The 143,880-nt window shown below is 39.9% G+C and overlaps 11 protein-coding genes across 12 annotated transcripts in view; 5 read left to right on the top strand and 6 right to left on the bottom strand.

The window, feature by feature from the left end:
• Window positions 1-4,590, top strand: part of timm50 (translocase of inner mitochondrial membrane 50 homolog (S. cerevisiae)) — a 26,187-nt gene extending 21,597 nt beyond the window's left edge. The window contains exons 9-11 of the mRNA XM_057350889.1: window positions 3,169-3,325; window positions 3,442-3,548; window positions 3,689-4,590. Of these exons, the coding sequence (XP_057206872.1) occupies window positions 3,169-3,325; window positions 3,442-3,548; window positions 3,689-3,787 (363 nt within the window). The 3' untranslated portion in view covers window positions 3,788-4,590. The remainder of the gene's footprint in view (window positions 1-3,168; window positions 3,326-3,441; window positions 3,549-3,688) is intronic.
• Window positions 4,591-8,253: 3,663 nt separating this feature from the next.
• Window positions 8,254-13,092, top strand: dlc (deltaC). The gene is made up of 9 exons (XM_057350958.1): window positions 8,254-8,518; window positions 8,628-8,870; window positions 8,974-9,031; window positions 9,138-9,395; window positions 9,783-10,144; window positions 10,240-10,456; window positions 10,822-11,512; window positions 11,622-11,736; window positions 11,852-13,092. Exons 1-9 carry the CDS (start codon window positions 8,465-8,467, stop codon window positions 11,855-11,857), a joined length of 2,004 nt encoding a protein of 667 aa, XP_057206941.1. The 5' UTR covers window positions 8,254-8,464; the 3' UTR covers window positions 11,858-13,092.
• A 29,721-nt stretch (window positions 13,093-42,813) lies between these two features.
• chp2 (calcineurin-like EF-hand protein 2) lies at window positions 42,814-45,815 on the top strand. The gene is made up of 7 exons (XM_057350938.1): window positions 42,814-43,062; window positions 43,780-43,852; window positions 43,955-44,035; window positions 44,197-44,321; window positions 44,673-44,734; window positions 44,834-44,956; window positions 45,092-45,815. Exons 1-7 carry the CDS (start codon window positions 42,996-42,998, stop codon window positions 45,143-45,145), a joined length of 585 nt encoding a protein of 194 aa, XP_057206921.1. The 5' UTR covers window positions 42,814-42,995; the 3' UTR covers window positions 45,146-45,815.
• Window positions 45,816-45,920: 105 nt separating this feature from the next.
• On the bottom strand, window positions 45,921-48,571 carry LOC130564651 (cytochrome c oxidase subunit 7A2, mitochondrial). Its single transcript, XM_057350939.1, has 4 exons — window positions 48,456-48,571; window positions 47,027-47,113; window positions 46,208-46,292; window positions 45,921-46,086 (listed from the first exon to the last, which is right to left on the bottom strand). Exons 1-4 carry the CDS (start codon window positions 48,468-48,470, stop codon window positions 46,025-46,027), a joined length of 249 nt encoding a protein of 82 aa, XP_057206922.1. The 5' UTR covers window positions 48,471-48,571; the 3' UTR covers window positions 45,921-46,024.
• On the top strand, window positions 48,222-52,272 carry rnaset2l (ribonuclease T2, like). The gene is made up of 11 exons (XM_057350935.1): window positions 48,222-48,321; window positions 49,172-49,229; window positions 49,391-49,484; window positions 49,744-49,801; window positions 50,009-50,076; window positions 50,354-50,411; window positions 50,495-50,562; window positions 51,494-51,607; window positions 51,690-51,738; window positions 51,832-51,906; window positions 51,983-52,272. The coding sequence occupies exons 2-11, from the start codon at window positions 49,223-49,225 to the stop codon at window positions 52,193-52,195; spliced, it is 804 nt and encodes a 267-aa protein (XP_057206918.1). The 5' UTR covers window positions 48,222-48,321; window positions 49,172-49,222; the 3' UTR covers window positions 52,196-52,272.
• Window positions 52,273-52,557: 285 nt separating this feature from the next.
• supt5h (SPT5 homolog, DSIF elongation factor subunit) lies at window positions 52,558-63,729 on the bottom strand. Of its 2 annotated transcripts, none has more exons than XM_057350933.1 (30): window positions 63,613-63,729; window positions 62,935-63,057; window positions 61,924-62,077; window positions 61,758-61,823; window positions 60,790-60,804; window positions 60,282-60,351; window positions 60,109-60,177; window positions 59,877-59,942; window positions 59,750-59,780; window positions 59,594-59,662; window positions 59,229-59,480; window positions 59,037-59,126; window positions 58,865-58,935; window positions 58,674-58,779; window positions 58,495-58,588; window positions 58,283-58,419; window positions 58,057-58,212; window positions 57,826-57,972; window positions 57,589-57,735; window positions 56,933-57,058; window positions 56,765-56,849; window positions 56,507-56,614; window positions 56,288-56,390; window positions 55,224-55,351; window positions 54,608-54,713; window positions 54,364-54,522; window positions 54,126-54,294; window positions 53,673-53,876; window positions 53,247-53,342; window positions 52,558-52,944 (listed from the first exon to the last, which is right to left on the bottom strand). In XM_057350933.1, the coding sequence occupies exons 2-30, from the start codon at window positions 63,013-63,015 to the stop codon at window positions 52,804-52,806; spliced, it is 3,246 nt and encodes a 1,081-aa protein (XP_057206916.1). In that variant the 5' UTR covers window positions 63,016-63,057; window positions 63,613-63,729; the 3' UTR covers window positions 52,558-52,803. The 2 variants fall into 2 exon arrangements, with proteins under 2 accessions (XP_057206916.1, XP_057206917.1); XM_057350934.1 differs by having other exon boundaries at window positions 60,790-60,801.
• A 140-nt stretch (window positions 63,730-63,869) lies between these two features.
• Window positions 63,870-66,940, bottom strand: il15l (interleukin 15, like). The gene is given in 5 exon segments (XM_057350936.1): window positions 63,870-64,526; window positions 64,638-64,760; window positions 65,363-65,410; window positions 65,550-65,867; window positions 66,825-66,940. Coding segments are annotated over 4 exon segments (591 nt in total). The 5' UTR covers window positions 65,811-65,867; window positions 66,825-66,940; the 3' UTR covers window positions 63,870-64,367.
• Window positions 66,941-69,249: 2,309 nt separating this feature from the next.
• LOC130564737 (uncharacterized) lies at window positions 69,250-74,967 on the bottom strand. Its single transcript, XM_057351089.1, has 5 exons — window positions 74,835-74,967; window positions 74,436-74,678; window positions 72,797-74,312; window positions 71,632-72,709; window positions 69,250-71,526 (listed from the first exon to the last, which is right to left on the bottom strand). Exons 1-5 carry the CDS (start codon window positions 74,838-74,840, stop codon window positions 69,639-69,641), a joined length of 4,731 nt encoding a protein of 1,576 aa, XP_057207072.1. The 5' UTR covers window positions 74,841-74,967; the 3' UTR covers window positions 69,250-69,638.
• LOC130564738 (pleckstrin homology domain-containing family G member 2-like) lies at window positions 74,841-112,955 on the bottom strand (the record flags this gene model as incomplete). Its single annotated transcript, XM_057351091.1, has 16 exons — window positions 112,524-112,955; window positions 104,668-104,745; window positions 99,049-99,455; window positions 93,606-93,706; window positions 88,596-88,662; window positions 86,447-86,493; window positions 80,775-80,925; window positions 80,502-80,633; window positions 80,189-80,371; window positions 77,664-77,756; window positions 77,477-77,563; window positions 77,177-77,210; window positions 76,997-77,089; window positions 76,786-76,884; window positions 75,334-75,372; window positions 74,841-74,845 (listed from the first exon to the last, which is right to left on the bottom strand). Coding segments are annotated over exons 2-16 (1,587 nt in total), but the record flags the coding sequence as incomplete, so codon positions are not given.
• Window positions 112,956-126,058: 13,103 nt separating this feature from the next.
• On the bottom strand, window positions 126,059-132,288 carry spint2 (serine peptidase inhibitor, Kunitz type, 2). The gene is made up of 9 exons (XM_057351811.1): window positions 131,704-132,288; window positions 130,758-130,928; window positions 128,759-128,818; window positions 128,131-128,178; window positions 127,848-128,003; window positions 127,579-127,644; window positions 127,244-127,414; window positions 127,117-127,152; window positions 126,059-126,925 (listed from the first exon to the last, which is right to left on the bottom strand). Exons 1-9 carry the CDS (start codon window positions 132,095-132,097, stop codon window positions 126,753-126,755), a joined length of 1,275 nt encoding a protein of 424 aa, XP_057207794.1. The 5' UTR covers window positions 132,098-132,288; the 3' UTR covers window positions 126,059-126,752.
• A 2,150-nt stretch (window positions 132,289-134,438) lies between these two features.
• ppp1r14ab (protein phosphatase 1, regulatory (inhibitor) subunit 14Ab) lies at window positions 134,439-143,110 on the top strand. Its single transcript, XM_057352009.1, has 4 exons — window positions 134,439-134,717; window positions 140,056-140,136; window positions 140,229-140,261; window positions 140,824-143,110. Exons 1-4 carry the CDS (start codon window positions 134,520-134,522, stop codon window positions 140,956-140,958), a joined length of 447 nt encoding a protein of 148 aa, XP_057207992.1. The 5' UTR covers window positions 134,439-134,519; the 3' UTR covers window positions 140,959-143,110.
• Window positions 143,111-143,880: the final 770 nt, after the last annotated feature.

Genomic DNA, 143,880 nt, shown 5'->3' with positions numbered 1-143,880 from the left:
TTCTGTTCGCCCATTGATTTTCCCCACTGCTATGTCCTTATTCTTTTTTCTTCTCTCAACTGCCCAAGACAATAGCAGTTTCTCCACCTCCTCCTGTCACTCTTCATGGGCCTCATTAACCTTCTGCCTCCTCCTTTTCCTTCATTAGGTCCTGCATCGTTATCTAAGCTTTTTCCTCATTATGCTTGTGAATGGGGCCGAATCGAACTTTAAAGCCAAATGCAGTGTACGGAATTGACTAAATTAGTCGTTGATGTTAGTTCAATATGACACTTTGCATTAAAAGTTGCATAAAATGCCTTAATTTTTGCTTGCTGTTAATTGCGTCTTATTCTAACAACTAACAATTTCTACATATTATGCTATAAGGCTCAGACCTGCTACCTTGTTGAACATTTGCTTGTGGAATAGTACAGTAGTGGCCAAAAGTGGACAATTGACATATTAGCTGTTTATTTAAATGTTTTATTAATGATGCATTAAAATATTGTACGCGTTGTGCATTGGTGTGTTTGGAATATAAGCTGAAGCACTCATCTTTGAGAAGAATGTAAGGAGGCTTTGCAAAGCATCTGTCTTGTGCTCATACACCTGAATTGCAGTCTTCCTGGTTTACCAGCAGGTTACGTCATGTGATAAATAAAAATTCTGTCCTCTTGTCATTTCAAACCTGTATGACAAAAGAAGATATTTTGAAGAATGTTGTTAACAGCCCCCATTCACTTGCATTGGTTTTGTGTCCGTACAAAGTGAATGGGGGCCAGTGCTGTTCGATTACCAACTTTCTTCAAAATAACTTCTTTTGTGTTCTGCGGAAGAAAAAGTCAAAAAGGTTTGAAATGACGAGAGTAAACGATGACAGAATTTTCATTTTTGGGTGAACTATCACTTTCATGTGCACAACACATTTTAGAGAGGAAATCGGGTTTAAAACACGTACCAAATGTTTAGTCATTTTCTTTGAAGCAGATCCATAGCAACACATCTTTTAGTAATAGGAAGTCTTTCACTGTATTCATTTGCAAATTACAATATAAATATTGTCATTTACGATATAGCCTCAAGAGTAGTTTAAATTGCAATCCGATTATGGTATCACCATATATTCGATCATGGTTGTATATTTCAAAATGTTACAGCACTTAACGAAACCTTTTTCTAATCTTAGTATCATCTCGACACAATGTTAAGGTCGCGCTACCCAAATGTGGCTTAGTGATCATACAGAAACAGACGTGTGCGTATCTACACGTATTTATTCACTCCGGTCACATTTCACCACAGCCTGTTCGGCTTCATCCCCCAGACCCCATCATCACTCTCTCTCCGTCCACCTTCTGTCAACCCTCGTCGGCCCCCCTTTACCCTCCCCTTCTCCTCTCACTCACCCCACACCCCCATCTGGCCCTCTGAAGGGGCGCGTGTGTGAGGTGGAGGGGAGCAAAGGCGATTGGATGAAAGCGGGAAGAGCATTCTTACAAAGAACTTCATTTAATAAACAGGCAAACTTTAGATGTAAACCATGTGTCCACATACGAAACAAGAATCAATGACTAATAATACCGTTGAATAAAAAAAAGTGGAATACTGAGATGCGGGCAGTGTGACTTAATACATCGTGATTCACTTCCGGCCAGCTAGAATTTGTGAATAAGAAAACTGTCTCGGTATTATTTCGGTAATACTCATGCATGGCTCAGGCTGGCCTTCCTGTGAGCTGTTTGATATAGATATGACACCAGTAGATGCTGCTTCCCTCCCCCAGCTGAGGTACCGAGCACTGATAGGGGGGTGGGCTGGCCTTTGATTGGCAGGTGCGTGGCGTGGCACGTGCGTATAGCGAGAGGCGGCACGCTTTCTCTGGCTCGTGCTTCAATGTTTTACCTGGGGAATTGGAGCGACTGTTTGACTCGGCAACATGACACTCTCGCAGCTGCGTTACGTGGCTCCATTCGCACACACTTTGAAGATCAAGCACACAGAAGCTCCTAAGAAGTCAGAATAATCAGCGAACATTAGGTTTCATGTGTTACCGAACATCATTTGGATACCATTCATGCAGCGTTTCACTATAATCCTCAAGACCCCGTTATTTATCCACACACGCTTCTAGACTCCACAACAAATACAGTGCGAAGCACACGCTCGGGCTCCCAGTGGGGTCAGGGCGTGTCCCGTAGGGAAGGCAGATGCCGGTAATTTATTGTAAATGCTACGGAGTGTGCCACCATGCAAAGGGGTTTTCTTTCAAGGCCCCTCCATCTCTCTCTCTTTCGTTCGCCACGCGCAATTTTTCCAGCCCCTCAGGGGGATGCTGATGACCTCAGTGATAGGGAGAGTGCAGCGTCCCTGTCCATCTGCTATGCAGGACCACCACTGAGACATCTGGCCCAGAGAGAGTGTGTGTTTGTGTGTCAGAGTGCACTGGGGCTAATGGGCTGGTGTTAAGTCTTTGCACCCCTCCACAAATGCATAGGTGTAAATATGGTTCGCATCAGTGTTACGCGACATGGATGTTTGGGGGTGGTGCGAGAGGTGACATTTAACCTCAATTTGTATGTATAGCCACTGTGATAAGTGGACTGGGCCTAAATGTCAGGCCTTTATTAAGCAAAAAGTCATGAGAGGCAGTGCACTACGGTGAGTTTATCTTATAAGGTGGAACAAGTGTTTAGTAAAGATAGCTTTGGCAATAATCATCTTTGGAATTAATAATTCAAGTGATGAAATCTATTTTATAATATGTTTACAAAACTCGAGATACAAGGTAAACAATTTGAAAAAGTTTCTGTTTATTGAAATGAAATAAAATATTTGGCCTGAAACTTATTGGGAAAATAACACTAAAATGATAAACAAACAAAAATAAAAATTATAGAGCAACATGAACAATATACCAATAAATAATAAAATGACAAAAGCATTTTTGCTAAGAATTTAATAATAAAAGGTAATTAAAAAATATTAATAAAACCAAAAACAACGCTATAGTAATGAAAGACATCTTTTCTCATAAAGATTTTGCAAAGGTTAAAAGGTAAATTTTTGCTTTTTTGTTTTAAGTTTTATATTTTCAAATTCTTTTTTAAAGCAACTTCTGTAGGAACAATACTAATAGAAAAATGGTGCACGCATTATTCACTAATGTGGCTATTTTTTGTCCTCCAGGAAGTGTCTTGTTTGAACAGAGACACCTCCAAAGTCATTTTAGTGGACTGCAAGCGTGAAGCGTTCAACCTTCAGCCGTTCAATGGCTTGGCCCTGCGCAAGTGGGATGGAAACTCGGAGGACCGCACACTCTATGACTTGGCTGCCTTCTTAAAAAGTGAGTGAATAATATACAGTATGTCTGTGGTGAAATGTTTTGAGCACATGGGTGTTGTTGGACTATATCATGATGCAAATCATTTGTCACTGTTAAACCTCTTGTATGGTGTGTAGCTATTGCCATCAGTGGAGTGGATGACATACGTACGGTGTTGGAGAACTACGCCCACGAGGAGGACCCTATTGAAGCCTTCAAAAGACGGCAAGCGCAGCTCGCACAGGTCAGGTTTTAAACTTTTTTTTATTTTTAAACGCTTCTGCCATGTGACAATAAATGAAACTTGAATAGCAACTTGAAATGAATTGCAACTTTTCGAATGTTTTTTTTTTTTCTATATGCTGGTTGGTTTGCGTTACACAGGAAGAGGAGCAGAGGCTTTCTGAACGTACTCAACAGAAGAATCAGGGATTTTCATTGGGGTCCATAGCAGGCCGTTTCTGGTCTCGGAAACAACAGTGAGGACTCTTCGTAGTCACACCCACCAGAAACGGTCCAACCTGGACTGTGACCCACCATTGAGATGAGGGTCGTAGTCAAAAGGGTGGACGGCGTATGTGGACGTGTGAGAGGGAGGGGAGAACAGCTTCAGTCGGGCAGAAACATCCAAACATCTACACTGAATGGTTGCTACTTTGTTAAAGGGGTTGGGATAAGAAGGGCCCAGCTCCAAAAGACGATCTGTTCTTGTGTAGGAGATGGCACTTGGACAGCAGACACACAGATGTGGTGCCCTAATGTATGACCTCACTTATGATTACAAACTGTTTCAAGGGGTTTCGCATTCTCGTGCTGGTTGGGCCGATTCCTGTCATCTCCCGTATTAGCTCTGCAAGAGCAAAGAACTACATACAACCACATGAACTGATGAAATGATACTAATACATTTCCATCACATACAGTAGGTCCTATTTTATAACCTAACCTAACTGACTTGCAACGGTCTGATGTTAGACTTCAATAATGTCTGTTGAGGGCATGGTCTGCATAAGTGGTCACCAAATTAAGGATGACCCTTCTGTGTCCTCATGCTGCCAGTGAGACTGTGTTTTTCATGGTGATGCTGTTGAGCTGCTTCGAGCAGAACCTCGTCATGTGAAGTCAAATAAAGAGAGCTGAATCTGGTGCTGTTTCTCTCCGTGTCAGAAATGGCCCCTTATGTCTGAAGATGCACTTGAGTAATGTTCTTTGTATTGCTATTGATGTGAACAGTGACCCACTTAGAATATGTCCAATAAACCATAATATTAGACATTTTGTTTCATGTCGTGTGTATTGCCTTGTCCAGAGCAGATGTCTTGTGTATCCATCTACATTGTGTGAGAAGTGTCTTTTTTTAGGAAATTTAAACTATTTCTGGAAATTAAGTGCAACACTTCAGGATTGTATTAGGTTTGCCTAAATCTGAGTTAAGCTCTAACGGAAACTATGTGCTTTTTACAGTACACAACACAGACACTCACCACGGCTAAATACATTTGACCCCACATCATTTTTTACATGTTCGAAAGAAAGGGGATACAAAAAGCAGCTGTTGGTTTTGGATCCACTCAGCTTTTATACAGTATGATGACTAAATGATTATGGATGCAATATTTTATCAATGTATTTCAAAATGGGGTCAGTCATATTGTAAAACTGTGGCTTTACATCAGTGCAAGACCACATATGCAAATAAATCATTAAACTAAAAAAGTTATTTCACATCTATGGCTATGGTTAAAAATGAGAATATTTTAGATGTAGAGCTTTCTAATTAATAATAAACATGATCTCAGTCACTATTTAATAGTATTTATTTTAATTGTTTCACTTGCTGATTTTCACAAAAATTTAAATTAAAGATTTAAGTAGGCTACAGCCAATGCCTGCTTTTAACAATTGCCAGGACCATTTACTCCATTGTTTCTCACTATTGTTTGAAGAGTTTATTTGCAAATACAGATGACTCGGTTTTTTATTGTTCAAAATCAAAACAAGTTTTCTTTGGAACGTTCTTGCTGAAGGGGCCGGTTCCCATCTGCACCAGGCCTTTAAATCCAATAAATGAAAATGTTTGCATTTTATTGATTCGAATTATAAAACAGCTAATTAGAATCAATTTTCTGTATTGTTACGTCAACACTCCAACCCGTTCAACACGCACCCACAGAATGTCGATAACCTTTTTGACCGATCACCGACCTGCGTTGCAGCAGGACGCTTCAGAGGCAATTCAGACCCAAATTGCGAGGTGTTAATATTTAGTTATTTCCACACCTTCGCGTTTGACAGACGGACACGTGCCATAATGTCCTCGTGCTAACCTCTGAGTAGGATGAAATGTGCCTGCCTTTAAGAAAGTTAAGCGTGGTTTTAATATAGTAAAAGTGTAGTTCACTTTTTGGCATATGGATTTCCATTCCTATTACCATTTTGACCACAAATAAAACTATTCTTAAATTTCGCAAGGGTGTGCAAATTCACGCCACGTTAGAGCGTGATACAAAATGCTTTCAAAGTGCATAACCTAAAAACTGAAATAGATTCCATTATTTGAACACAGCTACAATGAATTCGCATATTCCAGGGCTGACCCCAACCACAGCCTGTTTCCCAAAGGTGTGAACAAATGACATACGAATAAAGTGACACCTAGGAACATCATGCACGTGCTGGGAGCATGGGAACCAGTCTGCGCCAGGCACCGGGCGTCTACCTTCACACCTTGACAGAGGGCATGCGCTGCGCCTTCTGCCATTGACTAACACCTCTCCAAAACTTTCGCCATGTGTCATTAAGCCAATCCTCCCCCCAGAATTAACTAACACTCAGACGCGCTTTATCCCAACAAACGCGATGGCTCTTACACCTTTTGGAAGTCAGACACGTGGATGAGAAAGTGTTAAGTACTGGCGCGCAAAACCAGTGACCATTGAAACCAGTAACATAAATTGCCTTTCTTCGTATCCCTGGAAAAAACAGGAACCATTACAGTGGTGACTTTATTACACTTGTCTCCGGGTGGGGAGAAGGCCTTCATGTAAGTTTGATCGATCATTAACCTGTATCGGGAAACATCATAGATGCGCCATGCGCGTCTTCGATTGTGCCAGATGGCTATTGATTTTGTGACTTTTCTTCGCTTTCCCCTCATCACTCTCTTTATGGAATGAACATAATGGGCACACAACAACTATTTTGCTGAACATGTACCCCATAGAGAACATCAATCGGAGCACACGGCCAGCCGGCCAGGTCAAAAAAGGGAAAAGTTTGTGACATTTTGGCCATGCGTTATGTGAATTTATCAACTATATTTGGGTTAACAGACTTGATAAATATACGAACACTGATTGTGAAGAGCCAACAAAAGTTTACAAAGCAAATGACTAATTCCGCATACCTAGATAGTTTACAAAGATAACTCCTGTTTACGTATTCGTCATTCTGATGATCAGAAGCCAAGAAACCAGACTGCCCTGGTAATTATCCGACAGTAAATTAACAATAGCTATTCTTCTTAACCCCCCTAACACGGTGACGGCCATTGGGCAAAGCGTGCCTGGGGTAAAGATGGGGCCAGCGGAGGCACGCGCTGCTCTCATTAGAATCACAATAGAAAACCACTGAAGTACGAGCAACAGTTTGGAGCGTTGCGCATTGTTCGCGCGTGTCTCTGTTTACCACTGTGATGTCATAAACAATGTATGGCCAAAGAACCTTCGGTTCAGCTAATAAAATTAGAATGTTGGACGATTCATTCCCTTTTTGCCCTCAAAGCATTACAATTCTTTACCAAGGTGTATTGTGGTGCACTCTATAAATGAACTGCATAAAAGCCCACGCGTATCGTAAGGATTTTATCTAGTGGAATACAGTATAAAAGTAGTGGAAATACAGCATTAAAAAGCTTTTCCCAAACATTAAACAAACATAACGAGAGTAGTTTAAATAAACAGTGATTAAAACAAAGAACTCCATTAAACATCATTTGGATATGCTTTAATGATACAGAGGTGGCGTGTGTTAAAAGGAGGAGAATGCGCGCAGTTTCCGAGATTATCATACAGCTGTAGCGGAGACCCCCCCCAACTCCCAGCACACGTACACACTCTTACTCCAGAAAGCAATTATCTGCAATCTTAAATGCTCTTCTGTGAAACCCCCACCATTTCACCCTCTTTACCAAAGACCCACAATCCAAACCCAAGATAACAAAAGATCCCTCCGGATCTTTCCAGGGCACAATAAAGTACCCCTCCGACGCTTGCCGGTTTAACGACTCACACGCGTCAGAACAATTGCAGATTTTAGGGCTGAATTAAAGGGGGTGTGCGAATCCCTCACCCACCCCCTCTTATCAGCGATCGGTGACGAACAAGAAAACAAAGTTCGAGACACGCGACAGCCAAGAAAACACACAAAAACTATTTTGTTGTGAGAGTAAATGTGCAGTACATTTACCACTAATACATTTACTATTTACTAAATACGAATACTTTTGATCATCCTCAGATATACAGCTAAAAACGACATGCTTGATAGTTGCTCAATTATTTCTTCATTTATTTATACTGTGGTGGTCATCACATAGTATAGGGACAGACTGTAAAGAAAGGTCATTATTATTGCGATGTTGCTTGGATCATTTAGAAAGGATGCAATAAAATTGTTAATATTTAACAAATGGCTTGAACTGTTGACTAAAATGATATTCAACATCCCCACTTGTTTATATGTTAACCATAGCCTGTTTATGTTGTTTGTGTTATTATGTAATACCTCTTTTACTGTACATCAAGCTAAAGATCAAGACATTTGGGGGAACATCAATAGAATCCCCAAGGCACGTTTATGACCGTAATTTGCATACTAAACCACGCCCCAATGGCTGTCCTTTATAAAGTCTCTGCGCTTTACACACTCCACGAAACTTAAGTGACGGGTCCAAAAGTCCTTATACCCTGGAGCTGGAAATCTCTTTCTCTTTGCTTTTCAGGTTCCAGTACAAACGAATCTACGATTTTTTTTATTAAGTGGATTTCGCAGCTGATATATTCGACTTTTTTTCGTAAATTGCGGACACCACTACACACATTCAAATCGGATATTTTTTGGCAGTCTGCTATAGTACAATAGCAGACAAGAAGATACAAAATGGCAAATTTGTTTTTATCGACGTGTTTTTTATTTTTAATATCAATGCATCTGGTTAGTATTTCGCGTGTGCATTTGCGTGTAGCCTGCTTCTTTTGTGTCATATTCGTGTTGTACTGAACGTACAGTGTGCTGATAGCACATTATGTTTTTATTCCCATAGGCGGAATCATCTGGTGGTGTGTTTGAGTTGAAAGTGCACTCTTTCACAACCACAAGCGGTGTATGTAAACCCTCTACAGACTGCCAGATCTTTTTCCGTGTTTGCCTCAAGCACTCGCAAGACAACATATCACCGGAGCCGCCGTGCACTTACGGCACTGGACTGACGGACATATTCAGCGCGGACCAGAACTCCATTTCCAACAGTGCGCCTATTAGAGTTCCTTTTAATTTCAAGTGGCCGGTAAGTATCCCCTACGTGAAACTTTTACTATTTATTCTAGTTTGTTTTTTATTTGCAGATATATTTTTGTTTGCGGAGTTTCAATCAACAACTGTTATTACAGGGAACTGTGTCGTTGATCATAGAAGCGTGGAACGCAGAGTCCTCTGAACAGTCAACAGGTATGTCTCGTATTGGTTTCCCACCTGTGTTGTTTAGTAGATAAAACGCGTCTACTTCTTAACTATAAAGCAGCGTTTTAAAAACATTTGATTTAATTCATTTCAGACAATCTGAACAACATGATCAGCCGTCTGGCCACCAAAAGAAGACTCGCTATTGGGGACGACTGGTCCCAGGACGTGCACATTGGAGAGCAAAGCCAAATGCGCTTCTCTTACCGCGTAGTGTGCGATGAATTCTACCACGGCGAGGACTGCTCGGATTTCTGCCGTCCACGGGACGATCCGTTCGGCCACTTCAACTGCGATGCCGCCGGCAAAAGAATTTGCCTGCTTGGGTGGAAAGGCGAATATTGCGCAGAACGTAAGTGTTGTTTTTTTCATATGGTGTACATTCATGTTTATACGTTTGAACTTAATTTACTAAAAGAATTAAAGAACTATATTTACGCAAGCTGTAAACTCAAGTTTACGTTATTAACTTGAATCTCAGTTTGCATAGCCTGCTTTTGTTCGCCGGGACAATAGAAGCAAGAGGCATGGTTTAACAAGGGCACGCGTTGATACCTAATATGCTCTGCCTTCCGTGAAAAAAAGACGGCATGTGTTTCTTTTGTGCGCGTCCCAGCTGCTTAGTTTAGTACTTAACAAATACTTGATGTGCCCGAGCCTCCAAAAGAGGGGGGGGGTTCTGGTTTTATGATGCACAGTCATTCTAATTTACCCTTTCTCTCCCTCTCCTTTTAACAAGCCATCTGCTCGCCTGGCTGCAGTGAGGAGCACGGTTATTGTGATGCCCCCGGTGAGTGCAAGTGCCGTCTCGGGTGGCAAGGGCCCCTCTGCGACGAGTGCCAAAGATACCCGGGGTGCTTACACGGCACCTGTAGCCAGCCCTGGCAGTGCACTTGCAAGGAGGGATGGGGTGGCCTGTTCTGCAATCAGGACCTGAATTTCTGCACCAATCACAAGCCCTGCAGGAATGACGCTACCTGTACCAACACTGGCCAGGGCAGTTACACCTGTACCTGCAAGCCCGGTTTCAGCGGAACAAACTGTGAGATCGAGACCAACGAATGTGACAGCAACCCATGCAAGAACGGAGGCAGTTGTAATGTAAGCAACAATCAAATGTTCTCATCTGTAATGTGATGATGATCGCTGTTGTCTCTGGAGTGTGCAAACAAATTTTTTGGGATTCTTCCTCTTAGGATCTGGTAAATGATTATTCCTGCACGTGCCCTCAAGGATTCTATGGGAAGAACTGTGAGATCAGTGCGATGACCTGTTCTGATAAACCCTGCTTCAACGGAGGAACCTGCCTGGAGAAGGAAACCGGCGGCTACTCCTGTCTCTGCCCTCCCAGTTACATGGGCTCCAACTGTGAGAAGAAGATTGACCGATGCAGCAGTGACCCCTGTGCTAATGGTAAGCATATTTCTACTCCTAAACCCTTATCTGTGTAGTGTAGTCCGTGTAGGGCTCAGGCATTCCTCGCTGTCACCATCTTCTGCCTAAGGCGACGTGCCGATATCTTTTCTAGAAGTTGCTGGGTCCTGTTGCTTCACATTTTTTGTTTTGATATGCATCCACCGCGCGTGACTTTATCTTTCGTGAAAGCCGTACTACTCAAGCATGCTAGAAGAGACGCCAGTGTGGCTCCCAGACTGATATGAAAGGCAAGATAGAGCTGTCATGTACCAAAATCTGTCACAAATCTAAAGAAAACTGTACTTTTTACACGATTTGTAACTGCGTGTTGGATTTTAATCCCTTTTCTTTTCCTTTTGAAGGTGGCCATTGTCTCGATTTGGGTCACACCCTGATATGCCGATGCCGCCCAGGCTTCAAAGGCCCTCGTTGCGAAATAAACATAGATGACTGTGCCCGCAACCCCTGCCAGAACGCCGGCACCTGCGTGGATGGCATCAACGACTACACCTGCACGTGCACGCTCGGCTTCAAAGGCAAAAACTGCAACGTCCGCGCCGACGCCTGCAGCATCATGCCCTGCGAGAACGGAGGGACCTGCTACACCCACTTCTCCGGGCCGGTCTGCCAGTGTCCTCCAGGGTTCATGGGTACCCGGTGCGAGTATAAAGAGAAGCCCACAACTGTGGCCATCTCACCTTTCCCTGCTGCCCTGGCTGTTTCATCCACTCTGGGTCTCATCACGCTCACCCTGGTGATCTGTGCTGCCATCGTGGTCCTGAGGCAGATGCGGCAGGGTCAGAAAGCCGCCTCAACCACCGTGCGCAACGACTTGGAGACGGTCAACAACCGTGCTTCTTTAACACCTTTAGGCCTTAAAGAGAAAGAGGCTTTATTCATTCCTGGTGGTCCCTATAAGGTGTCCAACAAGGATGTGGCTCTCAGCTCGACCATCGTGGACACTCACGCAAGTGACAAATCAAATTACAAACAGAAGATGATGGACTACAATTTGACCATCGACGAGAAACACACAAACAACAAGCTGGACCTGTAAGTTCTTCTTTTCATTATTAGTCTTCTTTGCTTCGCTCTGTTGTGTTTTTTAGACTGATGATATTGAATATGGAAAACTCATGTTTATGTATTTCCTCTGTTACAGGAAAAATTCTGAATCAACATTATTGGTTCCACCTTTGAACTATTCAAAAGAGGGATTGTATCATCCTGTCTACATCATTCCTGAACACATAGAGCAATGTGTCTTTGCAACTGAGGTAAGCATCTTCTCACATCTATCCTTTTTTTAAAGCCTATCCATTGTTAGCATGCTCCAAATGTGTTGGTTTCGAAGAATATAACTTAACAGTTTTCCTCTCTTGCTGTCCACAGGTCTAACAGTATTCTTCATCTGGAGCACCTCAACCGCAGATGGACCTGACCCGAAAATGTTTACAATCTTAAAGGACACTAGGAAGAAGTGAAGAGAGTATATAATATATCTACGTTTATTATTTATTTATTCATGCTGCTCTACACAGAGGACTACTTCCTGTGACGTGGACAATGATTTTGCAAAGACAAAGCAATAGACTTGAAGACTTGAGGAATAACTTGCATAATTTGCACTATTTTATTTAGTCTTTTATATATATATATATATATAAATATATATATTTCAAATGTACATAATGAATGAGAACTCTCTAGAAGAACTAAGAGAATTGAGGATTCGCCTCGATTATTTCTCGAGACCTTGAAAAGGAAGAAAACAGGCATCCAGACGTTCATCTTTATTCATATCACAAGAGGCCTTGCTAACACAATCAAGAAGGTGCAACTGAAGGATCTGAAACTCTTGACCGTGGAGTATTTTTTTCAAAATGATATTTATGAACAATTGGATCAGTGATGAAAGGCAATCAAAGTTATCGAAACAAGCCGTTTCGACTGTGAATAATGTGAACAACGGAACCTGCTGATGGCTGCGTTTATTTGGTTTTTTTTACAGTTTTAGTGCCTACATTGGATTTGACTATCACTGATGCACACTGTAACCAAACCTAATTTTTATTAAGTGCCTCACCTTTAGCTCAATGAAAAAGGTACACTACAAAACTGCATATGTGAAATATTTGATATGCCTTTTTCAAATCTTAATAGGAGTATGTTTTTCATGGGAACAAATTGTTTAAACAGCAGTACATGATGGATGCTGTTGTGTACAACTTTCATCCTGTCAACACTCTTGCTAAGTTATTTCCGACATTCCCAAGGCTTGAAAAAGGGCCAGTTGGTTCAAACTGAAGCCTCATCATTGTCAAAACTTCCTGGTTTTGTGAACCTCTGCACTGAGGTCCTTTCAAAAAAAGGTTCTGCTTTTGTTCGTGGCATTCCTTTCTCAACTATTATTCATTTTTTCAACCATTTAAACCAAAATAGAGGATACTTTTATATTTTATACCGCCATTCTTAATTTAACAATGCAATATTGTACAAAACCATGAGATATTCCTACTATTTAATTTGATTGTAAATAATTTGTATTTATGAAAGAGAAATGTATATATGTTTATGTATGTTCCTATTTTCACAAAGTCAAAAATATATTTTTTTCTTAAAATAAATCCTGAAATAATTGATTCTGTCTCATCTTGTTACTTTTCTATTTAACTGTCGATGTTCTACATTTGTGTGAAGATGCTTCAATGTAGACTAAAGCCGTATTAGAGCCATTAGAAATGCAAATCCATTGGAGGATCTTTTTAAAAGATGTATTATGTGGCTATGAAGACCATTTGTTTTCATTTATCCATCTCAACGACACCCCACCCCCTTATGGACCTATGTGTAAAATATATCAAAAAGCTATTAAATATGCTCCTGGCTAATGTATATAAAGTAATTATTTCATAAATCCTCAGAACAGTATAGATGAGTACAGAGAAAACTGTGGAGAGTTATTATTGGCCCTCAGACAGGAATCACCTGCCATTCACCCCCCACACTCTTCCTCCTCTATTCAAAGTGAGAAGCTTATGCTCGAAAAAGGGGGAGGGAGGCTTCTGTCATGCTCTCTCTCTCTCTTCCCTGGGGAGCGTTGACATGTGGGCTGTGCGTGGTCTGACACCTGTCCCCAGCTCACTCTTACCATGTATTTATTACCTAGACCTTTCAACAGTTCTCTACACACGCTAATAAAACCATCCTGAGGTTACAGTGAATGAAGTATCATGTGTTTCTAGAACAGGAGTCTAGCTTGTGAACATTTAAATTTACAAGCTAAGGTAGTAAATATGATCACTTTCCTGTATTTCAGCGTATTCTTTAGCCAAAAAAAACTACAGTCAGAGGTGGGCAGTAGTGAAGTATTTTTACTCAAGTACATTTTTCAAGTATCTGTACTTCATCAGAGTATTTGAACTTTGGAGACATTTTACTTCTCTACATAATACTAAAGTATAACATCGTCGCTGTCCTTTTGAAACCTTGTATCGCCATATTTTTTTATTTTGATTTTTGCCATAAATCATTATTAGTCACCCTTTATGTTTGTCACTGGGTTCTGCAAATATCCAACCAATAAAAAGTATAAAAATGCTTGTCAACTTTGACAACACTGTATTTAATCATTTAAAAAGTAGTGTTTTTTGTTATTTCCTGAATTTGGATATACACGTTTTCGGAAGGACAGTGATGACATCATACTTTTCACCCCACTACATTCATAAACACGTTTTTTTATTTTTAACACTGAAGTACATTAAAAATCTATGTTCTTACACTAAGTATGTTTACTCAGAAATTTTACTTGAATAAAATAGTAAATACTACATCTTTAAAGAAGTAGTTGATTTTTCAATGTACTTAAGTATTAAAGGGAAAAAAGAAATGTAGTGGAGTAAAATGTGATATTATGCTTAGGAATGTATTGAAGTAAAATATTTGATATAAGTAGACAAGCATACTTAAGTAGAGTAAAATACTTCAGTGCTGATTTCCACATTTTTTATGAATGTGGAAATCAATAATCTTAGCATTGCTAGTTTCAAGCTAGCATAGATTTAGCCTATTCCTGTGAATTTGCTTACATAAATGTTAAGCCTGGTCGTTTTCAAATCAGAGAATGGAGAAGTCTTTATCTGAAAGTTGACACTGCTTCCATACTCTTCATTCTCTCTGTCATTCTTTCTGTATCGCTTTCTATTTGCATTGGTCTTAAAATCTGAACCCTGTGTAGCTCAGATAGGCAAACACCTGCTGCTAAGCTAATAGGTCACAGTGATGCTAGCTGCAGGATATGATCAAGATATGTTCAGGATATTTCAATTGTTTGTGTTAGAAGAATGACACTGATTTCCCCCAACATCTGACATCAAACCGAAAGAGAAAGAAAGGGAAAGCCAAATTGATTTCATATAAAGATAGGTCGTATAAAGGTCCCATTCACGTCATTGTTAATGTTTGACTTTGTTACTAATTGGTTTTGCTTTCTCTTTCATGTTTGTATGGTCCGGTTGTCTATCAACATGTGAACGCACACCATGCTATTTATATTTGTGATGCTGATAAGTAAACATGTTAAATAACTTGCAGCATTCTTGCAGTATAAGAACTTAGAAGGAATGTTTGTTTTTCAGATGCGGCACTGAGCATGTGCTCAGTTTCCAACTGCCATGTGCTTGGTCAGTCTGGCTATAGTGCTTGTTGATTTCCAAGAAAGCCAACTTCACACAAGCTAGCACAAATAAACTAAAAGTACAATGGAAATTGTAATCTAGTCTTATCATCAGGAGTGAAGTGATATGTTCTTACAGATTTGTGTAACCCTATTGACTTTGGTGTAAAGGTTTGAACCAACAGATTTGAACTGGCTACAGTGGCAAACAGGATGCATTTGTATACACAGAGCTGGGAGGGGCCAAGAGACATGGCTGGTATTCGTGATAACCTATGTAACACAAAGGAGATGCTACGGCCAAACAGGGCTTGTTCTGTAAAAAGAGGTTCTTTGGCTTCTTTTGGTTTATTTCTGTCTGCTATCCCTGGTACTGTTGACTTGTGATATTAAATGATAAGATAGAACCAATATATGTTGTATGTTTATACATTACCAGTCAAAATTTGGAAACGCTTGACCAAAATGTTTAATGATCTTAAAAATCGTTTCATCTTAAGGTGTATGCTTAAATGTGTAAAATTACATTTGTAGACAAAAATACACAGCCCGTCCAAAAAACGTCACACACTCTACTATTTCGTTGGACCGTGTTGTATAATTGTGCCAACATGTTCATTTCTTTCATTAGAAAACAAAAAAATATTTGTTCAATATTTTTGTCGACCAAATAATGAAGAAAAACAACCAACAAAGAGAGCGATTTTGCAAATTCTGGTCAAAGGTTCGCAACTTTGAAGACGCTAAAAGATCATAGTTTTGATTTATTTTAGATACTTTTAGTTACATAATTCACACAGTTACAACTGAAAAGTTTATTTGCAAAAACAGAATTTAATTTTTTTTCAAAAATCATGTTTTAATTATATTCTCATGTTTTGACTGTGTTTTATTGTGTTAGTTAGCTGTATTTTTTTTAGCTTTTATTACTTAATCAAAACAACCCAGCTGCAGTTCGATTGATATTAATTGGAATGCACAATAAAAAATATGTTTAAAACGTTTTCTACAGATGAACTCTTTAATTGTCCTATATAGTTTTGATGAGTTTACTATTATTCTAATTGGTGGAAAACTCTAAATAAAGAATGAGTAAGTGCTTCCAAGCTTTTGAATAGTACTGTATATGTACAGTATTCATGTAATAGGGTTATCAAAAGAAAAAATATGCATTGAATTTGTCCCTATAAATGTATTCAAGATACAGTTTCATGTCGATTAAGAAATATTTCTAGCCAGAAGTAAACATTACTATAATTACTTATTACACTTCTTAGAAAACTAAGCTGTGGTTGATCAACAATGGGATTTTCATGCTTCTTCCTCTTTCTAGTTTCCTTAACTGTATCATGAAGAAAAGTGAGGGTTCTCTCTGTTATCTGAGCGAGATTCAGTAAACAATTGCTAGAATGTGGGTTCAACACCTGTAACATTAATCTGATATGTCGGGTATGTTCCACAGTTGTTATCTCTTTAAAGTAAACACCTACATATCTATACCTTCACTTGCTCATACCCTGAGGTTTGCAGTTCTAAAGGAATCAGTTACTGTTAAAGCTCATTAACATGTACAGTGTATACCAATGTATTCATGGTATCATTCCTGTCACATCCTTCATTCACAAGTGAACAGAATTGTCTTCTGTAATTACTGGAAGGCGCGGAGAAGGAAGAAGCGGAAGATAAAAATGATGACGGAAGAATGAAAGGAAAGAGCAGTAAAAAGGAGAAGCCCATAGATTAAAGGGACACCTGTCAACTCCACATCACCGCTGATTTCAGCCCTCTTCCTCCTGTCTGAGAGACCCCGTCTGATGTCTGTCCTGTAACAGAAAGAGGAAACAGATACAAATCCCTAATAAACTCATGTGCTCTTTCACTTTAGATAGACAGTAACACATCTGGTGCGTATAATGACGAATCCATATAGTTATACTTAAACAGATTGGCTTTTGTGTTTGAACGTTAGAAAATATATGGCAGATCAGATATGCATGGCTGAGAACGTCAAAAAAGGTCTGACCGGTTTACGTGATTCTAGACGTGTATGTATATTATATACGTGTGTATTCGTGGAGTAAGAGGTCAGGGTTTTGAAAGGAAATGTAGAGGGGGTTTGTCTATCTATGATTAAAGTTTGCCCACAATTCCTTCCCTGTTGGCTTCCTGTTTTTGGAGTATTTATAGGTCTTGACATGGGAAGGGAAGTGGACCTTATTCTGGCACTCTCATTACTGCGGTTCTCCTATTCTTTCCTTTAGTGTGAGGAGGAAACAGTGCATCTTCCTGACCACACAACCTGGACACACACATACTCGTACTATACACAAACACCCAAAGCATTTCACAATTCCCGAGGTCTATCTTTCACGCTATCATATCAGAAAAAACATTTTCTAAACTCTGTGCTGGTTCACCAACAAACCAACATAAACAAACTCAGACCGGCATCAAAATCTAAGATGATCTTCTTTGGTCTCTAACATTGCATGCATGTTATTCATGGCAAAGTAGCTCTTAGGAATAATGACGCAGTGTTTACACCAGGGGTCAAGATCTGACACCACCCTCCACAGCTCAGCTGCCACTGGCCCTGCAGGTCAAAGGTCAGAACAAATAGGAAGTGCCCAACACAAATATAGGTCCTACTGACGGAGTGGATTCTTCGGATGGGACGCAGAGGGAGGAAAGGGAATGTGGTGGGGTGGGGGATTTGACAGTGGGCAAAAACGAAACAGAGAAAACAAAACATGCCAGAGCAAGAGTCAACAAACCTAATTTCAAAAGAAAACAAGACAGCCTTCCTTCTCACCGTAATTAGTCCCACAATCTCTACACGCAGTCAGCTAGCGTAACAAGTGTCTCGCACCAAACTCATGGAAAAAAAACTGTGTGCTCAGTGGATTTCCTGCTATTGTCTCAAAGGGAAACTTAGGGAGGCTTGTCTAAGGTGGTAATCGATCACATTTACATAAGAAAGTGCATTTATTCACCCTCATGTTGCTCGACATGTAGGCTGTATAACTCTGATGAAAATATGATGGCAGTGTGGTGGAAATGTTTCAGCAGTTTTGTGTCTGCACAACTGAAGTGGTTTGGTTACCAACATTTCTCAAAATATCTTCTTTTGTGTTCTGCAGAACACAAAGCCATGTAGGTTTGGAATAACATGAGGGTGAATAAATGATGAAAGAATTTCCATTTTGTGTGAACTATCACCAATATTTAACAAAAAATTGACAACATTATTATATATTGCTTAAAAATAAAAGTCTTCAAAGGACATTAACGTGATGAAACACACCTGCGGATTTTCTGCAAGGGCGTCTGCGTGACCTTCATACATTCACTAAAAATAAATTTCAGACATTGTCTGGAATGACACTTTTTGTTTTCAGATGACACATATTTCATTGGCATTCATTCAAGGCAGGGGTGCCAGGAACAAACCGTAAAATAACTGTTTTCCCAGTTATTTAAATTTGCTGTCTTTTTCTGTAATTTTACGGTTTTGATCGTATTTTAGAAATTACATGAAAAATCTGTAAAAAACAACAACATTACATAAAATTACAGTTTTTTGACATTATGGCCCGGTTTCACAGACAAGGATTAAGGCTAGTCCCAGACTAAAATGAATGTGTGACCTGTCTTAACTGAATATAATGTCTTAAAATATATCAGTGCCATTGTTTTGTCTCGAGATGCACACCAGTAATATATTCTTCCACTGTATTTTTATAAAAGCGACATAACTATCTTAATTCAACTAGGGCATAGTCCTGGCTTAAGCTAAGCAGTGTCTGTGAAACCGGGCCTATATGTGGAAAATCTGTAAAAAAAATACATGAAAAATCTGTAAAAAACAACAACAACATTACATAAAATTACAGTTTTTTACAGTATACAGCTCTCTCTCTTTACCGAGAAACACAGAAGCGACAGCTTGAGAACAGTCAGCGGCAGCATGAACTCCCACACATCAGTATAAACAAGAACAGTGGGATACGTACCGAGAACATCATCCCCCATGGCACCTCCTCTCCAGACCTGATCTCCAGAGAGGAGCTTTAGCAGGGGATGGAGAGGTTTATAAATCAGTGCATGTCATTGTTGAGATTGAAGCCTTACTTATATGTTTTGTGTGTGTGAATTATGAGCAAGTTTGTGTATATATATTACTGTATATATAATGCATGCAAATATTTTTAGGTGTTGTTGAGATTTTGAAATACAGATTGAATTTCCCATTATATGCAATTAATAAAAACATAATTGACCATGAGAAGTATCGCTCTGACACTATCTCTAGATCTATGTCTATATATGTCTAAAGGCTCTGGTATTTCCAACCACGATTTGCTAAGAGGTCAATGACCGATATTCTTCAATGACTCATGTGCTCGAAATAAACATTTGCAATGGTTTTGGCTGGAGACTTTTTCGGTTTTAGGGGTGATCTGAAGAGTCGCTGTTTAATGAAAGGAGTCTTGGGGGAAGCTTGCATCCGGCAGGCTGCTCCCCTCTGACCCCGGGCAGCGTGGGAAAGGGAGTACAGGGAACTGGCGTGACCAGGGACATTAACACAGATGACTCTAACAGACCTGGCTGAACACCTGTCCCCCTCCTCTCTGTATCAGACAGTGGAGCTTGAGCAATGAGACCCGTTTAGCCCAGAGCGGGGTGTGGGGAAGTTTCGAACGGAGAGGTTAAAGGAGCCATGCATACTCGAGACTCGAGGACCTCCTGTCTTCAACCCATCTCCTCTACAAGCAGTGGGGTCCAAAAGTCTGGGACCACACTGTAAACCAGTGATTTCCTGGAGATACAAAAATGAATGCATATGGGATGGATCTGCACTACAATGTATGCTGTCAGTAAAGCAAATGGAGAATTGTCAAAAACTGGAAATTCAACTTTGCATGGTGGTTATTTAATTTATGATGAAAAACTGCAATTACAAAACGGAAGGTTTTTTCACTTTTAGACTTTACTGTAAGTCACAAGTTGCAACCAAGTTTGAACGGATAAAAATGAATCAAGCATTCTTAGTATCTTTCCATGTATGATTTTGAAGAATCTGAGCCAAGCAAGAATCACAATGATCACCGAACACCACAAAAAGAAGACTGAAGTCATCATGTTGCATCTTGCTGATTTTCTTACACAGAACATTAACATCGCCAGCATCTTGTACTGTACTGTTCAGGAGAAATGCTGATCGAGCTGTATTCTGTGACGAAGAGGAACTGATCCGCCATGATTGTTCAAGTATAAGTTCTTACAGCTCAGACCCATCCATCAACTGCACAATGGAGTCCAGTGTGGGAAAGGAGCTAGAGGAAGGAAGCAGGTTTCATTCTCACTCAGAGAGAGAGAGAAAGAGAGAGACTTGATAAGCATCTTCTGAGTGGAGCTTTTCTGAGGGGGAAACACGCTGAAGGACAGCTTGGGCTGACCCCTAAAACTAGCCATTCCAGCATGACCAAACATCTGAACAATGATAAATGAACTTTCAAATATCATTTTGAAAGGAGCATGCTCATCTAACCTGTCAATCAAACATACGTGTACAACCAACTGTTTACCGTTTCACACTGTGGTGCTTGCATCACGTTGGCAGAGGCTTACATTTTTCTAGAATAAAAAACGGATATTGGCTGGTTATCATTTGAGGCTACACTTCCTTCAAGCAGAAGTTCAAGTCACTTCTTGTTTCTGGACAAATTCCAAGAGGAATCATGAGCCACATTTTAAGTGCCAGCGGTTCAGTTTGTCGCATGACAAAGCAAACCAGTTGTACGGTTCCTAAAGATAAGAAAGCTGCTCTTAGCTTCGCTTTTTGCTCTCAACAACACACAGGTTAGAGGTCACTTCCATTGGAAAGGTTACAGAAAGTCATATTATAACAACAAACAATATCCCCATAAAACAACATCTTGTTTTGATAGATTTGGTTATCACATTCAGCTCTGAATCTTTATGGGATGCAGACACACATCCGTTGGAAATGTAAGAACATACATTAAACTAGTGTTTTCATTCTGAATGCTGAATGAATCGACATCGAAATTCTCATATCATTTAAACTGATGTTGTCAGGCATGGGGGGGTTGGTAAAGGTCTCGTCTTTGCTATATTTGGGTGAGAGGGCAACTAACCTTCACAGACAGATTGTCTGTACAGCAAAGGCCGTTCCCATGAACATGAAAGCCAGAAGTGAGTGTGAATTAGGGGGGCCTGAGGGTCTTAGTCATTTCCCATGGTGGTGGTTCTCTCTTACCTCTTTCGAATCACACCTCAGGAGAGGTGTAAGGCAAGTGTGCCGTCCCGAATCCCCAGACATCAAAGGGTCTGTCCCAGCATCTGGGTCTGAAGCACCCCTGTACTTTTGTCTTGGGATATTTCCCAGCACTGTGCAAAAGTGTGCCAGTATTCCCGGGAGAAGGAAGTTTAGTTACCAGGCCCTGATGTTCCTGATAAATCTGGGTTAGTTTACAGATCTGTGCGTTTTTAACTTTCAGGGACGCATGTGTATTTCATTCCCAGGAATCGATTTCCTGATTACAATCTCACCGTGAATCACTGTTGAGTTTTATGGAGCTCAGTAGCTGCAGTATTTCCCCTCTAAACATTGCACATGCACTGCTCACAAATTTGACATAAAATACACTGCTTATATGACGCATTAGGTAGGGACTGACCCTTTTCATCCTCAAAATACATTCAGCCTATAACCCAGCCAGGCATGTGCTGTAAATGAGCAAATAAACTATTTCTATGTGATACTGAGAAACATGGATAAAGTCCTTGCTTACAAAATGAAGACAGCTATGGGCTGAAATTAAATTTGAATATTGAAACAGAAATCTCACAATAAAAGACAAAAATACATTTGAAGAGAAGAATGCGGGGAAGTCTGTTCTCTGAACATATGAATGTAAGCAGTAGGCCTACAGTGTCTCCATTTAAAGCAATGGGAGGGATGGGGGGGTCTTAGAAAGGTGAGGAAGAGGGGAGTGGATTATTCACCGGAAAGTTTCCCAGGCCAACACATTGCATTTATAAAGGTAAAAGTTGTTCACATGTATAATGGATGAAGATTTGCTTTATTACTTAAGAACAGAATAAAATAGGTTATTGTTATTGTACAGCTATACAACCAAAGTGTTAACACATTTAAGTGCTACTGTATTAGTTTATTCAAGTCTTTATATGCTTTCAATGAATTAAAGTTGAAAGTGTACAGTAAAAGCAACTAAAAATATATTTTTTAGACAGTATGTGTGTGTGTGTGGGATACCTGGATTAAACCTTTGATGTTTGTTTGGCCTGCAACACCAATAAAAGAAGAACAACAAAAACATATGCTTCAGGACAATCCTGTGATCATATTCAGTTTGGATGTATCCTGAAAATACATTATTCAGATGTAATAAAACAATGGCGAAAATACACTGTTGTACAAAAATACAATGAAATGAAAATGATTTAATTTGCTAGTTTGAGTTATAGTAAAACAGACATTAAGCAGTAGTGCCTACACACAAACAACAGTGCATTGGTCCAATCAGGTAAAAGTGCAGCGACTGACACAACAGGAAAGGCTTGTATTTTCAGCCAGGAGAGAAAAGCAGTGATACGACACAGACTCCATATGATCATTATAATACATAAACAAAAATGCACTAATATGCACTCATTACGTGCCCAGTCGTGACCTAATTTATTAGAAGGATACAAAAGCAAAAAAGCAAAAATGATGTGTCACAATCACTGCCAGAACTTTTTTTATACTTTTGGACCAATGTGATTTCACTGTAGACAAATGTTTTGTAGTTACGGCTGGTTAGGATACAGTGTTTTCATTTTGTCAAGTTGGCACGGTGTATAAATAATCCACACTCTCAAAGTGTGGATTATATCAACACTGTGAGTGTTAATTTGACCATTTTTAACACTCGCTATTTTGCTGTGTACAAAGTGCCTTTGGTGTCCTCTTCGGAATCACCGAGCCATCATGAACAAAATGCAGAATAATGACATTTTGAGGTTTTATTGTAAATGGCCAAATATTCACATGTACAACTGCAATAAGAAGAATCTTGAAATGTTTTTTTCTCATTTTATACCATCTTTTTTTATTCAATGTATCCCTATGTGATTTTGGTATGTCTCACACACTGCTTAGCTAACTTCATTGAGTGCAATAAGTGAATAAATTACATAAAATTAAAATAATTTTTGAATATTCTAATTGTCCTCATCAAGTTATTTGAAAAAAAAAGTATATTCTATTTTCATGATAACATTAAGCATTTTGCATTTGTCCCTGAAAATGTTGTCCACCCTGTCATTATGGGGTGAATGCCCCTTTAAGAAACCAACTAAGTGACATCCCTTCCCCCATTTTGCCTTTCCTCAGTGGAGGATAAAACATCTGCTTTACACACAGTAAATATCTACACTTATTTTTCCCAATTTCCATCATATTGTGTTTGTAGTTGGATGATGTCAACCTTAACATGTCCACCCTGTCATAGTGATATTATAGTGAATATTACTTGATATAAAAACTTTTCAGAAATTCAAAATATATATTTTAAACACAGTGAGCAACATATATTTTAAACATATATATTTTGCACAGTCAGCTTCAATTGGGAATCACTTTGCTAACTGCAGGTACATCATGTGTTCATCAAATGCTAATTTTAGCCTAAAAAAAGGCCACCCTGTCATTGTCTGCCTGGTCACCAACAAATATCAATAATATTAAATATCATATTATACAACAGTTATAACACATAATATAACTGTAGATGCTATACATGAGAGGATGATATAAACTTTTTTGGCAATATTGGTATCAGCAGGTGTTTTGATGATGATATGTTGATAGATTTGACTTTGAATTTGTCCATGACAGGGTGGACATCTTTCGTGGTTTGCGCGTACAGTGTCTGCTTGCAGTTAAATAATAAAAATGTGGGAGCTTGACCAACATATATTTCTAACAGCCTAAGGTCTCCTTAATACAACAAATATGAAGTTAAATGGAAAATCTTTTTATTTTGGAAATTTTTGAAGTCTCAAAGGCACTTATAGTGATATTGACCCAACACATAAATGTGCATGCATAGACTGATGGCAGAAATAAGTCAAAATCCTCCCTGCTGGTGGCCTGATCCAGTGTAGGTCTTTCATGATTCAAGTTCATCCTTTCTCACCCAGAACAACCTCCTGGACAGCAACCAGTCTGGGTTCAAGAGCGGTCATTCCACTGAGACTGCGCTGCTCTCAGTCATTGAAGCCCTGAGACTGGCAAGAGCCGCCTCTAATTCATTTGTACTTATCCTACTGGATCTGTCTGCTGCCTTTGACACTGTTAACCACCACATACTCCTGTCGACTCTCAAGGCTATGTGTGTCTCTGGAGTGGTGATACAATGGTTCAGATCTTACCTCACAGGTAGGACATTTAGAGTATCCTGGAGAGGAGAGGTCTCTGAGTCCCAACATCTCGACACAGGGGTGCCTCAGGGCTCAGCTTAACTTCACTGATCATGTTGCCAGCACCACCCGGTCCTGTAGATTCATCCTCTACAATATTAGGAAAATTAGACCTTTCCTATCAGAGCATGCTACGCAAGTCCTAGTCCAGGCTCTTGTTCTGTCCAGACTGGACTATTGCAATGCGCAACTGGCTGGACTTCCGGCTTGCACAACCAAACCTCTACAGATGATCCAGAATGCGGCGGCAAGAGTGGTCTTCAATGAACCGAAGAGAGCGCACATCACTCCTCTTTTCACTAAGTTACATTGGCTCCCTATAGTCGCTCGAATCAAATTCAAGACTCTGCTCCTGTCCTACAAGACCACCACTGATTTGGCACCCCCTTACCTTCACTCGCTAATGCAGACTTATATACCCGCCAGATCCCTGCGCTCTGCAAACGAACGACGTCTTGTGGTGCCATCCCAAAAAGGTAAAAAATCTCTCTCACGTACCTTCTCGGGATCGGTTCCACATTTATGGAATGATCTGCCCGCTGCTACAAGATCAGTTGATTCTGTAGCCATCTTTAAGAACCGTCTGAAAACACATCTCTTCCGTCAACACCTGACTGATCAGTTCTGACTTCTGTCACTTTTCTACTCTTTCAAAAAAAAGAATTACCTTAGATCTGTATACTGTGATAGGCTATATGAGACCAATTTTCTTTTTTTGCACTTATGCTTTTTGTTGTCCTTATGTTGTTCCAATTGCTTCCATTGTTTCCCTCATCTGTAAGTCGCTTTGGATAAAAGCGTCTGCTAAATGACTAAATGTAAATGTAAGTTGGTCCCTTGCAATCCTACAACATTCTCTAGAAAGCAGGACAGCTGCTAAACTCAGATTTGTTCTCTGATTTGTTAGACCAGGAGCTGACTGGGAGCTCTGAGACCTTTAACCTCTTGCTGGGGCGCTAAGCTGCCAACTGTCATCAGCAGTCAGAGAAAACGATTTATCCTTCGGGGTTAAAGACCTTGCGAATGCAGCAGAGGAGGGTGAGAGAAACGAAACTAGAAAATATTATGTAAAAAAGGACACTGGTTTAATTCAAGAGGCAGAAAAATTTGTCATGAGCAAGCAAGATCCTAGAAGCTATAAACAGGAAGAAGATTCTATGATATATGCTGAGGTTTGTGTGGTGGTGCCCCATAAAGCCATAATACACTTCCTTTACAGTGGCATGTGGTAACAAACAAAATCTTTTTAATGAGTCATCCTTGACCTTTGGGGTATGTAAAGGAACTGTAAAATACTGGTTTTCATATGCAATTAAGTATAATGAGAATTTCCAAACAAAATGTACACACTTCCTGGCTGTGATTGTTGGGGAATTTTAACTGTTAAAGATCCCATAAAAACAGGTTTCTGTCTCTGTATTTCCTACTGAAACCAGAAGCTTGGGGTAAGAAATGTCAAAGACCCTTTTTACAAAGCCAACGGGCTTTCGTTACACCACAGCCATAAACCTGCCAATCTGTCATGGGGAGGGATGTTCTCATTAAACGGCATTTGATTGGACAAAAATCTGTGTAGTGCATGATGAGTCAGACATATTGTTGGTCGGTTTTACCAAGAGACGCACTGTGTAGATCAATAAAAGTTTTCCACATTGTTTTTACTGAAAGAGTTTTAAGAAATGCAATTTTTGCCATGTTTGGATGACAGTTCAAATGATAAGTAAATCTGTAGTCCATAGTGATGTTTTATTTTTCTATTTTATTTTGATCTTATACTTTTATGATGTACAGTATGTGGTTATCCAGTCTTTTAAACTTTTTGTCCTGTCTATTATCAGCATTCTAACACAATCTGATAATTACTCCAAATTACCGTCTCCTGGACATTGTTCTTCAGCCTCCCCCTTTTTTTGTACAAATAATGGGAAGAATTTAGGGAATGTGCTTTCTGAGAAAAAGTCAAGGCGTATGTTGCTGATGGGTTGGCATTGTGCCACCTCAAAGTGCAAGCGAGGCCTGTGGTCTGACATACCCCCCTCCCATTCAAACTAAGTGGAGCAGTAAGACAGAATCTACCAGCTTCCTGCACACTGTTTAGCTTGTACACGCAGGGAAAACAGGATGCATTCTAGAAAACACCAGCAGGCAGCAGATAAAGACACAGAGGATTAGGATGTGTTAATGATGAGGATGTTTTGGAATGTGTCCTGTGATCATATTTGATGCCTGTAGATCCTTTGAAGGATGTTGCAGTAAATCATCATTGTTTCGGATACGACCAGTCTAAACTTTAAATGTGTTGTTTGTAAAAGATATGGGCTGGCAAATTGCAGATGTGTATCACCGCTTTGCTAATATATATTAAAAAAATCATTCAAATAAAATGTAGGACAAAGCAGAAATAACAATTAACAGGTGCACCCTGCATTCTGTATTTAGATGGAAAAATGATTGGAACATGTATTCTGCTAGAAAAGTTAAAGGTATAGTTCTTCTGTCATCCTTTACTCAACCCTCAAGTTCTTCCAAACCTGTATAAATTTCTTTGTTCTGATCAAAAATAAAGGAAGATATTTCTTCAACTATTTACTGCCATAGTAGGGAAAATAAATACGATGGTAGTCAATGGGGGATGAGATCCGCTGGTTACTGATATTCTTCCAAATATCTTCCTTTGTGTTTAGTAGAACAGAGAAATTCATACAGGTTTGGAACAACTTGAGAGTGTGTAAATGATGACAGAATCCTCATTTTTGGGTGAACTATCCCTTTAAATCTTGTGAAATGCAGCAGACAAATGTGCTCTGTGCTATTTGTAAGGAATTCCAAAAAAGGTCATTTTAATATTTATCCGATAAGTAATTTTACAAGATTTAGCTAATTATTTGGTTTTTTTAGCTACATACAGGGCACACAGCTGGCAGTATATGCACACTTTAGGCCATCTGCAAAACTTCCTAAAAAAAAAACTAATCCCGTATATGGTTGATATCTAAAGCACATTCAAATAAACTCTAAATATGCAGGCCAGAGATTTCTGTTTAGACATGTTTGTTTAATTTCAAGTTAAAGCTCTCAACTCAACCAACCAACCAAACAGCACAAATCTGTAGATTTGTACTGTAGATCTGTTGCAATCATTAGCGCAAATAGAAACAGGAAAAACTGCTGAACCGTGATGCACACATGCATCAGTAGAAGTGAAATCAAAATAATGTTTAGTTTACCCTCTAGTGATGTTTTGTTTATGGCAGTACTTTGATCGTCTTGAATAAGCTTTCTTTAGGAAACATGCGAACAAAATGATGCTGTGCAAATGAAGTAATTATTCATTTTTCTCTTTGAATGAACAGCCAAACATGTGAGTACAGAAATAGAAAAAAATGTTGTCAAGCATTTTCATTCATTCTCTGATTTTATAAAAAGTTGAAAATCTGAGGCTTAAAATGAAAATTTGCACATTTAAAAATAACATTTGTAACTGAGACTCATAATTCAACTTTCATTTCTAAAGTTCAGTCATTGTTTTGAAAAATCAGACAATAGATTTGAATCTCTTAAATATACGCTGCAGGTAAATAAGTCAATGCAACGCACTCAATGAGGTGAGTCTTTCAAAAGGGTTTTGCTTTCTCACAAAGGCTGTATATTCTCGTAAATGTCTGGCTAATTATTCTCGGCGGAAGAGACACCTCCTAGATTTGCTCTGCTGATATTGTGTCTCAACAAACAATACCTGATCTATAGTTCTGTTCTGAAAATGCCGTGCAGCAATGAAACTGAAAATACAAAAGTATTGACACACTGACACAATCATGACTCACAAACCCAGCAGATGCAATGAATAATAACCACCTGTCATCAGTGTTTACTGCTTAATTGCTTGGCTCATTGAATTCAATGAAATTGAGTACCTGTATACACAGAAACAAATGAAAGGTTTCAGTACACTGTATATTGCGTCTGATATCTACAGTACAATGACCTACACTTTGACTCAATCAAATCAATGCTATGTAAAGCAATTATACCGCTATTCATTTTAAATACTGATCACTGAAATGATGCTGAAACAATAATTGTGTTCCTGTTTTTCTTTATTCTGCTGGCTGAGCAGTGATGCAAAATACCGTCTGTCTTCAGATCTGTTTGATTCATTTTGACCGAGAAACATGTCAGGAAAAAGCAATACACACCTACACAGATTAAAAAAACATAATTAGATTCAGATGTGTAGCAATTCTGCAAACAAAACAAGTGATTCCTTGCATATAAACAAACAGATAACAATAATCAAATCCATTATAAAAAAATATGAAATGGATGTTTAATAAAATCGTAATTGTGGTGTACAAAGACTATTAATAATTCTCTGGTTGTCCAGGGGAGTTTGATATTATCAGTCGATCAAAAATGTGTTGCAGCTCTGTGACTAACAATCTCATTAAAAGTTGTTTAGTCTAAAACCAACAATCACAGGTGTTGTGTAGTCTTAAAACAGCCTGTGTCATAGCATTGAAGTTTCCTAATCCATGTTTTTGTATTTTGCAACAGCTATCACATGGCAAGGTGACACATGGGAAATCCTTTCAAATGCACATCATCAGATGCCGTGTGCGTGTGGCCATGTACACAACACACATCGGAAATGACCATGTCAATCAGAGATGATGTACTGATATTAGAAGCGGCGTATTTGTTAATTTAAATGTAGGAGAGTCTGTCATTTTGGGAATTCACAGTTTCTTTGGAAATGTGCTTGCAATCTCTTTCAGGTAAATGTTTATTTTTGTGTGGTAGATTAGTTGTTTAGTCAGATCATTGAGGTCAGACAAGAATGCCACAGCTGTGACACCTGAGAGAGATATCAAAGAGATGTGACTTTACAGCGAAGTTACCTGAATCCACGCCAATGGGATTAAACAAAACCAAATCCTTCCTGATGGAACACGTTTAGATATAAACAAAAATGCAATGATGTTTATTACATGAATGTACGTTGAAAGCAAAACTACATGAATTGGTGTACTCTTCCTACCAAGCTACAGGAAATGGGGTTGAATATTCCAGTAAACCCAATGATCAGTTAATTTGAAGTGAATAACGGCTAAAAATATCTGGTTACTGACTATTGCTAAATTTTTAAACAAAGCAATAGGTGTCGGTCGATCAAAAGTTCTTGTCTGCCCAGAAAACCTTGTACAGTGCAAGCAGTTATGAGTAAATTATTTTGTATTCAAATTGTAAGAAAAGCCCAGAGAATCCCCCTCAATTTCTTTACCTATGTGTAATGCTTATGTCTTAACATCTAAGAGCTTAAATGGATAACATTTCCTCCAGAATGTAAACAGGAAGTTTGTCATTTTGAAGCTGGCAGCTTGATCTGAAAAAAATGCATTTGGCTAATTACTCAAACCTTTTACCACTGAATGCACAGAAATGATAGAAACTAGTTTAAAGTGAGTGGAAATTCCCCTCCAAATCTACAGTGGATTTTTAAATAGCTAACTTTTTAACTATTTTCAGACATTTCGGTATTTCACCCAGTTACCTCTAAACAGAACTAAGTAAACGTCTATTTTTGAATACCATTAGAAGGATTTACAAAAATGTTTATAAAACAAATCAAACAGTGTAATAATCTAAACTAATCTAAATCATTTTACACAAACTATTATCAAGGTGCATGTCTATTTCAGGGCTGCTGTTTTATTGTTTTTCACAATATTACCCAGATAAGAAATGTTTTTGTGGCTGGATGTTCATGTTTTGATGCCTCTTAAATGTTTCTAGAACAATGAAGATCTAAAGTTGTCATGGCAATAACACAGAACGACCCAAGTGCGGTGAAATCCGAAGGTATTTATTAGAATAAACAGGCAACAGTCAATAGGAAATAACCCAACCACGAACGTGCTGTCCGTGGTGGTGAGAACAAGAGTCCCCAGAAGGGTTGCACACGGCGACTCGGGCAGAGGATAGGTCTCCGACAATAAGCCTTGGAAAGAAGTGCCTGGGGACCTCACTCGACCCGGGACCCGTGCTGAGGATCTGGAGGACGGCCACGACGAGGAATGAATTCCGGACTCCGCCTGTGGGTAGCTGCCTGCGCTCGAATGCGGTAGAGGTGAACGCAAACGAGAGCTGCCGGGAAAACAGGAAGACGGATGGAGTAATAGGAGAGAGAAACTTCACTTGACCAGACAAGGCGATATCCAAAACTATGACACGACTAAGAAACTCAACTTCTACAGACGAGCCGCTGCTACGTCTGGGGCAGTCTGAAACAGGCTAAAACAAGCAACGATCAGACAACAGACAAGAGACACTGAGGGAATATAAGGGGAAACATAATGAGATGGAAAAGGTTGGCAGGTGTGGGGTAATTACGGGAACGAGTGCTTAATGAGTAACGTGTCAGCAGGCATGTAGGTGTGGAGTGGAAAATCACCAGTGCGGGAAAGCCTAAGGAGACACGAGGGCGGGGTGAAATACGCAGACACCGAGCACACGGTCAGCCGGCGGCTTTCCACGTGCTCGACAACAACAACACAACCCACGTGCAGATGATACCCCGACCAGACCAAGGCCGTGACAGTACCCCCCCCACCAGCACCCCTAGGCGCTTTAGGGAGGGGGCTCACCTCGTCTCCGGTGGAAGTCCATGATCAATGACTGGTCCAACACATCCCGCGAGGGAATCCACGACCTCTCATCAGTGCCATAACCCTCCCAGTCCACTAGGTATTGAAAGCCCCTGCCTCGACAACGGACATCCAGCAACTTCCTGACGGTATATGCCGGAATACCGTCCACCAATCGAGGGGGAGGGGGGGTGGGCCGAGAACTGGCTGGGTTGAGATGGGAGGTGACTACGGGTTTAACCCTGGAAACATGGAATACAGGGTGAACTCGACCAAGAGACAGAGGAAGCTTGAGCCGCACGGCCACCGGATTAACCACCTTGGCGATCCGGAATGGCCCAATGAACCTGGGTGCCAGCTTACAGGAAGGTGCCCTGAGAGGTAGGTCCTTGGTGGAGAGCCATACCCGTTGACCGCACACATAGGCGGGAGGAGAGACCCGGTGGCGATCGGCCGCTGTCTTGGTCCTCAGGGAGGTCTGGGCCAAAACCTCTCTGGCCCTCGTCCAGGTCCGGTGGCACCGCCGGACGAACGCCAGAGCTGAGGGACCCGCAGCATCGAGTTCCTGGGGGGGAAACAGAGGTGGTAGATAACCCAGAGAGCACTCAAATGGGGACATACCTGTGGCTGAGGCGGGTAGGGAGTTGTGAGCATATTCCACCCACGAGAGCTGTTGGCTCCAGGAACTGGGATTGTTGGATGTCAGACAGCGGAGTCTCCGTCCGAGTTCCTGGTTGGCTCTCTCACATTGCCCATTGGTCTGAGGGTGGAAACCTGACAACAGACTCGCTGAGGCCCCGATCTGTCGACAGAACTCTTTCCAAAACCGAGAGGTGAACTGAGGACCCCTATCGGACACGACGTCGACCGGAAGGCCATGAAGGCGGAAGACGTGGTCCACCATCAGTTGAGCCATCTCCCGGGAGGACGGGAGCTTGGGGAGATGGATGAAATGGGCCGCCTTGGAAAATCGGTCCACCACCGTAAGGATTACAGTGTGCCCTCTAGACAGGGGAAGGCCAGTAACAAAATCCAGGGCCATGTGTGACCACGGCCGGGAGGGAATGGGGAGGGGACGTAGCAGACCTGGGGGAGGGCGGCGGGTAGTCTTGCTTTGCGCACAGACCAGGCAAGCCAGCACAAACTGTCTGACATCGATGGTGACCGACGGCCACCAAAACCGCTGGCGCACAGACGCCAGGGTCCCCTTGATTCCTGGATGGCCAACCAGCCTAGAGGAATGACACCACTGGAGGACCTCAGGACGCAGTGGAACGGGAACGAACAGCCGACCCGCCGGGCACTTCCCAGGCACTTGCACCCCGCGACCAGCCTCCTCCACCCGCCGCTCAACTTCCCAGACAAGAGCCCCGACGACCCTCTCCCGGGGGAGGATGGAGTCGACGGGTCTCTCTCTGCCTGGTCCCTCGAACAGGTGGGAGAGAGCGTCCGGCTTGACGTTCTTGGAGCCGGGCCGGTACGACAGGGTGAAGTTAAATCTGCCAAAGAACAGCGCCCAGCGGGCCTGATGAGAGTTCAGTCTCTTGGCTGAACGGACATACTCCAGATTCTTATGGTCCGTCCAGACCAAGAATGGCTGCGTCGCTCCCTCCAACCAGTGGCGCCACTCTCCCAAGGCTAGCCGAACCGCCAGCAGCTCTCTGTTGCCGATATCATAATTCCGTTCCGCGGGGCTGAGGCGGTGAGAGAAGAAAGCGCAGGGGTGCACTTTCTCATCATGATTGGCGCGCTGGGACAAGACTGCGCCTACTCCGACATCGGAGGCGTCGACCTCGACAATAAACTGGCGATCAGGATCTGGAAAACAGAGCACAGGAGCAGAGATAAATCGGGACTTAAGTTTATCAAAGGCTACCTGCGCGAGGGAGTTCCAGGCGAATGAGATCTTGGTGGAGGTCAATGCCGTGAGCGGTGCGGCCACTTGGCCGAAACCCCAGATGAAACGCCTGTAAAAATTGGCAAATCCCAGAAACCGCTGCAGAGCCTTACGAGAGTCGGGAACTGGCCATGTGGCGACAGCCTTGATCTTAGCATCGTCCGGTCCAATGCCTCGAGGTAAGATCACATGGCCGAGGAACGAAACAGTATCGGAGTGGAATTCGCACTTCTCCACTTTGACAAATAATTGGTTCTCGAGAAGACGCCGGAGAACCTCTCTGATGTGTTGGGTGTGTTCCTGGGGAGAAGGGGAGAAAATCAGAATGTCATCCAGGTACACGAAGACAAAGCGGTTAATCATGTCGCCCAGCACGTCATTAATGAGGCTCTGGAAAACGGCCGGAGCATTAGTCAGTCCAAATGGAAGAACCAAATACTCATAGTGTCCCGAAGGTGTGTTAAAGGCCGTCTTCCACTCGTCCCCCTCGCGGATGCGAACCACGTGGTAGGCGTTGCGGAGGTCCAGCTTAGTAAAGTGGTCCACCTTAGTAAAGTGAGGAACCCAAACTCCAGCATTGGAGTTTGGGTTCCTCGCCACAGCAGAGCAGTGCAGTGTTGGCTTGCTCACCGGGAGACTGCATTTATTTATTTATTTATTCATTTATTTATTAGATATTATTTATTATAATGATCTTGCTTGGTCTATAAACACCATGCACTGTGCTGTGTTTTACCTTTCTGTGTTTTTCTTATTTGCTCCTGTAAAGCTGCTTTGGAACAATGCACATTGTGAAAAGCGCTATATAAATAAAATTGAATTGAATTGAATTAAAGACCCGAGCTCCCTGTAGAAGTTCGAAGGCAGATGACATTAAAGGTAAGGGGTATTTATTCTTTACCGCAATCTCGTTCAAACCTCGATAATCGATGCAAGGGCGTAAGGAGCCGTCCTTCTTCTGCACGAAGAAGAACCCTGCACCGGCTGGCGAGGAGGAGGGGCGGATGAGTCCGGCATTCAACGAACTGCGAATATATTTCTCCATGGCCTCTCTTTCCGGAGCCGAAAGGGAAAATAATCGACCCTTGGGCGGAGAAGTGCCTGGGAGTAAGTCAATGGCACAGTCGTAAGGTCGGTGGGGAGGGAGGGATGTGGCACGGGACTTGTAGAACACGGTACACAGATCATGGTATTCCTCCGGAACCCCGGTCTTGTCAGCAACATCCACTTGCAACATAGGAGACACAGAGACAGGAGAGGGAGCAGGACCAAGACAAGACACATGACAAGCAGGGCTCCACGCTAAAATAGAAGTGTTAACCCAATCAATGTGAGGATTATGCTGTGACAACCACGGATGCCCTAATACCAGTGGGGTTGTGGGGGAATCGACGATGTACAACTTAATCATCTCACAATGATTACCTGACAGAAAAAGGCTTACGTGAGGGGTGGTGTGGGTGACGGTGAAAAGTGGCAGTCCCGCCAGCGTCACGGCTGAGATGGGTGGATGTAGGGGAACAGAGGGAATTCCCCATGCTCGGGCCGTGGCAGCATCCAAAAAGTTCCCTTCGGCCCCAGAGTCAATTAAGGCCTTTCCTGTGTGAGTAGTTAGGCCGAAGGTGAGGCGGAACGGCAGCATGGTGCGAGGGAATGGAGAGGTTTCTGTGATGGCGCCCACCCGGACTCTCCGCTTTAAGAGTGGTTGTTGGCTTTTGCCGGGCAATGTGTGATGATGTGCCCCGCCTTCCCGCAGTAGAAGCAGAGGCCGTCCGTGAGTCGTTGTTGCTTCTGGGCCGGCGTGAGGTGTAAACGCCCGATCTGCATGGGTTCGGAATCCGGTGGTGGATGGTGTGTGGTGCTGGCATCCCGGCTGGTGTTGGCTGGTGTCGACGGCGGCGAGCATTTATCCGGCTCTCGATCCTCAAACAGAGATTGATCAAATCCTCCAGGTCTCGGGGTGGATCGAGCGCGGCGATTTCGTCAGAAATGGTTGTGTTGAGGCCGTCAAGGAACCGCGCGCGCAACGCCCCGGCGTTTCACTCACATGCAGCCGCTAGGGTCTTGAAGCGGATCGCGTAGTCCGTGATGGTAGCTCTCCCCTGAGTGACACGGGAGAGTTGGGCGGCCGCTTCATCACCACAGGCCGACCTGTCGAACAAGCTGGTCATCTCTGCGTGGAACTCCCGGAACGAACGACAACATGGGTCCTGGGCCTCCCAGACTGCGACTCCCCACTGACGAGCTCGCCCAGTCAGCAAGGTTAGAACAAAGGCGATCCGGGTTTCCTCCGTAGCATACCGGCGAGGTTGAAGCGCGAACACCAGGGAGCATTGAGAGAGAAACGCCCGACAGGAGTTTGGGTCTCCGTCGTAGATGGGAGGGCTGTTAGCATGCGGTTCCGGATCGCTCGAGACTCCGTGCGGAGGGGGGTGTTGAACTCCTCCAGCATGGGCGGCACCTCGCGGGAACTCGGAAACCTGGTGTTGCAATGCCGTCACCTGTCCCTGTAGCGCGTCAACCTCCTGGGCTGCAGCAGTCAGACGAGATGCCTGTTGTCCCAGCAGAATTCCCTGCTGTTCCAGCGCTGCTCGCAGCGGATCCTGTCCCGCTGGGTCGTGCAGATGGTCTGATCGTTCTGTCATGGCAATAACACAGAACGACCCAAGTGCGGTGAAATCCGAAGGTATTTATTAGAATAAACAGGCAACAGTCAATAGGAAATAACCCAACCACGAACGTGCTGTCCGTGGTGGTGAGAACAAGAGTCCCCAGAAGGGTTGGGGACCCTTCTGGGGACTCGGCGACTCGGGCAGAGGATAGGTCTCCGACAATAAGCCTTGGAAAGAAGTGCCTGGGGACCTCACTCGACCCGGGACCCGTGCTGAGGATCTGGAGGACGGCCACGACGAGGAATGAATTCCGGACTCCGCCTGTGGGTAGCTGCCTGCGCTCGAATGCGGTAGAGGTGAACGCAAACGAGAGCTGCCGGGAAAACAGGAAGACGGATGGAGTAATAGGAGAGAGAAACTTCACTTGACCAGACAAGGCGATATCCAAAACTATGACACGACTAAGAAACTCAACTTCTACAGACCAGCAGCTACGTCTGGGGCAGTCTGAAACAGGCTAAAACAAGCAACGATCAGACAACAGACAAGAGACACTGAGGGAATATAAGGGGAAACATAATGAGATGGAAAAGGTTGGCAGGTGTGGGGTAATTACGGGAACGAGTGCTTAATGAGTAACGTGTCAGCAGGCGTGTAGGTGCGGAGTGGCAAATCACCAGTGTGGGAAAGCCTAAGGAGACACGAGGGCGGGGTGAAATACGCAGACACAGAGCACGCGGTCAGCCGGCGGCTTTCCACGTGCTCGACAACAACAACACAACCCACGTGCAGATGATACCCCGACCAGACCAAGGCCGTGACAGTACCCCCCCCCCACCAGCGCCTAGGGAGGGGGCTCACCTCGTCTCCGGTGGAAGTCCATGATCAATGACCGGTCCAACACATCCTGCGAGGGAATCCACAACCTCTCATCAGTGCCATAACCCTCCCAGTCCACTAGGTATTGAAAGCCCCTGCCTCGACAACGGACATCCAGCAACTTCCTGACGGTATATGCCGGAATACCGTCCACCAATCGAGGGGGAGGGGGGGTGGGCCGAGAACTGGCTGGGTTGAGATGGGAGGTGACTACGGGTTTAACCCTGGAAACATGGAATACAGGGTGAACTCGACCAAGAGACAGAGGAAGCTTGAGCCGCACGGCCACCGGATTAACCACCTTGGCGATCCGGAATGGCCCAATGAACCTGGGTGCCAGCTTACAGGAAGGTGCCCTGAGAGGTAGGTCCTTGGTGGAGAGCCATACCCGTTGACCGCACACATAGGCGGGAGGAGAGACCCGGTGGCGATCGGCCGATGTCTTGGACACTGAGGGAATATAAGGGGAAACATAATGAGATGGAAAAGGTTGGCAGGTGTGGGGTAATTACGGGAACGAGTGCTTAATGAGTAACGTGTCAGCAGGCGTGTAGGTGCGGAATGGAAAATCACCAGTGCGGGAAAACCTAAGGAGACACGAGGGCGGGGTGAAATACGCAGACACCGAGCACGCGGTCAGCCGGCGGCTTTCCACGTGCTCGACAACAACAACACAACCCACGTGCAGATGATACCCCGACCAGACCAAGGCTGTGACAAAAGTAGGGTGGAATAAGTGCATAATGTAGTTTAGTAATTAAGTTCATAATTTAACATATACTTTGACTCACACTATGAACATCATAAAAAAGAATAAAATAGGAAGGGAAATCTGATAAGCAATTTTTGATCAATGGAAAAAATGTTGTTCTCCGTTTTCGTTTCTCACAATGATTTTTGCGTCAGAAGAAAAGGGCTTTGCACGCTAACTTATGCCCAACACCACCTTCATCAACTAGTACACTCTTAAAAATAAAGGTGCTTAAAAGGTTCTTCAGAGCGATGCCATAGAAGAGCCATTTTGGGTTCCACAAAGAACCATGCAGTCAAAGAACCATTTCTTTGTGGAACCATTTATTTCTTACCTTTTTATACTCTGAAGAACCTTTATTGACACAAAGAACCTTTTGTGAAACAGAAAGCTTCTTCGGATGTTAAAGGTTCTTTATATGGAACCATTTAGACAAAAAAGGTTCTTCTATGGCATCGCGAAGCACCTTTATTTTTAAGAGTGTAAAGTTGAAACATTATTGAAAAACAAAAATAATTGTGTTCATGTATGATGGTAAATGATAACATTTTCTGAGTTCTGTGACATTTTCAGATTTCCAAAAGTTGTACGTTTATGAATGATTCTGAAACTCATAACTGGTGTTGAACACATTTTCTAAAACATGGTTAAGATTTTAAACCTAAAACTATGTTTTTCTCCACGGTGAGAATTTGTTCATATACACCTGATTGCAAAGTCTACAGATTTTGAGTCACCTGTCTGACAACATTTTCTAAACCATGTAGAAAGCTTATTCCACTCTAGAATTAAATTTGACAATGTCATTGTCCGACCGTTGCATTGTCTTTTTTCGTATATGAATGGAAACAAAAATACAATACAAACAATGAAAGTAATGCTGTACTATATCTTTAAAAGGTTATCTACTATCATAAGTCAACACATTTTAGTTCCTTACACTTGCTGGTTAGTCACAATCGAGCGTTGGGTCAAAAAGGGACGAACCCAACCATTGGGTTGTAAATGAACCCATGCTGGGTTGTTTCAACCCGATCTCTGGGTTAATTTAACCCAACGGGTTACCTTTTTGAGTGTATACACTGGCCACAGACAGCCGAACCAACAGAGCACCACAGGATCACATGAACAGAGAGGCAGGAGGCAGTGAACACAAGACAATTCTTCAGTAATTTCACCAATTAGAGATGATGGAGAGTGCTGTTAGCTGGCAGCTCAGGAGAGTCCTGTCGACCTGTTCAGCACTAATGAGATGTTTGTCCTCTTTAAAGGCATGCGGTTATTAAAAGCTGGTCATGTTCCAGTGTTTCGAGGCTCCAGACATTTGACCTTTTCAAGTTTAATAGCTTTCATCTAAATTGATGGTTTAACATCAGAGATGGGTTATTTACTTTCAGTTTTGCGCTTGTTTGCACTAGCTTGTCTTTTGTACTTTCTTGACACCTGTTTGGGTTTAAAAAGATCATTAGGTGAGTGTATTATTTGTTTTTGGGGAAGAGTCCTGTGCAAAAGCTTTAATGTCTTTTCTGCTTCTGTTCTATTTCTAGTCTTGCTGCCACCAGCCACAATTTGCTCTGCCAATATTACCTCATGTCACAATCACAGCGCTTTATCCTCCCGCTGCGTGCATCACTCCCTCTCTTTACAGAATTAAAGCGTCTACAAAATAAAGATTGAGATAAATAACTAGATCGAGATGAATAAATCAACACAATTTGAAATCCCTAACAGCATTGCAAATGCCGTTTGTCTCAGCAATACTTTTCAGTACTACGTTTCGAGATTGAGAGGGCCATTGAATGTCAGGACAAAATACCCAGAAGGTATTTGTCATCACCGTGATACAGCAGGTTAACACTGTGCACCACAAATTCCCCTTTAGGAGTGGTCGCCATTGAATTAGAACAATTGATAAAAGTACCAACATATTCAGAGGTTTTGACATTGTTCTCTTGTTTTGCTTGCACTTGGAAGATCCCAAGAAAACTAAACATCGGCAGAGACCTTTGAACATAATTTCTGCATTCCGGCACACCGAGGACCATGCACTCTTTTTTACAGCATAAAAATCAGAGCAACAACGTCAGGGTCGAAAACACAGGAAATGTGTCCTTTCCCTTCTGGCCAGCTAGGTGCCCACACTTACATGCTTTCACTTTCGACATTTTAACTACTTCACAAGTGCACTTTGTGATACTTTATGAAAACAGGAAGAATGGGATGTAGGAGTTTAATGAGCAACAGTTGTTTTCATCATTACCGTTTCTGTGTTGGCATAATGCATCATGTTACAGTAATGACCTTTGTGGTATGAACACAAGACGTCACGTTTAAAGTCTGTCAATCAAACTAACTGCTTTCATTTCGATTTCAGCTATGTAGTGGTGAAAACAGTAAGAGGTGTGTATTACAGGAATTAAACCCTATGGAAAGAACTGAAGGAGTTTTCAGCAGGTAAACGGTGGCATGCTTTCCGTTAATAACACAGGTTCATTCTTTGTGAGATAAGGATTAGGTTTCATTTCATCACGGTTTCACAGCATCCATAATAGCAGATCAAAGGTCAGCAAATTTGCTATAATAGTCTAATGGCTTAAATGTAAGGACTGATCTGCTTTCTATGAACAAATCTTTGAAGTTTGTTTACTATTCAATTCTTACTATAATGTAAATAACATATGGCAGTGTGAGGAAGTGAGACTTGAGGGATGCTGTGGAAAAGTCTTTGTTTGCCTTTCAGTATTGGGCATGCACAGTGCGGTGAGTATTTTTTTATTAATTTACTAAGAACTCCATTCACTAACAACACATTAGATAAACTTCTCAGGAATTTGTGGTTCTCTGTCAGCTCACCTATTTCTTCTGGTACACTTGGCAAATAAATGGTAATCCTGGCCCTGTGACATTCCTTATGTGAGCATAATGACTTACTGTCCTGTGATAAGAAAGAAAAACAAATGTTACACAATTTTTCAAAAAGTCGTTGAAACAATGTATAATACAGACCCTAATTTATGCTTGACTCATGTAGCTGAAGCGATACGGCCCCCAGAACATCAAGACTAAAGTAAACAACAGATGGGATTTTCACAACACACAACCCTTTTAGATAAATATCTGAAGTAAACTGCTGCTCAGCAATGCAGACCTTCCACAACAATTGTACGGGTGTTGCCAAGTTGACAGAGGAGGGCTCCTCTAAAACTGAACGTTGCATTTTTAACCTGATCTATAATGACGTGTACAGTACTAATGTAATGAACTTACTAAATATGTTACACTAGCCAAGCCATTCAAATTATTATTGGTGTAAATATAGTGTCATGCACGTGTGTGTGTGTTTGAACACCTAATGTTTTTAAACATACAGTTTCATTTTATCACAGGTAACATTTACAAACTAACCTTAACAAGAGACAATTATCAGTAGGCCCCTTGTTGTATCTCTAGGGGTCCCTGTTGAAGACCCTTGGTTTATGAACATAAATATTTAGCCTAGATTTGGAATGCCTGAAAATGTACCATTTGCTATGAGGACTGCTTAAAGGTATTTTCAGAAACAAAACAGGTGTTTGGACTATACTGTTTGAAGGCAGACTTTCCTCCGCAGCACACACAAGAAGATATTTTGAAGAAAGTTGGTAACCGAACAGCACTGGCCCCCATTCACTTCTATTGTACGGACACAAAACCAATTGAATTGCAAGTGAATGGGGGCCAGTTAACAACATTCTTCAAAATATCTTATTTTGTCAAGAAAGTCATACAGGTTTGAAATGACAAGAGGGTGTGTAAATGGTGACAGAATTTTTATTTTTGGGTGAACTATCACTATCATTAATTTGGTGGGAGTAACTGTGACTGATACTTTGGTAGGGGGAGGGTAAACCCCACTGCATAATCCTGTTGAACCCAAAGTGCTTTACACCCTAAAAAGCAGTCAGCAGATACCATTCAGTGTATTTACACTACCTATGGATTTCCCCACAGCTATTTATGTCAGGAATGCCGCAACCTATTATAATAATTTCTTATATTATTTATTGAGTCTATGACTCAGACAAATAAATGAACCTAAATTGCACTATTAAATGATGATCAACTGTTTCGGTTAATTTGTTATTACATTTTGGATACTTGCCAGTAAAACACAAGGTGTTGTAAATATGACATCATACAAGCGTCCCCATACAACCCAATTTACAAACACTCTACTTGGCAATTAACCAACCTTTCTGTACAACACAAAGTGTTCAGTAAATAATCAACCCTTAACCCAAGGTTCTTTTGCATTTGTACTGTTTTTAATACGATGCACAAAGGCTTGCATCTTTCTAATGCATATTTGTCCATTACATGAAAGTATGCAAAACAAGACAAGAAAGTCCCCACATCTCCATGTATTGTCACATTCCAAGCACAGACTGGTCAGTTGACATACTAACTCTCCCCAACACGTGAACGTGCCCTGATGTAGTAACATAGGATTCCCCTGTTAAGTAGTTTTAACTTGTTCTCATCTCAAATGCAACGGGAATGCAAAATGAATAAGAATTGCTTAGTGTATGAAACAGTTCACAAATTCCACATCAGAAAATTCCAGGAACACAAACACAAGGAAATGAAAAATGAGAGCTCTGATTGCATAAAAATATCAAAGAGTTGGTGTACACATGCCATCTCTCGAGTATATGTTTGTATGTGGATGTATACGCTTTTAGAAACAGTACAATGTGAAGTTAAATAGCTAGTTTTATTATATTTCTGAGGAGAATTCTAGTTTACATAACTTGGTTGTCTCCAACAACGGACAAGCAATGGACTTTCTTCTGTCATGTGAAAGAGTATGGCGCTATCTAGTGTACAAAAGCACACGAACATTACCACGTAGATTAAATTGTCATAAAGTCGCTTGTTCGTTTACTTTTATTGAATGTTTTACATCGTAAACAATGCTGAGATTTTTTTCATGTGTCATTATGCTACTTAGAAATTACAGTATTTCTAAAATTAGGCATGTTATCGCATTTCCTAGCTATGCAACATACTGTAAACAAACAAGCAAACGATGCTTTAATTTATATATAATAAAATGTCACATTAATTACAATGTCCAAACAAGCAAATGCTAACACTGACAAGTATGCAACATGCAAAGAAAAATATACATACCGAACAAACCCCCACAAGCATGCAGTGGAAGTTTTAACATCAAGCATTCGACTTCATCCATGATGACATGCGGCACTACGCAGACTGATCAGCATTTGACGTCAGAGTATCGCGAGAGCGCATCGAAAGCCCGCGATTCGAATCGCTCTTGCAGTGCTTTGATGTCACATGCCGATCAGTCTTCGCAGCGCTCATGAAGTTGTACAAAATCTGTTATTCTGAACAGGCAGATTCACCAGCCGCCCATGCTGGTCGAGCACAAACACACCCATCCCGTTAACATTCTGCAACTTTTTACAAGTACGTCTTAATGATTTGGTTTTTATGCACTTTTGGACATGGGCTAAATATTTAATGGTGTCGAGATCGGGATAAAGGAAACTATATAACATGGGTTCGACGAACTCCACCCTGATAAAAATCCCAAACGTCGAGGAGTTGATGCAAGAAACTGGCTGTAAGTAACAACAACAACAGTTGTTTTGCTACATTATGTTCATCGTTCATTTGTTTAGTTGTTGTTATTATTGTCCTTGCGTGTTTGTCATTTTATAAGTACGGTTGTATCTTTAGTTTTAGTTATACTGTATATTTAGATTGATTTTTATTTGTATTCAGGTCACGTCAGTTTTATACCAACGTTAGATTGACAGTGGCAGGTGCTGTTTAGCTTTTTAGACTTTAGTGTCCAGCTGCAATCTAGTCATACTGTTTACATACAATTTATCTATACAGTAGATATATAATCAAATTTCATGTCTGAAATATCGCAAATAATAAAATGCAATAAATGGATTTACTTGCCTGGTTTACAAAGCAATTTAAATGTCAGTTAGATTAATATGAAGAGTTTGGTTCCAAAATGAGATAAAATTAAAAAATCATTTTTTTATTGTGCATTCCAATTAATATCAATCAAACCGCAGTTGGTTTGTTTTGTGTTAAGCCATAATAACTAAAAAAAATACAGTTAACGAGCACAATAAAACACTGTAAAACATGATAACATAATAAAAAACATGATTTTAGAAAATGTTTAAAAACGGAGTTATCTCATTTTGGAATCAAACTCTTCATATATTGGTCCATTGCATACTGATGAAGTCATTTCCTGTATGTTGAGTTCTACTGCCTGTAATGCACCTTTATATGATGATGTACATCTTTCTTTCAGTCTCAACTGCACACATCATACGTTTGCATGACCGCTTCAAAGAGCTAGATAAAGAAAGAAGAGGTTACCTCTGGTAAGATGTTTTTTCCATCACTTTGGCTCACGTCCTATAAAATGTCAATTGCAGTTCTAGATGCCACATTTTTTGTTTGTTGTTTTGTCCTGTTTTACACAGTCCTCGGGATTTTGAAGCAATAAAAGGACTGGCAATAAACCCCATAGGAGACAGAATAATAGGTGCTTTCTTTTCCCCTGGGTGAGTGAATCTGGACACAAATCTGGGCATTTTGTAACCTGTTTTTACACAGTGCACAGTACATTTCTGCATCATAATGTAGTTTCTCAGTTCAGTAACTAAAACCACATGTATGTTGTATATTGTATAGCTGTATGGTTAAGTAATGATGTCTCCCTCAGGAGGGAAACAGTGGACTTCTACACTTTTGTGAGAATCCTGGCTCATTTCCGACCTGCTGACAACAGCCGACCCAAAGAATCCAGTTCTCCTGAACCCATCAATAGCAGGACCAACAAACTCAAATGTATGTTAGTAGAATTTGTAGTTGCATTAGTAGGGGGATATACCAGCATCCTCTTAATTACGGAACGTATGTTCTTGATACAAGTGCCATTAGTTGGTCATTGTCTTCGACCCTAATGCACACAAAGAGATTCGTATCACCCTAAATGGGTTTATTTTGCAATAATGACCAACTGACCGAACATTTTTCTGCTTATTACATAACCATGTGCCTAATAAATAAATCAATGGTTATTAAATATTGAATTTAATTTATTTTGAGAACAATACAATCACTTTACCATAATACCAGGAGAGGACCTTTAGGAAGCATCGGAGTAATTTCTTTAATCTCTCAACTTCATTCTTACAGTTGTTTTTCAGTTGTATGACCTGGATAAGGATGGCAAGATATCCAGAATTGACCTTTTAAAGGTCAGTGGTCTCCAGAATCATCATTATAACTAGTTTGGTCCATTTGCTCCCAAACTTCTCACCAACTGAATATGACTGACAGCTGAGTCTGTGTGACAGGTTCTCCGGGGCATGCTGGAGATGCAGGTGACAGAAGAGCAACTGGACAGCATAGTAGACCGCACTATACAGGAAGCAGATCTAGACGGAGATGATGCCATATCGTTTGAGGAGTTTCGCAAGGTATCAGTTTTCAATGTCTGCAGAGTTTGATAACGCCACAGCACTTTATATACGCCTGTTTTATTATCAATGTAGGATTACAGCCAGTTATTATGTTTAAACGTGCTTTCATTTTTTTAAATCAATTTGTTTCAGTCCTTGGAGAAGGTCAACATTGACCACAAGATGAGCATTCGCTTCTTGCGTTAAAGCATTACGGGAAGGTTACTATGCCGACCTCACATACGTCACAAAAATCTGTTTCATCTCCTAATCTGAAGAAATGCAGGGAAGATCCTCACAAGACAATGTGACGGATACAGCGATTGTTTCATATTTGAATGCACTGCTAATCTCTACATGGCACAGTATTTGCAACTACATTCTGACAAATGTATAAAATGTTTTATTCTGCATCTAAACAGTGTTTATATAACATAAATTGGACTGATATATTTATTTAGCGTCTACATATATTTTAATTCTAACAGTTTGTTGCTGCAGGGAAAAGAAAGAGTGATGTTAAGTGAAATGTGTTCATAATGGCCAGCACTGGTATTGTATGTATAGGTAATCTTATCATAAGGTAAGATTTCATGCTTGATTTTGATGTTTTGAAGGTTTTTCAATGCTGGCATGGTTTATTTAATTTGGACTATAAGCTTCATATGAAAGGCTACCACACAGTACTACACCTGTGTCTTCTCTAAAAACAGCCTTTAAAGACTGCTCAAAGACTTTTTGTATTAAAGTCTGACTGACTTTCAAAAATGAAATGTGACATGATTCATAATTGTTTTGCATTGTTTTGTATACATAACTCTTTCCCAAACTCAGTCTGATAAGCATTGATTGTTTTTATAACTGAATTTACTATTTACATTTGATACGTTTGTTCACAGGACAGTGACGCAACATTTCGCTTTGACCGATAGGTGGCGCCACTCATGCTTAAACACCAAATGGTTTTAATGCGAAAGCTTTACTGAAAGAAATCCAGGAAATTATTTATTGTATTCGTTTTATTTATTAAGGTATTTTTAATAGATTTGTACAGTATAACACATCACTTAAGTTATTCATCAATCCTCATTGGGCTTTACTCTTGGGCATACAGGCCAACAGCAGCCAGTACAAGGAAAAGCCAGTGCCTAAACAGAACCCCAAAAACAGAGACTTGACACTTCTACATATGTACTGGTATATTATTTGTAAACCTAAATTACCATTTAGGCATTAACATTATTTAATAACCTGAGGTTTTTATAGTACCTGCAACTGTGATGGTCATGGTTAAACGATAGAGAAGGACATCTGTAGTGCCTCCTTTAATGTGGATAGGCAGACCATTATCCTCCTGTATAAAAGTACAGACATTGCATAAGGAATAAATGGCAACGTAAAGACTTTTAAGTCAGAAGATAACACTGAGTCACCCATGACTCCAGATCAAATAACTCTTATTTGTAAGTATTCTATGTCCAATAACAAGCATAAAATATGTGATCCGAACTAAACAATAATTATCTTTTCAGGTCTGAGGTTTGTTTGTTTTGGATAATGTACCTGCATTATTACCTGCGGGCCTTCAAATATAGGGTTTGTTTAAGAATAATGACATGTCTATACAAGATGAACAGGCTGTTGAAACTGAATGAAGATCTACAAGCAAGTTTGCAGTTCAAATAATAACAGCAATAAATTCTGATTTCAGATCTTTAAAGAATATTTTTATGTGTTTTCCTTTATTACAGCTTAAACCTGTAAATGTATAAAGTAAAGAGCAGCCAAACTTAAAGAATACTGTTTGTTTCTATTGTTGATTAACTTAAACTGTGTGTATGGGTAGTTGAAAAAATAACTACATGTTAATATACTATTTTATATGATTAATATTTATAATATAAAATAGCATACGACTGATTTATCTTTACTGTTAGGTTTTTTTTCAGAATTTTTGCTGTCACACCAACATGTCACACATCATGGTTTATTACCCGTATACATGTCAGTTATTGGACTCTTCATCTAAATTGATTAATATTTTATATACAAGTATATTTATTGACATTAGTATGAAATTCATCTTACCAGGAAAACCTTCTGTCTTTCTGGCACCTTATTTTTCAATTGTCTCGCAGTTGTGCAGAAGGCCCGTGAGGCCAGCCGAGGAAGAGACTGTCAGAGTATAAAAAGAGATGTTTTTACATTTTATTTCAAGTTCACAAATTCATGAAGCTGAAATAAATGTGTCTTGTGGAAAACAATAAAAACAAAGAGATGAATATTTGCCCAGTTAATATAGAGTAGTACAAAAAAATCCTTGAAAGCTTTCAAGACATTAGTGATTCATTACTTAATGTCTTAAAGGAACAGTTCATCCAAAAATGAAAATTCTGCCACCATTTACTCACCCTCAAGTTGTTCCAAATCTGTATCAAATCAGTAGGAAAAACTACTTCATACATTTATTTGTTCTGTTGAAAACAAAAGAAGATATTTTGAAGAGCAAACAGTTCTGGGGCGCTTTTGACATTGTCATTTTTCCTACTATAGTAGCCAATGGTGGCCAAGAACCGAACATTCTTCCAAATATCTTTCTCTGTGTTCATCAGAACAAAGAAATTTATACAGATTTGGAAATCGAGGGTGAGTAAATAAAGACAGAATTGTATTTTTGGGTGAACTTTCCCTTTAAAAAATATTTGCGTTACTTGCTAAACAATATTATAATTTATGAAAGCTACATACAGATTTCTGTTTCCCTTTGCAAAAACTGCTTGACCTGAAGTGACAAACGTCAACAATGTTTTATGGTTCCCAAGGTCAACTGCATGTGGCTTATCTGATGATTTAGCCACGTGCTATTTACAAGCACCTGGAACAAACCAATCAGAGCACAAAACGTAGTGGTGGGTTGGGCCCAACAAGATCCCGCCCCTTCAGTACTGCAGTGTGTCCACCAGTGTGCTGTGCGTGTTTATGTCTGCATGTAGGCATGATAAATGCGTGACTGTGACATGATCTCTTGACTCTTTAGATTTAAAAAAACAGTTCGTCTGTTTTATACAAGTTTGATTAAAGAAAAAACAGGCAATAAGTTTACACACAAAACGGATCCCAAGCTTATAGAAATTATATAAATGATTCAGTTTTGAAAACAGATTTGTTTAATCTGCATATATAATCTTGTAATAAAGAGACAAACACACTGATTTTTTCCCTGATTAAACAAGAGCCACGATATCAGATGACCACTGAATGACTGAGTCTTTTCTCTTTAGAGGTCATTTGATGCTACCAGCCATTTAACAAAAACTGCTGTTTCCAACTCAACACATCCGAATCTGTGCCGATCAAAACCAAGACTACCATCTCATGACCAGGTTTGTTAAGCAAGGCATGCATAGCAATGGTCAGACTATCGTTCTGTAAAATAGTTCCCGTTTCACAAGTATTTTGGAAGCTCGACACCTGTTGCTGACAATGGTAGAATACAGAAGAACAGTAGTATATTTACCAGTAAATGCCTCATGTTCGACGCTGCTGTCTGTGAAGCCTGTTGATACTTGTCTAGTCAGGGCCCTTACAAGGACACACGCTCATTGCCGAGTTTTTGAACTGGAGCCAAGTAGTCAGGAGGGCAAAGGCAACCCTGCAGCGACAGGCTGATTCAATACTTAAAGCTTTTAACAATTTATGAATCAGTGCATGAAGTAACATTTTACCCAAATCGGATATTATGACGAATTTGCGCATTAAATTTGTATTTTACGTTTTCTTTAACTGTTTCCCCGTGGATGACGAGTTATGTCTTCAATTTACAGAATTCGCGTTGCTGTCAAAAACGAGATTTTATGGCAACCCGTGTTTCCGCTATTATGCAGTAGGTGGCGCTGTACCACTTAAAAACAATACAGCATATACGGATCCAAACGCAGTAAATACAATGTATGTTTGTATCGTCGTTTTGTAGATGTCTTAAAAGTAATCACAATACAAAACTTGTGAAATAAAACACATCACTATGGTCCATCAATAAAACTCTATTCAATGGATGCATTTCAGCTGTCATCTAAAAGCCCGTTCATATGGAAGTAATGATGTAGTTAAAGCTACATGTCTGAAAACTGTTATATAGGGCCTAAATATTGCAGTTTCACTTCTTCTTTGACTGAAGTCTGAAGATAGACCTTACACCTGATTGTGGTTTATTTCATTTCTGCATTTCACTAGGGAAAACTGAACTGACATTCTGTGAGAAGCTTTCTATACGGCAGGATCAACATGATCTGTAAGTACTGTCTTATATTTACAGTGGCTGCCTACGTAGCATGATAACAATGTATGCTTTTTAAATAGACAACAAAAATGTAATACAAAAGTTTCATCAATTGTGTTACCTCATTCAGTTTTTGTAAGTATGGAGTTTATTGATCAAGTGTATTATTGCAGACAAAGGCATCCTCTGGGCATTCACGGCTGTTCTGTTTACTGGTTGGGTCTTCACGTATGATGAAGACCAATGTTCTGATAAGGCGTCAAGACAGTAAGATCTTATGAATTGTTCAAATATTTTACAAAATTTGAACAAATGTTTTACAAACATTTTATAGGAAACAGAGAACAGAATACTTGCAATTTATTTGTCAAATAATGCAATGAACAAATAAATGGTCAATAATCAAATTTGAATGTGGAACTGCTTTACTTTGATATCCAAAAGTGTAATCAGCGCTAACACTCGAAAAAGGAAGAGAGTGAGCCATAAAACACAACTTCTTTATTTTGTTTGCACATTTCCATAGCTCATGTAACTGGACCTGTATGCTTCTCACTCTTCAATGGCCTGGGAGTTTCTGCATAGTATGTATTTATAGTTTTTTTGTAAAACAGGGCTGGTTATGTTAATACAAGATGTGTTTAGCTTGTTGATGTCTGTGAAAATTCAATTTTACCATTGTGATCTGTGGTATTTTAGGTGCAATGTGATCTGGCTATAAGTGATTTCTCCATGCTAAAAATCAAACGTTTTGTAAACTCTTATGCTATTATGTTTACGTTCTTCCACAGAGCCTTAACAATACAAATATTTGCAAAATACCACAGACTGTTCAAAACTGGACTATCCATGGTTTATGGTAAGAAAAACAACCTGTTTCCTGATGCTCTGGACATTTGAAATCCTTAGTAAAAACTATAACACTTAACAAGAGTCGTCTGGCTTGTGGTCCTTTCCTGGTCCTGCTGCTCTCTCTCCTCCCCATCACTTCCTGTCCTCTCAAAAAAAAGAACTCTCATACACAAACATTTTGGAATGAAATTATTTTATAATCGTTTTTGTTTTTAGATTTTGAATATTGAACTTTTATTCATCAGGACCAACATTTCATTTAAAAGTGTCATATTGTCTCTTAGGCCTGAACATACTGGTCACTGCTGTGACTGCTGGCCGATATTTCATTCCCATCTGCAGGTTAGAATATTTCAGTCTGCTTCTTGTTTGAACTCCCTAGAGGCTGTAAAATAATAATGAGACCGTTTTGTGTTGAAACGCAGGACATTGAACCTGACCTTTCTCAGCTGTGGCCTTCACTAGTGAAAGCTAAGAACTACTTCATCTTCTGGTAAATATCAACTGTTTGCACACATTTATGATGTTATCTTGCAGCCTACAAACATGCATTTACATGAATGCACTATAGGTAGGGTAGATTATTAATAAGGAAAGAACGTATCAGAAAGTATATACAGTGGCCCTAAAAGTAGTTTGGTACACTAAGACCGCACTTAAAAATGTGTGATTTTTAATGCATTAAATACAAAACATCAAATTATTTTGCAGCTGCAAATGCCGCTAGACCATCTCTTAAAGCCCGGTCTTCTGGGCTGTTTTTGTAATTACTGTTGCCAACTGATCTCAAAGGTTTGGGTTAATGTTCATACAGAATAACCACAGGTGTAGTTCCTCACATAACCCGTGGACATGATCAATTTAGTTAAAATAATATGAACAACTGTTGTTATTGGGATTAATATTTTTTGTATAGGCCACTGTGAGAAAAAAAATGTTGCTCTGTCTAGGCTGTATGCCAAAACAAACGCTGTGCCAGAATAAGTTACGTTCAGCTGTGGTTAGAACAAGTTTTTTGTCAGATTTCCAAAAGGGGTTTATGGGCATCCATTTATCGGTGGTTTCCTGCTTCAGCTTCTCGGAAGCAACTACAAAATGTTCTTATAGACCTATGGCACAGCATTTCACCAGCACCTGTCTCCGTGGTGTTTGCGCTATTTTGGCCAACCCCTGAACTTTTAGTTTTCACACTTTTTAAAAAGCGTTTTGCTTTAAAAGCTCGAGTTTTGTTTTATTTTTACTTATATTTTAATGTTGCATTGTTAGGTGTGGTGTAGGTGTACTGTAGGTGTTTGTAGACAATCAGACTTCCAGTAGAGTACAGCATTTAAAACCCTTGCTGTCACGTTAAAATGGAATTGCGCAATGTTGGTGTGTATAGGTCTGGCTCAGACACGTCCCAACTAATTTATGTGGTTTAATAGGAAGGAAGAGTGGATTAAACACGGGACTTGTGCAGGTTGTGATGAAACTATGGGCTCACCGGTTCATTACTTCCAGACTGCAATCAAGCTTCGGAAACTCTATGACATCGATAGGTGAGTTAACCAGCGGTCAGCATTTTCAGAAGAAATACACTGACATCAGCTTACAGTGAGCTTATTAATTTTGCATTTTCAGTGTCTTAAAAACTTCTGGAATCGAAACCTCCTGTGACGTGTCGTATAAAGTGAGTTTATTGGATTGGCTATGAATCATAATCCCAAATGTGATACGTCAAGCAAAACTTCACTAATATACTCTTACTGTATGTTATCGGCAGTATGATGACATAAGTAGTGTCCTGGAACCACTGTTTGGGCGGAATTACGACTTGCAGTGCGTGACAGACAAGAAGGTAGATTTTTAAAAAACGTGTTACTAAACCAATATCCATTCTAACTTCAAAAGAATAAAACATGTTTCTTTTTTAGGGTCGTCAAGTGTGGGTCCAACTGAAGATAAATCTCTTCAGAAACCAAACGCTTGGATGCCATAAACAAGAGCAAAAGCAGTTGTTTAATACCACAGCGTGGCTTCACAGTCCAGGACATCCCTGTCCAAAAAACGAAAGCATCTTTTACTTTCCAATTAACTATGAGCAACCCCATGAACCTTGCAACTCGAGCCATTCCAGACAAGCTTAGGTCAGCGCGTGTCTGAATAATATCTTCCCTCTTTTAATAAACAAGCTACATTAAACCTAAAGAATTCAGCCTTTGGATTTTCTTTCTCGATATAATCATTAAAACAATCTCAGATCAGATGGGAATGAAGGGCTTTTAATTCATTTTGAATATACACCAGTTTTCATTGACATTAAACGTGTCGTGATGTGGAATAGATTTCAGTGGCACAAAGTTTCTCATCCGCTGGCGATCGAACTCCTCAGCGGAGCATTGAAAAGCACAAGTGATAAATGTGAATCAACGTGCCAAATATCGGCAGGCAATAAGAGGTATAAATGAACAGCCGCAGACTATTAAACATCATGCAAGCGCTCATAATGGATGGATTAAAGAACTCACAGTTCACATTTTATTTGACAGAATCAGTTTTGCCAAAATGTTTCTACAACACAGAAGAAACAGAAAACAGACTATTCACTTAAAACTGCGTCCACTAATAAAAAAAGACCAGCTACTTCACAATGTAGATGATGAAACTAACAAAAAACACAACTCTTGGTAAATGATAGTTGAATCTTAGCATCTGCTTTTGAGTATTAAAATGTGTTCAATATGAGTGTGGTTCTTCACACTTCCAACTTTCCAAGGAAGCGGAGATTGAGAATCTTCAGCTGCTCGTCCAGCTCCATTCGAACAATGCCATCTTCTCCGTCGATACTGAGCAGAACTCCTGTGGCTTCCCGGTCTTCTCCCAGAATCACTTTCACCTGAGGAGCACACAATCACATTTATTCATTTAGCAGATGATTTTTTTCTGAAGTGAATTACATTACAGCTGCATCTTAAAAAAAATGGATTAAACGGGTTACTTCTATGCTGTGGAAAAAACAGCTGAATCAACAAAATGTCCTGTTTGTTTTGCAAAAGACAGTCAGTCATACGAGACAAGACTAGATAAAGATAAGCAAACGATGAGAGAATTTCCTGAACACGTCCACTACCTGAAGCTATGGACGTTAATCAATGACATGTGCATTCATAACTCCAGAATTAGATCATGTAACAGTACCTTGTTGTTTTTGGTTGGAGTAACAGGTTCCAGATGTTCACTTGAAATGCTAACCACCTTATCCGTGTCTTGAAGGTAAACCGAGCACATCCCGCCCTGTGTTTAAACAAAACAATTTCTCTTCATGAAAAATAATAAGAATATTTTGGTAAACCAACTAACAAAAAAAATCCTATCAGAAATATAAACTTTGACCATATCTATTAAAAATCTCTGCTCTGCTTCGCCACGCAAACCTAAATCCATCTGTACAAGCAGACGTATCAGAGGCTTGATTTGGTAACTGAACATAAAGAGTTTTGATATTAAACACAATGTTGTGTAGACTCTTCAAGAAGGAAGGGGTAGACTGGTAATAAACTGCCAAATAAGTTTGCACTGCAAAACATTTTTAAAACTAAAACTCAACACACCAAAACTACTTACAGTGACGCTGCGGATGACACCAGTCTGATTGATGACGCCTCCATCCAAGAAGGTGTCTTTAACTCGCACCATGATGTCTGTGGTGACCCAGTCATTGGAAGATTGGTCGATGTTAGATCCAGGAGTGTGAGGGTTGTATCCTCCGGGAGATGGAGCTCCAGGGGTCATTGGACTGTAGCCTACCGGGCTGGGGCTCGGACTGGCCTGAAGATCATGTGTATTGTTAAAACAACTCCATATGGTTCAATTCGCTGCCTAACAGTTTCTGCTTTAACACACCTATAGCTGTTTAGTAAATGTCTATATTGACTTTGTATTGCTTATTTAGCTACATTTTGCAATACATATGTAATGCACAATATATTAAAATTTACTTGCAAATATAAACCTTCACTGCTAAAAAAAGGAAAACTGAGTTCAACTATATTTTCCATACAGTTACCAAATGTGTACCTGGTAGGCCATAGGTGATGGGGTGGGGTGGTAACTGGCAGGAGAGTGCGTGTTTTGGTATCCCACGGGACTTGGGGCCACTTGGTGGTAACTCTGTGGGCTGGGACTGGGCTGGTAAGACCCCTGCGGAGATGGTGCTGCGTACGGGGAATACTGGTCTGTGTTGTACCTGAGGTGCAGAAACACATTTAGACACGATACTGAAAAGATCAACACAAGTATATGAATGATCACTCACATGGCAGGAGTTCCAGGAGTCTGAGGGTTGTACTGGGGGTTGACCTGTGGGGAGGGCACTTCTGGGTAACCGGGAGTCTGAGGGTTGGGCGTCCCACCATAACCCTGAGGAGATGGCGAGGGCTCATCATCATAGCTAAACTCGAAATCATCATCAGGCCTGAAAAATGAAGGCGAAATGTTACCGTTAATGTACATGACATTGTTTGACGAAAAGGTTGTATAATTATCTCTTGCTTTCTTACCGTGATGGTGTGTTTGGATTGCTGGGGTCCCATGCACCACTCTGACCTGGTGTCCTACTCCCATCATGCAAAGGAGTCTGAGAGCCATAATGAGGTGTACGGCTTCCTGTAAACGATGATAAAGTTCAGTCATTCAAGATAAATTAGAAAATTTGATAAACTTATTTTTTCTTATGGAATTAACTTTTTAGCATTATTTTTATATGAATTTTATGTTTAACTGTATATAAAACATGCATTTTAAATATAATGACAGCACTTTCTCAGACCAGACTTCTAAATATCAAAGTCTAAAGGCAAAAAAACTGCTGGTTCTGTCTGTTTACAATGAATTATGTGGCACAGGATTCAGTGCTCTGGTTTGCAAGTTGCAATGATTTATGACTCACGCTCAAAACAAGTGTAAATAAAGCAACTCCTGAGCAAAGATTTTTTTTTAAGATAATCACTATAACTGCAGTATATCACTATTCTTAAAAATGTAATTTGCTGTCCGTGAGAAGTATCCTAAATTTCCTAAAATTTTCTTAAATTTTATAGGTGGGGTGAGGATTTTCGACCATAAAAATTTCCGGGATAGGAATGTCCGACCCTAAAATAAATCTGTTTCTCTTACCATCGTGGAGGGGCGTCTGACTGCCATACATTGGAGTACGTGAGCCAGTTCCATACATGGGTGTCTGAGAGCCATACATTGGGGTTCGTCCATGGGTGGAAGTCATTCCTCCATGTCGCTTGGCACCTCTGATTCATGGCAAAAAAAACAGATATGAAAGCACATTGAGTTAACTACAGTTATAAACTTGTTTTATGAGGCGGTCATGTCAGAAAAACTAACATGCAAAAATGTATTATCTCTGTGTTACGTGCCATAACACGCAAATATTTTCCAGCATTCAAATTTTTCTCGTAGAGTATTTAGCAGTCCCAAAATTGGCCCGTCATTCAGAGTTCACCAAAAACACACATTACACAACCATAAATAAAAAAGCCCAGATTTAGTAGTATAGAGCCAGAAGCCCAGAACTGTCAAATTCTCTCTCTCGCTATGAATCATTTGCACAGAATGTACATGCTTGTAACCAAACAGTTGGTCACCACTTACTACCATAGTAGGAAAAATGACAAAGTGCCCCAGAACTGTTTGCTACATTCTTCAAAATATCTTCTTTTGTGTTTAACAGAACAAAGGAATTTTTACAGATTTGTAACAACTTGAGGGCAAGTAAATGATGACAGAATTTTCATTTTGGGTAAACTGTTCCCATTGACAAGATTTTCTGTCATTTATGACACAACGTCTCAATTCCAATTAATTTTTATGGGGTTTACATGTTTTGACTATTATACAATAGGGGTGCATAACAGATCCACTAATAAGAGTATAATATACATTTTGATCATCCTCCTGAATCTGATCTGGATAAAAACTTAATAAAACCTACTTACATTCAAGTGTTGATAAAAACATGAATATTGTGTTGTTGTTCTAAAGCAGAGGTCCTGTTCTATTTGAATGTTTATAAAACAAAATGTTGTGGGGGCTGTGAAAGTTTTGCGATTATGATCAAAAATGGTGGCGGTGTAGAATTTAAACATTCCCTTGCATAACCCTTATAAACAAACATGCTAGGGAATGTTTAAATTCTACAGAAAGCTGGCAAGACACTGATAACATACACAGTTGTGAGACGCTGACGGTCCACAGAGATGGTCTGGCATGTTGAATGGAGCTCTACCCTAGCTGTTGATTCTGTGGCATCCTTCACCACTCCAATATAGCCTGTGAAGACAAAAGTAACAGATCAGCTAAAGTAAAACTTTTGCACATCCATTCGTGTGATTTTTAAACTTATGGGAGTCCACGCATGTGCAAACAAGTCACCCCCTCCAACCTACCTTTGTATGGTCCCTGGGATATACGGACAGTCTGCCCAATCAAATCATTGTCTCGTCGTCCTCTGCCTCGGCCCATGCCGCCACCGCCGCCTCCCCTTTGCTGCTGACCTGCAGAAGAGACCAGATAACTGATGAGAATCAATTCAAAACATTGGTTTGGTCCTTATATCTATACTGAAATTCAATACCTGAAAACTGATAACATACAGGATGCAACATGACTACCAGATAGACCAAAACTGCACTCCACTCACTCACCTCCTCCCCCTGGGTGCATTGGACTGCTGATTCGTGGGCTCATGGGAGCAAAGCCTCCCACTGTGAAATTGGTCACATCTCTTGGCTTTGGGAAAAAGATGGGTACATTTTAAGGTCGAGACGTTGAAAATATAAGCTTTGGCACCAGACGTTGAAGGTTGAACACACCTTTGAGCCTCCAGCCAGAACGAGGTGGCGTGTCTTACAAACAAACATGCCTCCATTCTCAACCAGTTTCTTACAGTGCAGAAAAGCAAAGCCTCTGAAGAGATGCCGGATTTCACCTTCACGGCCCTAACAAACAGAGAACAAATTAGCAGATTGGTTTTAGCCAGTACAGTCCTGTTAAAAGAATAGCTCACCCAAAAATGAAAATTCTGTCATCCTTTACTCACCCTCGAGTTGTTCCAAATCTGTATAAATGTCTTTGTTCTGATGAACACAGAGAAAGATATTTGAAAGAATGCTTGTAACCAAACAGTTCTTGGCCACCATTGACTACCATAGTATGTAAAATTGCTTTATAAATGTCTTTGATCTGTTGAACGCAGAAGATGATGTTTTGAAGAATGTAGGAACACAAACAGTTCTGGGTCACTTTTGACTACCATTGTTATTTTTCCTACTATGGTAGTCAATGGTGCCCAAGAACTGTTTGGTTACAAGCATTCTTCCAAATATCTTTCTCTGTGTTCACCAGAATTTTTTTTTGCTGATTTTGAACAACTCGAGAGTGAGTAAATGATGACAGAATTTTCATTTTGACAGTCGAACTGTCCCTTTAACACATCACAACCAATGAATAATGACTCGGACTTATTTACCGAGTGTGGTCCATCGATGACTTTGACAATATCCTTAACGTGAATGTTGTTTTGCTCGGAGTCGAGAGCGACGGCGAAGCGGTTGTCCTTCCGCCTGTTTACAGCCTGATGCCGCACTGTTAAAACCTTCCCGTGCATGTTTAGAACCTACAGACAAAAAAGCTAAAAGTCTAGCAAAAGTGTACAAGCGCATAGAAAAAACTCCAATGTATCTCACTGTTTTCATTGAGACTTTACCTGGAAGGTCTCTCTCTCTAGCCTGACAATGACTCCTACAGTTTGGGGGTCTAACTGTACCAGCTCTCCCCACTCGTGCTGCCCACCTGCATCCACACCTGAGGCCGTCTCAGAACACAGCTGCAGGTCCCTGGGCAAGACTTTCAACTGAAGAAAAAACAACAACATGTTTATAGTCAGGGCACCAACACTTATGCATGATTTGATAGTATCATTTGATAGTAAATGTACCTCATGCATGGTAAGGTCCGAGAAGAGAATGACAAAGTTCTCCTCCACGCGGACTATGAGGCCCGTGTCACCTTCAAAACGGCCGGCGATTACTTTCACGTGGTCGCCCATACGAAAGTACTTCCTCAATTCATGAGCTGGAAACTCCAGAGGATCCTAAAAACAAAAAGATGGTGAGATATCATATAGGACTGTGAAGGTGACATGGCATAAAAAGACTGATCACCTTGAGGTCCTCGTGTTTGGGCATGATGGTGATCTTGTTGCCATCCACACTCAAGATTTTGCCCTGAAGGTTGATCAACTCTCCCTCACACACCTCCACGTTATCACCCGACTGGAGGTTGTGTTCACGTTCTTTACCTGCCATCCAAAAACACGTATTCAATATCAAAATCTTTCAAATCTACACTGAGCAGACAGACAAACTTGTGGTACCTGTGGTCTCTGTGACTACTTCAAGGTCGATACCCTCTGGTTGGTCCTCAAACTTCTCCAGTTCTGAAAGTGTGGGCTTGACACCTTCTGTGATCTACAGATAAGATAAAACCGGACAAATTACGTTTTAATAAGAAACAACAAACAAATGGAACTCAATCGTGTGTGTGGGTACTTACTACAGCTGACATGGCAAAGCTTTTAAACAGGAACCCTTTGCGGCTATAGCGGTTGCCTTCAAAGATCATGAAGTCACCGTCATGGCTGACCTCACCACCAAGAGACCTAAAGAGCAGAGGGGAAACGTGTGGACACAACTGGGTAGATGTAAGTCGAGAGGTTACGATATAAGACTCACGATTAACTTTACCTGATCTTATCAGCATCGAAAAGCCTCTGAGATGGTCTTTTAAACTTCTTTCTTTTGGCAAACCAATCTTTCTATAAAACCAATGATAAAGACAGGGTCATGTTACCACATCTGTTATATCTTGCTTGTACTGTATATTATGATGAGTAGACACAGTAGAGGTGTACCCTACCATGCTCATCCTTGCTTTGATGCGGTCCAGATCAATACGAGGTATCATTTTTAGCGAGATTGTATTCTGACTCGGTTCAACATAGTCCACCTGCCAAAGGCAAATTATTAAACATGTCACAATGCTTTTACACAAAACCAAATCTGTGTATTTATACAAAGGCAAAGAATAAATCATCGCCGGAATCCCCACCTGCGCAATGTCATCTTTATAAAGACCTCGCTTGAGACGAACCCAAGACTTGGGTTTAAGATTCGTCACTTCCTTAACCACTTTCAAAACATCTGTCATCTCTTTAATAGGGACCATTTGCTGGTTCCAGAAACCCATGCGCAGGTTGCCGACCCCCTCGATGGCGGCCTTGACATGAGTCTGTTTGTATGCTTCCACGTAGATATAACCCTTGACGTGCTCGGGGGCCACCACGGATTTGATTTGAAGAGGCTGGGGAGAGAAACAAAGCACAACGTATATTGGCACCATTTTAAGGTGAACTTCAATCATGACAGTTATTTTGTCTCGAACAATACAAACAGATAACGCAATGGAAAACCTACGGTGTCGGTGCATTGATAAGCAATGAATTTGCGCATGAGGGCAATGGCGGTTGCTCTCTCCTCGCCGATCTAAAAAAAAAAAAGATTAAACCTTACGCATAAAGCCACATCATAACATCATCGATGAGTATAGCGTTGGGAATCTTCAGTACTAACCTTACACTTAACAGTCCACAGGTTAGGATCCCTGCAAAAGATATTTCATTAACACAAACCCTTGATTAAATTCTTTATGTTTCTTTCTAAAAAACAATAATAAACAATAAATGCAACATTTACATACTTGACTCCAGGAAGCAATTGTTGCTGGGTGATATCATCAGAAAGATCCTCCGAGACGCCATAAATACTGGTGTAAACAATAGAAGAAACAGTTGAACCTAAAATAAACCTGCCTGTTCTTTGGAAGCACTTTGAACGGAACATTTACTGCAGACCAACATTCCATTAATTCTGACACGTGAACATGCCGGTGACACATACTTTGTCACGGTGTGTGAACTTTGTGGACTTACTGTTCCCCTCCAGAAGATTTGGCATATTTTCTCATGTAGTACTCTCCCAGAGCTTCCTCTCGCGAGTCCCTAAAAAGGTCGCAGCGGGAAAAAAAAACAGGTTTTTAACACAATCTTTTAATTGTGAAAGGTAATTTAACCACGGGAAAGTTTGTACAGTGTAGTCGTCACACCTCCAGAGATTCTGCAACCTACGGGAACCAGAGATATCTTCATCCAACGCTACGTGGTCAAGGTTGGACACTAACAGACAGAATAATACAATTGAAACACAGGGATTGAAAAGAACAAATGAGATGGTTATGTCTACAACTCTAAAATCAATTCATTTGGAACAAAATAATCTCATTGGGTTTGATGCCTCTTGGATTAAAAAAGGTTGTGCAGAATTTAGAAACAACTCACTAATGCCTTCATACAGAGAAACTAGAGAAAATGTGTGCTTGAGGCCAATATGTTTACATGAGACAAAAATTTCACAATTATAGTTGCTTTCCCACAGCAAGATGCCTTACGCTGGCAGACACCTTGTATGAATTTTTCACATCGCTTCCATTGTACACAGCCTCAAGTACATAATTCTCATTGCAAACTTGCACGCACACGTACACACAGCTACTCGATACTAGTTTTAACCACCAAGCCCATCTAAACAAAACAGCAGAATGTTAAAGCTCTTACCTTCCGCCTCTTCTGCTTAGTGTTGAATCGTGGAGGGAGGAACATGTGCCATTTTACAATTTCATGTGCACACAGCAATTGCAGGCAAGGGCACAGACAGGACCAAGTGAACAGAAATAAAAAGAAAAATTACACCTGATGGGCTTTTGACACGTGACACGTTTCAAAGATGGAAACGACATGATGTTGATGTAATGTCACTGTTAGCTGATGCAATACAATGAGCAGTCTTGAATACTACCATTCAACAGATGTAATTTGTATTTATTTGTTTTTCGTAAAGGAGCATTTTCAGACAAATGACCATATTTGTAAACTTGAGCAGTTCCCTTCATATAGTCCCCTCGTTCAATTGCATGCAACTTATCACTGAAAACGTATTTTAAAGCTCTAGCCTTTATTTATGAAATGTATTTGCCATCCATGCTCCTTGTTCATATTTTAAATTAAGCATTAGTCAAACAGCTTTAAACATCACAGACAAATGTTAGAGGGGTGCAGTTTATGGGCATGAGTTTTTACCAAATGTGAAACAATGATCTGAGGATTAATCACTTCATTTAGACAAAGAAAAAAAGCAGAGAAATCTGGAGTTGGTTTACCGTTAACTGAAGGAGGCATGCACAAGAAATAAAGAATCCACATTAAAGAATACAGTCGCATCAGTTTATAAAACATTTCATTCACAGTTTGCTATTAAATGCCTCCTTTAACTCATTACAATGCATATTTATATACAGCACATCCTGGCCACAGAGGTTTTAACTTACTAAGACATTCATTCCAACTCCCAAATCTTAAATTATGCTTATATACATTCTTAGTTGTAAAGAATCTGCACTAAAACCAGAAAGGCAATTCAATAACAGCGTGTCTGTGAAAACTCTGATACTTCAAAAAAACATCCAATTAGAACTACAGATTAAAAACTATAATTACACAAAAATCGGCTTTTTGCCATTACTCACCTTTTTCTAAGATGTCTTCAGCCCCGTCCTCCCAGGTGTCTTCATCTTCATACTCATCATCAACATCTAGTCAATGAGGAAACAAGAATAATATAATTAAATTATATACAAGTATGCTAAATAATATCACATTTACTGGTTAAATAGATTGAAGAATTATTTTTACCGGCTTCGTCCAAGATGAAGCCGCCGTGTCGAGGTTTTTTCCTGGGCCGTTCATCATCCTCTTCCTCTTCTTCATCATATTCCTCCTCATCCTCCAAGTCTTCTCCTTCCTCTTCTGCTGCCTTGTCGCTGCCAGTTACACTCCCCTGCTCATCCTGGAAATAAATGAAATCAAAGTTATTCCTTTCAATTACAGTCATCCTAAAAGGTTAACAGTGTAACTGTAAAATGGAATGATTCCGATGTATGTTTTTTCACTGACAAAAATCAAAATACAAAATGAACTGTGATTGGCAGGTGTGTAACAACACCCGGAGCTCAAAATTCAATACAATACACACTACTGGGTTACAAATTCAATAGCATCACGTCATTCTGAATATTTACAAAGTGAAAATGAAATCAAAATTTGATTTCAAAACATTAACAACAGTCAACAACATTTTTGTTCTACATACAACTTGTTACAGGATTCACAACATTCAAGATTAAAATTATGTCAATTATATGTCACATAAAAATAATTGCATAGACCTGGCACTGAAAAATAAAACAATTTTAACACACAATTAAATTTCAAAAAGCGAAACGCTAAGAGAAAATAATAATAATGAACGTAGGTCACCTGTTGGCAAATCAAGCAATAGCAGACCACATATAGAAAAAAAACGCCATAGCGCTACAATACTGTATATTTTTGTATCACAATATATGAAGAGTTTGGTTCAAAAATGAGATAACTTCGTTTTTAACATTTTTCAATTATCATGTTTTTTTATTTTATCATGTTTTTATTGTGTTAGTTAGCTGTATTTAGTTATTATGGCTTAAATCAAAACAAACCAACTGCAGTTTGATTGATATTAATGGGAATGCACAATAAAAAAACATGCTTTTTGAACAGTTTTAAAAACGGAGTTCACATATTCATATTGGAACCAAACTCTTCATATCATGCCATATCGTTAACTGCATAGTGATTGGTGGCTGTTTATGCATGTCAGTCTCTCACATCGTTTTCTTCCACTTCTTCAGCCTCGCTGCTCCGCTCACTCTGATTATCAGAGAAATCACTGTCCTCACTGTCAGACATCTTCCTGTAGTCTTCTGTCTCTTGTTATCCAGACGAGAACACCTTTTGTAAAAACACAGTAACACGTAAATCCTTGATCTTGAACAATGGACGTGTGGAGCCTTCGTTCATGAACATTGCTCTACATGCTAGTGCTACTGTACTGAAACCATCAGACAGAACTGTTAAGACAGAACTATCGTATTTAAAGTTATTAATGTTTACATGCGACAGGAACATGTGCTCCACTAAAACAGAACGCTGTCTGTTCACTAGGTTTAGCAACACACCTGTGTATTTTGCTAGACCACTGCGGTTACGTTTTGTGATTTGTTTGAATTAGCATTGCTAGCCTGTTGCTAGTCTATTTAAAAGACGATTAAGGGGCTTTAGATCATAGATGAACATCATTATGCAGTTCGATTGGGTCTTGTGTTTAACATCTTACAGTCATGTGCTCTGGCTAATGCTGCTAAATCCACCAGACAACAAATTAGCATGAGCTGGCTGACGTGCACAGCATTATACGCAAAACAGTGTTCATCAGGTTCACGCCTTTAATTGATAAAAAAAATACAGTAAATATACTGATTTAATGTGCATACAATATCTTCTTACCTTTATGCAGCGGTCTTGCCCTGCTATATTCCGAGAGCAACGGTCGGCTAATGTTTCTTTTCTTAAACTTCCGTAAGCAGTAGGTAGCGAGACAACTGCACAGCGCCAACTAGTGAGTAGGAGGACAACTCAGAAACAAGTTTTTGTTTATAAAAATGCTCGTAAGAATGAGAACGACCCTCCCTCTAACATTACCCGCAAGTTATAATAGCAGGCAGCAAATCATGGTTCATGGCTATTTAAAAAGGCCAAAATGACTAGAAATATATGAAACACAAGACTGTGTTGCACTCATCGAGACAGATATAAGGAGAAGAAGACAAGTTTAGATTACTTTTAATGAAGCATGGTCACACAATAAAGAATGGATATGCACAATGAGAATAAATAAGCAAAGTCTGCTTTGGCTATTGCAGAAAGAGAGAACAACAGAGTGTAAAGTTCACTAAGTACTGTGTGAAAGGTTGCTGAATTTAAAGAAAACAATTTGCAATTGAACAGCAGATGATTAACTACAAATGTATGTGTTCGTGGACTTTGAGGTAGTTTGTTCAAAGCAGACCGTTGCAAATAATATGCATTTTTTAATAGCCTATATAGTTACTTCTATCCATACACTCTGACAATCGATCTCTCTCTCAAATATGATCACAAAAACCTCATCAAAAACAATGAGGCGAAATGCATCAGGATGAATCTTTAGTGTATATGAATCTAGTGTATCTAGCTGTTGTTTCACTTTGCTGACTGGTTCTTCAAAGATTGAGAGAGGTGCTGGTTGTTATAGTTTTGTCATGTGGACAGTTTTCGGCATTCATCCTTTGGAAAACACTTTGTAGGGTTTCCAGAAAAGTCTCTGGGCTTTCTTCTCTGTAGACCTCACAGACTGGACATGACTTTCTTTTGTCCTTTAACTTAACATTGCATCATGTAAATGAGCAAGGCACAAATTATTACCTCAACCAGATACATTATTCAATAATCAGACTATTCTATTACTTCATCCACAATGAATAAAATCTCACCTTTGTGGTCAGTTTGTTGAGTATTCTTCGTAATTGAGAAAACCTGGTCTCAGACTGGATTTCAACCATTAAAACTTCCACTTCCAACTTAAAACATGTAAGTGTAGACTTTGAGCAGTTCTGCTAATGAAGATAACACAATGATAAACATGCACATATTGATTTACATCATATAATACAACTGATATAGACAACCTTTGTGGTCATGGTTTTACAAACTGCTGTTAAAGTGTTATACTGTATATTTATTTATTAAGTTTTATATATTTCTCTCTGTTTATTCCTGTTATATTTGGGTCATATATAGACCACTTCGGAAAACGTAAGCAATGCTGATCCAATGCTGGTCCAGAAGAACCTCCTGTTTACGTTTTTTTAACACTACACAAACATTTGAACAAAATACAACCCAATCAAAATATTTATGAATATCTTTAAAATTGAATTATATATGTAAATTATATTTGTAAATAAAACAAATAAAAATTAAAACGGAAGTGGAACAATGTTTACATCTTGCAAAGTGGTCTATATTTATCAACTAATTTAAGTCTATCTAAACTGTACCAGCTATAACAGACTAGTTTTTCCACAAAAATGTGGCAACAATATATTGGCTCTAATTGTAAATGAATAAAATGATGAATTAGTACACCAAATAAATAATACATACTCAGATTCAAATAGAACATTGATGATAAATGACAACGTGTAAAATCCCATACCTCAAAATCTGCTAGAGTTGGTGTGTATAGCATGCAACCATGTGTTTCCTGTTATATAAAAACATATACTGTAAGAATTGTGACCCTTACACTTGGACATTTTCAAAGAACAGCATGTAATATTTACAGTAGGCCTACATGAGGTAAAAGTATATATATATAAATACAGTATATAAATAAGATGTACCATCTTGCGCAACTCCACTGCAAACGTTGTCACTTCTGCTATACCTTCGTAACTGCATCCAAATTTAGGCCTAACGTTACACTTGATCTGTCTCGTTAATATGATGACCACATACAGAAACAATGAAGCCGAATGCATGGAATAGTGGAGAAGATTTGTCTTTATAACAAACATGCTCCAGTCCTCTCACACCACGAGATTCTTCATCAGGTCTGCTAGGAAGGATTCTAAAAGGTTACATTTCCCTCCTACATCTTCCATTTGTTATTAGGCACATAGTGGAGCACATGTCTTAAGACGCTCACATTTGTCTCCATTCTAATAAAACATAAGAAAAAACAAGGACAGAATTACCAGAGTCAATGTAGAAAAGAGAAACAAATCACAAATATATTAGTGTGCGTGTCAATGTTATTATTTATTCGTACACTGTAAAAAAACGAGTTTGCCAATACATTAGTTAACTAATAGGCTTCTGTTGAATTAACTAAAAATTAAAGCAACCGGGTAACTTATTTGATGTCAGTTGAACCAACAACAACAACAACAAACAAATACTTTGTTACTGTGTTCATTCTCAGTAGAGAGCTTGCATAACATTTCGCGAAGCCTGCTGCAATGACAGCATGCATTGTTAATTTCGTAAATTGTTAATATTGTTAATCTGGCATTACAAGAAGGCTACTCATGGTACCGCGGTCCTGCACCTTTTGCACTTGTTACAATTTGTACCGACTTACCTCGATCAACATTTGTAAGGAATGGCGTAAATGCCAAATAGACAAAACGGCAGATCCATCATCATTATGCAGAATAGCGAATGTCATCTGTCCCAATTCTTGTATTACTCCAAACTTATGCAAAACCAACAATTAAACGTTTTATTAGCGTCCACTTTCAGTTGAAGTGACGTGAACAGCTGTAAATCCAAATGTATCCCAGCGTACCCAGATGCACCTTCATGAGCAGTATCCAACCCTACAGCGAAGCCTTTCGACAAAGCATGAGAGCGATTCAGTGACTTTATATGCAGCCTCGTCATTGGGCTGGACTGCGCTGTCTTTGCGGTTCGTTATCTGCACTGGAGCCTCCAAAAATGAAAGTACTGTGTATGACTTGACAACTCTACGGAACTGGTTAATTAATAATACTTTATGGAGATAAGTCAAGTTATATTGTTCAAGGATATTTATTAGGACATTTAAACAATGGGAGTTGAAATAAAACACTATTAAAAGACAAAATTGAGAAAATAAAATAAATAAATTATCTCACCAGTGCTCATTTTATCTGTTCATCTGCAAGATCCGGTTGCTATTTTGGCACTTGTTGATTTTGGCTGATCTGTGGTCACACTCTCACTGGATAATTTCCGTCTATATCTGAGAGATGTGTGTGTGTGTGTGTGTGTGTGTGTGTGTGTGTGTGTGTGTGTGTGTGTGTGTGTGTGTGTGTGTGTGTGTGTGTGTGTGTGTGTGNTGTGTGTGTGTGTGTGTGTGTGTGTGATTTATCCCGCCATCTGATATAAATTCAGCCAAATGCGTAATTTGCGGGTGGGACATGTCCCCACCACTTTTTGGAAGAAATGAAGAAATGCTTGCGGAAGGTGTGTATTGTTTAGGGGCCATTAACATCTAAAACTCGTGGAAAACGCAGGGTGCGCCGCTTCTCACCATCTCCCGTTGCTCACACTCGTAATGAAGTTTGCGGAAGACAGAGAAAATAGTAGAAAAATGCGTGCATCATCCAAAAACGCGTAAACCAATAAACAAGTGACATTTTTAGTCATAGGAATAAACAGTTTCTAAGTGTAATGCACCGCAACAGCCAAGTGACCTTCCCCAGTGACATGTCGAAAAGAGGAGTAGCCAATTGACGAACCGCCCATATGATAAATATTCCCAATTTCGCGTAATTCACTCTGGTCATTCGTCAGGGCCACACCCATTTTCTTTCAAAGTTGGGGTGACGATATCGTATACATTCACATAAGGTATAAAAATTACAAAGATTCTGAGTCTGACTTTATTTCATTATTTGAAGGATGCACACATTATAAAATGTGGTTATCGTTTATGCGGTTGTTTTCAAGGGCAGCATGATTCAATTGTATATAGAAACTTAACAGACACATAGTTAGACATAGTAACAGGTTTTATTAAGTACAAATAGCACAGGGCACATTTTTCCCATACAGTGTGACAATCATTGCATTTCTGAGAGGAAGAACAGAGACCATTTTTTAAATATATTTGGTTAAGCATATATTTGGCACATATTCTGACAAGCATTATGCGTAAAAGCCACTAAAAATCGGAGTCATTTTTAGATTTTATGAATTTCTTTCATCTTGTGATGGACTGTCCAGAATGAATTCTAACTGCCTCCCGAGATGCTGGGACAGGCTTCAGCCCCCAATAATGACTCTTTTGTCCTGATTTTCCCCTTACATTCTTGCTCAAGTGGAGCTGGGCATTAACAGTTTTCTTTACAAATCAATACTTGTGTAATAAAAATACAAAATCAAAACAAAAAAAGGATCTTTGCCAGTTAATCCTAGAGAACATTACTAAGGCATGATGGAATGCTTTTTCACTGTACAGCGAACATTTTTATCCATACCAGAGATCAAATCCGATGTTTTGGTCTTTTGGTGTTCTGATTGACATCAGTTAATCAGTTAACATCAGCGATTTGTGTTCCCTTGTTTTCAAATGTCATATTGACCACATTTCATATAGAAAAGTAATGGAAATGAATTAGATTTTAACATGCACAAGAATGTTTTGTCTGAAACACAAATTTACAGACACGTCTGGACATCAGAGAAAAATGTGCAAAACCAAGAAACAAGAGTTAAAGGGGAACTCCACCCAAAAATGAAATTCTGCCATTAATTACTCTCCCTCAAGTAGTTTAACATCCCTAGGACCTCCGTTTTTCCCCAGAACGCAAATTAAGCTAGTTTTGGAAGCTTTCTGACTCCTCCATAGATTGCAACGCAACCAAACTTCAAACTTGCGACTCCGGTGGTTCAGTAGTAATTAATATAATGTGACGAGGATTTTTGTGCACAAACAAACAAAACTAACGACTATATTAAAAATCTTCCTGATTTGAGTGTTAGTTTCCAGCGCGCGTTCCGCAGAGCCACACACTGGGGCGGCCTGGGAAGCAAAAACGGCCCTGGAGTTTTCGGCCCACATCTGCCCTCCACCATTTCTTTCCATGGGGGGTGGGGGGGTGTTTGATTGCATCGGCCATCCACCATTTCTGTTGACGAGGGGGGGGGGGATGTGGTGTTGGATGTAGCGTGTCATTGCGTTACATGTATACGTGTCCGTCTTGCTAATGCCTTCGCGTTGCGTGCATTCCGTCTGTCTGGCCCAAGCATTCCGGCCTCATACATTAGCGGGCCACCGGGAAAAGTTGCGATACTGCAGATGGCCGGTCCGCCCCTGGTCATGGCCGTAGGCCGTCGGTGGGACGGCCGTTCTGGACTTTGACAGAATGTCCGACTGGTCAGTCTGCCCTTGGCCACACACAGACATCCGGTGTTAGCATCGCTCGACATATGCGCATTCTGACGTAGAGCCTGTGTGGTCGAGTGATGCTGACACCGGATGCACTGTCATGTGGCTCGTGTGTTTGGTTGCGTCAGAAAGCTTCCAAAACTTCCAAAACTACCTTAATTTGCGTTCTGGGGAAAAACGGAGGTCCTAGGGATGTTAAACTACTGGAGGGTGAGTAATTAATGGCAGAATTTTCATTTTTGGGCGGAGTTCCCCTTTAAGTGCCAGAAAACAACTACTTCATAAATAAGAGTTCTGCATATATCACAGAAACTGAAAGCCTTTGATGACAGAGGCTTTGGTTCACACAATACATTTGTATATTACATAGTCTTAAACATCTTAAAAAAAGAAATAAAATTACACTGCAGAAAAAAACAAACATTTTATTGACATTTTACTGGTATTCTGGCCAGAATAAAGCACCTGCTGTAATTGAGGGATTTAAAAATATAATCACTGGCCATAGCAAAGTCAATTGGCTGACACCCGTATTTTGTCATTCTTACATCCTCATTTAGTCCGAATGAAGTGATCCTTGATCTCCTACCACCACCAAGTTGCAGCTATTGATGCTGACCCTTCTTCTGTTCTGGCTGTCTGTCACAGGTGCCAGTGTTTGAGTCAGGCTTACTTGTGCATTACTAAAGGAAGCTATCCTCCCACTTCCTGCAATTTGCAAGTTTACAGTGGTGGCGTAGCTTGTTTTGAAAGTTGTTTTAGCCCCTTGACTGGGAACATCGTCCTTTGTTTTGTTCTCACTTGTGAACTGAATGGCAATGTCTTTCTCACAGTCAGGGCTGGTTTGACCAACATAGGGACAAATCAGGGTGCTCCGACACGTAGTTTCTGCTAACTTTATATCATCTTGCTCTGTCGTTGTGCAGGACAATGTATCAGTTTCAACACCGGGCTCTGTGTTATATTTTGACAACAGATCATGTACATCTGGCCATGCAATGCTTGTGAAATGTTTTCCGCTAGTTGTTATTCTAACAGGTGAAAGAGGTCCGGGACTGATAGAGGATGGGCTACCGCTGTATGAACCCCCACAAGGACTTGTTAACCCTGATTCAGAACCCACTGACCATCGTCCCCTTTCTGCCCAAGATCTGCGTTCATGTCTAGCTGGACTGGGTGGCCTATCACCTAAAGTAACGAAAGGGAAACTACTTCCTCTCAGCCTCCGCTGGATCTGAGGAACACTCGCTGAACACAAAGGCGTGCCTGATGGAGCAGGCGACACGATTCTGGTTCCTCTTTGTGTGGTGTTTGCCTCCGCTGTTGTTGGTGAGGATGGATTTGTTAATGAGGGATTCCTAGGCTGTGGGTTAGCAAAGCCCCATACGCTTGTTGGAATGCCAATAGGGGGAGGAGAGATGATTCTGGGGCTCTGACAGGGTGACAGTGAATAAACAGATGATGATCTTGACAGTTCCAAACAAAGAGGGGTAAAAAAGCCGGCTCCACCTTGTCTGGGGGTTCGTGGATTAGGTGGTTTTGTTACCAAGTGAATGCCGTGGCTTTGGGCAGGTGGAGGGGAGCAAATTCGGGTGATCGGAGATGGGCAAACAGAGTGGGATGGAGATTGCACACGAGAGCTGGGTTCAGAGAACGGAAAGGGCCGAGCCACCCTGTTGTGCAGTGTTGCTCGTTGAGGATCGTGGAAATAAGAGGATTCGCCAACATTTGCATGTGTCGCTTTTTTGTGGTTGGTGGCCCACCCGTTATCGCTCAAACTGTTGTTATTGTTGTTATTTCCATTCAAGCTGGTGTAAGGATTCTGCTCACGAGAAGTTGAGCTTTGGCTTTTAGCAGAAGGGATTGAATTGAGACAAACTGGAGGTGAAGGAGATATCGATCGTTGACTGCGATAAGGAGGAGTGGACTGAACTGTTGTCGGGCTGGATCGAAGGCTGTTTGATCTGAAGGGGGATGGAGAGGACTTTGAAGGTTGACTACCTATTCCAGTGCTGGATGTGTACTCAAAACTGGGCTCCACACTTGACTCCAGTGTGATGGATTTAGGAGATGATGACCGCAGTCTCATAGATGAAGTGGGGAGGGGAGAAGGGGAGTTTACGGGTGAAGGAGCAGTCTGGAGATGTGCACCCTTCTTGGCCATGCTTTGAATTGTCTGACTGATACAAGAGGCAGCAAGAGACTTTTTAAGAGCAGAGTGTGTTAAGGAAGGTCTGGTGTTTTGGGAACCTCTAATAGGAGAGGGTGAGCGCATTCGCAGATTGGAGCTGAAGGCAGAAGGTGGTTTCATATCTAGTGGACGTCCACAGCCAAAGGGAGGCTTATCATTAAGAGTCTGAGAGAAAGATTGCCGGTGAGGTTGGAGATCAGGAACGGAAGGATCCTGAATCTGTTCCTCAGTGTGGAGTGAAGTATGTGGTGGTCTGAAAAGCAAGTCAAAGGTGAGATGTGAAAATCAAACTTAATGTATATTCATAGTTTACTTTACAATCTAACAAAATATCAACTCATTCAAACTAAGTTCATACCTTTGGGGATTTGTTGGTAAAGATGATGTATTCCAACTGGCGATGGGACTTCTTTTTCCTGTGGTGGATGGTAGATTAGGTGGTCTTTGGTTAGTAAACTGTGTAAGCTCATTCAATGCCGGTGGATCTAGAGAGGATGTAGAAGGTGAGCTTAGGTTGTCTTTGACATCCAGAGGACTACACTTGCCACATGAACCTAGCAAAGGTGCCACTTGTGTTGAAGTTTTAGCCTCTTGTGCCAGACAATGTGACTGATCCGAAATGATTACTGTGGTTGGAACACAGCTGTCGAAGGAGACTGATGACTGGAATGGGTGACATACATCTACATTATCTTCAGAGAACACCAATTTACTACTGCCCATGGTTTCAGCATCAACACATGCCTGCTGAAATGTTAAATGTTGCTTTTCATCATGTTTAGTATCCGTTGATGATTGCAACATCAGTTTTACACTTTCACTGGGCTTTACAACTAAATCATTTTCCTCCTCTACCCCATGAGTCACTTCGGAATGTTTAATGACTAATGGATCAGTAAAAAGGACACTTGTAGACTCAGAATTGTTCACAAAATTAGGTGTCTCCTCTTGAAATATCTGTCTTTGATGCCCTTCTTCAGTCATATTTATTTCAATGGATTTGTCATCATCATTTATACGTTTCTCTTGAGGAGAATGTGGCATGTTGTCAGCATGCTGGGCTAATGGTAATCCACAGGGGTTGAATGCCATTTGTGGATCAGCTCGGTCCTGCGCTTCAGAATAATTCGGGAGTGATTCATCTCCTTGGAAATCTTTTTTGTCTAAGAGAGACTCACATGTTTCCAATGAGCTCTCAATATGATTTGTGGTCACAGAGACCTGTGATTCCACAACAGTTTTTCTTTCTGATAACACTTGAACTGAAGATTCAACAGAAGAAAAAGACAATGTATTAGATTCAACGGATGAGATCTCCTGGGGAGGCCCAATGAGATTACAATAATTTTCTTGATGATATTTTGTAGTCAGTTGCTCCCTTATAATGATGTGACCAAGCGGTTCAGAAGGTGGAAGTACTGATGACTCTATAAGATCTGTCAAACAACAATACAAATATGTAAGGGTCTTCAATCAACATTTTATTCAACAAAGATCACAATTTACCCATATACTGTACTCACCCGGTTGACAGATTATTCTCACATCCGCCTGGTGCATCTGTCGCTCAGATTTGGGTGGGCCGCTCACTGTTCCCTCCACTGACCATTTTCCCCTACTCGCTCGTGTTCTCTTTTGATGTAGCGGCACCTTCATGCTGCTTGCCTTGGCGGTGTACATGCGTGCAAGCATTTGCACTTTATTCAGAATCTTTTCTGAGTTCTCCACCAAGCATTGGTTGACTGGTCCACCCTCAAAAAATCCCAAATCTGGTACCTCTGCCATTCCTTCGTAAAGGGTATGGCTACATGAAACCAACTTGCCACCGGGCCGAGACCATCGGCCGACTTTAATCTGACTGGGAAGGCTATCCAGGCTTCCATTTGGAGACATCTGAGATCTGGTTCTACCAACACACTGAAGAGATTTATCAGCTTTTTCTGTTGTCAGCAAATTAGATGGAGTGGAAGTATCTTCATCACATTGTGAAAGTTCAGACTGTGGTACTAAACCCATTACGCAATTTATGGATGTCTCTTTTTCAAGTGTATCTGTAGGTTCAGCAGAACTGTTTTCTTTCACGGTTGAGAGATTGTTCTGAGACTCTTCAACCATTTTCTCTTTCTCCTTCCAAAGCTTCATGCAGGGAGTAAAATCACAAATCTGTTCCTCCCTTTCAACGTCTGACCTGCTGTCTAATTTTTCTTCTTGTTCTCGGCTAACATCTGAAAGGGACCAAGGAGAGGCTGTATCAGCAGATTCCTGATGGTTGGTCATCTCGGTTTGGTTTGTCTTTGGGAGTAGTGAACATGTTGAATCATTTTCAGTACACTCAGAACAACCTCTGTCAGAGTCCACCAGGCTCTCTTGCCGTACACAAACATTGAATCGAGACACAGAATCCTTTACTAGACCTGTAGGAATTTGAGAGAAGCTGTTTCTACGTGTCACCTGACCCTCCTCCACAACTGCCTCTGCTGCCTCATAATAACTGCGTATTTTCTCAATAATCTGCCTGTCACTTCTGGTCAGCTTTTGCTCTGCCTCCTCTTTGGGTACCAGAGAGCTGTCAGTTGCTTTTAATGTGGTAGATACATGATCAGGAGTTGACTTGGCCTCACATGATGTGTCATTAGTGGTTTTGTCCAGATTATATAATAGGTGAGGCGCTTCACTTTTAGTAAAAGTGTCCACTGTGTCTTCACACTCCTTTTGGCTTAGCGGCATGACGATTTCATGTTTGGATGAATCATTGTGACCGAGCTCTGTCAGTTTGTCTGACTGATTCACTTCTTTGTAGTTGTGCATTGGTGATGATGATCTCTCAGGGTGCTCTACTGGAGAATAATTTGCTTCATCGGATGGATGGTTGTCTTCGGTTTTGTCTGACCCATCATCTACAAAAGTTTCTATCTCTGATCTATTAAGATTGATTATCTGATGCTCGTCATCATTTCTCTCAGGTACCAGTGGCTCGGATTCGTCTAACTGTTGTACCTCTAAAGGCTTGACTTCCAAAGATTCTGGAGTCGACTGGCACTATGGTAGAAAGAAAGCAAGAAAAACTTAGTAGAAATTCCTTTCCCAATTGACTTTGTCAGAAATAAAAATGAAAAATAATATTAAATAGTTGAAAAATAGGAAAAACATAAATAAACATACAATTTCAGACGATAACTCTGCCATCCCTTCTCGAGCGCGGCTCTGGTTAATAAACTGCATGATTTCTTCCGTAATAGACAGTGTTGGTGGTGGAGGGAGTGGGGTCAAATCATCGTCATCTTGACATAAGGCCAGATCATCATGACCAGATTCAACTTCAATGACAGATGATGCCAGCGTACTGGTACTACATGAGGAGCCAATGCTGTCAGCCTGCGGGCATAACTCCCCTTCACTGCCAGACTGCATAAATATACAAAAATAGGTAATGTTTCTGTAATATCACAGTTACAGTACATGTTATACAGCTATGATATCAATTATGTAAAGATGGATGCATTGAAAAGTAAGAAAATGTTTATTTAATACTAAATGTAAGCAAATATCATTCTTATTTACCTTCATAGAAACTGGATTTAGTGACAGGTAGAGCCGTGGCAGACCGGAATTGGGGAAAAATGGGAACAAAAATAATAAAAAAGTATACTCTTTTTAGAAACCTTTCTCTGATTTGCTTAATAGGTAAAAAGGTAAAATAAAAAGTATCTTAGTCTATATAAAAAGAAACATTACAATAGCAAAAAATGTTTTTATTAAATTAACGTAATTTAGGCAATATCATTACTGTTTAAACCTATACAGTAAAAAAATAGTTTTTTAAATGTTATTAAAAAAGTTAAATTAAAGAATTCAACTGTCAATTTAGGTGTAAATATACATGAAAAAGGTGATTTTACTATACAAAAGAAGCTTTTTGCGTTTTTTTCTGGCTCCCCAGCAGCCAGAATGTTACATTTTACAGGTATATTTTTTATAGAGTCTTATCAATAATACACACATTAACATAATAATAAAGAAAATAATAAAATAAAAAAACATGCAAAAAAGTTACACTCACCCCTTTGCTGAAATGCAGATTCTATATCTTTGGCAGGGGCTTTGGGAACACAGAAATTAATCAGATTTAAATCATATATTATTTATGCATATCACTCTTACTCTATATTATATATATATATGTATATAACAGGAGATAATTATATAAAATCTGAATATATAGTTATAAATCCTGAATATATAAATGTAAATCCAAATATATTGTTATAAGTGTGAATATATGGTTATAAGTCCAAACTTTACATTTTAATTTGAATTGTGTCAGTATTATTGCGTGAGCATTAATAAAAAAACCTTTGTAAAATGATTTTGCAAATTCTTTTTCACATTTGACTTTTCATTTTCATATTGGCAGTCTTGCCTTGAGATTTTATGGAAAATTAAATGTCAAATCACCAATTGCATTTTCTTTTTCAATTTGACAGGGACAACGCATTGTCAGTGTAAAAATGAAAATGAAAATAAAATCATTTCATTTTATTTTTCATTTTGGCACATATTGTGCGCACAGTTGTGTATAATGAACTTGTTAATATGGTTTTCATTTTCATCGTTTAATTAATTTATTTAAATTTGGAAGGATTTACCTTCCATACGAGCGCATCTCTGACTCCGCAGTTTGATGGACAGATGTACCCTGCGATTGTCCGCGTGTCTCTTGTCTATCACATGCTGCTGCTAAAGTGTCAATATAATCACTGTTCGCCAGCAGATTGTTAACAATCTTCCTAGCCCTCTCAGCCATGACTAATTCTGACGAAAACTAAACAACTATGTTAAGGGCTGTTGGGGACCTTCTTGCACAGTCTGGCACTTTGGACAGCCTTTTGTAAAATAGCAGTTTGTTCCAATAATACATTACTTTTTAATTTAATAGTGAAATATTTGCCCTTAATATTGTGCCTACTTTTTCATTAACACAAAAATAAAAAAAAGTTAATGTCTGTCTAATTACATGCCCGATCATAAACATGTTTTTACTGAGATATAGTCAATAAATATATATTCAGGATTTACATTTATATATTCATGGTTTACATTTATATATTCTTAATTTACATTTAAATATTCAGGATTTACATTTATATATTCAAACTTATAACTATATATTCAGATTTACATTTATATATTCAAGATTTACATTTATATATTCAAACTTATAACTGTATATTCAGACTTATAACTATATATTTGGATTTACATTTATATATTCAGGGTTTACATTTATATATTCAGGGTTTACATTTATATATTCAGACTTATAACTATATATTTGGATTTACATTTATATATTCAGACTTATAACTATTCAGACTTATAATCATATATTCACACTTATAATAATATATTCGGATTTACATTTATATATTCAGGATTTATAACTATATATTCAGATTTTATATAATTATTTCCTGTTTAACCCCCCATCATTTTTTTTAAAGAAGAAACTGACCGGACTGTCTTCTCCCACGTCTGTATGGCAGATTTCCCTCTAATAGGAGTGGAAGGCATTTCCTGGCTTTCTCAGGGGTGTATATGAATTCTGGTGGTTCTGTAATAAGTATACGACTTTTATGAGAATATAAATCATGCATCTGAGTATGTGAAGTGTTAGCTGGCAGCTGGCATTTTATAGATTTCTATATGAACACTACATGTCAGACCTGATTGCCTTCTTCCTCTGTGATAATTCTGAACCTCATCCATTCTCGGAGAAGGCATTGGCTTTCTTAATGGCTCTTGATCAAACTGTGGGGCTAAGCATCATAGAAAACATGAATACTCTACAGCAATGAAACTGCTCTACCATAATCCAAGTTCATAGGAATGCTAAAAATACGTACATTGACAGAAGCTGTCACCTAGAACCTGTCTTGCCTGCAAAACATGAAAAGAAATCTGTCGTTCATACACATACAAAGCCAAAGTTTCACAAGCGCATAAATAAACTACTGTATAACTGAACTGCTTATAAGTGGCTCTTTGAAATATTTGATTTGTGTTTGCATGTCATTTCGACTTAAACTAATACAATATTTTGTGTGAAAATAAGCAGGATAAATTATCCGCTTTATGTTGGGGTCTTACTAAACTTCATCTCTCCCGTAATGATTTATGAGCTGACATTTAAAAACTTTGTTTACTTTTTGGGGTAAGGATGCAGGATGGTTTTCCACTATCATCCTCTTGAGGTAGAGCAGCCACAACCGCTTCTCTTCCTGGTTTTTAGCCTAGAGGTAAATAAAAGTAAAAAATTTTGTTTTACTTTCAAGTATAGTTCATAACATTTCAAACACAGAATGTGCCAGTAACAATGTCATCTGATGTCACCTGAACAATGTGTTGTTGTTTTGGGATTGTCTGGTCCGACACCTTAAAACAGAGAGGATCCTTCATGTTTTCCACTAGGAGCAGATTACAGCACTTGACATATGAGAGAGGAAGAAAGAGAAATATGTGATGGCTGCAGACCCAAAATCCTGTATCTGGAGGGCCTTACTGTACATTTGGTCCCACCATGTGGTGGTTTCCTATTTGTATATGGGACACATGGATGGTACAGTATCTCCATGCATACTTATGAATAGAAATAGTAGATTTTATTTAGGGATGCACACAGGGCCAGATTAACACTTCACTGTACCCGGGGCAACAATATTCAAGGGCCCCATCATCACGACCCCAGGATCACCATAATCTGGCAAAATACAGAATAAATTACAGTAATACAGTAAATATACTCAATATTTCAATAACTAACTGTCATCAAGTGCATTTTGATGTACAGATGTGCAAATGCTCAAAGAACTACAAATGCACCACAGTGTTCTCTTGTCAAAGCCATTCACTCATGATGTTATGAAAACAAAACGCATTGGCATCAGTATAATCTGGCAAAATTGACCCACTACATAGAGAGTGAAGGAAGTGTCCTCCATTTTCACAAAAAAATTAAATAAGCAACCATTTTCAAAGCATCCAATATTTATTTAACAACACCTACTCCCAACACAAATGTATTGAATTGATAGAGCCATCACAGAGGAAGTCCACAGACAAGACACAAACAAAAATCCACAATCTCCTAGAATCAAGTAGCATTTTGGTCCTCAGCTCATTTTAAACAGAAATCACCCTGTCACCTCAGAATTCAACAGGACAATCAAGTTATAGTGCAATATAAACATTTTGAAATCTGCTGTTTTCTCTCAACAACAATAAACAATTTACAGCATTTTCATGGAGCCACCACAAGGAAAACATAAATAAAATGCAGTATCATCTGCTCCTAAACTCATTTTAACTTGTTTTAAAACAGAAAACAACCTGTCACATCACAGTTCAATAAGACAGGCAAGGGTTAAACATTTTTGTGCAAGATAAACATTTGGAAATCTGTCAATTTCTCTCAATTAGACAAGACAAAAAGAAATGCTACATAATCTGGCAATGAAGCAGATCGTTGGTGAGGGAGCGTGTCCTACTCCCAAGTCCGGACTCCCTCACCGAAGCAAGACACTTGGCAGACCGGTTCTGGAAAGCTGCAGGCCCTCGGAAGATCGCCTCTTCACGGAGCGGCTCTGTAACCCCCACAGTGCAGGATCCACAGGGAGTAGAGGCGTTGAGGTACAGGGGCTGCTCGCAGACTCGACGAGCGGCTCAGATGGCGGTGAGACTCGACCATCACCGCTTCCCTCAACGGTCGCACTCGCAGCAGAATCCGGGCCGTCGGTTGAAGATGCTGCCGGGGGCTCTTCGCTCTCGGGGCTGTGAACATTAGCTAGCGCCGGCAGTGAAGAAATGTCCTGACTAGCTGAGCTGTCCTCGTTGACGGATGCTGCCTTAGCAGAACAGTTGCTAACGTTTACTAGCGTGAAGAAATTCCCTATTTTCGGTATATATTTTAAATTTTCTGCGTTCCTGATATCCTTCTCCTTTTTTAATTTCCGTTTAGCGCTCCCACTTAGCTTCTCCATGTTTGCATTTTTTGAGTTGTGTTGTGTAGCGGAGCTTGCCGTCACGCGACCGGCTCAGTGCACATTGATTGGCGTCACCGCCCTGGGCCCTTTAGAGGTCGTGGGCCCCTGGGCAATTGCCCAGTTGCCCATATGGTTAATCCGGCCCTGGATGCACAGATACTAGCTCATGTACTGGTACTCTAAAAAATGCACCGATACCAAAGACAGATACCTCATGTGACATAACTGACAGAACTGAGAGAACTGACTGAAATTTGTTGTGAAATGGAGTTTGTTGTTTGTAATTACTTGCTATAGAGGGTATGCATTGACGTGACTTTCCCACATGAACACGCCGGGACATGCCCCCTTGCGTGCCAGGACATGTTTCCTTGAGTGGTAAAACACGCAGCAAAATGGCTGCTTTCAATAGGAGAAACACAGATACCGGGACTAAAACACGCAATTATTTGCTGAAATTGAAAGCAGTTGGACTCGACGGTGATCCTTATGACTTAAAAAGGAACCAGGTGTCCTTGGACACTGATATATTCCTGATATTGTAAGCAGCCATTTCGCTGAGTGTTTTGCCACTCAAGGGAGCATGTTTCGCCGTGTTCACGTGGGAAAGTAACGTCACGTGCATACCCTCCATTTCATTTTTATTAGTCTCACTGTGTTGTGAAAATGTACAGGCATCGGTAAAGGCATCGGTATTGCCGAGTACCAGAAAAACTTGTACTCTGTCTTTAAAAAAGGGTATCGGTGCATCCCTAATTTAAAAAATGTAGACACATTTAGACATTTATGTGGCCAAGTGTAAATGCAATGACCAATACGGTCAATCAAAAACCACACGAAGTGTACGAAATCTGATGACAAACGTTAAGGACTTACAAAGATGTGAGTGCTGTATATGAAATGATCCAGCCTCTTCTTGGCAATGAGAAGCATTTTATCAAAAAGAAAGAATGCTCTTTCCTTCTTCACCCGTTGAACCCTAAAGGAGCCTTCAAGAACCAGTTCTCCAAACCCGCTGAGGTCAGGACCAGTCCAGTTCAGCAACAGACTCTCGATCTCCTACAGAAATGTGAGGTTTGCATTCATCCACGTACGTAAAACCAGATCAGTATATTTCAAAACAAGTTAATGGAATCTCAGATTCATCTATAGTTTTGATGCTATAAAATAAAGTGTATTGTGATGTTACCTGCAGTCTGACCGCATGCTCCTGTTTTCTCTTCATGTCATTGATGTACCAAGCCACTGCTGTCATGGTGATGATGGCATCCTCCACCACCTCATACCCAGGATCACTTTTATCAAAGTGTTTGGACAGCTCCTACCACAAGAGGGAGACACCAAATCACCAGATGTGGCAGGAATGTTTGCTTCGGTGCTCTCATTACAGGTAATAAAATCAACTGGTGATTTTAACAACAACAAAAGTAAGAAAAATGTCACTGAATTGTGCACCACTGACCTGCAGTAGGAGATGGTACTTCAGAATTCTCTGCACAGGCTTTAACAGGTACGTCTCCAGGGGCAGCGAGTGGCACAGGGTGGCCTGCCTTTCCTGGAAGAAGCGCACCAGGCTCTCGTTCTTCATACAGTCTCTCAGGACGGCGACTGAACTGGACGGAAACAGGGAGATAGATGTTAAAGTACGGGTGGTCCCAGGGGGACACATTCGTTTGCCTGACATCATCCTATCCCAGCATTCAGCTGGTGGCCTTTAAGTGTTAACACCCAGAACAAAACATATGGTCAGTGTGATGATGCAAATACTGGTTTTAAAGGACTAGCGGGAGTGTTTTACTGTATAAATAAAAGTCAAGATAATCAGTGCCACTGAGTTTTGAGTTATTCGTGTATAAATATGCATTAAACTAATTCGCTAAAGATGGCTCAGAAATGAGCTACAGCAGAACATCTGCTACCGCTGTACTGGAGGCCCATGGGAATTCTGTGAGAGAGGCTGAAAGGTATTTGAAAGCAGTCATCACCCAACTATGTTTGTCTCTGATATGTCTAATGTGTCTACGAGAACTTCAGTTGACACAGCCGACATTGCCTAATAAAAACGTCTTGGTTACGGATGTAACCTCAGTTCCCTGATGGAGGGAACGAGACGTTGTGTCGAGCCGACAGATGGGGTTCGTCTTGAGAACCTATCAACTTCTGACTAGTTTAGAAAAGGCCAATGAAATTGGCGAATGAAATTTGCATGCCGGACTCCGCCCCCGGATATCCGGTATAAAAGGGAGACGGTGTGCTGCATTCATTCACCTTTTGGTCTGAGGAGCCTGAGCATCCCTCGACCGCTGAGGCGGGCAGCCAGCATTGTGGCAAGAAGGATACAACGTCTCGAGCCGACAGATGGGGTTCCTATGGAAAACGCCATAGCATAGTCAGACGTGAGCACTAGCGCGGAATTGTAACCGTCCAGTGGAGAGGTAGGGGGTCCCAGAACTTTTGAAGAAAAGTTGGGAAGCCCCTGCCACCAGCCATCACGGGCGGAGGCCTTGATTCTCTAACAGCGAGAAGTCGCCTGGCACCGTAAGGGCCACTGGGTAAACATTATTCCCCCCTGGGGGAAAAACGCTACAGAGACCACTACCTACCATAGGGAGGAATTAGTAGAGACACCACATGGTCTCACCATCAGGGGAGAACTCACGGGAAAACGTGCGGACTGAAGGAGTTAACCGCAAGGTGGAGGTCCACCTAGGGAGGTCATGGGTTGCCGAGGTGGGAACCATTCATGAGGATACATCAGACGGAACTGCCCACGGGGGGGGGGGGTTACCACGTCTGGAGCACTAGGTCCAGTTAGAGCTATGTGGTAGATAACTCAAGTGTTCCCCGGCCTAAGGGGGCAGGGCTGCTTTGCTCAGCCTGCCCACAGGAAGGTGCTTAGTGATGGATGGAATGCCTGTTCTTTACCCAGTGGGGAAAGAAGGGAGGCGTAAATAGCCGCTGATCCCCCTAGAGGAAGGGCTTTCGCAGGCGTACGCCCTACCGGCTGCCGGTCCTACACGTTGCCCTGCAGGACGCGGGCTGACACCGGTTCAACGCGTAGGTATTAGAACCTCGCGAAGGTGTTGGGCGTAGCCTCTGACCGGACCAGCACGTGCTTGCCCTGCATGAGAGGTTGCAACCTCTTCAGTGCAAGTAGCACAGCCAACAACTCTAGGCAGTTGATATGCCAACGCAGGCGGGGGCCCGTCCACCGCCCCGACACTGCGTGCCCGTTGCACACGGCACCCCAACCCTGCAGGGAGGCATCCGTCGTCACCACAATGTGCCTTGACACCTGCCCTAAGGGGACCCTGTCCGCAAGAATGTCATTGAAGACCAGGGGGTCAGTGTGCGTCGGCAGAAAGGCGTGATGACCATACGCCTGCTGCCGGTGTGCCACGCTCTCCAGGGAACCCAACGCTGTAGCCAGTGTTGGAGCGGTCGCATGTGCATCGACTCGTGGGGGACCACCCCCACCGAGGATGCCATGCCAGGAGCCTCTGAAAGTTTCAGGGGGACCGCTGACTGCCTGACTGAGCGTGCTCTGAGTCAGTCACGCTGTCATGGAGACAAAGTCGAGTTCCATACCAAGAAAGAGGATGCTCTGCACAGGGGAGCGCTTGCTCTTTTCTCGGTTGACCTGTGGTCCCAACCGATCTAGGTGCCGGTGCACTAGGTCCCTGTGTGTACACAACAGATCTCGCGAGTGTGCCCAGATGAGCCAGTCATCGAGATAGTTAGTATCCGCACACCTCTCTCCCCGAGGGGAGTGAGGGTGGCTTCCATGATCTTTGTGAAGACTCGTGGGGACAGGGACAGACCGAAAGGGAGGACTCTGTACTGATATGCTCGCCCTCGAAAACGAGACATGAAAGTAAGCGTCCTTCAGTCGATTGCCATGAACCAATCTTGACATCTGGTAGACGCCAGGATGCGCTTCTGCGTGAGCATCCTGAACGGCAGCTTGAGTAGGTGCCTGTTCAGGGTACACAGATCTAGCAACCCCCCCCCCCCTTTGTTTGGGGACGATGAAGTACGGGCTGCAAAACCTGCAAAACATCTCGGCTAGAGGGACGAGCACGATCGCTTGCCAGAGGGGTGGTGACCCTGGCCCGAAGCACGGGAGTATCCTAGCCTCTGACTGAGGTTGAAAGGATGCCCCGAATTTGAGCGAGCGTCTGACGAGTTAGATTGCATAGCCGAGACGGATCGTATCCCGTAGCCACCGTGACGGTTTGGTGGCTCTAGTCAGGCCCCCAGGGACCGAGACTGGGGCTAGGGGTACGATCTGCTTCATCGACCTCCCAGGGGGTGGTTCGATGGCTGGCAGTGCGGATTCCTTGACGTGGGGAAGCACCCGGGGAGGAGATCGGCTCTGCTGACTTACCTGCCTGGCGATAATGCAGCACAACGCACTGTCGACTGAGAGTGCTGAGGGCTGCTGATTATCCTCGACATTGGGTCTCGCCGTGACGCAACGTCGAGTTGCAGAACACCGTCATGTAGAGGGTGAGAGCGGCTGTGATAAACACCCAGAGAGAGAGGAAACAGTTAAGAGAGTGGGCTGTTGGGACGAGGCAGGAACCGTCCTGGATCGACCACCCAGCGATGGAATGGCTGGGGTCGGGCCCGATGGTATTCTCGATCTCCCTGGGGTCTTCCCATGAGGGCCGCTTCTGCTTTCGCCGTGGCTGCTGATGGGGCGATGGTCTCCTCTTCGATGTCTCTTCCAGGGGGGCCGCCAGAGTGGGGGGTGCCAGAGCCGGATGGCGTCGAAGAGGACCAGGGCTGCTGGGAAGCAGACGGTGCACGGGACTCGACGGCCAAGGGCGGCCGAGTCGTGGCGGGGGAGGATATGCTTAATATTCTATGTCTGCTTCTTTACTGTCGAGAACTGTGGCTCGACAGTATCACCAAACAGCCCCCCCCCTTGCGAGATGGGTGCGTCGAGAAAGCGGACCTTCTTGGCGTTACTCATCTGTGCAAGGTTCGGCCAGAGGTGTCTCTCATGGACCACAAGTGTGGACATCGCCCGACCCAGGGCCCGCGCGGTCACCTTGGTCGCCCGTAGAGCGAGGTCAGTGGCAGCACGAAGTTCCTGCATAAGCACGGGGTCGGCCTTACCCTCGTGGAGCTCTCTCAACTCCTTGGCCTGGAAGGAGCCGTAGCATGGAGAGAGGAGGCAGCTTGGTCCACCGCAATGTAAGCTCTCGACACCAGAGATGCCGAGACCCCACATGCTTTGGACGGGAGTCTAGGTCGAGCCCCCAGGTGGCCGCCGCCTGCGGGCACGAGTGCACCTGGGGGACATCGACGTATCTTCTAGCTGTCCCACCCTCGAGGGAAGAGAGGGTGACAGAACTTTGTTTGACGTGAACGTGCCAGAAAGGGGGCGTTCCAGGTCTTACTAAGTTCCTCATGCACTTCCGGTAAACACGGCACTGGGGGCGGGCGCGGCTTGGAGCCGCGCTCAAACCCGAGGCGCCATGTAGCCAGCCGCGAGTGCTGGGAGAGGCAGTGCGGGCACTGCAACCCAACACTCACGGCGGCCCGGGAAAGCATGGCTGACATTTCGATGTCCGCTTCTTCCTGGCCTCGACCCCCTGAGGGAGGGAGCCCGAGGAATCGTCGGAGTCGGATGGCAGTACGTCACCCCCCGATGCTGCAAGAGACATCTCATCATCACGCATCGTGTCCGAATACGTGGTTGAGGACGGTGGGACCGTCTTCTGGGGAATGGTCAGACGAGACGAGTGAGCCAGTGGCTGGCGGATTAACGCTCACAGTAATCCTCATATCACCCTCACTGCTTGCCGTAGCAGACGGCAGGGCCGTAGTCCTGCCATCACGGAACGGGGAGCAGATGAGGTGGTGGTTGAGTCCCGCGGGAACACAGCCACCCATGATGCAACGTCTGAATCGTCAACCGCCCGCAGTGCGGGCAGGACGTATCTACAACGTCTGCCCCAGCGTACTGGAAGCAGACCTCGTGTCCGTCCCCCTCCTCGATGAGTGTGTTGCACCCATGAGAACAGCGGGACATGCCACGCTGGAGAAATTTGCTCTTTTAGAGAAAAATCACGAACACTTCTGGCACTGCCAATACGCACTGGGGAAGTCGCTGCAGGAAGGGACAGTCCGCTGCACCACGTCATAAGATTCCAGCAGTAATTCGGCGTAGAGTTTGAAGTCTCGAAGTCGATCAGTGTGAAGGCTCCGAAGAACAGAAGGTGAATGAATGCAGCATGCCGTCTCCCTTTAATACCGGGATATCCGGGGCAGAGTCCGGCATGCAAATTTCATTCGCCAATTTCATTGGCCTTTTCTAAACTAGTCAGAAGTTGATAGATTCTCAAGAGCGAACCCCATCTGTCGGCTCGACACAACGTCGAGAGACCGACAGAAAGGGAACCACACTTCATTCATCAAAAGTGTTTTATATGACTAGACATCACGATGGTTGACATCTTGATAGAAATACATTGACATCAAACAAACCCAAAAAATATTTCCAGCAAAAATGACAAATCACTAAGAGTTTTAGTAATACATGTTGTCTTACATTATTTTGCAATTGTTATAGACCACTTTGCAAGATGTAAATACTGGTCCAGAAGCACTTCCGATTCTTAATTTGATGTTGTTATTTTTTAAATCTTAAATATATAATACAATCTTATAGGTCATCGTTTAACATTTTGATTTGTTTTAAAATGTTCTATTGTTTCTATTTTGTTCAAAAGTTTGTGACGTGTAAAAAAATGAAACAGGAAGTTCTTATGGACCAGCGTTGTTTACGTCTTCCGAAGTGATCTATAGACTGAAATCAGTGCACATACAATCTTAAAAATAAAGGTGCTTCATGATGCCATAGAAGAACCTTTTTTGTCTAAATGGTTCCATAAAAAACCTTTAACGTCCAACGCACATTTCTGTTTCACAAAAGGTTCTTTGTGGCAAAAAGGGTTCTTCAGATTATAAAAAGGTAAGAAAGAGACGGTTCTTTAAAGAACCTTTGACTGAATGGTTCTTTGTGGAAAAATGGTTCTTCTATGGCATTCCTGGGAAGAACTGTTTAAGCACCTTTATTTTAAGAGTGTATTTATAAAAGTAATAGAAATGTCCTTTACTTACTTGGGGTAATTCATGCAGTATATGGTGTAAATGTCAAAAGCTTCGCTCTAAATAAACAAACAAACAAAAAATAAACAATAAACAAATAAAAAATATGTAGCACAAACAACAATTTCATTTAGACAAAAATGTAAAAATGTAAATCAATAGTAAAAACTGAATTCTTTATGTTGGTCGGCCACTAAACTCAAAATTCAGGGTTATGAAACCAGACCAAAATAAAACACACAAGAATAAAAATGGTACAATCTAGAGTGGCAGATGCTTAGCCGTGGGACACAAGTATGCTGGCAGCGTTTCAAGATTTTTCCACTAAATGTCCTAAAGCAGAAGCAATACCATAACAACACAATCAAATGAAACCTCTCATCTGCTCTGGCACAGGGCATTATGACTGTCTGCAGGCAGATATGGCCAGATATGGGCTGCTCAGCAGATGCAGACTACAATTCTAAGCATGTAAACACGTCCGATATGTGCTCTATTTGGACTCTTATATCTAGTCCAGACGTTCTTGCTTTTTTTCTTAAAAAGTTGGCCATTCCTTTTAAATGTTGCTAAGAGACTTTTACAGTACTTAACAACTTAATACAATTGTGTTCTTGTTTTTTTTAACAAAAAAATAAGCTAAAATTATAGAAAAAATCTCGGAATTCTAAATGCACAAATTATTGATAGAACTTAATTTTATCATTTTTAACCCACTTAAACTTGTATACAGGATCTTTACTTAATTCTTTTGTGGAGGGATTACATTAATTCTTTTAGTTAATTTCACTAACTGAGCAGTGAATTTAGAGTACCCAGCATGCTTTGCATGCGACAGCATTAGGAGAGTCATTTTTGTGAAAAGTGCTATTTGAAATGAAAGACTAGATAGTGTTTATTGTCCGGATGTCTAAGATTTAGAAGAGATTCTGTTTGTATTTTTGAGTTTCGTGATTATCATCGTTCAGAAGAGTGGTGCTTGTGCTTAGGTTATGAGAGAGCTCATGATGTGTGTTATTTCACTCAGTAATGCTGCTAATGCCAGTGCTGAGACAACTCTCAGCTTACTTGTACATCATATATGTTGTAAACAATAATAAATGTTAAACCAGAACAAGAAGTTAACTCCAATGCTCAAATTAGTATTTCTTCATGTTTATCACGTGACATGTGCTTAAATAATTTAGGTAACCTTAAATCATTTTACTTTATTCATGGAATATTGCGTTAAAAATAAGCTTTAAAGTACTTCGAAATATCTTGTGTAATTTTGTTACCATCATTTTTTTAAGTGAATATCCGTGTCATTTTTTACAGTGTAGAGAAGATTAAAGTCAAGCTCTTTGTCAGCTAAAACCTCAAAATAACTTACCGGTAATGACTTAATCAAATGTACTCTGTGTTTCTTTAACCAGTGCTAAATGATCCTAACAGTGGCCATTTCAGCAGGAAGTAAACATTGGAAGTTAAAAGAGGGACAGCTGCCTAAACCTTGCTCGGATTGGAAGGTTAAGAACGATTTCCTTTTCTAAACCATGACACAAATCATGGCAGCAAGACCCTCAAGTACATTCAAACAATGATGTCCTTGTCTGGTTCCCATCCCAGCTCGGTCTGCTAATTGTTGTGTCATTGTGGTGCGGACAGGGAGAGCAAAGTGTCTGTAAACGTACTCGGCTGACGTGTGCATGTGTTAAAAGTTCAACGCTGTTTGCTGATTTGTTTAGGCTTGGTCTCACAAAGTCCATCTGTTTCTGGCTCCAATACAGATCTGTGCCGCATTGCCAAGCAAAGGCCCAGACTATGGTTTAGTGGAACCCATTAACAAAATCAGATTTATCTTATGCAACCTGGATAATTCAACAGTTACAATTGTTTAGAGGGGAGCTAAAATGACGTGCATGAAAGCGATAGTTCACCCCCCCAAAAAATGTCATCATTTATTTATCCTCTTATTGTTTAAAACCTTTTTTTCTTCTGTGAAAAATTGAGAAATGTCTCAGTGGTTTTGTGCCCATACAATAGAAGTCAATGGGGGGCAAGTGTTGTTTGGTTACCTACATTCTTTAAAATATCTTCTTTTGTGTTCTGCAAAATTTCTGAATATAAAGTATATCTAACTGTACAAACACATTGTATATTTTATTATTTGTGTGCTTACCCTCTCCACAAAACACTCCGCTATGGCAGCTGCATGCGGGCTACGTTCCAAATCTTCCATAAGCTCACTGTCAAAGATAAAATGTTTTGGTCAGGTGCACAACATACATACAATCCTCACATATTATCATACTGGTAATGAACACTGATAAATGTGCAAGACAAAATCTGTGTTGAGTGGCATATAAAGACTTGGAATATCTCATTGTTTAAACATTGTTATTCGCTCTCTGTGGAAACATCTGGGACTGGTGTGTCAAGAGGACACACTTTACTGGAATGGGCTTTAATTCCCGCCTGTGCTTCCAAATGGCGTTCATTTGTTTCGTTTTTATCATTTCGACCAAACTGTTGCCTAAATGCACACATATGGAAGAGATCTCATTTTGGCTCCCTTCTTCACGTTCTCCATCTCAAAACATATTTCCACTCCAGACATATGCTGATATCCCTGCAGCTGACCTTGAATCCCCTCCTTTCCTTACCATCACATGGATGTGGCTCTTAAATGACTGTCAGGCTTTGGATGAATGAAAAACAGTAATCTTGGATTGGCTGGCAAACGCATCTGGACTTTGAGGCAATGAAGGAAGGTTGGGTTTGGTTTAGTGATCTCTTCTGTGAGTCAAACGCTATATGGAACAGTACAGATTTTGGTGTTATGGAGTTGATATGATCTTTTGTGGCTGGTCAGACTGTTTGACCAAAGTTTTTGACTGGTTTTCTGATGACCAAGGGTGCTCCCTCTTGTGCACCCGTTCTGTGACAACTCAACAAGCCACACTGTATATAATTTAGTTCATTAGCAAAACTTCAACATTCATGAACGAGAGGCCCCCAAACCACTAGACTGGTCAATCTTGAGGGAAGTTTCCCTTCCATAACTTGCAAAAGAAACAACATGGCGCTCTCTAAACACTCTGGACTTTTCTTCATGTGGCTGAGGGGAAAAGTTCGGCGGGAAACCGCAACACTCCAGCCTTCATCATCTTCTCTTCTCCTCTGAAGACGAAGCTCATTTTGTGGTTGCCCTTCGTGGTAAAAGGTCTCCATTGTGGTTTTGAGGGAAACTATTCTCTATTAGATGGACCAAAGAGCTTAATGTTATAGGGATGTGATGTCTATAAGACTTATATTTAAAAGAGCGCCACAATAACAAAAGATTAATCTGTAATTGCACCATGAAGATGTAGAGCCGCAAGTATCTGCCTTCACTTATGCACTTTAGTAGGCGAGTTGGATTCAGTTAGACCTTGGCACATCTTTTGAGGTCTTGGCATGTGAACCCAAAATCCCAGGAAAGTGCTAGGGAAGTATGATGCTACATTTTTACTAAATACTTTCCCAGCAGCTTCTATGCCAAATACATACGAAGATTTTAGGGAAATATTAGAAGTACATCCAAATGAATTCACCAAATGAACTCGGCACCAGGCCGAGTGCTGATCGATTCGCAAACCATGAAGTGCATCTCGAGTGACTGTTGGACTTGTGTTCCTCTGAAACCCAATGCAGTTTTGATCTTCATGTCCAGAGATGTTCAGAGAGATTCTGAATGTGAAAATGGTAACTCCCTACGTTCCATTCAATCTTCACTTTTTCACACTTCAAGTTGTACGGTCTCTCCAACTCTCTACAATCTCCGAACTTCTACAATTCATCTCTTAACACTCTGCAAACAGAAGTTCACCGCATTACGGCTCCCTTTCATCTAGCTCATATTTCCCAAAACAGTCACGGCTGTATTTTTGCTGGAAACACGGAATCCTACGGAGGGGGAAATTCACAGAGTTATTCTTCTCTTTTGTTCAATAAAACACAACTCTCAAGACAAATCTAGACCTCTACTGAATGAGATCAAAGGAGATATTTGAGGACATGTGAAAGCAGTGAGTGTTTTGGGAAAGACAAAAAGACACTTTCATCTCAGTGAGAAGCTTCATTCATACTGTGGTGACGGAATGTGGCACCAGACAAGCACACACACAAAGTTGAACCCTTACGAAACAATAAGGGAAATATACTCTAAAATATAATGAAATATATTAAATAATACATTTCCACACTTCAAAGCTTTTAATTTTTTTAATGTATTATTCAATATAAAAAAGATATTTTGAGGTGCCATTTTAAGCCCATTCTTTAAGTCCATTCTTAAGTACAATATACAGCTGTGGAAAAAAATAAAAGACTATTTCAAATTTATTTTCAGTGTTTCTGAATTTACTATATAGGTATGTGTTCAGGTAAAATTGGCATTTGCGTTTCATTCTGTGAACTACTAACAATATTGTTTCTATTTGCATTTATTTGCAGAAAATGAAAACGGATGACTCAGCATCGGAATGTTTTCATCGCTGTGAAATACAGAGGAGATTCCCAAGCCAGCGAAAACAGCTTGCTTGGTTGCATTCACTGAAAAAGACAAATGCGGCATTTCGGTGCAAAGGCGCAATTTACAATGCTTCACTATAACTGGACAGATGTCTGTGAGAACAGAATAAGTCATGTCCGCTGTCCCAGGATGCATTGCTCGCTTGGCTGCACCTTCACTTTCTGACAGGTCATGTGTGGCGCTGGAGCTCTACCTTGGAGCCCGGCCTGCTTTGGCTTAGCGAAAATGGCACATTTGTATGTGTCCTAAAGCTCTGAGCAGAGCCAAGAAAGTAGACTTAACAAGTGTAAATACAGGGGCTACATTCCAAAGCGATGAGCAGGGCTTTTAAGAGTAAAAAAAGATGAAGGGAGCTTTTGTATGTTTAAACTATAAGGCAGGACGACAAAACAAGGTCTTCATCTTCATTGTATGTAGTCGCTAAACAACTACAGGGGCACGCAATGAGATTTAAAGAGGTAATCCAACATTAAATCAAAATTCTGCCATCATTTTATAGATTTGAAGGAACAGACTGAAAATAAAAGTTCATTGACTGACATGTTTTTCCTCCACTAGAGCTTATTATGCACATATTTAAAGGGACAGTTCACAAAAAAATAAAATTTCTGTATTCATTTACTCACCCTCGAGTTGTTCCAAATCTGTATATATTTTTTTGTTCGGATGAACACAGAGAAAGATATTAGGAAGAATGCTTGTAATCAGTTCTTGGCCACCATTGACTACCATGGTAGGCAAAATAACAATGAAAGAAAAAGTGCCCCACAACTGATTCTTCAAAATATCTTCTTTTGTGTTCAACAGACAGAAACATGTAAAGCAACCTTTTTCTACTATGGTTGTCAATGATGGCCAAGAACTGTTTGGTTACAATCATTTACACCCCACGGTCACCATTCACTTCCATTGCATGAAAAAATGCAGCATTTAGACCATTTTGCTCTTCTTTTCTTCTTCTGTGTTCTACCAGAAAGAACGCCAAGGTGAGTAAATGATATCAAAATGTTTAATTTTGTGTGAAATATCCCTTTAAGAATCTTTTCCACAAGTAAGAAACTTTCTAATTAACTCTCATTCTGTTCAACAAAGGCCATTTTTATCTTACAGAAAGCAGTTGAGAACAAGACATCAACAAATGCTTCGTATGTTAAGGTTGTTATTAAACGAGGCTCTCAGGACAACCAAGAGTTTGTTAGATTTTCTGTTTTCAACACAGTCCAGTTGATTTCCCATGAGAGCCGGTGGTAAGGCGCCATGTTCAATTTCCACACCGACTAATGTCATCAGAGGGTTTTTAAAGACTGGGGCTGACTTGGCGTGGATAGAGAGAAAAGAAAATAGTGTGAAAACAGACCTCTCAGCAGGAGTGATTGAAGGGCAAGGAGCAGTAAGGAAAAATGAGAGGTATGAGTATTTTTCTTCCCAGGACCTCAGGAACACACTCTCTTGCTCATAGATCTCCTACCCATCAGTTTACAATTCACTTCATGTCAACTTTGATGGCTATCAAATATACTGTAACCCGTAAGAACGTAAAGTGGACCTAAGATCTCAATTATTACATTTGCTTAGAAGTCTCACTTGTGTCATTTTTTAAAAGAGAAACATGCCAGACAAACCTGAAACCTAAATAAAACTACTAAAAATTTCAGAGTTACAAACGAGAAACATCTAAGCAATAACATTTTCTTCAAGGAATTAACAAATGTTCTTAATGCCGTAACACTTTTCAACACTCATATAAATCAATGGTAAACAATGCTGAAAAGAACGCAGAATCTTGGTGTGAAATAAACACGGCGTGTTAATTGCAATAAACAGCGCGAAGCTGACACATAACCAGACAACAAAATGATCCAGGTTACCATGCATGAACTCCCAGTGTAATAAACCATATGCTGCATATCTGCTGTAAAAAGAGCAGAAGTTATGATGAAGGCCGAGTCGATGTCTCACGCAATCCGGATCAAGTACAGCAGTCCAGAGATGGTGTGCTGGAGTGGATCAGAATAAACGTACTGTATACACTAACAGTTGGCTGACATCTGCACATCGTCCTTTACGGTAGGACAGAGTACAAACCGGCCATTGTGTCTGAGACAGATTCAACAGACGCCACCGTGGCCGCCACCCAGGAAGACTTCTGTGAGTCAGACATGACCAACAGAGCTTTAAAGGAACAGTTGACAATTCCGTCTTATTTGTTCATTCATGTTGAACACAGATGAATAGATTTTTTTCACTGAACACAGAAGGAAAATGTTTGGAGATTCAGACTGTTTGCTCTTTTGCATACAGTTGCTATCAATGGGAACTGAGTCTTGCATGTTTTAAAAATGATACAAAATCATTTAAAAATAAAAACAAATTAAATTAAACTGTTTCTGACATGACTCAACAAATTCATTCACAAAGATTGTTTCCCCATACAAAGATACTGTATTGCGTGATAGTGCAAAAGAGTGCACCACTACAAGAGTGACCACTACAATTCCAATTTCTGCTTTTGTGTTTTGTATTGTACAGAAGCAAAAGTTGCACCAATGTTTTCTGTACAAAAGAGAGAAAAGAGAGAGGAGACTATGAGAGAGAATGCAGAAAGCAGACACCCACCTGTTAAACTCGTAGATGTCCTCAATGTTGCAGAAGAGGGTGCTGACCTCCTCAGGTTTGAGAGGTAAGTCGCCGCAGTCGATAATGCAGCCAAGATAGTCCTGAGAGACAGAACCAGAGAAAGACAAAGTGTGGATGACCTCACTGAAATCATACTAGGCATTTTCACACTTCAATTGGTTTTACTTTGTTAACAAACCTCGTGAGAAATTGTATTAAATTCAATTTCATCATATTTTACATTGTAAACCCGATTTATAATGTATGTATTAAAAACAGACTATTTTGACTATAAATGGGGCCCGTCACAGCAGAATGTGATTTTCACCTCCAAATGATCTCCCGATACCTTGAATCTGTGTAATGTAATTACTATGGACGGCACACACGAATCCCACAATGATCTGTAGTGTAAACATGCAAAGGACTACAAGAAAGCAAGTCATGCAAATAATATGGTGGTTAACCCCCCCACAATATTTATATTTTATCTCCATGCACTTTTACCTCAGAATGAACAAAGTCAGACAGTTTGGGATGCATGCTGGCTCTCTGTACAGGTTTAATCTGGAGTTTGGAATCTTTTCATTAAATGATTACGTAAATTATCTTTGCTGGGATAGTTCTTCAAGTTAAAAAGATACAATTTGTCAATAGTTGGCAACGTTTATCCTAAACCAACAATGTTGGGGTATTGGTTTTGATATGATATAAGCATCATAATGCTGCCGCTCTAAAGATGCATTCTTGACTTAATAAAGAAAATGTGTTCTGTATTAAATCGAAATGTTAATCATATTTTAAACTTCATTTTTGTTCAACAGAGGCCAAAAACTGAAATACAATCCAGTCTGGTTCCTAGACGCTGGACTACAGCGTTAAGCAGCACTAACTCTGTTATCTATTAACTCTATTATCTATCATCTATTATCACAGTATCAGTTTTTACCAGTACTTTGCCTCATTAACCCTGATTTAGGAAGACTGAAAACCATCTCTTTAATCGATAGACAAACCAGCTCCAGCAGACCGCAACATATACAAAGCAAAAGAGAGTACCAACAATGGCAGTCACAATCTTCCGAGAGGAATAAAATGAACATTGAAGCCAACAAAAGATAGGCCACCAAGCAAAACAAACTAAAAAAAAGATTTAACCTCTGTTAAAATAAATAGCTGCAAATAAACAAACATTATGAAGCATGTGAGGCAGGCTGGCTTTATAAGGGGCTCTCTTTCGCTTTCCCTATTGCCCTGTCCCTCTACATTCCTGGATCATAAAACACAAGCCCTTTTTTCCTTCTCTGTTTGTTTCCACAGCCACAAGACGTCTGGGAACGCAAACACACACAGAGGGGGGCAAAAAAGAGGCAGAAAATAAAGGAATGGCACATTCAGCACCTTTACAAGTCAAAGGGAAGTGGGACACTGTAATTACACTGATTTATTTGGCCTGGAACGAATTCCCCCGAACGATCGTCTCTCGTGACCGTGACACATACTGACGAGGCAGATGAAGAAATGAATGATGACACAGGCAGGAGTTGAAATCCAGGAGGTGAGGGGAAATCTGAGGATTACTCTGTGAGTTATGAAAGGACAGTGTGAGAGACGAGCGGCACCGGCCGCAGACAAAGGAACAATAAGTTATGTGCACATTTTCTTGCCAGATGCTTTCTTACAGATATGACTTACTAGAGCGTACGTAAAGTGTGTTATGACAGTCAGTCTGGTGAAAAGCAAAACATAAATGTTCACATGTGAGAGATGGAGCAGAAAGAAGGAAGAGGAAGAAAGACAGACAAAAAAGAAAAAAAGAAAGAAAGAAAGAAAGAAAGAAAGAAAGCAAGCAAGAAAAGAAAGAAAGAGAAATGAGTGAAAGAAACACAGAGATAAAGAAAGAATAAAAGGGTTAGATTAGAAAGAAAGAACATAATTTTTCACATGTGAGAGATGGAGCAGAAATATGGAAGGAAGGAAGGAAGAATAGAAAGAAACAGAGATAAATAAAGAATAAAAGGCTTGGATTAGAAAGAAAGAAAGAGAAATGAGTGAAAGAAAGAAAGAAAGAAAGAAAGAAAGAAAGAAAGAAAGAAAGAAAGAAAGAAAGAAAGAAATGAGGTAAGGAAGGAAGAAAAGAAAGAAACACAGAGATAAAAAAAGAAAGAAAGAAAGAAAGAAAGAAAGAAAGAAAGAAAGAAAGAAAGAAAGAAAGAAAGAAAGAAAGAAACAGAACAGGAAAGAGAATGAGAAAAGAAAGAAAGAAAGAAAGAAAGAAAGAAAGAAAGAAAGAAAGAAAGAAAGAAAGAAAGATAAGGAGAAAGAGAGGAAGGAGACACTTATCTCTGAAAGAAAGAGAAATGAGTGAAGATAAGAAAAAAGAAAGAAAGAAAAATAAACGAGGGTATGAAGAAAGAAAAGGAAGAAAGAAACACAGAGATAAAGAAAGAATAAAAGGGTTAGATTAGAAAGAAAGAACATAATTTTTCACATGTGAGAGATGGAGCAGAAATAAGGAAGGAAGGAAGGAAGGAAGGAAGGAAGGAAGGAAGGAAGGAAGGAAGGAAGGAAGGAAGGAAGAATAGAAAGAAACAGAGATAAATAAAGAATAAAAGGCTTGGATTAGAAAGAAAAAAGAAAGAAAGAAAGAAAGAAAGATAGATAGATAGATAGATAGATAGATAGATAGATAGATAGATAGATAGATAGATAGATAGATAGATAGATAGATAGATAGATAGATAGATAGATAGATAGATAGATAGATAGATAGATAGATAGATAGATAGATAGATAGATAGATAGATAGATAGAAAATGTCAGAGAAAGAAATGAGGGAAGGAAGGAAGAAAAGAAAGAAACACAGAGATAAGAAAGAAAGAAAGAAAGAAAGAAAGAAAGAAAGAAAGAAAGAAAGAAAGAAAGAAAGAAAGAAAGAAAGAAAGAAAGAGACACTTATCTCCGAAAGGAAGTTTGGAAAGGTAAAAGACAATAGAGAGAGAGCAAGAGTTAGTTCTACACGAGCGTGTTCAGAGTCTTTGTCTGTGAATCTAGGTCAGTCTGGAGTTTGGAAGGGAACTGGTCCCTTTCTCTCATGAACAGCCCCTCTCCATCTCTGCTTGTGCCCCAGAACGGGGGTTAAAGCCAACCCCCCAGCCCCTAATTTCCTGTCCTATTTGGCCGAAATACAGCCGAAACAAAAGACGGAATCTCTCAGTCCTACTCCCCTAAATGTTCCCCACAAACAAGCTCCAACTCACTGCACCTGAACACCACCAAACGACAGTTCACAACCTAATAATAACCCACAAAGACAAAAGCCAAACAGGCTCTGAGCTCACACTCATTATATGATGGGTTCCAGCAAACTTGACATCATTCTTTGTTATGCTTTCTATCAAAACCAGACGGCTCTTACGACCGAGCCTGACTAAGTATGACTCCAATCAGACATCATGCACACATCTCTCACAGTCAGCACTTTATTCAGAAAACCGCCATCCACCACTCGGTCTCCATTTTGCGACCGCAGATTGATAAAACAGCAGCATTCCTCTGCGAGATCCTGTCTGTCAACAAGCAATTTATGGATATTTGATCTCTGGGCATCTTTTTAAAAACCAGCCTAGGTTCGCATGCCTTCTCTTTTTATTGGCTTATAAGTTCAACTTCAAATAAACCATTAGTAATAGGAAAAAGGAGTTACATTTCAGGCATTCCCCAACCTGAGGCTTACGTACCCACAATCCTTTGCTGTCAGACACTCACACCTTGGAGTTCAAAGGCTGTGTAAGCTTTTTCGATCAACCACAATCACAAAGAACCTCTCTTTCTGAACTCAACAAGGTACAGCACATATAAGCTAAACCTGCACAAAACATTGGGATCTCTATCTCTTTGATCATCAAATAATATGTATTTATGCATATTTACACCTTTTGATTTTAATACTTGCCCATGACCTCCATTAAAGGTCAGCACGGAGGTCTGATCTCCCATCACCCTGAGCATTGAAATATGATGCATGTGTTGAGAGCCATCCACAAAGAGGCTCTTATGTGTACAGCACACTCTTGATTTGTGCGTGTGTGTTCGAAACAGCCTCCTCCTTGTCCCGGATCGGAGCAGCGCGAGCGAGAAGCAGCGCAAAGATGCGATTGAAGTGACAGTCTGAATTTACTGCAGCTTTCATCCGCTGCCATGATCTCCTGTGCTCCACCTGAACGTGTGATGAATGGCACAGCAGAATCTCACAATGATCACATTTTAAATCGCCGCTGGCACTGAGAAAAGGCTCGACTTTCTCTGCTGTCAGTTATGGGAGTCATGGATTACATACCAGGTGGGGGGGGGGTGTGTGGTAAAGGAGACGTGACTGTTCTGATGCCGCCCTGAATAATATTATACATACCATGGTGTCTTTTTCAATTAAACAAAAAAACTTTATAAATAAATAATGCTAATTCATCCTTATTCAGTTCTTGATGAATGAAATCTGTTTCTTTATGGACCAGTTCATGTATTTGTGACCCAGTCTATGAAAACCCAGCTAAGTTTATTTTTTATTTCCTGTTTTCTACATAAAAGCATTGGACATAATGTGAAGAACATTCTGTGAAAATATAACACTGATATCTTTAACATTGATTGAGTGAAACCACGTGAAAGATTGAAATCCTAGTGAAAAGAATATCAAACTTTGATTTTGAGACTTTAACCTGGGTCACATTTTACTTTCATGACAAAAAAAAGTTATGTTTCTTAAACAATGTTGAATGAGTTCCCATCTATTCTGGGCTCTTATTGGCCAAAGTATTTGGCCAAAGTAATACATTTCAGGAACATTTTTATTAAATACAATTTTCGTTCTGTAATCAAAGAAGCTAATATGTTTTCACAAATTATATTTTTGTCTACAAAACTAATTTCAGACAATAACAGTCAATAAGCACACACTAAAAGGGTTGCCAAGTCTGCGGTTTTCCCATGGAATGGGGATGTAACCCGTTTGTTTTTTATTCTGCTGGTTGAATGTTGATAGATTTTGTTCAGTGTCCATTCTTAAGTTAGTTATAGCACTGGCATATTTTCAGTTCTGGTATTTGTGTTCAGGCCATTGGGGTAGTTTTGGGGTGATCTGGCAACCTTGGGAGAAACATTTCACTGAAGTGACCGTAAACTTTGGAATGGAAATCTATGATTCCTTACCCAGTTTATTGGCCAGCAGGCAGAACAGCTTTAGCAAGCACCACTAGTGATATCAAAGTGTCCATTCTACACAATCTAATCAACCACCAATAAATAAAACCAAGCCCTACCCATCATTTTTTTCTGCTGAATTTAAATATGCCATTTTTGGCATGTGATGATGTTGTATATCATTCTACATTGTAACACAGAATGATACAACATATATGCAAAGTAGCATGTATATGGTCCTAACCTCCACAATGCTCTTGAGGTCCCTCACATAGGCCTGCTCAGTTTCCACTATCTCCAGTGCCACCCTCTCCAGGCGAGTGAGTTTGGGCATCGGTGTTGTAGAGCCAGGAGGTGGACCGGCTCCCGTCAGCAGAGAGAGAGGTGTGAGGTCCAGGCTGATGTCAGAGCCGTTACGTTGGGGCCCGGGGTAAGATGGCACGGCTCCATAGGGAAGTGATGAGGATGAAGAAGAAGAGTGTCCATCCTGCAGCGAGGCAGAGGAGGCGGAGGAGCTGAGACTGGCACCGCGGTCGCTGTCGGAGCACACAGTGTTCACAGAGGTGCAGCTCCCACGGGACGCTCCTCCCGAGGAGGCCATGCGGCTCAGGATCCCACTCAGCGAAGACACGGAGGAAGGACGCTTGGCAACTGAGGAGAAATAGAAATAAAAAAGTTAAAATGTATATAATGCAGTGGTAATTTCAATATGGTGAGAACAAACAGGAATAAAACAATCACAAATAGATTTCTTTGATATCTTAAATTTTATTTTAGACAGCTATGAGACTAATAGAAAGCCGATTAGGATTGGCTTAATTTCTATCTTAGATACCTCAACAATGTCTCAATTAACGATCATTTGTCAAGACACAAAAGTATGCAACTGGAAATTAGAGATTCAATTACTCCAACATGTCTCATCAAGTACTTCCAAGCCCAAATTATGTGCACTATTAGGGCTGTTCACATGTTTTTGAATTCCACTGCTCTACTTTTCTATTGTTTTTCTACATAAACACGAGCTAGACGGACGTGTTTGACTGCTGCGCTCATGTCTGATGCCTTCGGGCCATTCAGAAGACCCCGGATATGGGGCAAGCGTCGCAGGCTTAAGTTTACAGTAAGTTGACATTTTGTTTACAGTAGAAAGTTATTTCCATAGAGCTATGGAACTGCGTTCTGCACTGCGCTTTTTTATACCCATTCCTGAGTGGCGTGTCGTACGGTTTAGGCACGTGACAGGCCCCTATAGATGGTTTTATCAGACACACGCGCATGGCTCAAAGTTAACTTCTGGTCTGTGTTTGTTGATCGGTCTGGCTAGTGGCTAATAATATAACTGTTTATATTTGATTTGATTTCTATTACTATTAATTTATATGAATATTTTATTGTATGAACATTTTTTAAATAAAGAATTTGTTGAATTTTATTGTATATTCATTTTTTGAGGGGTTTTGGGCTATTTTCAAACTGTCAAATCTGAAGAAAGGTTGATGCATAAATGAGACATCCACCAAATCTCCTGAGCTAAAAAATGGCAAACTATTAGGAAAAATCATCGTTCTCTAGTAAGGTAAAAATGTAGCGTATGGCATGACGATTTTCTTTAGAAGGATATTGTGAAAACTGTTTTAACAATGTGCTTCTCGCAAATATTTCTTATATCTGCCTGCTTCACAGGAAAGAGGTGTGACTGTGCAAAACTCCAAATCACACCATTTTGCAGCAAACCCGCAGTCAATCTAAGAGTGTCGCATAAGACACAAACATGCCCTGCATAGACAGGAAAAGAAAATCACAACTTCCTGCCGGTAATTTGTTGGATGATTAAACCTGCGAACACATAAGTCATTGAATCGGTCACGCCCTCAGTCAACCAGAAAATCTAAAACAAAACAGCCATCTTCTCCCTGAACAACAGTATCAAAACCCAACACAACAGTCTGGTCGTCAAGACGAGTGAACGCTGGCCGGTACAGACCTTTGTACAGACTGGCATTGTTTAAAGACTGAATGCTGGGCTGTGGAGCTTACAATGATGGCCCAGTTACACAGCGAAGGCAGACGGAGAAGAACAATCCTCCATTTCCTCTGACCTAGCCAACTGTTACTCTCTGCGCTCGCCAAGACTGCCTAACATCCATCAAGTATTTTGTCTGACCGTTTTCTCATAAGCCTCGAAAGCACTTTGTTAATATTGATTGCCTGTATTTGATTTAAACACACCCCTAAACTACATGAAGGCATGTGTTTATCTTTGGCTGGACGCAATCCAAGATCAGCATCACTGTGGCGGCAGTCACCCATGAAAAAAAATGTGAAAATTAGAAAAAACAGAACCCACTGCAGTCAGACATAGATCACTGATAAGGCTATTTTTCGCCATTCTTTGGTCAACTGCATGTGATGCTAAAATGAAGTACATCAGCTGTACTCATGGCAAAAGCATTCTGGGGCACAGTTGTGGCTTCAAAGCTTGACATACATTTGTCTCGACAGATGCATGAAGTGTGACAGCATAAACCCAATGCATCCTCTGGAACAAAAGCAAACAGACAGTGCTCTACATCACTACTTGGGCATGCAAATGTTCATGAGACACGGAAGAACCATCTTCGATCGTGCATGTATCTCAATTACACGCAAGGGATTGTTTCAGCCTAACTCGCTTCTCTATGGATTTTGTTAGCCTGAACAAATATTTTAAAGAGTCTCTTAAACACACAGCATGAATTACAGTGAATAAATAGGTTGGGGTGTCCAACAAAATCCAAGCATCTCTTTAAGTGAATGGGTGTCACAGATAAGATGAATGAAGATGTAGATGTGCATACACACATTTACTGTTCCTCATAATTATACGATTCTGCATGGAAAATGCAATGAATCGATTAATTGTACAGCTGTTTTAAAAATAAAAAATGATATATTACAGCTCATTTTCCAAATAACATCGATCTATTCGGAAAGAATGAAACTTGCGCAAATAATTGTGATAAATTGTTATGTAGCTACATATTATAATACTTCCATTTCCAATCATCAAGCAATTGTGGTATTTTGATTATAAATGCCATGAACTCTTTTACTCCAGAACAAGTTGTATCACAGTCCCATAAAGACTCAAACAAGTCTCGCCTCCTCAAACACCAACAGAGAACTAGGTCTGCTATGTAGATTATGGAGATCTGTGAAGAGCATTGGGCCATTCTCTTGGGCCAAGAGAAAGATATCACATACCTGATCCGCACAGCAGTCAATCACTCTCTGACAGTCCTAGAACACCAGCTGCAATGACCGCCCGTGTATAACTTTTAACTGTGTTTTAGTTTACCAACCGGCTACCTGAGCTTCCTCATGCTAAATGAGAACGTCCTCCATCGAGTATTCAAATGACTGAATCTTAATCTAGTAACAACTGACTGGATGTCATCTCACAGGAACAACACACCCATGTCTAATGTACGTAAAAGGTGCGTGTGAGTCTCGTTCACATGTGCGCACTTCTCTTTCTAGAGAGGCTTCCTGTGTGTATTACTGTGCAGGCCGCAAAACCACTTCATTTTGAGAGTCCTTTACGAAATATCCTTTAAAAGCCCTACAACAACATACTTCATAGTTTCTACTAGAGTGAATGTCACGAAAACATCCAGGTTACATTATTGGTGAGAATTGATGTGGTGTTATATTGTTATGAAAATGTGACACAAATTTTTTTTAAAGTAATGGACCTAAAAATAGGTGTTTTATTAAGTAAAATATATTTCTTACAGGTTTAGTAAAATTCATCCATTACATCATTCTGAATACCTATAACATTGGAGATAGAGAGCTGCTTATGTCAATGACATCAGCAAGCTAATTTAAATTTATGAAAAAGATATTGGTTACTTTGACCTCCCATAACATTTTTCTTATCAAGCACATTTACTTTAGGAAGTGATTGATGGCACCATATTAAAGCTGAACAAGAGGAAGATGAGTGACTGTTTATCTGTATCAGAGTTTCTGGGTGCTCATCCGTCTGTTGAGATACTTCCTGTGTACCGTGCCAGTCTGCACCTGACAACCCCATCACAGGAAGCGGTGAAACTAAACACAGGCTGTTCCCACTTAAGGTGCACGAGCAAGATGAGGTCAAGCTGACACAATTTGAGGTTCGTTTCCAGCAGATACAGTATGTTAAAGGTCCAATGTGTAGTTTTTTGGACAATCTATTGACAGAAATGCAATAAAATATACATAACTATGTCTTCAGATGTGTTAACATCATAAAGTATTGTGTTTTTCTTACCTTAGAAAGAGCTATTTCTATCTACATACACTGCGGGTCCACTTGTATGGAATTCGCCATTTTGTTTCTACAGTAGCCCTAAACCGACAAACTTATAGAGCGAGTTACATAAATATGTTATCTCCTTCGGCAAAAAAGCGAAAACACAACGAAATCTTAGTCCTGTGTCAGCCAACGTAGTGCTCCGAAAGGGTGAGGGAGGTGTGGAGTGAGACGTTTTTGCAATTCACAACCTCACCACTAGACGTCACAAAATTGTATACACTGGACCTTTAATGCTCAGATTTTACACTTGAAAACATTATAACCTAGAGTTACAAATGCAATAGATAGCTCAGCAAATTTGGTTTTAAACGTATTTAGAACTTAATATTTGTGTTCAAAATAAAACAAATGACATTTGAGGACATTGGGATATTGGCAAACGTAGGCACCGTCTGAGACATTACTGAGATCTCATATGAAACTCTAATAGAGAAACATTGTATCTTTTTCATCTGAGAAAGAGGAAATGATCTTCATTCAACCTTTTTGGCATCTACGAAAAACTGATTTTAACAGAATTGTACAGTACTATGAAGGGTTTTACAGTACACATGAGATAATAAATCATATTTGTGTTTTTTAATTTCCTCTGGATACATATTTGAAGGCCGTGTTGTCATTTTTTTATTGATAAATTGCTCCTCTGGGATGTTATGTGCTGTTTATTGACAGCAATCTGACAAGTTCCAGCTTCTGATTGACATAAAAATGTCTTTTAAATGTGCCCTTTGGTCTCTTTATTTCTATTGCATTATCAGAACACGATTCAATCATGAATTGTTCAGAAAGCCCATTCCAAAGAGAGGTGACCAGCCCTAAACAACTGTGATTGTCAGCATATTTCCTGCGGTCTTTTTCAGTTTGTTTGAATTGATAATGTAAGCAGTCATTCCTTGTTAAGTAGGAGGAGGCCGTGGTCCAGAAAAAGTTCTCAGCGGGAGATTATCCATGTCCAGTTCTGAACAGTTATCGCTCTATTGCTAATATACACTATCTTGCTTATTCTTGATGTCTTATCATTATAGTGTTAAAGGGATAGTTCACCCCCCCCAAAAAAAATTCTGTCAATATATACTCACCCTCTTGTCATTTCAAACCTGTATGACTTTCTTTCTTCTGCAGAACACAAAAGAAGATATTGTGAAGAAAGATGGTCACCGAACAGCACTGTTTTTTTGGACACAATACCAATGCAAGTGAATGGGTGCTGGTTAACAACATTCCTCAAAATATATTCTGTGTTCTGCTGAATAAGGAAAGTCATACAGGTTTGAAACGATAAGAGGGTGAATAAATGATGAAAGAATTCACATTTTTGGTTGAACTATCCCTTTAAGTCGGGCAAAAGATCATTTGTTTTCATTTTCCCAGTTTCTCTTTGCGGTTTTTAACATAGGGTGTTTTTTACGTCAATTCCTATTTTCTGTGTATGATCGGTTCCTGTCAGTAATTTTTGTTTGGGACATTACATAATCACCGTCGGATTCTCTGACTGATCATGTTTGAAAGGCATCTGACCTTGGTTGCTGTTTTTTTTCTGGCTGTCGCGGCCCGCCCCCTCAGGCATGGTGTGATTATATCACAGGAAGTAAAAACCTGCAAAAGAGGAAATATAAGCATTAATATATTACACTTTCTCTTTGAGCCAATACAATTATGCAACAGCAGTACATATACTGTGTAAAATAAAGTTTATGTTTAAGTGTAACTTTGCTACTTTATATTGTTACAATGTCAGTTGTATATGTAAATAAACAATGTTATTTTGTGTTACCTGGAACAATACAAGCAGTACTAACAATACAAATCGAGTTGAAACGTCAAATGGTTCCTAAAGCAGTTAATTCACAGATACTTCTGTTGAAAACATAACAGGGAAATAAGCCAAATGACAGTCAAACATGAAGATTAACAGGGAAACAAATGACCTGATAACTCATCTTTGGATATTGTGCCAAGGATTTTCCTCAGGCACATGTATATGTGAGAGTATGACATAAGAGATCCATAAGAGTGTACTGTACATTGTCATCCAATGTACAGTACACTTCCATTAGTTAAGACTGAGAAAAGCTACAAGCAAACTGCTCCTTTATCAGTGCTAGAGCACCTTCCGCTTCTTTCACTGGAGAAGGAAGACAATGACAAAAAAATCTAGAGGAAAAAATACAGAAGTTCGGAGCCAAAGCAATTAAAGAGCTGAAACTTGATAGATGCTGTTTGGGAAAGCGAGGAAGGGGGTCGCAGCCTTTCTTCGGAGGATTTCGTCTCGGTTTCTCTCCCTCTTTCAAAACAGAAGAGAAAGTCAAATCTGTGTAATGGTTGGCACGGCCACAAAAACCTGCAGCTCTCTTTCTCGAACGTGGAGCATGTGTCCTGTAAGCCTATTCGATGCAGGAACTTCAGGAAAAGGAAACAATCGGGATAGACAGGGCTCCTCTGTGAAGTGTTCATGTTTTACCCCGGCAGGACCCGTCTCCCACGTCACCTGGCCTTCGCTGCAAAGGCTCTCCCTTTGCCTGTCACTCAGATGAGGAGACCATCAGGGAAGAGTTTAACATCTGAGAGAAAAAAACCTCTTCCAGCCTCCCTTCATAACTCAAAGACAGAAACAGTTCACAGCATAGGGTAGAAATTCTCTTTTGTCTCTATTGACACTGCTCACGGTCTTTTCCTTTGCTTTGACTTATGAATCTCAATCTGCCATAAGAAAATCTATTTAAAGGGATAGTTCACCCAAAAATGAAAATTCTGTCATCATTTACTCACCCTCAAGTTGTTACAAGCCAGTATAAATTTCTTTGTTCTGGTCAACACAGAGAAAGATATTTGGAAGAATGTTCTGAGGCACCATTGACTACTATAGAAAGGAATATTAAAAATTAAAATGGTAGTCAAAGGTGCCCTAGAACTATTTGCTTTCCTAAATTCCTAAAAATATCTAATTTTGTGTTCAACAGAACAAAACAAATACACAATAATTTTCCTACTATGGTAGTCAACGACGCCTCAGAACTGTCAGTTGCTAAAATTCATCCAAATATTATTCTTTGTGTCCAACCGAACAAAGACATTTACAGTATACAAGTCACAATTTATTCATCTTTATGTCATTCAAGTCCTGTATGACTTGATGTCTTGTGTGGAATACAAATGAAGATATTTTGAGAAATGTCTCTCTGTGATTTTGTCCACACATTGGAATTCAATGGGGGCCAATGTTGTTTGGCTACTAGCGTTCTTTAAAACATCTTCTTTTGTGTTCTGCAGAGGAAAGAAAATCATACCGGTATGAAATGACATGAAGGTGAATAAATGATGAAAGAATTTTCATTTTTGGGTGAACTAACCATTTAAAAGACGTCCGGCATCAACACACATGAATTGTGCCGGCGTGTGCTTTAGTCTAGCTCTTGTTATTTAGTAAGCCCTGCTTGTCTCCATACTTGTTTGTCTCTTTTGCAGTGAAACGCTTAGAGCCATGCATAATGACCTGTTTTGGACGTCTCGCAACCAGACCAAATTAAAAATTACCCTGGCACTTTTCCACGCACTGTCCTTCGAAATGTTTCTCACCGCAGTCCCTGGGGTCATTTAGGGCCTTTTCCTCATTAAAAGGCATCTAACCTCCTGAAACTGCAAGCATGACGGTTGTACAACACTACAAGTCATTGCGGTTAAACCCCATATATACTTTTTTGGCTCCAGAGCTTGTTTGCTGCGAAATTCCAGAATACCAGAAACAGAACTGCGGTAAAAAATTACTCGCTACACCCCCCCCCCCTCCATTCTGACAACAGTTTCTAATAGTGAATAAAGTGTGGGGGAATGGAGGACGGGACAAGTCAAGTATTTTTGAGGCCGAGTGGAAATGAGCCAACATCTGGTTAGCCACCATAGAGGTTAGAATGAGCTTAGAAAGACTCCACTCTCCCTAATGCAGAGCAGGCAGTCCCAGAGTCGAAGTACATCTTCTAAACACCCTGACATGCTCCTCGAGCAAAATTGCAAACTCTGTCATAATGAAAAATGTGGAGAGGCAGGCCGTTTTCCACCCTGTAATTTTCATTACAGTTGCATCTCTGGTGGCATCATTCCAGGTGCATACTCTTACAGTCAGAGACAGAACCCATCGCTGACAGAGTCCTGTTACATGAGAACACAGCTGGACAGCTGTGTGCGTGTTCATGCCTGCACATGTGTGCGTGTTGTGTGTGCCGACTGGAGTAGAGGGAGTTTACTTGGATGTTGGATGACAATTATATGTTAGTGTGAGGGAGTTTTCTGTTTAGGATCACACTTTTGTAATACATTATAAAAGAGTCACTGACAATATATAGCCCAGCACGGGCATAATTTAGTTTTTGCAAGTGTCACTAGTTATTTTGCAACAAGAGAGGCAAAACATTGACTTAAGTTGCTTCTGCGGGTTTAAAGTAGCAAAGAGTGTTAAAACGTAATGCCTGTGTCAGTGATCTGTAAAAAATGATCAACACAATGATTTCATAATGCAAACAGAGTCTACTACTGTAAACAGTAAGTTCACGCCCAATGCATTACATCCATCTCGCTTAAACTCCCTGACACATAAACAGACGTGCATGTGAATGCGTGTGTTTGCTTAAAGCCTGAAGATGTTTTGGATGTTCAGCAGCTGACCCGTTCACAAAGCAAGGTCAATGCTGATGCAACCAAACACTTAAATAAACAAAGAAAACAGGAACTGGACTATTGTAGCCAATAGTGAGGAGGGTGGGGGGTGTCAGTACTAGGACTATTGTCTTCCACGCAGTTTTGAGGGGTATTGTTTCTTTTCCAGCTGACCTTTACATTTCCCTGCGGATCCGGACCACAACGCTGGCACCTCTCCCCCCTCCTGCCAGCACAGGACCCTGCAGTCCTTTCCTTGTTAAGTTAGACTACAAAGGCATCTAAACACAATGGAACATGTTTGGTTGGGGTGGGCACCCATACATATGCCGTTGGGGAAATAGATGGGCACTGATGCAGGCGTGAAAGCGGAGGGGCGGCGAGGAGGGACAGTAATGCAGGCCACGCTGTATGTGGTCCTCAGTCACATGTGGTTGTTTCAAGCCTTTGTTAAAAACAAAAGAAATATAAAAATCAATAAACATTTATATATAATTTTAATTATTGCTACATGTATGTGTTTATAAATAGAAAATTAATATGCACAGTACACAGAAATATAGGCATCTATTATATGTCATGATTAATTGCTTGATAGCCCTACTAAAACTAATAATTTCTTGTAATCTTTTACAGATGCTTGAAAATACCAGTTGAATGTTTTAACTTGAATATTTCACAATCTGCACATTTCCTGCATGCTGTAAAAACATGAAGTTGAGAAACCCTATAAGTTTGATGCAACAAACTTCAGGAAGTTTACTCAACTTTTGGGCCAAGTAGTTCACAAAACTCAATTTACCAAGTAATGTCACATGTCTTAACCAACTTAAAACAATTAGGCAACTTAATACAAGCAGATTTCCGAGTTAACCCAACTAAGGACATAGAGTCCAACCAACTCATTTTTGTAAATTTGTTATTTTTCTTTACATTTGTTATACACGTTGGTCAAGTAACTGCTTGAACAGTTGCAAGTAAAAGTTGAATTCACTTTCACTATTGAAGAAACACTGCATCGTACACTTAAGCCCAATTTATAGTTCTGCGTCGGACCTACGCCGTAGCCTATACGCAATAGGCGTAGGTATCTGACATGTTGAGATGATCCATTAGTGGTAAGAAAAACAGCTGTATACAGTAATACAGTCCATATGAGATGTGCAACAAGACTGTCCGCTCAAATGAACAATACGTTCGGTCATCGGGCCAGCAATAGTAGGGCCTTCCGTGACATTCAGATTATGAAAGAGGGTCAGTGACCTCATAATGACAAATGCGAGGAAGCTCACGAAGAAGTTCAAAAGACTATTTTCATTGGTTGTGCAGAGAAGTGTCATAATTACAAAGAAAGGCAACCGTTCCCAAGAGGCCGTACAGTAAGGGGAAGGAGATTTGACCAAGGGAGCCAAAGCATCCAAGTTCCTGGGGCGAAATAAAAGTGTCATCGGGTGCAGTGAAGAGTGAGGCTATAAAAAAATAAAACATTACCAGAGCTCTGAGATGTTGGCTGCTCCACCAGAAAAAAATCCACCAGAAAAAAATCCCTTGTCTAAGTGTATGTAACTAATTATAGAAGGAAAGTCTGGTTGCAAACTAGGGCACCTATAAAATAATAAGCGTCGGTCCATGAAGTACAAGGTGACTAAATAGTGTGCAGCCTCATCAATTAATCACGGATAGGAAGGGGGGGTTAATGGACTTTTTGTTGCAAGGAAAAGGAAGAGCTATGTCATACATCATGTTCAGAGCTTGGGAAGTTAAAGAGCTATATATTACAAACAGGAATGCCACAAGCGATCGACGATAAGAGATAAAAGGCAATGGATTTGGTGACTTGTGGGAACAAATGGATAATGGTCTAGAAAGTGTAGATGGGTGAACTGACAAAGAAATGCCTGGAACTTTGACCTTGATGAAAGAACACGGCAGTGGTGCAGACGGAAACCTGAAGTGATCGAGCGCAGGGGAGTTTTGCAGTAAAACAAAGACGGTTAAGAAGGTGGGGACGCATGACTCATGAAGGACGCTGCCAAGTCGGGCAGAAAGACGGTGAGGTTTTGAGTCACCAGACAGAGGACAGCATTTACAGCTGTACGTTTTCACACACCTGTACTTGGAAATGCTCGCAAACGCACCCATTACGTCACCACAACAAACACAAGACTCTTTGAGAAGGATGCGGTCAGCAAATGAAGCTCTCTCTCTTCCTCACCATCGACCACTTCATCTCTTCCCAAACCCATGAGTCTTTGAACGTCTTCCAGCTTCCTTCTCTTGGACTGGCTGCCAGTATATTATAATGTCGGAAATGCCGCTGTCTGAGGGAGATGGGTGTAAAGTCGGCCTCTCGGCTGCCTTGGGACTGATCGTGTTCATGTTGGAAGACTCGGAGGTCAGCGTGAGGGAGGGGGTCCCTGTCTGTGTTTGCATTACCTCTAGCTACCTCTATCAAAACTTCTACATGGACATCTGCCTGACAGATGCTCTTATCTGAAATCCCTAAAAGAAAATTATACTGCGACATCTGTGATACAAGGCCTGATGACAAGGCCAGACCAGTATTGCAGGAACATGTTGGCTTACAGTGTGCTGGTTTGGTTATGGTCTAGCTGGAGGTTCACCCAAAATTAAAAAGTCATTACTCAACCTCATGTCATTTAAAACCTGTATGACTTTCTTTTTTCTGAGAACACAAAAGAACATATTTTGAAGAACGCTGGCAACCAAACAATACTGGTCCCCATTGATTTCTGTTGTATGGACGGAAAACATTTCTTAAAATATCATCTTTTGTGTTACACAGAAGAAAGAGTCATATACAAGTTTTGACTGACATGAGGGTGAATAAATGATGAAAGAATTTTTATTTTTGGGTGAACTATCCTTTTAAAAAGTCTGGTAGGGACACCAGTGGTGAAAATATTGTTTTCTAATAGAACGTTTTCATAACCTACAAATCTTCACACATTACCTGGATTACAGCTTTGCAGTAAAAACACACTTATGATAAGAAAAACAATCATGGAATTTGAGCTGTACTTGTATGCGAGAACTGCATTGCACCTTTGATACTGGCTTTACAGCATCTTTTAGTAAGGGATGCAGAGGATGGAGCTGGGAAGCTCATCAGCCCAAATTCTTGTAGCTGGGTGCACTGGGAGGAAATGGGGATTTGGCTTATTCTGTCTGAACACTTAGGGGAATGTATTTGTCTCCTAAATTCATGCTAAACTAAGCAGCAAGGACAATTTTGAAAGTGAATAAGTGGATGATGAAAAGAGTTTTTTTCAAGCAAGGTTTTGCACGTTAACCTTCATATTCAAAGAGCCAAACATGCAGAGCGAAAGTTTGGCTGACTTCCTGCCTCTCAGTTCAGATTCCATGACGAATCCCGAACCCCATTCTTCCATTTGATATGACTAAAAAGGACAAACAATACCCTTTCTCCCTCAACCACCTAAATATATTCAAGATATTTTTTCCCTGAGATACGCTGCAACTTTCCAAACAACATAATAAGCTGGAAAAATATTGTAGTCATTTGCGAGGAGTTTTAGGAGCTCAAATCCGTGTGTTGACATTTCTAAGCTTTTTTGACCTCGACGATGGTTAGTGTTATGCTTTTACCACGTGTATGTGTTCTGCATGTCTGACGTGAAAATAAACATGAACTTACAGTAAAGCTCTACTGACAGACAAATACCAGTCACCAGTCACCAATTTGATGTGTGCACATCATGAAACACCACAGAATTTACTCACAAAAAAATATTATGATGTATTTCAAAATAAAAAAGCTAAGAGGTAAATTCAGCTTTTGTCCAAATCAATGATTTAACTGATCATATCATCAATTCCCAATGACCTAAACAAAACTTTTATCTGAACAGCAGTTTGAACTAAGAGGGTAAAATATGCAAATACAAAATCTCACTTGAAGTGACTGACATCCGCTCTATGCGTTTTTGTATTCCCGGGTGCAATAATGAGTGAGTAAATTGAGAACAGACGGGATTCATTGGGAAGTTTTATTTGTCCACCCCGAATAGTCAGCATTCCAGTTGCTTAAGAAAATAGTTTGCTGAGCAAGAGGGGGGCATTAGGAGCTGTTGAGAAAGACTTTAAATGGCTGACAAAAGATTTGATGCTGAAGGGGTTTCCAGTGCTGTTTCCTGTTGAGGAAAATGCACTGAAATAAATAGCTGTGGGTTTAGTCTATACTACCTGCATAAAAAGTCCCATATAGAAGAATTATTTTTGGTTCCCTAAAGAACCTTTCATTTTTAAAGACTTTTTATAGTCTAGAAACTTTTTCACTGCAAAGAACTTACAATGAGAGTGTTTCTTTTGTGGAACCACACAACCCAAAATGACAAATAAAGGAATTTACAAAAATTATAATTAATCTGTCTAACTAAAGAAAAAGAAACTGATATCATGACTGCATCAATGATGTGGTCATGTAGTGAGTGAGTGAGAGAGTGAGTGGGGGAGAGAGAGAGAGAGAGAGAGAGAGAGAGAGAGAGAGAGAGAGAGAATACGCTGATACACTTACTGTGCCATATAAATCTTGATTTTCAATTAAAATAAACTTCCAAACCGCAATTAGTATCCTAAAGTGGTATCACACACACTGTTGTAAGTTGTCTATAACGATATAAACATTATTAAACGTGACAATGCCTCGCTAAGTATTCAACAACATATAAGCTGTAACTTACCTTTCCAGTCGTGCTGATTGGAGACATCAAAAGTAACGCACCCAAAATACGCACTCCGTTTCCAACCCCTAATATCCCACTTTGATGAAAAGCACAAACAGTTTTTCTATCATTAGTTAGTATTCCTCCTTTGTTTGCCTAACTTCTTCGCAACGCGTCTCTTCACTTTTGATTTTAGTGTCCAATGCAACGCATGATGCTCCCGTGTTGAGTTTCCATTCTCGAGACGCGCGGCTGAGGTGTCATCCTCTCCTGATAGGCAGACTCTCATATATTACGGCTTGACATATTATATGAGTAACAGTCGCGCGTCACTCACTTAACAGACATTATGCGCCCGCGCCGTCTCCGGAGTAAAATCCACGAGAGAAAACGTCCTAACAAACAACGTTAGTTTGGAGCGATGCGCACAGTTTCCAGTAGGCTACATGTGTCTTGAGAGTAACTGAGAGAATTTGAGAAAAGTATTGGCGTGTCCCCCTTAGTAGGACTCGGACTCCTTGAACTTCCTGTCACTGTTAACTCCTTTACTGCTGCTGCTGTCCTCATTCATCATTTTCTTGAGGTAATATATCCAGTCACCCCAATAGCGTATAATTACGACGGATGAGTGCAAGGATCAGCGGTCGTTTATCACGTTTTGTGGAGCCATTAAAACGCGTTGAATTAGCCGGAGAGGTAATGAAGTGTTTCTTTCCCAGCATGGTTCAGTACGCTTTACGTTCTTTTGCGTTTGATTTTACAATTGCATATATTTGGCAGACGCTTTTATCCAATTATACGTTTTTTTCTGAGTATGTGCAATACCTGGGATCGAACCCATGACCTTGGCGTAGTACCGTGCTCTAACCACTGACTGAGCTACAGGACAGCGTTATATTTTATGTTATGTTTTGGGTTCCACAGATCCCGTGGCTACTATGTTAAAAAAATATTAGTAGAAGTAGACATTTAAGGTTTATAGCCACGTTTCTATTTTGGACCAGTATGACATCGCCAAAAACTGTAGGCATCATAAAAGGCAACAAAATTTTACAGGATTAAATTATAATCCATTGCATTCATTCTCTTATCAGTTTATGTTTGTTAGGAATACTTTTTTGTAATTATTTATTTTATTTCTTCAATGACATTTGAAATGTTTAGTCAAGTTAGGATAAGGTAAAGTCATTACACATCAACATCACAGTGTCAAGTTTTTTTTGGCTTTAAAATGGCCTTAGGGGATCTCAGACACCAGAACATGAGATTGAAATGGGCTGGTATAGCAATACCTGTAAAAGTGAAATAACCCAATTAAGCCATGCCTTCACCTTGAAGAGTAATGCTTGTTAAATTTATCCTGTAGTGTGAGGAATACTCTGACAAGTCAATGCAAGCAGTGTCTTAAAACCATCATCATAAAGGTTTGTCGTGTGTCTGAGATCACCCTCCCTTTACTCAAGTAAATGTTTGGGGGTAATGATAAAGTATGTAAAAACTTGACTGAGAGAACACAATTTGGCTTCCACAATTTATTTAAAGGCGTTTATCGAAAATAATCATTACATGTGAAATCCGTGTTTAACACGACTAAAATTAATCTGTTGACACTGGAATTTCACTGGAAAGCAAATAGACATGCTATTACAGCAGCACAATGTTATCAGGCGTCATAAAATGAATGAATGATTAGATAATAAGGCCCATTTATTTTATGAATTCAATTTCATTCACTTTAATTGATATGACAACCACGGAAACACATATTTACGCAATAAATTGAGATAGAGAATGTAAACTTCAGACAAAATATTTACAAGAATAAAAGATGTGGGTGCAGATCCAAGGCATTCCAAGACCACATTCTAGACAAACAAACAGACCGTTGGATCTGGAGAGCATTGAGGTGCGTGACCTTCCGTGTGGTGAATGGGTTTATTTTGCACAGATAAGCTGAAATGCCATGAGCATTGTTTGAATGAGGCTTTTACCACAATGTTAGGAATTCTTGTCCTCAGCTGTAGATGAATTACCTTAGTGCAAACAGGCTGAGCAATAATGGAAGTATGTCGTTGTTGAGGTTTACTTCAGTGGAGTCATTAGAGACAGCCATTATAATAGAGAACAACACTGTTTATATACAGTATAGTAGCCTGTATGTCATGGAAGAGACAGGGGCACACTGGGAGGTTGTCACAAGGGCTAAATCTCAGTCTTCTTAAGGTTTTAAATCTAAAAGAAAGGCAAGTGTAGAAAAAGTGTGCTAAATTAACTTTTACTTTTTCATGGAAATTACAGTGGTAATGTTAAATAGTATTTGTCTGACATTGAAAACATGACATTAAAGGTCAAATATGTAATTTTATGGAGGATCTATTGACAGAAATGCAATATAATATACATACCTATGTGTTCAGAGGTGTATAAAGAGCTTACATAATGAAGCATTTTATTACCTTAGAACGACCTATTTCTATTTACATACAACGCGGGTCCTCTTGCATGGAATTCACCATGTCGTCAGTAGCTCTAAACGGACAAACTGCTCTAAAGAGCGCGTTTCATAAATAAGTTATCTTTAAGCGAAAACATAACAACATCTTTGTCCTTTGTCAGCCACCGTAGTGCTTTGAGGCGTTGGTTGCAATTCACAACCTCACCCCTAGATGCCACTTAATTTCATACACTGGACCTTAAAAAAATAAAACTTATTGAGAAATATTTACTAGAGTAATCTGTGTTACTAGCCTTGACTGCCCGTTACACTCATTTTTACATTGTTTCTAAAAGGATAGTGGACCCTTTAAACAAAAGCTGTGATGTTTCTTAGTGACTGCTATATGACAAAACTTCATGACCTTCAGGAAGATGCTAAATGAAAAGTTCAGAGCAAGCACAGAATATTAAACAAGCATAAAAATATCTGAAAGAGAAAATTGATGGAATGCTACATTTTTAACTTAAGCTGTTGCTGAAGCTGTTTTTCCACAAATAATATCAGGAATTGTTATCACTGTATACTTCAAACTGTCTACTTATATGGCACCAACTAAAGCTCTGCTGGAGCCTTTTGTCCACCAGAGAATTTTAAACAGGAAATTGAACCTGAATTTTAAAAGCTAACACATCACTAACTTGGCAAAGCAATTATACTAAAGGAATTTTTGCATTTCAGCATTAGATGCCATTGGATGTAGGCCAAACAGTAGTGTCTAATGTTTTTGCCTGACTCTGATGATGGCCTAAACAGTGAAGGTATGCTTGAAGGTAGATATATGACACAGGGCTTCAACACGGAGAGATAAAATGCAAGGGAGCTTACACCAAAGATTTTACCATCTGTCTTTTCTGTTTCCTCGGACAGACATAACATAGACCTATTTTCTAGAGACAGTCACGATCAGCAGAAAAAACATCAGGATAGATGGTGAAAGCCAAGGGAGCTGCTATCTAATGATCCATCATGTTAGTGTGCTAGATCCAGGCGAAACGGGGTGAAAAAGCTCACCACAGCTGAAAGCGTTTTACAAGAGAAAGACCATAGATTAGGCTTCGCTCCCATCCAAAGCCACACGCAAATGACCTAGATATAAAAAGCAGAGGTTGGGCCCAGTTCCCTTACCCATTTCGAAAAGAGAAAACCTGGAGGAAAAACGCATGTTTGACATAATGGTCAACAACTCTGACCCAGAGCTGTTGATCAGGCGGAGATGCCATTAAACCACAAGACTGGCAACAGTCAGTCAACGCCTCCCTCCAGGAGGTGACCAGTTACCACCGCACCGCATCTCAGCATGAGAATTTAATCATCGAGTTTTGACTAATCACTGTCTTGCACGTGTTCACTGAAGTCACCAGGTAATTGGTGACAGCAATGTTGGCAGAAATCGCAGCCACCTTTGAGCATGAGTCAATTTCAAACCGGTGGGGTCACCGCTAAGAAACCACAGGCTTGAACAAATTATCCATGATTCATATCCGCAGTGGGAGGGTGGATGGGAGTGCATATGCTTTCAGAGCTTTTGGAGGCCTGTAGGTGAAGGCCAATTACCAATTGTGAAGGCCAATCGTGAAACAAAATGATTAAAGCATTAGACAATGGATGTAATTGCTTCTCATATGTTTGTCATTTGTAGAATGGTGGAGCTACACTGCAGCTGTAACAAAAGATGTTACTATAAATGCTACACCATACAATACCATATTAAAGAATTGTGTTTCCATCTTTGTTGCTACAGTTTTGGAAGCACCAATTTTTTGTTCTGAAATGACTGTAACCCTGTGTACAAGTCATTGTGATGAGTCTTTAGCTCAAAGGTGTTCCGCTGGGTTCAGGTCTGGGACCAGTCGAGTTCTTCCAACTAGACTGATTCAATCATTTCTTTTTGAATCTTGCTTCATGTACAGGATCTTTAGCATGTAGATGTGTGCTCACGAAAATGACTAAAGTAGTCAAACCTGTTTATGAGAAGGGGGCGTCCCAATACTTTTGTCCATATAATGTATCTCAGGATATCATGTTCCATTGACTTATAGGTTTGTCTCATATCATTATACAGTAAGTTTATCGAAAGTAAAAACTGCAAGTGTCTCTAAGAACATGAAAAATACTTAAACTTCATAAAGATTTCTGTTTGTCACTTGATTGTTCAGACAGACAGGAAATAAAAATCTCTCCACAAGAAGCCATTGTGAAGAATAAATAGCACTCCCCGTTCATTCATATCAAGATATAATTTGCTTCAGGGTTAGCATTGTCTGCCAAGAGAAGATCCATAAATTTATTGCTTATGAGGGAACAGGTCAAGTGGAATAACGTGACAGTTAGCCGAACTCCAAACCATTGAACCCTTGACTATTGCTTTCAGTAAAAAAATGACCCACAGGAAATGGCTGGAGCCTTTTGTGAAAGTAAACAGAGGGCTTACATCCTGTCTCTGTCCATCTTCGAACTACACGCAATGGCTGAGTGTGAGATCAATGCTCTGTCTGTGGCTCCAGTTTTGATCCGCATACACCACAAGTCTCTGTGAAATGCAGGCCAGGGCTCCACACCTGTTACTGGGGCAACAGGGAATAGGGAGGTGCTGCGTAACTCACGATCTCTTACCACAGCTGGTGGTAGTAACGCTGTTCAAGTCCCTTCATTTTCCATCCCTGTAAACGAATGCTTGAAATGCTTGAACAGAGAAAATGGACAAAACACATTAACTATAGCACGATTGCTCATATTTAAACTTGTTTGAAGAACATGTAGTACAAAGTTTAAAAGGATGAAACACACATCTTTGGTGGGTTTCAGTGTACCGTCTAATTTGTCCACCCATAATCCCAAAAGCTTTCTTTTGTAAGGGCAGCTGTGGGGAAGTCCACAAACAGTGACCACCCAGAGAAAAGCGAACCAAAGTTATAGTCCTGTGTGTCAATTGTCTTTTGTGTGATCCAGTTTTCCACTCTTATTTCCCATTTCCTCAAAAAGTCCATCCACATGTTGAGATGTCAGTCCTGACCAGGGCAAGTAACTATTTTTGGTGCCTGATACAGTAACCAGCAAATACCTAACAGAGTAAATTAGATGACCCTACATCTGAACTATTCTCAGATTCTCAGTGAATGATGTCACATCGCCTGACATGTAATGAAAAGGGGCATAAAACTCTGTGGGAGAATATCAGGCTATATGCCGGGTTTTTTTTGTTTACCAGGCATTTGTTTTGTTTATTAGTTTATTTTTACTGTAAACCATGTTTACTCTCCTCTCTTGGCACAAAATGCAAAATACTTCAAACATAACAGGTAACACACCACATCTGTTTTGATAACACACACTCAGTATGGGCACGTCTTCTGGTATGAAACATCTAATTTTATGTTTACAGACATTGTAAATTTTGCATACTACACGGTCCTGTTATTGCAGCAAAGCTGAAATCCAATTTCTTGGGCGGTACAAGAAACATGCAGTGTTATTGCTGACTATAACTATGTTTTTCGAAAGCTAGTAAATATTTTATATGCACCAAATGCATATAATCTCTAAACATTAAGGTCATACGTCTTGTGTTTATTTGTCTTTTTGAAAAATCGACATAATCAGATTAGAGGTTGACTGGAAAATACATGCAAGGATAACATACAGTCATTATAGCAGTCGAATAAAGCAGTCATTATACAAAAATGTCATAATGTCACAATTGACCAATTAGAATCACGTAGAGAATGTAATAAAAAGGCTGCACTGCTGACATGCAAGGCTAACACATGCACACCACATAACAACTTGTCCAAATCCTAAAGAATATGCCATATGAATGTGTACAAGAAAGATTGAATTTTAAGTTGCAGCACAAATATTATATGCATGTATTGCCTTTTTTAATCTGACTTCTGCACATCCTTTCATGCAGTCAGATCTTTTTAGTCATCGCAGGTCGCAAAGTGACAGTTTCAAGCTTCAGGGCATGTCTGATGTGCCAACAGCAGCTGTGTGGTAATCGGATCTGGTAAAGAAAACAGGCGAACTGTGAACTGATTTTTATAAAATGATAGCTGTAACCTGATGGAAATCTTATAAAGTTATAACCCCCTATATAAAACTAAGTTTCATCTCAATACTCATAGTAAACTTTTTCTGTGCCTTTAGAACACAGAAGTGGTACCTCCTAGTCCTGAATTTGTGAACAGTAACCATTTATTTTCTCTTTGTCAGCATATTTCTAGTTTTGACATCACAAGTACCTGTTACATTATAAAAAAGTGCATGTGTGAGAAATGCTAGTATCACTGAATGTTGAAAACTGGCTGAATGAAAAAGAATCGAAATTCTTCTGAAGATCCCTTTAATATCCCAATAAATCCGGTTTGGAATGCATCAATGGTTTTAATCAAATCCAACACTTGATGTAAGTGATGCGAGCATTACAAATCAATGAAATAAAAAGCATTTGACAATAATGTCATGTCATCAGTGGGAAAATGTACAAGTTATGCAATTAAATACACAAGCATCTTTGCTCTCTGTTACAAAACTGTTATATTCCGACATTAAATATTGCACAAACAAAACCATACATTTTCATACAATTTTCTCACCATAGGCAGATGTGGCAAGCAAATAAGGTTTATTTTGGCCCCTGAAATCCAGTGTTTAAAAGGCTAAGCCAAAAATAAACCAAGCATTGGTTTTGGTATCTGGCTTAGGGCTGGTCTTACTGTTTGTGACCTCTTTTCTAAGAGATCCACAATCACCAAACATGGAATTCCGAGACAGGATGAAACTTTAACCAAAGACATTCCATTTTGGGTTATCAGCAGATGAAAAACGGTTGGATGATAAATGCGTCCAACAGACTTTGACCTCGCTCATTCACGCCACAACACTTAATCATGTAATTTTTGTAACGTAAGGGAAAAGACAACACCTCTGAGGGGTATGAATCCAAATATCTGTTTAGACAGCCTTACTTATAAAAGAGAACTAACCCACCCAGCACAAAGCATGAACATGCATGTCCGCAATAAAATAAATTGCCACAGAACTAAATAACAGAACATTCAAGTACTCCACACAGTGCATGAAGTGAACAATATTTCACACAGAACAAGGTTTATACAGCTTATCAGACCAAAGCATATTCTTACTCAACAAATCAACGTTCTACACACGCAAAGCAAGTGCACTTTCTCCCCGTCAACATATAACACATCTTAGCAAATTAAAATGCTATTTACATTTTTGAATCAGCCCCAAACATTCTTTCCTTCTGATTTTTATCTTGCAAAAATACAATGGCGCTTATGTAGAGCGGGGAAAGGAGGGAAAGTGAAAGAGCGAGTGAGAGAGTGGGGGAGAGAGAGTGAGGTATGATGACCTTAAACAACTTCATGTTCAACATAAAACTGAGGCGTCTCTCATCTGCACAAATCACTCATTTCAAAATGACACAAACCTACAATTCATACTGAGCCATAATACGATTCATTGCTTATAAAGTGTGCCACACACATATACTTGGCTGGCACACACATTTTATCAAGTTGGTATTCAGGACTGTGATCTTAACAATAGATACAATGGAGAAAAAAACATTACAGCTGCAGTCTGGAAACATTTTAGCAACAGTTAGTTTTATACTGGGAATGTGTCATCCAAGACAATGCGGTGGAGCTCATTGGTTCTGTATGTGGATTTGTTTATTTTGGCAAGGCATATCATAAAGTATATAGCCAAAAGATGACAAGAATTTAAGATGGATTTCAGATTTTTACCTACATAATAATTTTCTAAAAGAGGACACTTAAGATGATATGCAAGTGTTTTACAAATAAATCCAGAACACTAGACTTAGTTCGCACTGGTCAGGTTTGCTTTAGTCCAGTCTGTCACGATCAATCAAGAAATATCTGGGCACTTCGCTGAAACAACAAATTTCATAGTCAAAGTGATAGGACAGATTGGGAAAACACAAAAACTTAGTCCTTCTTACTTATATTTCTCTTAAAGGGATATTTCACCCAAAATTGTTCTGACATTATTTATTAACCCTCAGATTGTTTCAGACCTGCATTAATTTCTTGTTCTGCTAAACACAAAGGAAAATATTTGGAAGAATGTCAGTAACTGAACAGATCTCATCCCCCATTGACTCCCATAGTATTTATTTTCCCTACTATGTCAGTAAATGGGGATGAGATCTGTTTGGTTACTGACATTCTTACAACTATCTCCCTTGTGTTTAGCAGCACAAAGAAAAGGTAGCACTTTATTTTACAGTCCTGTTACCCATGTACATACTATGTACTTACTATATAACTGCATAATTACTATGTACTAACCATGAACCTACCCCTAACCCATATTAAGTAATTATAGTATAGTATAGTATTTTGTTGGGTAAGTACACTATAAGTACACTGAAACTGCATGTACTGTAAAATAAAGTGCAACCCTAACTATCCCTTTAAAATAAGAAAGCAGACTTTGGTTACTCTGTAGCGCAGCTCGAAAACCCCACTTACACATCCAATACAGATCACAGATGTTGATATAAAACAAGCTTTTGTCTCATAGAAGGAGATACGGGATGATGAAACGATACTCATCTATTTTTCATTTCCGAGGCATTTTATAATCTCCAGATATCTTTGAATAAGCAATCATGCTGTGAGCCCGGCTCTTCTTAATTTGGCCTTTTTCAGTGCCGGTCTTTCTTCGAAACTGCCACCAGACTTCCCATTTATAGGCAGGGAGACTGGCGACTTTAGGAAGAAACGAAATAAAGAATGGACGTCAGGACGGAGTTGGGAGGGAGGTCGGACTGTGTCGTGGGAACAGCGAGCCGAGTCTGGATCGCTAAAGTTTACCCTCGAGAGGGTTCACAACTGCTTTCAATTTGAGATGGGGGTCACTCAAATTACAGTCCCCTTTCCGCCAAGATCCGATCCATGGCCCCCCCTCCCCCCCGCTCTGCTCAAGCCCGGCCCTCTCTACGCTGTAGAAAGCCAAAGCCGTGACATCATCAGGAGCGCTGACTTTCACCCCGGCGCACTCTTTCCTGCTTCTCTCTTTATCACCCATGTCATTTATCATAACCCTGACTTTCCAGATTTTCGACATCTCTTTTCACCCCTGTGGTTCTGTCTTGGCTCTGTCCTCTGGTTTGAATCAGCTGGGGTTTGTGTGTTGGTCTTCTGGTGTTCTTCAGTGTAGTCTGTTGTCAGGCACTAAAGATGTGGTGACGGGGCCGAGAGGTGCAGAGGGCTACAGCGGTGGAGGCACTGATGCGGGGTCAAAGGGGTCATGGGTTTTATTAGGGTAAACAACACTTCAGAGCAACAAACTCACTGCAGGAGAGAAAACCATATGAGCCTTCCCACACCTCAACTTTCATGGGTTTGTTCTTTGAAGCAAAACAATATCCGAGAGACCAGAAAAGACAATTCAAGCTGCCCTTAAAATTGTGTGAATGTCATTGCATTAGATGATTAGGAATATTTCAACTTGCATTAAAGGTGCAGTTTGTAAAAACCGCCGCTATGGATCACGATCAAAACAACAACAATGCCATAGCTTGTGAAGGAGCGTGGAATGATGGGATCTGTTGTCTTCAACTCCACCGCTGATGGCCATCAATCAGAAATGAATGAGAAATCATGTTAGCGGATGAAGTCAAGTTTTATAAATGTTGCGAATAATTGTGGTCCATAAATAAGTGACTGCTCGAAACAAGCTAGTGGCTTGCTAGACGCTAGAAACTATACTTCAGCATTTGTCAATGACACTGTTGTCATGCGGTTTCTACGTCAGTAAAGGCGGTAACAAAGGGGAACGCGGATATGATGCCATAGACAGGCGACTGCACAGCCCCGTGTCCCTGTTTAGAATGGCGATTTTCTCACGATTTACAAGTAGTTTGAGATATTGTAAGTACTCAGCTGAACAAAATATATAACACTAGCTTAGTGGTTTTTGGATATTTTACTGCAAAGTTGTTACAAACTGCACCTTTTTGGTTCACCCAAAAATAAAAATTCTGCCATCGTTTACTCATCCTCATGTCATTCAAAACCTGTATGTGACTCTTTCTTCTGTGGAACACAAAAGAAGATATTTTGAGAAATGTCTCAGTGGTTTTGTGTCCATACAATGGAAGTCAATTGGGACCAAAGTTGTTTGGTTATCAGCGTCGTTCAAAATATCTTCTTTTGTGTTTTGTCAGAAAAAAAGTTGTACAGGTTTGGATTACCATAAGGGTGAGTAAAATTAAACTTATTTTCTAGAAATTTGCATGATCACACATTTATAGCAGAACCTTTCACAATAAGACATTTGCTGCAAAACAAACCAATGATATACTATTTAAAATAACAAAAGAGAAAATTTTGACGTGCACTCTTAAAAATAAAGGTACTTAAAAGGTTCTTCACCACAGTGATGCCATAGAAGATCCATTTTTGGTTCCACAAAGAACTCTTCAGCCAAAGGTTCTTTAAAGAACCACCTCTTTCTTACTTTTTTATAATCTAAAGAACCTTTTTAGCCACAGAACCTTTTGTGAAACAGAAATGTTCTTCAGATGTTAAAGGTTCTTTATGGAACCAAAAGGTTGTTCTATGACATCAAAGAACCTTTTGAAGCACCTTTTTTTAAGAGTGTGCTCTGGTTGTTAAATGTAGTGGAACATGTCTATATTTAATGTGTCAATTCTGCGAGGACACCTGGCTTTTAGTTTAAAAATAAAAGCTATACTGTTGCATCTTAGGTTTTGTATTTGTTATCTAATGCAACATACATTTACAAGTGTGACTTAGATATCAAAATATACGCGTGAGGCAACTGTATACATTTTTTAGGTTCTTCGAGGTCAAAAGTACACCTATTGCAGTCTGTTTTACACTAAACCTTAAGGCAAGATAATGCTTCACAAAGAAATAACGTGTGCTTGGGTGCATTAGGGGACTTGGCGCACTCATATTCAAGGAATGCAGAGCATCTCTGCAGTTAGTAGGGCAGCTGGTGTTATGAGTGAGGAGGGGGGTGTCACACTAAATAAGCACAATTACACTCGTGCGAGACGGAAACCAGATGACCACGGGCACTGACAACATGCAGGGGTTACTTAGGTCAAGGCTCAGATACACACTCGAAAGAGCATTTACAACGTGCTTGAGCACTGCTCTAGACGAATGAGAAGGCTTGCTGGGGCTCTTTGTAAACACGGCGCATTTCCCACACTGGACCTTCCGACCTCCTATTGCACCTCCGCCAATTGCTGCATCTACAAACCTGCCAAATTTATCGCACTAAAGATTAGTAGGGATTAGCGAGACTTGCAAACTTTGTATCTCATACTTCAGAGTGAATTCGACTGATCTTTTCGAACTGCATGGCTCATTGGTTTGTTCCTGGTTCCACACAAAGATGTCCTAGTACGCCACGCACAGGGTGATTAGACTTTTCTCGTGTTCTCCTGCCTTGCTGGTTTGTGTGAACGGAGGGGGGGTTTTACATGACTGGGAAATGAGCTAATCGCTCTGTCTTTATGACCTAATTTCAGAGCACTCGGTTTTTGGAGACAAAGAAATGCTACTCCAAAAGCTGCTCAGAGCGTGAGGGACTTTCTCTTACATTCAATCTAACATTTAAAAGGGAAGAAATAAAAGATTATAAATTAGGATCACTTTGCCTTTAGCTCATCAAACAACTACAGCTGTATGCTGTAGTTTTATTGTTGTTGTTGAAGGTGAGGGTATTTAGACAAACCTTCATTTATATATGAGCATATTAGTTTTTACTTACTGGATGCTAAGGGGTTTAGAACAGGATGTAAATGATGAATGATCTCATTTTTCCAGTCTACGTGCCAATGGAGACTTGCTATTTGAATAATATAGTTTTTTTTACCTACCTAAGGATTAACTTGTGTATCTGGAATACATTTTTGATTAAAATGCTGTGTGACACGTTATGTTAGAAAAAAACAGACTCTGAAATTCTGACTTTTTCATTTCTTTGCTTTCCTTTAGACCAGGGTTCCTAAAAGGGGTTCGGGAACCCCTAGTGGTTCACGATGGAATTGCAGGGGGTTCGTGAGGTACACTGTATGTCTACCACTGCACATACATACGCGTTGTTTCTATTACTTTGAAAATAATTTACATTACAAAGGAATGCGTAGAAATATCAATAGTTATGTAAAAACTCATAAAAAAATGATGTTGTTGATGTTGATGATGTAAACATGCAAATGTGCAATTAAATGACTGAAATATTTACTGCCTCGCGAGGTACCTCTTGGGTAGCCTACGTCAAGTAAATGTGTTGGGTTCGGCTGACAAAAAAGTTTTTAAACCCATGCTTTAGAGCCAAATTAAAATCCACCATTACCCTCTAGTGGCCATCCAGATGAAACAACCCGTTGCTTGATTTTTGGTGTTTTGAAGAAACTGCGTTTGTCTCAAAAACTCAAGCTTGTTGTCACGTTTTAGGCTTGCTTTGCAATGCCATTTTGGTTCTGCACATACTTTATGTAAATTTTTCTTTAAAAAAAAAAACTAAATATTTGTTAATGTTTTTAAGAATATGATTTGAGAATTCCAATGCTTCAAACTAAAATCTTTTTTCCACAACATAGGCCTATCTATATTTTATGTAGGATACCATTTGCAGCAGCATTTAAAATAATTATATAAAAGAAACATTTCATAAAAGTATCAGTTTGCCATCAGAAATTAATGAATGAATTAATAATTGTATAAAATGACATACTGTGTACAACACGCGTGACAACCTCCCCTAGTCTGATATTTATGGGGGAAAATCCTTGCCCTAAGAACACAGTGGACTTTTAAATGTTTTATTAAAATCTGCCTTATCATAGAGGTTTTACATCCTTATTTGCTAGGTCTCATATAGGCCTAGTGGTTTCCAATGCGTCTTCACATGCTAACACTAAAAAAGGAAAACAAAGCTAATAAAATTGTTCTTGGTAAAGTTAAAAAAAAACAATGCTTTTTTTTAAAGTGTTCCTTTCTGGGTGATATAAAGGCTGCTATAAATTTTAATTTGATCACAGTTTATTTAATTGCAGTCATTAACAGATTTTCCAGTGTAAAACATAAATACAGCATGCAGATGCTACATCAGTTGCATTTCTAAAAGACCTCAATTTGTTTTCATTTCTTTTTTGTTATTTCAATGATACTTTGACTATGAAACAATCTTCGTATCAGATTTTTACCAATCAAACAAACTTTTATTATTTGAAAATGAATAATGAATTTTTAGGGAAATTGTGAGAAAAGACCAAATGTTAATAAGCAAAGTTTTAAACTGTGGCTTGTAGGTTTGTGACCTAGATTAATTTGTTTTATGTCGAATATAATTCAAATCCTTATCTGTCATAGGCTTTCAAAGGCCAGAGAACTAAAAATGTGCCTTAAGACTTGAAAACAGTTACTTTTATATATTTTTAAAGCTCCTGTGAAATCACTTCATCATATGTTGCATTATTATGGTTATTTGTGACAATAAATACATTCCTTACTTATACTCTATATGATCCTAATCATAAAAGTATTATAGGTGAAAAAGAAAGTAACAGAGAGTATTTCTTTTTAGACCAATTCACCAAAGGTTAGTGCAACATCCCATATTAAATTCCTATTAGTTTGAATCAAGTCTGACATGGAGTGTCACGAGATGGACATTTGAACCAGACAACGAAAGAGGTCAGATGGCCTCCAGCTTTACTCGGAGACCGTTTTAGATGATTTCTCAAAAGACCACTCATCAGCAGGCAGTAACTCCTCCTTATCATCAAATACGAGGAACCTTCTGGAGCCTCTGCGCACTACGATCAGGATCAAACCCACCAGCAGAACGGCCGACATGATGGCCAGGGTGGCCACTAGGAAGAAGGCTGGAAATGAGACATCAATGATTGTTATTTATTATTAATTAATTTGCTTGTGAAATATAAAATGCACACCTCTTTCAATGGGTGTCTGTGTGGTCAGGAGTTGCTTTTTATTACAGAAGAAGAACTAAAGCAAGCACCACTTAATTGTGAAATACAGATGTCATAAATTTCACAATGTATCAGTTCCTTACCTGGAGTCCAACGTCTACGTTTATCTTGAAAACTCCCTATAGAAAAATAAATGTACCACAAAATAAACCAAACAGTCTAGAGTTGTGCTTTTTGAAATGCAAAAGCAGGATATTTGCTTTATCTTACATTGATTTCCAGAACAAGCTGACATGCACTCCTCCTTACTGCTGTAGCGGTTTTGGTTGCCCTGGCAGCCTCCATAGATGAAGGGCTCACAGGACTGGGTACTAGACTCAAAGTAAAACACAGGGAAGGCTGCACGGCATGGGCCAGACTTAGCAGGTGCAGAACAGGCTTCTGTGTGATGGAAGTTGGGATACAAGTGTTAAAATGTTTGGTCAGCAAAAAAGTTGTTAACATTGGGAAATTACTGCTGAATATATTTCAATATGGCACATGAAGACATTTTAGGGAAAACTGAAATAGTATCTAAATATATTTGTGACATCATGTTATTTTACCTTGGTTAGGTGAACTGGGGGTTACAGGTGCTACAGGTGCCACCTCATTTCTGGGAATGACTGTGACTGGAATGCAAACATATTGACAAATAAAGAACAGTCCATAAATGAGAATAACTAGATAATGGTCAAGCTCCCAAGATAAATTGTCAATAGTTATTACAAATACCGGTATATTGTGACACTTCTAGCAATAAGTATGTCTTTTCTCTATGTTTTGGGGATAATAGATAATAGATGATCAGGAAATGACATCACCGCAACAGTACCTGTGCAGGTTGACATGCACGCCTCCTCAGTTTCATAATTGTTCTTGTTGCCACTGCAGCCTCCATAGATAAACTTTTCACAGGTGCCGTTGTTGTAGAAGTAGCGTCTCATGGAGGCTCTGCAGCGTCCGGTCACCACAGGAGCCAGACACTTCTCTGACACGACAAAACGGATAAGAAGCACTTAAGTGTGGCTATACACGTTTTAAAGGTGTGGTCAGACTAGGCTTAGAACAAAACTAACACCATTAATCCAAACAGTACAAAAACACAGTTGAAATACCTTCGAATTCCTCAGATGTCATTTTAGGAAGAGCCTTGGGTTCATCAGCTGAGGAGAAAGATACAGAGTACTGAAATAGATGTTGTTTTTGTCACATACATCTGGTACAATGGAAATGAAAAGCAAAAATACTTCTGCATTGCATCCATATTGAAGTACATTCTAAGATTAACAATCGTTTGCATATTCATGTGTTAATGGCTGACAACAAAAAAAAAGATTTCACCAAAGCTGAAAAATGTTAAGAGGAACAAGATGTGGGATGACACATGCAGAAAAGCTAAATATAGAAATATGCAGTCGTTCTTAGGAAACACTGAAGATAAATTACCTAAAAATAATTTAGCATTATTAATCCTTGTCAGATTGCTGTATTACTTTGTGAAACACAAAAGTAGAAACGACAAGTTCATAAAAGCCAGGTGCTGTCACTCTGTAATTTCAATGCATTCTGAAACAAAGCTTTGTGTGAGGAAGCAAAACATCAATCTTGGAACATATGGCTTCAGAAGAAACAGAATATTAGAAAATTGAAAAAACTATAATCATTAAAGTCTAGAGAGTTGGAATGACATGAGGGTGGAGAAATCTTTCATGTTAAGCTTAACAGTAAGATGGTTTTGCTTACCACTTATGTCTTCAGGGTTGGACATCCTACTGCGTTGAGACACAACATGAGAATCTATTTCTGAATAGAAATCAGAGACTATTGGCATTTGCATGCATTTAGTCATTTTGAATTATAAAAGACATTTTTGTGAAAAAAAGGAATGTGCTATAAAATTCTACTGTAATTGTCCTGGTACCACAACTTGTGCAACACACACAGATATAGGCCAACACAAATTCTGCAATGCATTACTCACTTTGTCAAAATATTTGACCCTTAAAATAGCCAAAGAGTGTTGTAACTTGAAAATTCCCACAGATTGGCTAATGGCAACAGTAAAATGCACTATTTTCAACTGTTTTTATAGGAAACAGATATCTTGGGTGATCATGGATTTAAGGCTTACTTGTTGTCTCCAACAGACTGAAAACACATTGCCAACATTAACAACAAAAAAACATTGTGCGCTTGTCACATTTTTGTTGAGAACAGGTAATCCACTCGCACAGAGGTCACCCAACCGGTTATCCAACAACACAGAAAGAAGAACCACATTCTTCATGAAAAGAGACTCTTTAATCTGAGTAAGACCTCACTGTTATTATTCTTGCTGCCTTTATAATCCACCTGTAGCAAAAAAAACTTTGTTTATTAAGTTGGGACTAGTTAAATGTTTACTTTAAGGACTTCCTGATAATTATGTAGTGTGCACGTCAACCTGACTAAACTTTTACTACAACCAAACTGAAGCCAAAGTGAAAAGCAACTCAACACCATTCAAATATGGAAAGACATAAAACAGCAGACATTTTAAGCACATAGCCAACCACAGACCACACTGAGGGTACTGGATTAGAGCCCGATCTTGTTAAGAAAAGGTTGTTTCATTTTCGTAGGCTTATATTTTGGTCTCCTCATTGCCAGGCACAGACAAGTAAATTCATTCACTGAATTGTTCAGCAATTGCCGCTTTAGATTCGCCTTACACCGTGTCTACACTGGACGCGGCGCATCCAGTGTGGACAAAATTTGAAATTATAATGGGTTCTAATGCATTTCTAATGTCTTTTGTCGTGTCTCGTCGCGCCTGTCGCATCCGGTGTAGACACGGTGTTAGATTATACAGCCGCGAAAAAAATATTTCATCAAAATCAAACCTCAGGAGTGACAAAGTCATTCAACACCAATTTGAAAGATTGACACATGAAAACTGTGATAAAATCGAGGTTATCAAATAAAAAAATATTTTTTAACTTTTTCTAAAAGTACAATTATTGCTTTAGTGAATGTGAACATTGTTTTCTTTGCAGTTTTCGAGGTCTGAAAAAATACAGAGCATCTTTTCTGTTATTTTGACCCGTTTCTTCAGTTTTCATTTTCTGCAAATAAATGCAAATTGAAACACTATTTTAATTTGAATTAACCTAACACATACCTATAAATAGTAAATTCATAAAAGAGGAAATTATTTTTGAAATTGTCTATTATTTTTACGTGGCTGTACATTCTAGATATATTCTGGATACTCAAAGCAAAGGCAGACATTATCTAGATGCAAATAGCACCTGTCTTCAAATTCTGGATTTGTTTATTAATTTGCATTTATTCACCAGTATTTCACGTACACTCCTGGCTGATGACATACAGCGGATAAATATGAACATATTCCAGTTCAGTCCATTTGTTATGGCTCACTAATGGTAAAGATTAAAAACCACTCTGGTAATTTAGATACTTTAAATATTTAGATCATATTATAGTAGGCATGTTTAATAAAAAGATTACTCTGCTGTCGTCAAAGCTTTTTTAGTACCATGTTTATCTGGGCATCAAAAGCATTACCCTAACAATGACAAATTCCAAGGACAGAGCAAACATCTTTAAAAACATTGTTATAAGGTCAAATTTGAAAAATGTATCCATCAGAACGTTGTTTTTTTTATAGTGTCACTGTTTATTTTCAGTAAGTGTGTGAACTCAGCACGAAACATTGTCTGTTTCAAAGTATGATATTTACCTGTCACCCCACTGCACGCTGTCTCACAAGCCTCCTGGGTCTCAAAGTTATTGTTGTTTCCCCCACAGCCCCCATAGACGAATTGCTGACAGGTCTGATTGGTGACATTGTAATAGAATCGTGGAAAGGCAGCACGACAATTTCCAACCACACTTGGCAGACGGCAGTCATCTAAAAACACAAAAGAGGTTTTCTGAAGATATAAAGGCATTGACCAGGCTATAAGTAATAACAGAAAGAGCAGCAAAACACTTTTAGAAAAGCTAATTAAACATTTGTGCTGCTTTGTGGAATAAAGCAGACACACTGAATTCTGTTATGACATTGTTTCAGATTCTACCAACAAGATGCTTTCACTTCTAACATTTCTTCAGGTGTCAAAAACACCTACTAAAATGGTCACGTAATTTAGTTATGGAAATAAAAGCTACTAAGCCCTCCATCCCGCATTAAAAGGCCTTTGTTTACTGTACTAGGTTGTAAAACCCGGAGAACAGGTTGGTCAGGTTTTTGACAATGCTGCATGACAGCTTGGAAAAAGGGAAGGGTTTCTATAGTTTTTATTCTCCGAGTCAATATCCATAGTTTAACTATAGTAAACATGGTTTATTAGTTTTATTTGTATAAAAACCACAACCTTGCTACATGTTATATTTCTGTTTATTCAAAACTTTTGCCTACAAATGAATGTTTACAGATAAAATAAACTTTTTCATCCCCAACTTTGTTTTTACAATGGCATTTTAATGTTGCTTAAAATAATCCAATTTCTGAATGATGAACTTTTCCTTACAATAAGTGAAAAACGGTAACCGTAGTTAGCCTACTTCATGTAGGCCTAACTACTCTGCGATAATACAAACTAGTGCTTAAAAAAAAATGTATCTTGGGTGTAACTAGGCTATATTTTTTTATCTTATACCGTTGTCTATTTTCAAATAATTACCTGTCGTGAATGCAGCGCGAACATCAGCCTCGTTTTGGTTCCGCACATCACCTGCGCCGTCGATTTTGCGGTACACCTTGAACTGCGTGCTGGGCTTCAGAACGCAGACGTCGACGCCGTCTTTAACGCAGCTCACCAGGCGGCACTCTGACCTCCCGGCGTCCGCTGGAGTCCCGATGAGAGCGAGCTGGCACTCGTCTCTGTCACAGCAAGCCTGTTGACACTCTTCAGCGACTGAGATATCTGGCAGGTAAGCCAGGTAAGCTGCGCCGTTGTCGTACGATTTAATATCCAGACCCTGTTCCACGTCCGTGTTTGGGTCCCATGTACACGCATTCAGAAGAGGGAGACAACAAAGAAACGCAACGACGCAGGTAAACCACACCTGAGCCATTCTTACAAGTACTGTCCTCGAATATACCTGTGTACTCTCGGCTATAATCGGTTAACCGACGGTGTGTCACACAGCTTAAACTAAAACACCAACAATATTCAACTACACGCGATCTCTAACTTGACTGTAGCCTACTAACGCAGCAGGTGTGTGTCTTCTGTCCTGGGAAATAATAAAACAAACAACTTCCTCCTTCGTGACGTCATTGTTTGCCTTTTATAAATCCTCCTACTGCCACACGGAAGTGCGCATGCTATCTGGAAGTCACTTATTTCGGCTATCATTGAGCTGTTGCCACTGAAATAAGCAAGAAGTTGGATATGTTCACAACATGTACAGACATAATATTCATTTGACATTTTTTAACTCAAGGTCTTAGGTATTTAGGCAGCTGCTCAAAAATTAAATGGATTGCTTGAAACTGTTCAACTATGAAGACTGTGTGATAAGATTTGTCAAAATGCCACTGATCTGTTTCTTTTTGAATGTGTGAGAGATGTTACAGGCCGTACATACTGTATCTCTTCAGGTATTTATTTTATTTCCATGAAGTGTTTTGTAAACCGGTTTTGTTGGACTTTTCCCATTCGAAAATAGGCTGATAATCATATATTGATTTTTCAGTATTGATTACTTTTTATGTTGTCCTTTACTTGATATTTAGAGGCTTAAAGGCCTAGTTCAATTCAGAATTAATCGAAGCCAACAGATTCTGTTGTGTCAAAACACTGCTGTATACATCTATAGATTGTATTATTTTTATGGCCCATAGAATACATAACTATACAGTCGTTTTCATCATTTCCATTCTATCCTTTCCATTTCTTTTCATGAAGAGTTTTGGGCAGTGGGTTGTAAAGGATATTATTGGACAGTGTAGGATTTTAAGACCCAGTGGAAGCATGGTGAACCGTACGAACACATCTAGTATGGTGATAACTAGTGGGATCGTACATCGTACCAAAAAAATAACGTAACATTGTGAAAATAACTGAATTAGACATTTTTTTTAGAAGATATGACATGTCCCTCGACGCTAAACAGGTTGTACCCGTCTGCCGAAAGCCTACACTGTAGATAAAATCCCTTAGCCTAAAAAAACCGTAAACTGTAAAATAACAGTTTTCCATGTGAAATTACACGTTTTCCCTCTTTTTCTCGCAAATTTGCCATCTTTTCTGTAATTTTACGTTTTTTGACGTAAAAGTGTTTGCCTTGTTGGCAGAGACTATTTGCACTAGCTCCGCCCACCAATATGAGATTGGAATAGAGAAAGTGTAAGAACATGGGGTAAGGTGTAAAGTCTGTATAGTTTTGGCACTGGATACCGGGGTTCTAATCCACCTCTCACTGAAAACGCTCTTTTGCCTTTTTCTATAACATTACAGATCATAGGCATTTGTTTTCAATAAAATTGATTTAAGACTTAAAATACATTTTTATTAATAAAGTTTAGGGTTAGGGATAGGTGTAGGGCTTTAATATCTCAATAAGTTGCCATCATTTTAAACATTTTATAAATATAATGATTTACACTCTGTCATTATTGCATAATATTTAATGTGCAACAGTAATAATAAAATCTGCAACTATTTAAAAGTACCAATAGCATCTAACTACTATTTTTACTTAATCCAAAGAAAATACAGCTATTTTCGGTTAGTGTAAATAGCCTATCGTAAAGAAATGCTGCTATTTTCACTTAGTGTAAACAGAACCAGTTACTTTCGTTAAAAAACAAATACGACCTCACGTTTTTGTCAGCGATATTTTCATCCGTCATAAAAAGATTCAGACTGGGTTCGATTTTCTGCGTTTTTCGCATCCGTAGCAAGCATTTTGAGAGGCGTTTTGACAATAAAGAGACACCGTACAAACGAGCGCCAAATACGAAAAAAACGCACACGAAAAATTCAGACTGTGTGTGCAAAGACCTTTAGTGTACATAGCATCTGTCGCTATTTTCACTTATAGTGTAAATAGCATCTATTAAAAAATACATGAAAAAATCTTTAAAAAAATAAACAGGAAAATTCTGATTCCGTACAGTTTCTTTACATTATACGTGGAAAACTGTAAAAAAATAACTGTCATTTAAATCGGGAGCTGTGCTGATACCTACACAAACGCACATTAAACAAATGCGATGAATTCATATCTTTAAAAACGTCGCATGATATTCTTAACCTAGCCTATATTGTAAAATACTTTTAAATGCCTCACACAACATGAAACTGGCATCGTAAACTGAATCCTAACGTAGAGCGTGAGAGTTAGCCACTAATCCCGCAGCGCTAGGACCCTGAGGCGCAGCGCGCTGTGGAGGTACCAGCGCTCCCTCGTGCCAGAAGAGCGCACCTACTCCGCCAGACTCCTGGTCAATTATTTGAATGCAAGTGTCCGTCCGGAGGTCAGTCTGGAAATGGCTGCGAATCGGGTGGGGAGGCGTTATAACAATAAGATCCACTCGCCGAACCGAGGAGCCAGCAGGGAAGCTGGACTGAGCGTGCAGAAGAGACAAGCCCGGGTCACTGTCAAATATAATAGAAAAGAACTCCAGAGGCGTTTAGATGTGGAAAAGTGGATTGATTCTGGACTTGACGAGCTTTATCTGGGAAGGGTGAGTCCTCTTGAACACAGTGATAATATTACACGAATCAAGTAAATAAAGAATAACGAACAAATCATTTTGAATATGTAATAATGACAAGAATATGTAATGACAAAACTAATACCTGGCACAGACGGCTGAGATATGTGTGCTCATTGTGCTGCTAATTTTTTGAAAATGCCAATGAAATTGGTGATAATAATAATAGTAAGTCAATAATGAAGTCCAGTTATCAAAAAAAAATTGTAAACGTTTTTGTCGTAGTAGGGCGCAGCTTTAAAATCTCGACTATACACGTGGAAATGCGCTCCTGTTAAAGCTGCGTGCCTAAAATATTAAGCAGGTGTCTTAGCCACAATGGAATAAATAGCTGATGGGTAAGAATGTGAAATGTAAAAAAAAGAGTGTGACATGTAAAAAAGACTGTGAAATGTGACGAGTTGTTTGTTTTGAGGCATTTCATTCCAATAGTAAGTTTCAGAATATTTTTGATCGAGTTCCTCATGACGTGACAAACAATGTATATCCCACGTTTATTCTTAAAGGGCGTGAACCTTTCTTACTGTGGAGTCGTCTAGAGAGAGGCTGGTCTGTTGTATAACACCGTGTCTACACCGGACGCGACGGACGCGACGCATCCAGTGTGGACAAAATGTAAAAATGTTAGACTTATTGGTTCCAATGCGTTTCTAATGTCTTTTGTCGTGTCGCGTCCGGTGCAGACACGGTGTAAGGGTGGGCTGCGTTAAACATGTATCATGTAACAGTTCTATTTTTATTCATTTATTCATGTTGGTATCACACTTTATCGGTAGTTATGCACTTTATTTTGTGTATATACAGTATAATCTTAATATAAGCAAAGATTTACAAAGGTTTGCAAAAAAACAATTTATAACATCATAACATTTATAACTTGAACCGAGTATAAATGATTATCAAAAAGTTAAATCTGCACAGCTTTGTGTAAGACCAAGACACAGTTCACATTTATCGCAAGTTTGATTCAGCTGTTGATACAACACAGTAGACCTCTAATGCAACTGCTGGCTCACGCTGCCCGCTCTTGTTCTCCTGGGAGGCTGAAAAAGCGAGACAAAATGGTCAGGACAAATAAACATGTCTGATATGCAGAAATGCTAACAAATGTTATGCACATTCCTGTGTCTCGGGGTATTTTAGGATGGCGGGGACTTTTTTCTGAGGCTCGAGTTCCCATAAGCAACTTGGGAGAAATCTTGAATGCTTAAAGCTGTGGGCAAGACTTGTTGGCGGGCTTGCTGCCCTACATGGAGAGCTGTCTGTGCCTCTTTGATACCAACAGGCGCCTGAAAACAGTAAATACTATGATGGTTTTGTTTGTGCAATGTGATGGTGAGTGTGTAGAGAAATACTTGGATCTCCAACACTGGTATACAGATGCACATTGAAAATGAAATGGAAGTAGATCTCTCTGCCATCTGAATAGCACATTCACCCTCTGTACTATGAATCTGTCCACTAACTTTTGTTATTTTAATGCAAAGTGCTTTTCCCCCTTTGCTTTTGCATAGGATATTTTGAATATGATTATTTATTGAACCATTTGATGGTCTGGTCAACTTAGGTGTAGGTGGACCCATGTGCATAGTTGAAACACTATACAATGTTGATTCTAGAACAGTATTGGACACTTCACATTAATATTATATGATGAAGTAAACATTACTATTACTATAGACATTACTATTCTCCTTGTTTGTGATGTTGGTCTTCCTAGTCACTATATCAGTGAAACTGAAATCTCTACACTAATCTATTTTAATCATTTTAATCTGGTGCTAAAATGAACCAGCCCCCACTCAGGCTGTAATCGGATCCCTCTTCATTTCCTGTCAGTAGTCAGCCCGACAACGGCCTGCTCTTAACACTCCTGGTCTTGGGATTGATTGATGGTATATTTGTCTCATGGGCAGTTTCTTATGAGTGAGGGGGGATGGGGCTTGTGGAAATGAAGACCCCATATGTCACTGCATTACACAAAGAAAGCCGTCCAGAAAACTGCCCTCCACCCCCATCTCACAATAAGACTGCCCGCTATCTATTGGTACACACACAGGCCATCACCCGCCCCATTAAACAGGACCATTAGTTCACAGCTCTATCAAAGCTTAATAAAAAGCCCAGATTAGGGTCCCCTTGTGTTCGGCCGCATGTCAGTTCCAACACGGGTTCATCTTTAAATTACATTCCGGGTTCATTCCAAGAGACGTTATGGTCACCAGAAACCATTGGTTATACCAAATTATATACTTTACATGCACAAATATTTCTTACTTCTTGAAAACAAATGTTGTCTTAAAGGGATAGTTCACCCAAAAATAAAAATTCTGTCATGAATTACTCTCTAGTAGTTTGTTCTGATGAACACAGAGAAAGATATTTGGAAGAATGCGTGTAACCAAACAGTTCTTGGCCATCATTCTTCAACAGAACAAAAAAATACTACTATGGTAGCCAATTGTGGCCAAAACTGTTTGGTCACAAGCATTCACACAAAGAAATTTATACAGATTTGGAACAACTCGAAGGCGAGTAGATGATTACAGAATTGTAATTTTTGGGTTGACTATCCCTTCAAAATATGTTTTGAATTCAGTTGTAATTTAAAAGGCTGAACTACAGTATGTTGATCTTTCAAGCATTTCATGTGGGACAGTGTTACATCACAGTAATGGAGTCTTGGGGACAGATGATGTACAAAGGATTTTACATTTTACTCTGAATACTCGGATCTGATGTCAGAGATGTTGAAGCTCCATTAGAAGTTATCGCTAGCACTTAAAACAACTATAATTTGCTCAACATGCAAAAGTACGTCCCATTGTGAAACTAATATTCAAACAAATGTGTGATAACCTGAGCAAAAGCTGGCAGCACAATACTAGTGTTGTTGTGAGTGGTTGTCATGGCATGTGGTTTTTGGGTGGTTCCTTATTGGCCAAAGTCAAAACAGTTCACCTAAAGGTCACTATGATATTTGGTCTATAGATATGAGGTCCTTCAGTGCAAATCTGTAGGATTTTTGTTGTCATCAGGCAAAATTTGTCTGTATGTCTGTATAAATGTATCACACATGTTGTGGGACGAGTTACACACCAAAGATTAGGATTAAAGAGACTTTCTTCCGCAGAACACAAAAGATTGATGAAAGTTGGTAACCAAACAGCACTGCCCACCATTCACTTCTATCGTATGGACACAAAACCTATGCAAGTGAATGGGGGCCAGTTACCAACATTTTCCTTTTTTTAAGTTATATTTTGGGGCTTTTATGCCCTTAATGATAACGTACAGTAGAGAGTTGACAGGAAGATATTGGAAGGAGACAGGGGAGCTGGACCAGCAAAGGACCGCTGGGAACAGGAATCGAACTCAGGTCACCGTGAGTACACTGGCACGATGTGTTGGTGCATTAACCACAAGGCTACCAACGCTGACTACAGACATTTTTCAAAACATTTACTTTTGTGTTCTGTGGAAGAAAGAAAGTCATACAGGTTTGAAATGACATGAGGGTGAGTAATGATGACAGAATTTTGTTTTTTGGGTGAACTATCACTTTGAGAGCTTGATCAATTCCAACTAATGATATATCTTAGTACAGCTTAGATAGCTATTAGGCATAGCAACCGAAGAAAAGACCCCACATCTAGTGGCCTGGAATTAACATGGACTGAATCAGAGCCCTGGGGGATTGACTGATGCTCAACACTACTGCTTACAGTGAAGAACTCATGTTTTTTCAGAGTTTTTAGGGAATTACCACAGAACCAAGCTAAATGTGTCACAGACTGTGGTCTATATAAACAATGGGAACAGTCACTTCTTATGTAATGGGTTGTGAAAAGTTTTGTCAGCCACAAATCTAAAGTCATTCATTTAAAATTACTGAAAGGTTGCTGTGTATATTTAGTATGTGAGGGGGCATGTTTGTTTCAAGGCTTTTGAGTGGCATTTGGAGTTAAAAGAAAGGTCACTGATGCCCCAGTAGGGCTTTCTGCTTGGATCTTACTCTGAGTGACCTTTCACTGACAGGGTTTTGAAAGTTCTCCCACGCCAATCCTGTTCCCTCTCTGTAACCTTATCAGGAAACACGACGGTCCTGCATGCCCAGCTCTTTACCTGTTCCACATGTGGATGATCCACATTCAGAGCTGTTGGCAACAGAATTGCCATCACAAAGTTGGTTGTTGAGACATTGTGTAGTCTTGGCCTATTTGCACTGAATCTGTTTGGATGTGTTGTAGTTTCTTCATTGTGCAATAGGATTTTATTAGGGATAAACTGATTTGTTGCTCATTTGGAAATATGAGTTCACTTCTACTTTCACATTGAAAGAGGTGGGTGGAAGGTTGTAAGCTGGCCTCTGTAAATGAGTTACTAGCGGGTTCTAAAAAATCGCCTTTGACCTGTTTTCAAATGGAGATAACCCAAGCCACAATGAAATGAAAAGAAAGAACTTAATCATTCTCCAAAAGCAGAGGTTCACACCACACATGTTCTTTATCTTTGCAGTTGTAAAGATGTTAGGCAAACTAGTCACCACATCATTAATAAAATATAGTTTGTGAGAATTATGGCACTGAGTATCAACACGAATGTACTGTTTGGCTTATCTTGTATGTCTATTTGAGAAGGGAGGGGAGGTACTAGTTTATCCCAGCACAATATAGGCCTATTAGTGTTGAGTGACGGCTGTCTGGCCTAGATTAACAAATGCTGAGTAGAGCAGGAAATCTGTTTTTATTTCAGATTAGTGACTGTTTGTATGTGTTTGTGTTGTTCCTTAAGTCACTAGACAGGGTTTTTAAGAAGAAGTCTGTTATTAGGTGATACACTGTGTTTATACCAGATGCAATGTCGCAATAAATTAGTAATGCTATCTTTTCCATATTATTCATATGTGTCCACATCAGACGACACAACAAAGATAGAATCAAGGAACCAAAGAATGTGCTAATAATGATTCAAGAATTTAGTCGAATCTAAATGTTCTGTAAAGTACAGAAAATGTTTAAACAAAAGAAGTCAACTTGAAATTGAATAAATATAGATATGGTCTGCTGCAGAATAGAGTATGAGGTTAAAGTGTGGTCGCTAAAATATTTTAGTTTCTCAAAATACAACTTCTGCTAACTAGATATAATTCTTGCTCAAAGGGTTGTCTACGTGGTTCTGCGTTTATTTATTTATATTTTGTATACACCAAAACATCCAGATCGCATGCATTTTGAATATTTAGAATACACTGGTGACTGCTTTGAGATGTGTACGTGTTATGGTGACTCTGTGTCTATGCTGACAGGAGGAGGAAATGCCAGAGGAGGTGAACATTGATGAACTACTGGATCTTCAGAGTGATGAGGAGAGAATGCAGAAACTTAAGGTTCAGTTCACATACATCTGTTAAAACAAAATCTATGTTACACACTGTTTGTGTTTTTTGTTAGTTGATCCCTTTTTTTGTTGATTTTTCAGGACATTCTTCATACCTGCAGTAATAACACAGAGGTAAGTCTAATCAACCTATATAATGTCCTTTTCTACACACAGCCAGTCTTAATACAAAAGAAAAAGTCTTAACAAAATACTCCCCTACAGAGTTTGGGTTCATTGTAGACAGTCTGACTTGGTGTCAGTGCAGGAAATTTCCCTTTGGTGTTTCACTTCCCATTATGCAAATGCTACACATTGATTTTCCTCTGCTGCCCCCTTATGGCAGAATTGGTAGTGTCAAGTCAAACTTTCAAGATTAAAGAAATTGTAATATGTTGCCTACTTTGGTTTAATGAAATCAGCTAAGTCATTCCTGTATCCTGTTTGGATTTAAAGAGGAAATTGGTAAAATTGTTCATAACCTAAATAATTTACTTTAAACGATTGTTGTTATATTACCACACACTGAGAAACATTTTACAGGATTAGTTGTATTATTATTTTTAAATAATATTTTCATTTCAAATAAAACCAAATAATATTTGAACACTGTTCATTTCAAATAAAAACTAGTATTTGGTTCACCTGTGTTTGTATTTAGTTTAAAATGTTCTTTTCTGGTATATTTTTTCATAAGGTCTTCATCACAGAATTGGTAAATAAACTTCACGGTCTGCAGAAACAAGAGGATCTCCACAACAATGGTATCGAACATCCCCAGCTTCACATCTTTCCTGACCGCCAGGGATCTTCTGACACTGAGAGAATCTGAGCATGCTTCCAAAACACACACCCATAGAATGTTCGGTCCCTTATATCAAACAAGCTCAATATCTACACACAGCAGCACATGTGTGTTTCTTTTGTTTGTAAAGAATTTAAAAAAAGAAAAACGTGTTTATGTTAAAAGCAGAAATGGGAGGTCAAACAATGACCGTTTGTGTGGTTCTTCATGCAAATACCAGATTACACCTATCCTTGTTTTTAACAGCCATACACTTCTTCCACACTGCACAACATGAACTATTATAGGTCTTGCCTACCTACCTTATTTCTTATCTGGCCCTTAAAAATGACTTCCTCTGGTGTGTCTCAGTTTGGTTTTATTCAAAAATCTTAAATCATTTTGTTGAGTTTAATAAAATTATATAATAGTACACCCTTACAGAAAAACACGTTTTTACAGATCCCATAAGTTTTACATGAGACTTGTACACGGAAAAGTTTTTAAGTGATATGTTTCACATGACTACGTGTCTTTGCACATGTGAAATTCATGTGGCTTTTCTGTAAGGGCATGTAGTACATTTTTATCTGACAAAGCATTTTCACAGTGGATGGTATTACTACTTTTTTTATAATGAAGAAACAATTATTGTTGTGGAAGACTTTTGTTTAAGATTATACTGACTGAGTTTATGGATTTACCACAACTGGACTGGAAGATTTTTGGCACAATGCTTTTTAGATTTTCAGTTATGGTGATTCCTTGTTGTGGTATTTATATGTGGTTAGAGTTTGTAGAGTTAAATTATTTTTAAGAAAGAAGATTGAATATCAAGGATGAATTTATCATATTCTGTTTAAACATACAGCGTATGCTGTTATAGTTAGGCTATGTTATTAGATGAAGGACTTTGTTGAAGACTTGTTTATAACAAAACCATGAGGTATTGTCTATAGTTTTTGCTGCTACTGTTAGCCTTTTCAAGCTAAAATGACCAACAGTTAAATGACTGAAATCTGTGTTTGAAGAATGAATTTTATAGGAATTGCCAAGCATTTCTCTTTAAGGTCTTTATTTTTATTTTGTTTATTGTATTATTGTGTGTACATTTGCAGACTGCCAGAAAATTCACTCACTGTATTTTTAATTGCTTACAATTCTGAATTTGAAGACATTCCAAGTAGGATTAAGAACCCTTATTGACTAAAATGTATTACATTTAGTCAGTGCACAATTTTATAAATGCAGGATTACATTTTTATGTAGGCCTAGCTGAACAAAAAGTGTAGTATATGACATGGATTTTTAACAATTCTCAGTTACGAGAAGATTCCACTCCAGGCATGAATTTGAACCATTTTTTCCAAATAAAAGAGTGTCTGCACTTTATCATTATGTGTATTGAAGTCTGTAAATTGCATAAATGTTCATGTGTTACTTTTATTTAAGAATTAGCCTAATTATGACCAAATATATACACAACACTGTCTTGTGATGTCATATCTGTAACAACTTTAACATTACCAATTAACATAATTGCAGCAATGCCAGATAACTTTATGTTGTCTATTTGATCCAATTTTGGTTTGATCGTTGGTTTGTCTTGAGTGATTGTATGAAAGAGGCAGCAGAGGGCAGCAAAGCATCTGCATTTCCAGGATCCATTTTGAGCTCTCATTTTATTACACAAGTTTGTTGTTGTGTAAGATGCTTGTGCTTTAATTGGCTGACAAACCATTTTAAGAGAAACAATCAGATCAAAAAATTTGTATTGTTCATGCAAATATATTACATACAAAATATTTTGCATTGTTCATACAACTGCAATTGAAAATTTTCAAATATTCTCAGATTCTCTTTGTAATCCATCAACAGTCAATCAACAACTAGTCCACCAATCATATATAACAGGCTATGGGCTAGTTGCACAAGATGGCGCTGGTGAGCTTTTGCGACACCAGGGTCGGCAGACTAATTTCTGGTCGTATCGAGTTGTTTTGGCTTAATTAATCAAGCAATGTATAAAGGATCTGTCATATCGCTGATATATTACTTCCTTCTTTTTTATCTAAAAAACACCCATATATGCCGGCACAAAATCCTCCTTTAATTTCCCACACAGTTTTAAAATAAGTCTGCCGACTCTGGCGTCCCAAAATTTCTCCGGCGCCATCTTGTGCAACTAGCGAATTACTGATAAATGTACTGTATTTTGTAAAAAAAAATTAATTGGCAAAATTTTGTAATTATAGATAAATAAAATGATCACTAACAGACTTTAACAGTCAGTTTTTTTAAAGGTCCAGTGTATGAATCTAGTGGCTCACTCCAACCCGACCCCCAACACCCACCCCCCCCCTGGTGTCACGATTTGGCTTCTTTGCCAAAGGAGATAAGGTGTTTATGAAACACGCTCTGTAGAACAATTTGTCCTTTTAGGGCTACTGTAGAAACAAAATGGTGAATTCCATGTAAGGGGACCCACGGTGTATGTAGACAGAAATAGCTCATTCTAAGGCAATAAAAACATTACATTTACATTTATTCATTTGGAAGACGCTTTTATCCAAAGTGAATTACAAGTAGGAGAGCATATAAACATTTTGTCAACACGCTAAACAGTACCGTTAGTTTACAAAACATAACGCTTCATTATGTAAGGTCTTTATACAACACCTCTGAAGACATAGTTATGTATATTATATTTCATTTCTGTCAATAGATCCTCCAAAAAATTACACACTATGTTAAATCTACAAAGTTGTAACTGTGCCCATTGAAAAATGTTGATACGTTGTAAAAACCTAAATGATAGGCTCTTCATGCATGGCATTGCAGGATGGTAGAATGTAAGTATTTGTAAACATAAAACACAAGCTGTGTCAGAGACAAAAAGTCAATACAGAGGCTCAACATGAGGAAAAAGTAACAAAACAAAACATTGAAAGTGAAACATTGTTTTTCAGA

Source organism: Triplophysa rosa, linkage group LG14 (assembly GCF_024868665.1).
Source record: "Triplophysa rosa linkage group LG14, Trosa_1v2, whole genome shotgun sequence".
NCBI lineage: Eukaryota > Metazoa > Chordata > Actinopteri > Cypriniformes > Nemacheilidae > Triplophysa > Triplophysa rosa.
This window is presented reverse-complemented; position numbering and strand designations above follow the sequence as displayed.

Bases quoted from the DNA above. Each gene is read 5' to 3' on its own strand.
- ppp1r14ab (XM_057352009.1), top strand. From the start codon at position 134,520: ATGGCTGCGAATCGGGTGGGGAGGCGTTATAACAATAAGATCCACTCG. The intron at 140,137-140,228 runs GTTCAGTTCACA...TTGATTTTTCAG, and splicing joins AGAGAATGCAGAAACTTAAG to GACATTCTTCATACCTGCAG. The intron at 140,262-140,823 runs GTAAGTCTAATC...TTTTTTCATAAG, and splicing joins CCTGCAGTAATAACACAGAG to GTCTTCATCACAGAATTGGT.
- supt5h (XM_057350933.1), bottom strand. From the start codon at position 63,015: ATGTCTGACAGTGAGGACAGTGATTTCTCTGATAATCAGAGTGAGCGG. The intron at 59,781-59,876 runs GTATGTAAATGT...TATCTTTTGCAG, and splicing joins CAATTGCTTCCTGGAGTCAA to GGATCCTAACCTGTGGACTG. The intron at 56,615-56,764 runs GTGAGTGAGTGG...TCTCTTCTGCAG, and splicing joins AATGCACCCAGGGGGAGGAG to GTCAGCAGCAAAGGGGAGGC.
- LOC130564737 (XM_057351089.1), bottom strand. The intron at 72,710-72,796 runs GTGAGTACAGTA...GTTGTTTGACAG, and splicing joins GAGAATAATCTGTCAACCGG to ATCTTATAGAGTCATCAGTA. The intron at 71,527-71,631 runs GTATGAACTTAG...CTTGCTTTTCAG, and splicing joins TTACCAACAAATCCCCAAAG to ACCACCACATACTTCACTCC.
- LOC130564651 (XM_057350939.1), bottom strand. The intron at 46,293-47,026 runs GTAAGATGAATT...ACTTTTATACAG, and splicing joins AAAGACAGAAGGTTTTCCTG to GAGGATAATGGTCTGCCTAT. The intron at 46,087-46,207 runs GTACTATAAAAA...GGTTCTGTTTAG, and splicing joins CATGACCATCACAGTTGCAG to GCACTGGCTTTTCCTTGTAC.
- dlc (XM_057350958.1), top strand. From the start codon at position 8,465: ATGGCAAATTTGTTTTTATCGACGTGTTTTTTATTTTTAATATCAATG. The intron at 10,145-10,239 runs GTAAGCAACAAT...TCTTCCTCTTAG, and splicing joins AGAACGGAGGCAGTTGTAAT to GATCTGGTAAATGATTATTC. The intron at 10,457-10,821 runs GTAAGCATATTT...TTCCTTTTGAAG, and splicing joins CAGTGACCCCTGTGCTAATG to GTGGCCATTGTCTCGATTTG.
- rnaset2l (XM_057350935.1), top strand. The intron at 50,412-50,494 runs GTTAGAATATTT...GTTGAAACGCAG, and splicing joins TATTTCATTCCCATCTGCAG to GACATTGAACCTGACCTTTC. The intron at 51,608-51,689 runs GTGAGTTAACCA...TTGCATTTTCAG, and splicing joins AAACTCTATGACATCGATAG to TGTCTTAAAAACTTCTGGAA.
- chp2 (XM_057350938.1), top strand. From the start codon at position 42,996: ATGGGTTCGACGAACTCCACCCTGATAAAAATCCCAAACGTCGAGGAG. The intron at 43,063-43,779 runs GTAAGTAACAAC...TCTTTCTTTCAG, and splicing joins GTTGATGCAAGAAACTGGCT to TCTCAACTGCACACATCATA. The intron at 44,735-44,833 runs GTCAGTGGTCTC...TCTGTGTGACAG, and splicing joins CCAGAATTGACCTTTTAAAG to GTTCTCCGGGGCATGCTGGA.
- spint2 (XM_057351811.1), bottom strand. From the start codon at position 132,097: ATGGCTCAGGTGTGGTTTACCTGCGTCGTTGCGTTTCTTTGTTGTCTC. The intron at 128,179-128,758 runs GTAAGCAAAACC...CTTTCTCCTCAG, and splicing joins CAACCCTGAAGACATAAGTG to CTGATGAACCCAAGGCTCTT. The intron at 127,153-127,243 runs GTAAGATAAAGC...ATTTTTCTATAG, and splicing joins AGCTTGTTCTGGAAATCAAT to GGAGTTTTCAAGATAAACGT.